The sequence below is a fragment of the Rhinolophus ferrumequinum genome (assembly GCF_004115265.2).
Source record: "Rhinolophus ferrumequinum isolate MPI-CBG mRhiFer1 chromosome 5 unlocalized genomic scaffold, mRhiFer1_v1.p scaffold_110_arrow_ctg1, whole genome shotgun sequence".
Taxonomy (NCBI): domain Eukaryota; kingdom Metazoa; phylum Chordata; class Mammalia; order Chiroptera; family Rhinolophidae; genus Rhinolophus; species Rhinolophus ferrumequinum.
Window position 1 is genome coordinate 11765701 of NW_022680355.1, and position 123180 is coordinate 11888880.

Below are 123180 nucleotides of genomic sequence, written 5' to 3' on the forward strand. Positions count from 1 at the left end.
AAAAATGCAAACAGGAAAAAATACAGATTGGGGAAAAAGTATTTTTTAATTAAATTTTATTTATTTATTTTTTATTAAAGTTTATTAGGCTGACAATTGTTTGTAAAGTTACATAGGTTTCAGGCGTAAAAAAGTATTTTTATTTTCAATCAACACTTTTGTCTTAGAAAATCTTAAAGAATACACACACACACACACACACAGAGACACACACAGTTATTAGAGCTACTAAGTGAGTTCAGCAAGTTTTGGGTAGAAGGTTAATATAGAAAAATCAATTTTATTTCTATATATTAGCAACAAACCATTTTAAAATAGAACTTTTAAATACCATCAAAAACATAAAGAAAGAAATATAACAAAATGTGTACTAGACCTGTACACTGAAAACAATAAATATTGTTCAGAGAAATTTTAAAAAGACCTTAATAAATAAATATATCATGTTAATGAATTTGAAAATGGAATATTAAGATGTCATTTCTCCTCAAATTGGTCTATATATTGAACAAAAATCATAACATCTTTTGTTTGTTTGTTTGTTTGGTAGAAAATAAGCTTATTCTAAAATTTATACAGAAATTCATAAAAGCATGACCAAAACATATTTGAAAAAGAACAAAGTTGGAGGCAATGCAAATTCAAACCATAACACACCCTCCAGAGTAGCTAAAATTGAGAAGTGTTGGCAATTGGGTGGCCAGTTGGTTCAGTTGGTTAGAGTGCAGTGCTCATAACACCAAGGTCACCGGTTCAACTTCCAGGTGGGTCAGTGAGCTGCGTGCACTAGATTGAAAACAACTTGACTTGGAGCTGATGGGTCCTGGAAAAACACACTCTTCCCCAGTAAAAATATTTAAAAAAGGAAAGTGTTGGCAATAAATGTAGCGTAACTAGAATTCTCATACATTGCTTGTGAAATGTAACTTGGTAAAACCAATTTGCAAAAAGTTTGGCATTACCTATTAAAGTTGAACATAGACCTCCTTTATTGCCACAATAATTCTGCATAATAAATCACCCCAAACTCAGTGACTTATGACAACAGCATTAATTCTCATTCTCACCAATCTTCCGTCTAAGGTTCTGCAAATCTAAACTGGATGTGGGCTGCAGGTTGGATTCACATCTGCTCAACATCTGTTTGGTCTGAGGGCCCAGGCTGAAGGGGCAATGGCTGCATGAGACACGGTCTTCTCATGTGCATCATCTGAGCTCAAGAGCCAAATCAAATTGTAGAAACACACTTAAGAGTCCTGTTCATATCATGTCTGCTAATTTTCTATCAGCCAATAACAATGGACTAGAGAAATAAACTTGCCAACAGTGGGAGGGGAAAGAGAATAAATATTTACTGAAACAAAAATCCAAATCATATGCAGAATGGTGTACACCCAACTGAAATGAGGCACATGTGCACAAAGAAACAATAATAATGTTCAAGCAGCATTGTTCATAATAGGCAAGAACTAGAAACAATCCAAATGACTATCAACAGTACAATGAATAAAGAAAATGTGCTACATCCGTATCTACTCTACAGATATCCCCTGCTATCCGAAAGTAGAACATTCCTTATGAAACCCAAATGGTGAAAAGTGAAGAATATCCCCCGCTTTCCAAAAACATCATGTGATGTTACTTTGCTACATTTGTATAGTAATGGCTTTTTTTTGTAGTGAAAACAGGTACTAAGGTAGAGCTTTTGTAAAAGTGAAGTGTCAAAACGCAAATTTTCTGAAAGCGATACCTGTATAGCAGTGAAAATGAAAGAGTAAGTGCACAGAAAAACACATTACTCACAAAGTTACTCCAAAGAAACCAGGCACAAAAATCATTCAATTTATATAAAGTTCAAACCACAAGCAAAACTAGATGATAAAGTTTAGGGATGTATATTTAGGGAGCAAACCTATAAAGAAAGGTAAGGAAGAGATGACCATAGAAATTAGATTAGTGGTTAGGTTTGATGATAAGGAAAGGGTGGTGGGTATTGATTAGGAGGTGGCACAAAAGGGAGCTTCTGGGGTTTGGGCCATGTTCTATTTCCTGACCAGGGCAGTGGTTTCATAAGTATTTGCTCTGTGATAAATGAGAGACTTGTACACTCTGGTTTTGTGTATATCCAAAATAGTTGTTGTTTCATTCTCTGCTTCTACAGTCAACCTTGTTTTACGTTTCCTGCTTGAAAAGCTCTTCTTCGGTCTTTTAAAGACTGGTTTGGTGTGCTTTTATCATTGAGGTTTGAGCTGAAATGTCCCTTTTTCAGTGAGACCTTGTATCTCTGCCTGTTCTGCCACGGGCCTCCAAGCTCCAACCCCATCGTCCAGCATTTCCAATTTGTTTTCATAGCAGCATTGTTAAATGAAATTCTATTTTTGTTGTGGTGGTGGTGGTGGTGGTTTACTTGTAACTGTCATCCAGCTGTAGAATAAATTTCATTATGTGCAGGGTCCTTTTCTAGTTTCTTCACGACTGTAATCTTAGTGCCTAATTCCGCATCTGGCCACCGTAAACAAAGTTGATACTGAAAGAGTAAATTTTTCTGTTCCTATCATGTGTTCCAGTGCCTGGCTCATGGTGTCTATAGCACGTTAATATATCTCATTGGTAGAATTAATGATATTTGTGGTCCCTTAGCTCTCTATGCATAGATAATAAAGTTCTAAAGATGTTTTCCTAGGGAACTACCACGTAAACAAATGTTACATGGATTTAACATTTATTAAATACAATGAAGACGAAATTTCATAATTGCTTCTTTTGGGCAAAACAAAACAAGCGTCATCACGGCAGCTTCGGCGAGGGACGCAAAGCCGCCCGATCGTATAGCAAGCGAACCCCCACAGCACACGTAGGCACGTCACAGAGGTATTCCGCGTTTTTTCCATTCGCTTTTTCCACGTTCGGCGACGGGCCAGCCCCGCGAGACGCCGGGCCCTGCTCCGACGCTGTGCACGCCAGATTCCGTCGTCCAATCCCAGGGCGCGTTGCGGCCTCGAGTCTGCGCAGAGATAAGAAGGCAGCGCCGCGTGGACGCCTGCCGCAGTCGGCGCCTGCGCGTCGACTTCTCCTGCGTGATTGGCTTCTGCCTTTTGGGGGTGCGCCACAGTTCAGTTTTCACTTTCTCTTCCCCCCCTTTCCCGAGGCCTTGGGGTTTTACTTCCGGTTGCCAGTGGCGTCACTGAGAAAGTCGACATGTTCCCTCGGGCCGCGGGGCTTCTCGGGGTGGGTTCCTTTCTATGACTCTGTGGGGGAGGGACGACGGGTGGCTGACTAGCGCGGTGGGCCCTGCGGGCTTCGAGCGTGGACACCGGGCCCGTGTCCCTCCCGCCTGCGCCTCAGGGCCGCCCCGCAAGGCCCGGGCCGCCCCCCTCACGCTCCTGGGCGGAGAGGAAGGACGGGCTGCGACGTGGAGGGTCCCGCGCGCCTCTGACGAACCTGTGCGGGGCCGGTGCCGAGAGCGTCATTTGGAAATCAGGGAGGAGAGTCCCGAAAAAAGGCGGCTCGAGGGCTCCCTAGCCGGGAAGGAGGCAGAGAAGGCAGCTTATTAACAAGGTCCAAAAACATCTCACATTTGGCCACGAGGGACGGACAAAAAGGAAACGCGTGTGTGGAGGCGTGGACAACGTGTAAAAGCATGAGGAAGAAATTGAATAATCCCAAATTCTCGGCGGCGGCGACAGCACAAAAGACAGGTAAAATTTCCTCGGTGTGGGCTCCTTGGTTTGTGGACCTTTGTAGACACCTGGAAGGGAGGAGGAGACCCAGTCCTTCGAGGCTAAATGCTTGGCGTAAGCTGCTTGGGCGTTTGTGGTTCCTGTTGGGGGCTTCGCTGGTGTAGTTTAAATTTTAAAAATTATAAAGGTCTTTGCGTGCTTTTCTTGAATGATGAATGACTAACGCGTTCTTGCCTGTTTTCCCTGCTCTGGGGTGCGTGGGGTGGGAGGGGCCGGTGGCTTTCAGAATCGTTTTTGCTTTGCTGCTTTTTAGATTTTACTATACCTTTTACCACCTGTGGCCATTCTCAATATAGATCTTAATTTGTTCCAGGAAGTCAGCGTTTTACAAGTTCGTATAGGGCTTCAAAATTCATCTTTCCCGTTTTTGAGGCAGCGTCTAGGACGGTTTAAGCATTTCCTTTGAGTTGCTTTTCAGAGGAGTCTTCGTCCTTGTGGACATTATAATAAATACGTAGTTGAAGCTTTGCTCATTTGGTATGGACTGGCTGTTAAATAATTTTCTAAGGGTTCTTTATGAACCTTGCACCTCAGGTTTCTTTCTGTAGAGACTTCATGGCAGTGCATGCCCCTTTCTTTTTAAACGTAGGTATAAAAGGAAGAGGTCTCTCCATAGGGAGAGTTATTTAGCAAAAAAACGCAAGTAGCACATAAGGAATGTCATAATAGATTGGTCCATGCAACCCAGCAGTTTGTCTGAAGGAGGCACCAAGCTGCATTTTGTGGGAGAACGTGGCAGATTAACCTCAAAATTTGAGGAAGATACTTTGAAAATCCTCAAGTTTCATTTAATTACCATTTGTCTATTCGCAATGCAAAAATTTAACCTTCTTTATTCTCCCTGTAAGGTAAAATTAGAATAAGGTTTATGAAAATAATACTCTAAATTTAAGTGTTGTGTATGGTGTTACTGTACTAACATTAGTGATCTAAAGACCCACAGTGTTCCCCCTGAAAAAACATTAGAAGGGAAAAGGGGTGTGTATCTGGTATTTAATATTATAGGATCCAGATTGGTAGTAAGCCTAGTCAGTAAGCTTAGTCCTTAATAGTATAAGAATACTCTTCTGTTGAAAAACTACCTTTTATAACTGGATAGCACTGTATAATATGTTCAGTACATTAGTAAATAACTAACCCAGACTAGAGAAGAATAAAAAGTGACATTGTGCACAATTATTTTAAGAAAGACAAAGAACAGTGTTTGAAATTTTGTGTTTTCAGGACATTTCTCAAACATTACCAGTTCTCTTTAAAAGTTCTATCATGAGCGTCTCCTGTGATACCAACATAGTTGCTTAAATGAATTAAAATTCTCAGTGCCTAAAAACTTGCCTGAGACATAGTCATTTGTTAATTAAATGCAATGTGGTATCTATTTAGTATAATTAAATAGATATGGCATCTATTTATCAAATGTGAGTTTTTCATCCCTCTATGAAGGGATGTTTAAGCTATTTTCAAGTTTTCCCCTATAACTGATGATGCTGCAGTGATGATGTTGTCTGGTATTATAAACAATGCTTCATGTGCTCATGACAGTATTTCTGTAGAATTGATTTCCTATTGATAGTATTTCTGTAGATTTGATTCTCTATTGGAATGCTGGTTAATAATGCTGTTAAATTGTCCTGAAATGATTGTACCCTTTTATCTTCACTCAAAAGGTGTTTTTTTTTCTCTCTTTGCTGGCCAACATTGGATGGTAACATTATTTCTTTAATATCTTACTAATCTTCTAATAGTTGAAAATAACATCTCATTTTAATTTTTATCTTCTTTGGGTAATAAGAAAGTTAAACATTTTTGGCCTGGTCATCCTTTGCTTGTTTATTTTTGGGGGTTCTGAACTATTCTTTGACCCACTTAGCTATTGCCAGACTGTTTTGATGATTGTAGCTTTATAATATATTTTTGTACTTTCTTTTGAAAAAAGCTTTGGGCTCTCTTTTTGCATTTTTCTTCCAGATGAAATTTAGAACCATCCTTTCAAGTTCTGTAGAAAATCTTGTTGGGATATTGTTTGTGATTGCATTGAATTTATAGATTAATTTGAGAAGAGAGACATTCTTTTGAGTTTTTCCTTCTAGGAGAATAGGTATGTCTTCTTGTTTCTTCTATTAAAATTTTTGTTGTGAAATGTATCATTTATATGTACTGTAAAACAACAAAAAAATAAATCTCTGTACCCAGCTTGATACAATATCGCAAGTACTGTAGAAGCCTTTACTGCTCCCCAGAAGCAAAGTGTTCCCCGCCCCATCACCATGTATATCCTGAATTTTGTGTTATTCTCTTGCCTTTCTTTATAATTTTATCAACTATATATGTACCCTTAACCAACACATAACTCCACCTGTTTTGGAACTTTATTTAAATAGGATCATACTATATATATTCTGTGAATTACTTTTGTTAAACATTATGTTCCTGAGATTCATCCATGTTGAAGCATGTGCCTATAGTTCAGCAATTCAGAAACTTTTTGATTTCAGGACTCCTTAACACTTTTAAAAACTACTGAGGACCTCCAAAGATCTTTTGTTTATTTGGATTATGTTAGACATTAAAACTAGCTAATTTTAAATATAATAGATGTGACTTCTATTGGTATACTTATTGCTACCTCTAGTAATAAGAAACCTATTACGCTTTAACGTAAATAACATTTTTAATGAAAAATTACTATTTTCCAAAACAAAACAAAAAGTTAGTGACAAGAGTAGCTTTGTTTTACACTTTTGCAAAGATCTTTAATGACAGTGGAGTCTCATGTCTGCTTCTGCATTCAATCTGTTGCAATATATTGTTTTGGTTGAAGTATATGAAGAAAATCTGGCCTCAGCTGTGTATTTAGAAATGGGTTCCAAATACCTTTTCTGTCTCTTTGTGGTGTTTTTGATGAGCGGAAATCCTTAATTTTAAAGGTTTCCATATCATGTCTGTATACTTGGAATTATTTGTGTGTAGTTTGGAGTACAGACATAATTTAACTTTATTCTCATGTGGATAACTAATTGTGGTAGAATTTACCATTGAATCCACTTGGGTCTGAAGTTTTGCTACTGGCAGCTTTTTGACTAGTGATGTAATTTCTTTAGTGGTTACAGTATTATCCAGATGTTTTTTGGTAATTTTGTCAGTTGTGGTGAGTTAGATTTTTCTAGGACTCTATCCATTTTGTCTAAATTTTTAACATTTTTTGGCGCAGAGTTTTTTTTTTTAAGGAGAGCCCAGCTCACAGTGGCCCATGTGGGTATCAAACCGGCAACCTTAGTGTTATTAGCACCATGCTCTAACCAACTGAGCTAACTGGCCACCCTCTAGAGTTAAGAGTGCCCTCTTACTATTGTTAATGTCCGAAGCATATGTAATTAATGTCTCCTTTTTTTCATTTCTGATATTGAATGTTTCTGTCCATTTCCTCTCTTTCTGTTAATTCATCTTGCCTCTAGTTTATCAGTTAGAATTGTCTTTTCAGTGATTTTTTTTAAATTTTGTGGTATTTCTATTGTATATTTTCTTTTTGTGTTAATTTAATAAATTAAAAAACTTGAGATAGCTGTAGATTCATATGCACTTGTGTGTTTGAGATGTCTCTTAAAGAGCACCTGGTGGAATTTTTTAATGCAATTTTAAAACATTTTTAGCTGGGATATTTACATTTTTATATTTACAATTGCTCTTATTTTGTGCTTTCTATTTGTCCTGGCTGTTCTATATTTCTTTTTCTCATCTTTTTTTATTTTTTAAATATTGACTTAATATCTTTTATCATTCCATTTTTCTCACATAATAGTTTGGAAATTCTGTGCTTTTTTCTCTTTATAGTTAGCCTAGAAATATCATGTGTCTTTGACTCTTCATAATCTAAAAATAACCAGTATCTTTACCTTTCTATTAGACAATACCAGAATCTTAGAAGTTGAACTTCATTCAGCCTCTTCATCCCATATATGTTAACTATCATATAAATTTTTAAAAATATTCTTACCAGACAGAAGCATATCTGTTTAGAATTATTATGTTTTACAGTCAGTGCTTATGTATATTTCCCATATTTTTACTACTTTGTTGTTCATTGCTTCTTTTATCTTTTAGACCATCCATCTGGGGCCATTTTCCTTCTACTTAAAGTATGTCCTTTGGAATGGCTTTTATTGAAGGTCTTTTGAGGATGAACTCTCAATTTTTGTTTACCTGAAAATGTCTTTGTTTTACTGTCACTTATGAAGGATGTTTTTGCTGAATAGAGCAGTTTAGTTTGGCAGTTGTTTTTAGTACATGGAAGATCTTATTCCTCTATCTTTTGGTTTCCGTGATTGCTATTGAGAAGTCAGCTGTCAGTTTCAATACTTTTTTCTCTGTCTGCTTTGATATTTTTCTTTGTTTTCAGCTTTCTGCTGTTGCACTGTAATGCATTTTATGTTGCTTGGGATTATTTGGCTTCTAAAATCTATAAATTGGAGATGTTTTGAAGTGTGTTTAGTGGCTATTTTCATAATTCCTGAACTGTGAATTTCCATTTTTATATTCTATTGATATGTCTATCTTAATGTATAAATAAATCTTTGATAAACTACATAGTATATATTTTTCTCCTGGTCTTTTGCTTTTCACTTTGTTTCCCTTGGTTTCCCCAACAGAATGCATTGCCAAACTTGTGGATTTTTGATAATCTGATAAGTGAGAGGTGAAACTTGATAGTAAAACGCTGGGACTTGTCTTTTGCGAGAGCGGATAGAACTATGACTACTCTTTTCAGCTTTTTCATCATAATTGGTTTATTCAGATGTTTCTTCCATTTAGACCAATGTTGATAAATTCTTACAGTTTTCAAGTTTACTGGTATAAATTGTGTATAGCAATTTATAATTGTAGAAATCTTTTCTCTATATTTGTGATTATGTCCTTTTTGTTCCCGATATTAAATTTTTTCTTTCTCTTGATTATATTTGCTAAAAGATTATCGATTTTATTCCAAAAGAATCAGCTTTTACTTTCATGGATTAACTCAATTGGCGTTTTGTTTTTGTTTTTAAATTTGGCTTCTGTTTTTAAAATTACTATTTTTGTTAGAAGAAATGTGTCTGGGGCATAATTCCTGTTTTCTCTTAATAATATTTTGATAACACTTAATTGGAGGACTAAATCCCTAGCTAATATTCTGTATAAAGACTCACTACCCTCCTTGACATGGTGAAATAGACCCTTTTAGAACGTTTGGGTACACCTGCTCCCTCATTAAGAGAAAGAATATTCAAGACACCAACTCTTGAGGCATGGTTTGACCAGTTCAAGCACCTGCTTCACACTGTGGTTATCCTGTACCTCTCTGTGCCCACCTTTAATGAACAGGCCTGTTCTTTGCCCAGAGCATTTGGGATATATCTAGGAGCGGTCTCAATTTAAAAAAAAAAAAGAAGAAAAGAAAAGAAAACTTCGATATGGCATGGATAGGTGTCACTTTCCCTTTTGTTTTCTGTAATAATCAAAAGGATCTGAAGCAGGTCTTAAAATGTAATTGTCCCTGAGAGAAATTTATTCTTAGGATTCTCTTGTAAGAGGGATAAAACTACTTAGCAATATCCTTGTAGTAAATACAGTAATGAGTTTACTGCAACCATTTCATTGCACACTGATCGTTTAATGCTAAAACAAATCAGTAAACCGAGTTTCATGAGCAATCAGAACAAAGGTCAATTACTTTATAAGGATGTCTAAACATGTTACCATATAAAATTTGAAGTGATTCTAATAGAAGGTGCATAGTTTTGAATATGGAAAGTATGGTCTCCAAAGAATCTGTTGACTTTTTATATAGCGTAGCAAGAAAGAAAACAGATTTGACAGATATAGATAATAAGCATCTGCTTGATATGCAAAAAGTTGGATTGGATTTTGAGAATGTTAATCTTCAAAAATTGAATATTAAATCCAAAATTAAGTAAGCCACAATTAAATGAAAAAGTCATATTACATACCATAGGTATAACTCATTTTACACAGTGGATGTAATCCCCCAAAAAATATTTTTTATTTTTTTGTTTTAAGTGTGTTTTCCAGGATCCATCAGCTCCAAGTCAAATAGTTGTTTCAGTCTAGTTGTGGAGGGCGCAGCTCATGCTGGTTCATGTGGGGATTGAACTGGCAACCCTGGTGTTATGAGCATCGCGCTCTAACCAACTGAGCTAAATGGCTGACCTCCAAACAATATTTTTTTAAAAGCAGTTTTTGTCTCATTGAATATACTAAATACCCAAAGTGAATTTGTTATGTTAAATAGTACATAATTCAATTACATGATTCTTTATGTATTTTTGTAATTTGCTTTGTGAGTTCAGATTTTCCTGTTTTCTACATGTACTGCACAATGATGGTAACGATTCTGTAGCATCTCCTTATTTTCCTCCAGCAAGTGCAGATGCGGTCCAGGAAATGCAGGTCCAGGAAATGTGGATGTCTTGGGTTTCTTGTTTAAAACATGAGTCAAAAGTAAAGATGTCCTTAAATCAGGCCAAATACTTCATTTTCCTCTCTCTCCCATTTAATTTGATGTTTGATGAGTTTTGTTAGGGCTGCGAGGCTTAGCAGGAGGGAGGAGCACCTCCCTCCCAAACCCCAGGGGCTGGTGGTCCCAGCGTTTCTTCGGGATTAAGGAGTATTCAAAACCGTGTTCAATAGGCCTTTCAATTTTGTAAATTACACAGGAAAGTCCCATGACTGTAGTTGGTGAGTTTACTGTAAAGGATAATGGAGAAAGCCTTATAGGGTCAATGAGTTAGAATAATTTGGGGACACTGTAGTGAAAAGACTTTGATTTTGGATTAGGTCTAGGATTTGCAATCTGTCCTTGTTACTGGGAGCCTGCGGACAAGACTGCAGGAGACTGAATCTTGGGGCAATCATTGTAAAATAACAATAAAACCATCTACCTATGGGTATTGGGGGGGGCATCACAGAGGACCGAAGCACTCTGCTTGCTTGTACAGCCCTTAGACCAGGCTTCAGCGCGCACAAGCCCCCTGTATACCTGCCGGGGGTGCTGGGAGACAACTGTGCCAGGGGCCACCTACCTGGCTGTGGAGCTGCCTGCCAGAGTGCTGGGTGCAGAGGAAACTGGGAGAAGGGACAGCCTAGTTCCCTACTTGCTGGGGGCTTTACAGAGTGACTCGAGGGAGCCCCCCTCACCTCCCCCCCACACAGGTGATGACATACCCCACACCTTGTTGTATGGTACTTGAGGTTTAGAGAGTCTTTGCTCCTGATTCCTCATTGGATTCTATAATATGGTTTGTAGACTTACAGTATTTTAGATCTTTTGAAATTTAAAGCAGCGTGTTTTATTCTTTCTGTGAACGATTGATTATCTTGACATGAGAAAATTTTTAAAGGTTTGCGTATGGCAAACATTTTTAAATTTTTATGAAAATCATGCATTTCTCATTCTATAGTATTTCCTGTTTTTTAATAGGGATGCTTTGTTTTACAGGTCTCTTTATTACTCTTTGGCTTATGGGAAATGCTACTTCCATTTGTTTTCTCTACTTTTGTCTTCATTTTAATAAACTAACTTGCTGCTACTTAGGGCTATGGGATATCTTTTTTTTCTAAAATGAAAATAGCTTTACTTCCCCCAGATTATATTTATGCTTATGTAATATTTCAGATAATACATAAAGCTGTAAAAAATAATACAGAAATACCTGTGCTTGCCCCCCCCCCCAAGACAGCTTGATAGAGTATTGAGTATTTACTGTGGTGGTGGGAGCTCTGCTGTGCACTGGGGGGCTTGGGTGAATGAGACAGAGTATCTGTGTCTATGGACCTTACATTCTAGTGTGGTAGATAGACCCCCCCCAAAAAAAAGTAAATTGATAAAGTAATTGCATGTTATAATGAGTGCTTTAAAAAATACCTACTTTAGGTGGAGTGATCAGAGGTTTATCTGAGGGGATAGCTTTTGGATTTCACTAAAGGAAGACAGGTTGCTATGTGATTGGCAGGAACTGGAGAAAGAGCATTGCAGTCAGAAATAACAACCAGTGAAAAGGCCTGAAGAGAGGAAAGAGCTTGAGGGAAAGATCAGTGTAGCTACAATTTAGTAAGTCATGGGATGGTGTGTCAAGACGAGATACAGGAAATAAGCCGGGGCCGAATTTGCATGGCCACGACAGGAGTGTGCATTGCATTTTGAGGGCAGCAAGAACCCACTGAAGGGGGGTAAGTAGAGAAATGAGGTGACCTGGAAAACAAATTGATTGATTCGTTATATAAATATTTATTGAAACTTGACTGTGTACTAAGCACACAGCATGGAAAAGGACAAATTTCCTGTATTTATGAAGTTAATAATCTAGTGGTGGGAGAATAATCAAACAAGAAAAATATCAGATAGTGATACATGTTATTTAGAAGATGACCATTGTTTAAATTGTGGTGGATGTTCTTCAAGACTACATATACACACACACACATGCTTGTCTTTTGTAGTCTGCTTTTGTTTCCCCTAGACAATTTATGGTAGGACTTTTTCTGTGTTACCAAATGAACAGCTTTCTTTTATTTGGGAGCATCTTCATTTGTTTTTCGGATTAGGTATGGCAAAAATAATAATGCAAAAAAAAAATTAATTTGTTTTTTCGATTAGGTATAGCAAAAACAATGCATAAATAAAGTACTGTGCAACAACAAAAATTTACATATTATAAGGCATCTGTTGTGAAAGAATTATAAAGTAACTTAATTTTGACAGTCTGACATGTGGCTCTCCTACCTCATCCCACACTCCAGCAGCCCCTCTGTTTTTTTTTTTAACTTTGACCTATTAATGTGGTTAGTTTATGGTTTTCCTATTTATTGAACCAATTTTTACATATCTAGAACAAACCCTGATTGATTTCTGTTATTTTAATATCTTGATGGATTCTCTTTGCCAGTGCATATATTTTAGGATTTTAGTATCAATATTCCTAAGAGATAGGTCTGTAGTTTCCTTTTTAATGTGCTTTCTTTGTCAGCTTTTAGTATTAACATTTGACTGTCTTTTTTTTTTTTTTAACTTTTATTTATTAAGTGTGTTTTTCCAGGACCCATCAGCTCCAAGTCAAGTAGTTGTTTCAATCTAGTTGTGGAGGGCGCAGCTCACAGGGGCCGATGTGAGTGAGGATTGAACCGGCAACCTTGTTGTTAAGAGCACCGCACTAACCAGTCATCCCCAACATTTGACTGCTTTGTAAAAAACGAATTGGGAAGCTTTATTCCTTTTTCTGAGTTTTAGAACAGATTAAATAGCATAAGTATTATTCTTTCATTCACTTACCAAATACATACTTATTAAACACCCACTGTTTGCCAGGCATTGGGCTGGATGCTGGGTAATTAGAGGTGAACAAAACAGATACGGTTCCTGCCCTCATAGGGTGTGGTCTATTAGGGAAATAGACACTAATGAAGTCATTATGAATATGTAATCATATGTACTCTGAAAGAAAAGAACAGGCTGAGTATTAATGAGAAAATATCATTGAAAATCTACTTTAGATAGTACTTTTTATGTATTTGAGTAAATGGTTATTGAGTACATGTGCGCTAAAATCTACTTCTTTTTAAATTAATCAAATTTTTGCTGAAGTTTGATGTGTAATTAGGTTTGTGGAAAATACACAAGTAAATAAAATGTCTTTAAAAGCTAAAAAATAATGGTAATAGTAGCTACCATAGTAGATGGTGTATTCTACATTTTTCCATTGAAGAAATTAAGACAGATTAAGTGGACGGTTCTAGTTTAATATGTCCAGGTGTACACACCCTCTGGAAATCCCACTAAGATTTTAATAAAGAATGAAGATATAAATCCCCAAAGATCAAGAGAATGAGAGAGGAGAAGATAGGTGAAATCAGTGTTTAGGAAACGCGAAAGAAGGTGGTCAAATTGTAAATGACTTAGTAGATGAGAGACTACTGAAGGCTGAGGAGAGGTAAGCCAGCAAGAAGCAAGCTGATTCCCACCACAGAATCTGGAAATGGCTCAGGATACTTTTCAAGGCAACAATAACAGGGTGAAGTGGAAATAAAAGGGTTGATTGATGATTTTTTATAATTTTGATGTCCTGATCCCCTTCTTCATTCCATACATCCAGATAACTACCTCTCTTCTCCCCTTACAGAAGAGTGAAAGGTTTACACTCAGGAGACGTTAACTAGGCAGGGTCTAGACAGCTGAGGTGGGGATGAAGCACCTGAAAGAAAGTGAGGATTAAGTGAAAATCAACATACTGAACAGTGGAATCAGAGCTGTCTTTCTGTGTGGCTCCCAGAACTAATAGTCAAGTTTATGCTCCCCCCAAAACAAGATATTAAAGAATTCTTTTCTGTGGAAACTGTTCAACCCATGGCAAAATATTTAACAGAGACGGACTTTTGGAGTTCACCGGATGAAACAGCTGCATCACCATCAGATCAGCCTGAGAGGAGGAAGGCTGCTGGTCAAGAAACACTGTTCATGCATGAAACTTGCAGTCAGCGTTAAGTGCCGACACTTAAACAGAAATGGACAACCAAGGATCACCAGCCATTCTGTGAAGTCTCTAACAGAGCAGAGACCAAACAGAAATAAGCAAGTAGGAAATAAAAGGAGATTGATAAAAATAGGTACACTGCAGGTCACAGAAAAATCTTCAACAAAATAAAACTATAGTATCTTTACAGAGAAAAGAGATGATATAACATCCATGAAAGAGGTTCCATTTTTAAAAGAGAAATTATTCAGAAAACAGGAAAGACCTCTGTGACAACAGAAATTTAAAAAACAAAATTTAATGCAAGGATTGGCTAGTAAGGCTGAAGAACTCTCTCAAAAATTAGAAACAACGCAAGAATTAGAAAACAGAGTGAGAAAGTAACAAAATTGGAGGACCAGTCAAGGAGGTCCTTCATCTAATACAGTGGGAGGAAACTATTATCTGTGTCCCAGAACTGATGGGTGTGATTTTCTAGGTTGAAAGGGTCTATCTGGTACCCTGACAAGAAAACTGGAGAACAAAACAAAACCACCAGACTGAATGTATAGCTCCAAAAGGAACAAGACCAGATGAGTTCTTAATCTTTCTACTTATGAAAATAAAAATCGGGGGAGGGCACCTCTCAAACTACCTTTTGAACAAATTTAGGAGAATAACATACTAATTACACTCGTATGTGCTATCGGAAAACTGGAATAGGAAGTACCAATAGTTCTATGAGAAAGGTAGAGTTGTGCAGAGGAGGCATGGCTCAGAAATCTCCAGCAACCTATTCAGTCCCAGAACCAGAGAAGAGAAATGGAAGAAAAAGATCAAACCAAACCATTTTAGAAACAGGATATTATGACGTACACCTGGGAGACAAGGCACCATGGTAAAGGACATAAAGGTAGAAATGAAGTCTTATGTGTATTTTACCACAGTTTTAAAAATGAAAAATGATAGACATGAGAAAAGTGAATAAAAAAAAAATTGGTGAAAGGGATCAAATACATGGTGATGGACGGGGAACTGACACTGGGTAGTAAACACACAATGGGATATATAGTTGATGTGTTATAGAATTGTACACCTGAAAGCTATGTAACTAACCATTGTCACCACAATAAACGTTAGTTTAAAAAAAAAAAAGTAAATAATGAGAGACTATGTAGAAGACAGCCTGAAGAGATCCAAAATATGCAAAGCTGGAGCCCCCCAAAAGAAAATCAAAACAGTGCAATAAGTAAATATTTTAAAGTATAATTCAAACTGTTTCCTTAAATTAAAAAAAAAAAAGATTTGAATCTACCCATTGAAAGGGTGCGTCATGTTCCAAGGAAAATTGGCCCAGCACTGAGACATTCTAGTAAAAATTTTTGGACTGGCAAAAGGTCATATTATAAGGGAAGGAAAATCAGGTTTGTGGCAGAACAGAAAACAGTAGATGAACCACATCACATGCAAGCTACTCAAGAAAGAAAGTGTGAAGCCAGTGATTATTATTATTTTTTTTGTCCTGCCAACCTGTCCTGTGGGTATAATGACTATTGACAAATAATTTTGAACATTCAGGGCCTCTGCTTTCTTTTATGTGAGCCTGTCTTGAAACAACTAGAAGACAAACTCCAGTTGATCAGTAAATGAGAAGGGAAACTTTAGCCAAGGAATTGACCACCGAAATTCTAGAATAATTATAAGGTATTACTAGGGGTCATTGTCTTCCTAATTTTTAAAGGGAATACTTTTTAGGCTCCACCATTATATATACAGGCTATTTTCTATATATCCTTTTATTATGCAAAGTAATTTGCTTATTAAACATTTTCTTTTTAATCACAAGTGGCTGTTGAATTTTATGAAGTGCTTTTTCTATATCCACTAGGTAGTAAGTTTGTCTTCAATCTGTTAGTGTGGTGAATTACCTGAATAGATTTTGTAATGTTAAGCCTTCCTTGAGTTCCTGGAATAAGGCTTACTTAATCTGTTGTTTTATGTTATCTACAGAGGGTGCCAAAATAATTATACATATTTTAAGAAAAGAAAAACTATTAAAAATTTATATACTGATAACAAAATATATACCGATGTGTATACATTTTTTGGGCATCCCTGGTATGTATTGCTAGTGTAGGTTTTCTGTTTCCATTAAGATTTTTGCATCTATTTTCGTTGGTGATGTTGCCTTAAAATTTTCTTTCATAACTCCTTTTCTTTATTTTCCTTATATTTATTTTTTTCCTTATAAAAAATTTTTCCTTTTATTTATTTTCCTTATAAAATAATTTGAGAAGATTTTCTCGTTTTCTGTTTTTTAGGAAAACTTTTATGTGGAAAACTTCTGTACCTGACATATTGCCTATAACAGTTAAACAGCTATCAGTTATTAATAGTTATAGGTACATTCTGGTCTCCTGTTTTTCTTAGGTTTTGGTGTTTAATTATTTCTAGAGGAATTCTCTCATTTTATCTATAATTTCAATTTTTGTCATAAAGTTGTTTCTATTTTTCATTTTTATAGTATGTATAAATTGTACCCTTTTATTACTAATGTTGTTCTATGTGCCTTTTTAAGAAATTAATTGGTGGTGTATCTTTTTTTCTTCCCAAGAACTAATCTGCATTTTTTCCTGCTTCTGTTCTTCTTTTTTCTTCTATTTCCTTTTCTTATTATCTTTGAATTTACTGTTTCTCTTACTTTCTTTTTTTAATAAAGATTTTATTGGGGAAGGGGAACAGGACTTTATTGGGAACAGTGTGTACTTCCGGGGAACAGTGTGTACTTCCAGGCCTGTTTTCCAAGTCAAGTTGTTGTCCTTTCAATCTTAGTGGTGGAGGGTGCCGTTCAGCTTCAAGTTGTTGTCCTTTCAGTCTTAGTTGTGTCGGGCGCAGCTCAGCTCCAGGTCCAGTTGCCATTGGTGGAGGGTGCCGTTCAGCTTCAAGTTGTTGTCCTTTCAGTCTTAGTTGTGTCCGGGCCGCAGCTCAGCTCCAGGGTCCAGTTGCCATTGCTAGTTGCAGGGGGCACAGCCCACCATCGCTTGTGGGAGTTGAACTGGCACCTTGTGGTTGAGAGGATGCACTCCAACCAACTGAGCCATCCGGGAGCTCAGCAGCAGCTCAGCTCAAGGTGCCGTGTTCAATCTTAGTTGCAGGGGATAAGTCGAGGAGTCGAACTGGCAACCTGTGGTTGAGAGCCTACTGGCCATGTGGGAATCGAACCGGCAGCCTTCGGAGTTAGGAGCATGGAGCTCTAACCGCCTGAGCCACTGGGCGGCCCCTCTCTTACTTTATAAGTTCTTGAATTGACTCTTCAGTTAATTGATTTTCAAATGTTTTCTTCTCTAATATGTACATTTAAAACTAACAGTTCCTTGTAGTATTTTAGATGCATCAAGATAGATAGGTGGTGTTTCATTGTCATTCAGTTCAAACCCTTTTAAATTGCATGATAACATTGTTTAACTTATGGATTATTTATAAATAGGTTTTTATTTAAATTTCCAAACATGGGCTCTTGAGATTAACTTTTTATAGTTGCATGTAATTTTACTGGATTTTGGTCGGAGCTGGTGTTTTTGTACGGGATCAATATTTAGTACTGAACACATTTAAATATATAGTTCAGTGAGTTTTGGTAAATGTATGCACTCTGTACTCAACCATACCAATAAAAAATAGAGGCTATTTCTGTCCCCCAGAAAGTTCGCTTGTGCCAACGTCACTTGTGATCAGTTTCCCTATTACCCTCTACCCCAGGCCACCATTGGTATGATTTTTCTCACTACAGATTATTTTTGTCAGTTCTATAACTTCATATAAATGGTATCCTGCCGTGTGTAACCCTTTTATGTCTGACGTTTTTTGCCACAGTTTAATGTTTTTAGGTTCATGCATGTATTAGTTTTTCTTTTTATTGATGTGTGCTATTATATTGTATGAATATGCCATAGTTTGTTTATCCATTCACCTGTTGATAAACACTTAGGTCATTTCCTATTTTTAGCCTACTATGAATAATGCTGCCCTGAACATTCATGTATAGATCTTTTTGTGGACATATGTTTCATTTCTCTTGTAAATATCTAGGAACAGAATTGCTGGGTTATAGTAAGTGTGTGTTTAACTTTATGAGAGACTGCAAAACTATTTTCCAATTGGCTATATAGTTTTATATTTCTACCAGGAATGTGTTAGAGTTTCAGTTGTTCCTAATCTTTGGCGATACTTAGCATTTTCTTTTAATTTTAGCCATTCTAGTGGGTGACTAGAACTTGATGGTTTTAATTAGCACTTCCCTGATAACTAATAGTAATGTTGACCATTTCCCCATGTATTTATCATTAGTACGTCTTCTGTGAAGTGTGTCTAAGACTTCTTTGTATATTCTGGACAGAAGTTCTTCTGAAATATATTCAGCTTCTTAATGATGTCTTTTGAAGATCAGAAGGTGTAATTTTTTGAAGTTTAATGTATCAGTTTTTCTTTTATGGTAACTGATTTTTATGTCCTCAGAAATCTTTACGTGACCCACAGTCAAGATTTTTTTCCTATGATCTTTTTCTAGTAACTTTATAGTTTTAGCTTCTTTGTGTTTAGGTCTGTGATTCATTTCAAGTTGAATCTTATGGTTTGAAATAGGATTGAGGTTTATGGATTTTTTCTATTTTGGTTGTTATAGCACAATTTGTTGCAAAAATGTGTTTTTCCCTATTGAATTATATTGGCAGTGTTGCTGAAAATCTAGTATCTGAACTCTGTGCTGTTCTATTGATCTATTCATGTTTACATCAACACCACAGTTTTGACTATTTTAATACGTAGCAATTTGGAAATCAGATTTTGAGTCCTTCAGCTTTGTTCTTCTTTTCCAGAATTGTTTTGGCTGTTCTAAATTCTTTGAATTCCCATACAAGTTTTAGAATCGTGTTACCAGTTTCTGCACACACGGATTGTGTTGAACATCTATAGATTAGTGTTGTATCGCATCACCTCCCTGCAAGGTCACAAGCTAGGCAAGTAATGTTAGAGCACAAGTCTAGACTGGAGCTGGACGACATGGCTTCGCGAAGGAGGTCTCCAAAAACGCTTGATGTATCTGTCTTTTCAGAGGATATTTTTAGTTCTCTAAGTACATTTTTAGGCCAAAATAATGATTGGTAACTAAAAATTAAGCAGAGGCAATTTGAAATTCTGAAAAATAAAACATGGTGTAAGAAAAGAAATTGTGGCTCAAGCACGATTAGTGCATTCAATTTAGTGAAACATCAAATACTAATAGAACAAAAATAGTGATACAACTGAGAGGACAGGAAGAAGTGTGTGTGTGTGTATGTATGTAGGTATTTTTTCATTAAAGGAATATCTCAAGTTTATACAGGTATTTTATTTAGAAGCATGGTGTTATACCAGAAGATACAGCTAAAGTTGAAAGTGGTTGCTTAAGAGGAATGAAAATAGGGCTCCCTGGGAAGGTGGAGGCTGCGACTGATAAGCCTAGTGGTATTTGGCTTTTTATTTAGTGTATATGCTTTGTTGACATTTATTTTTAAAAAGAAGGGGAAGAAAGTTTAAAAAGCTTTATCAAAGTCACAAAGCTAGAAAGACGTGGCTTCAAAATCTAGCCTTGCCAAGCTTTTGATTCCAGAGGTTCATGCCCTTAATCGCTTGTTCTGCTCCCTCCCTTCAGTATGAAGAGGAGATCTCCTGAACATAACTTTGTGACACATATTCTGAAATTATGACCTAAATGTTAAAGACCACCCTTTTCGATAGGCAGCGGCTCTTTCAGTTTTCTCCTATAATCTCCATCTTCATTTAGAGCTATACATATAACAAGGCTGTGGTAAATATCTGTGGAACGCTGTGAAGTATGATTAATGTGAGCTGGAAAAATCTTAAGACATCGGAGAAACTAGATCTTGGGCTAGGCTTTAACTATGGGGAAAATTTAGACGTGAGTCGGGAGGGGTGTGAAAATCAGACTATATATAACTAATGATGGACATTACATGAATAGTGATCTGAGTCAAGAGTGTTTTGCCTGTGTGCCTGGAGGGAGATAGGATTATTGAGTAACATGGGAATCAAGCAGTCAGAGCTTTAAATACCTTATATTTTTAAGTTTCAAGTTTTCACAGAAGTTATATGAACGTCTGATAACTACTAGGGTATACATGTTTCTGTATGGCAGCACATAAAAAAGGAATTTGATAAATTGTCTAGTTCAATCACAATGCCTCATACGTGACAGGCCTTCAGTAAGGGCAGTTTGTAGCGTCTCGGGTGTTAGATACTGAAAGGAGCCTAAGGAGATAATTACGACTAACTGAGGCCTTAGAATAAACAACTTAACAAAGTCCATAGTTAATGTGCTGTCAGCTGCCAAGGGACATTTATTCACATATGAAAAGACCCAGAAGCAGGACAGCTGCAGGTTAGTTCATTCACCAGTTTCAAGGACGTCATCAAGGATCTGGGTTCTTTTGTTTGGGTCCATCCTTAGTGCCGTGGCTGATGTGTCTCATCTTGGTTGCAGGGAGGTCCAGGCCACAAACGCAATCTTCAGACAAGGCCCTAAGGCTAGAAAAAAGATGGAGGCAGGAAGAGTACATCTTTTCCTCCTGTTCTTTTGTAAGAAACCTTTTCCATAATTCTCTTTGTAGAGTCCATTCACATCACATTGGCCAGAATTGAGTCACATGTTTATTCCTAAAACAGTCACTAACCAAAGAGTAAAACTACCATGTTGAGTTTAGAGTAATTAAGATACACCACCCCACCACCACCACCCTGCTCCCAAGGCCTCTCCTGAAGCCTGGGATCACCCAATCCCTAAACAAAATTGGGCGAAGGGAAGGAAAAAGGGCATGATAATTGGGAAGGCAGTCAGGTCAGTGTCATCACCACACTAGGGTCTCAGAACAAGTCAGTGAGAGGCCTCTGCGCTGGAACCCGGTCTCCTGATTCCCAGTCTCCCCTCTTCACATAAATAACCTGCTTGCTTACTGAATAAATATCATCAATATTGCTAATTTTTCTAAAGAATCTTGAATATATCTACATAATTCTGCCTCGAATCCTTTTTGAAAAAAAGCTGTACTATTATAAAACTACACGTGCCATTTTTTACAGTATGTTAAATCCCTTAAATATAAACGAATTGCAGTTCTTTTTGTGTATCTTGAAGCCTCTGCATTTGCTCCTGCTACTTTCATTGCCTAGAAAACACACAATAGTGCCCTTTTTTGGTTTATCAATTTGAATACTACTCACATTTTCAAGTATCAATGCCTCTATGAAACTTTTGTTGACATATCCCCGTCTCGGTGAAATTGGTTGTTTGTACCATTATGCACTCGTTATTTCCAGGTTCCCCTACACATTTACAGTACTGGTTTCTTGACAGCTTGCGTTCCTTTTCCAGTCTAAGAGCTTTCATTGTAGAGATTCGTATTTGTCTAATAAATCCAGGGTATAGCGTAGTCCTGGATAGATACTAATTTGCCACTAATAGTTTTGTTTAATGAATGGATGAATCATATACAACTAATTTGGGTGTGGGGAGAGATTTTATTTGTGTTCTATCTGATTTTGTTTATTTCTAACCAGTAGAAATGGATGTTTCTGTAATCTCTACTCTTCATTTTGAAAGATTTTTTTTTCTTGCAGTGAGGCAAAAGTGATTCCTATTAGCATAATTTTATTTTGTGAACAAATTTTCCTTAGAGCTTAAGAATATTGGAGGAAAAGCGTTTTATTCTGTGTGTTACTGCTTATAGAGCAAATTTAGCCCTTAGCCCTGCAGTTGTTAAAGGAGGGTAAACATTACAGAATTATACCTAATGCAGATTAGATGCTCAGTGAACATTTGTTTATATAGTAGATAGATATACCATAAAAGAGCTATTCACTTTATGGTTTAATTTTTTTCTTTTTCATTTTAGCATTTATGACATTAACAGAGAACAGGACTATGTCAAGAATTCTGGGGGTATACTTGGTAAAAGTGAATTAAGACCAACCCTCCTAAGCTACCTTCTCTCTTAGAGAAGGACTGAGACAGGGTTCATATCAGACAAGAGTGGGTATTAAACTAAATGCTGTAAGTTATTACCAATGAATCCAAAGTAGACCAGTATAATTTTTTTTTTTTAATTTTTTAACAGTACAGGTCTTTTATTTTTTATACCTATCGTGCCGTGAATTCATAGGGAATGGATTCCCAGCAGCTCGGCTCCTTTCTGTTGGTTCTCCAAAGGGGCTTCTCTGCGCCAGGCCAGTCTGGCGTTCAGTTGAAGGCAGGTGCCTTTGTCTTTGGCTTTCTTCTTTTTCTGATATTTTCTGTCACCCGTTTCAGGAAGCTGTTCTCGGCTCTTAAAGTGCTTAATATGCTCAGTATGTACATTAATTCTCTTGGCAAGAATCTTGACCTTAACTTGTTTGTGTAATAAAATAGTGCCGGCCACGTGCTGGGTAACATAGACCCTTCCAGTTTTGCCACAGGACATTTGTGGGCATTCTTTCCAACAGTTGCCCGTTCCCTTGATGTCTACAGTATCACTTTTCTTGTCGAGATGTCGTGTATGCAGCCAAAGGAACAACTCCATGTTTTCTAAAAGGCCTATAGAACATACAGCGGGGGCCTCTCCTCTTTCCCCTGTGTGTTGGTCATTTTGAACAATTAATGTAAGATGGTGGTTCCAGCCGAAAAGCTAATTTAAAAAATTTTAATCATATAAAATGAAAGGACTTTAAAAAAATTTTCCATTAGCTAAATTCTCTATAATCATTAGTTGGTAGGTGATTAAGTTTTCAAATTACATCAGAAAAGATACTGTTTAAGGAAAATTGTCACATTCCTCTATTTGTATTTCTTTGAAATTATGGTTCATTTTACTTGAATCTGAATTGAGATATTTTAGTTAGAAGTAATACATGGCTTATATAGGAAAAACCTAAATTGTAGTAATATATATAAAGTAAAAAGTGTAAGTTCCTCTCTTACCCACTTCCCAGTCTCAATAACCATTGGTTTAAACACTGTTTAATTTGGTTTCCCATCTTTCTAGATTATTATCTACATTTTCAAACACATAATTTTTAATGTATATTTTTAACCAAAATGACATTACATAATGTATGTTATTTACTCCATAGAATATAATAGATATCTTTATATGTTAGTATGTACAGATTTACTTCAGTAGTTCCAATGCATTTCCCTGTTGATGACAATTTAGGGTATCGCCAGTGTTTTTTGCTATTATAGATTCTGGTGCATGGAGCACCCTTGTACATATATCCTGTGCACTTACGCTAGTGTTTCTGAGGAACAGAGTCCAGAAATGGAATGGTTATTCAGTATGCACATTTCAGTTTTTGTTAGGTCCTGCCAAATTGTGCTCTAAAAATGTTGTATTTATCTTAACTGGCAATTCTTTAATATCTTAAAAGTAATGGTAATTAATACATTTTAGGATTAGATGATTAAGGGATGGGCTGTTCCTTCAATAGCTGTCACATGGCCTACTTAGACGAGTGAGGTGTGACGTCACAGATAGGACTATGACACAGATAGTATGATAGATGTAGCTTGCAGTCTGTCTCTAGGGAACCCTAATAAGGGCCTTTTAATGGCAGGTGTTGGGTTCTGAGTGTTTCTATCTTTGGTGAGTGCTACTGCTTAGTGCACAAACAGGAGATGGGTTATGAAGTTCTGGGAAGATGGAGAGTGGCCAATTTTTGTCAGAATTTTGTGACATCTACATCGTCGTCATTATTTGCTTACAGATCAGATGCTTATAGAATGAAAAGAGATACCTGTGGCATAGCATCAGAAGTTGATTTATTATTTTCTGATCCCTTTTATTAGAAATTTAAAACAGGGCCGGCCCAGTGACTCAGGTGGTTGGAGCACCGAGCTCCTAATGCCGACGTCTCCGGTTCGATTCCCACATGGGCCAGTGAGCTGTGCCCTCTATAGTTAAGATTGTGAACAGCTCTCCCTGGAGCTGGGCTGCCCCGAGGTTGGCGTGAGCTGCCATTGGCTACTGTGTGCCCCACGAGCAGCCAGTGGCCAGCGTGTGCCAGTGTGAGTGGCTGGCAGCCGGCGAGAGCTGCCGTGAGCCGACCGAAGACTGGTGACCGACTGCGGGTGGGCGGGGGTGGCGGGTGGGAAGGCTCATAATACAGCATGGGCCAGGGAGCTGTGTCCTACTGAGAAACAATGGCGGGGGGAGAAGGAGAGAAAAAAAAAATTAAAACAGAAGTGTCCAAAACCAGAAACTCACTGTCTCTGTGACAAATATTGAAGAAGGAGAGTTAGTGCAGGGTACTTTGAGCAGAATCCAACCTGTATCAAGCTTGATTTGACTTTTCAGATTTAATTCACAAATAGAGAAATGTGCTCAAAGCCAGGTGCTACAGGAAAGCATACTAACTCAATTTCTATAGAGCTTTTGTGATTGAACTTAAATTTTCTCTGTGTGCTCTCTATTGATCACGTGAGCCCGAAGGAACACTCCACTTTAGAGTCAGGTACTTTTCAAGTTACTTTCTTAGATGTTGTTTTAGGTTTCTTTGTGGAATAGTCCTCTCTTCATTCTCCTAATTTTCTCATAACCTTGAATATATAAATAAAACACATGCATTGCTCAGCAAAAATGAGGTCATTCGCTTATTTGGTACTCATATTGTTTTGTCTACTAGTTAGACTCGTAAATGAAAGTATATTGTGTAAGAAGAGACAATGTCAAATAATTTCTCAATAAAATTCTCATCTACTTATTTATAGAGCAGGAAACTTGTGCTTTCTTGAGAGTATAATTGATGTAATATTCATCTATTATGAAGTCATGAAAGAGTCAAGATTTACGGTGATTTTCTAACAACTTGGCTTTTGACATGCTTTTCCTTCTAACTGTAAAATGATTACTTTTATAAATATATTGTTATTTGGAGAATGCTGACTTAAAGGGGAAGCATTTTTAACCATAAATACATAATTTTAGAAATAAAAATATGTAAGTACAAAGTAATTTATTTCCTACTGTTTCTCCTTGTTTATTTTAAATCATTTATTAATAGCTTTATTGGGAACAGTATTCTACATACTGGTGTAAATTAAGTATTCTCTGACCACATATATTTGGGAAACACTGTGAGATAGGTTTTTCTTTTGTTGTTGCACTGTTTTTTACAGTTTTCAGTATATTGTTCATTGACATTCAAATATCGGGATATATGTAGTATTTAGTACTTCTGAAACTTAAAATCTGTGCCTACCTATTAACATCTTGCAGATTTTGGAGAAGTTGATAAACGGAAACAGTTCATTTCTGAAGCTGTGACACCATTTATATTTCACTGCAAGCAATATATTTCTTAAATATTGAGCCTCAGAGTACACTTAGATTTTTTTTATTATATTGCCTTTTTAAAAACATTAAATACAAGGTTTCCAGAATTATAATTTTTGAAAGAATCCTGATTTGTATTTGAGCTACCAGTATAGATTATTTGTAAGATGAATTTGCAAGTGCCTAGGCTTCCGAGTTTGTTTTGAGTAATGCAGCTAAAGAAAAGCCATAATTTTAGTTATTATCACGAGTGTTTTGCTATTTTAATCTCTTTAGAATATCCTTATTTTGTACAGCATTGGTATACTAATACTGAAGGAGAAAGTGAAATGGAGAAAAAGTAAAACAATTGATATGGATCAGATGTACGAACTTCAGAATATTCTTAAATATTTCATCCTCTTTCCTTCCTTCCTATTTATAATCTTTCATCATTGGTTCTAGGAAGTTTTGCATTTTTAAACTACCTTCATATAATTGAAGTGTTAGGATGGTTTAGTCCAAATTAATTTTACTGAAATGTTTGTTTTCATTTCTGTGATAGTGTAGCTTCTTTCTTCTTTTCTTACCTGTTGTTTGCTCATAAGTTAATTTTAATTAAAATGCTATTTTTCCTGTAACTTTTGAACCTTAATGTAATTTGCAGAGTTCTGGTAAGAGTAGGAAGCTGTATTAATGTACTTATTTGTACTCTATGAGTAAAATTTCCAGTGTAGAAATGATTCCATTCTCTTTATTATTTATAAACTATTAATAACAGTTTGTACCCCACACGCATACCTTGTTAAAGAAAGTAAAGAGGATACAAATTGAATGGTTAACAAATCAAACAAATCAAATGGTTAAATGTTACGAGAATTCATTAATTAGGCTCAGTTCTTGCCAAAGTGAAGACTTGTAAAATCAAAAGGTACCAAGACTCAATCAAGAGAATTATTGGATTGAGTAAGCAATACTCAATTACAAAATACGCCTCTCATGGACGTACATATCAGAATCTGTGGGATAGCAAGCACATGGGTATGGTTTGAAAAAAGCACTTTCAAAAAATAATAAAGTTTTGTTTTTGTAAAATGAAAAACATGATTTTATAATACAACCCATAAGAAGTAAAGTTCAGTAGACACATCTAAGCTGGTGAGGAAACCCCAAAAATCCAATGATTTCTAATGTGTTTGCTGAGTGTGTAATAGTCGGCTTCTTAAAAGGAATGTAATAGACTTACTTGGGGATTTGATGAGAAGATGGGAAGGGAAAGTTTATTAAAATATGGCATAGGTTTCAAAATCATAAAGATGAGAAACATTGGTCTAAGTGATTGCTAACCGTTAACTTGACAATACAGTTAGTTAGATCTTCCTTTACCAACTGCAGTTATAACAGCTTTAAACTATAAGGCATAAGGGATCTGGCAGGATATATTTTACTCTTGTATTAAAAGTAATTCATCTTCAGTTGTAATCCATTTAGATTATTTTCTTTACATGAGAGCTCTTTTAAGTTAAGATAGTACAGATATGACAGCCAAAACACTTTGTGAAAGTCTTACATAGGAAGGAAGTAGATGAGGTGTTCAGGGGTATTTAGTGTGCCAAAAACGTCCATCCTTCAGTTATCTTAAACAGTTGCATTATTTTTGTTTGTGTTTTACAGTTTTTGAAACAGTGTCTTTGAGTTCAGAGTCTCTCTTCCAGAGGGCAGTTTCAATTCTCCATACTTCTTACTTGGACTCTGCATCTGAGCATGGTTTTCAGTACAGTCAAGTGACTTTGGTGAAAAATGACATTTTCTTAAATGAGGTGAGGTGGTTGGTGCACACTGTGTCTCTGTGTGTTAGTTTTATTTTAGCTTTAAAGAAATAGACCCATCATTTTGGGTAAATAAGCCTACTTCTTTTAAGCTATCACTTTTCAGATAAAAGATCCTTGGAAATAGTTGGAGGGTAATAATAATATATTCTAGGGAATAGAAAAATGATAAATTTTGTTAGTCTTTTAGCAGGAGGAATTCAGATGATGCATTTTAAAAAATTAATTTGCAGGGCAGAAATAACATATTTATAGCTTTTGGTTATTCTCTCTTTACACAGTATAAAACTTTTTACCAAGAAAAGAAAGCAAGTAACTATACTCAGGAAGAACTTCAAGAAACTTACGGGTTTCTTCTGTTTGAAACTGAAAAGCAGGTAAGGGAATTAGGTTGTAGCAAATTAATTTTGTGATATTAATGTACAAAACTAAAGATATCATTAAACTTAAATATTGGTATTTCAGTTATGTAAGAATTGTAAGATTACTGTTCATCAGTGTTTTTTGTTACTTAGTTTGGTAGCAATGCAAATGACAGTGAAAGCTAGTTATGAAAGAGATTTGATTTCTACAACTTTTTATAGGTCCTTTTTAGTTTTACCTTAAGTGCATTTGTAAGCTCATGGTGAGATTTAGATTCTTAAATACCAGTAATGCCTTTTGATGGAGTGAATGGATATTTGTCCATTCTGTATCATTATTTACATAGATACTGTCTGTCCCTTGTGGAGGTTTTTCAAGTTTAAATTCCATGGTTTTGGGATAAGATGAACACTTCCAGCATTCTAGTTACTTGGAATTGTTTCATGCCTGTCTTTGAAGATTGAACATCTATATTGTTGCTTGTACCTAACTTGTGGGAGAAGGAAACTGTGCAGGCTATGTCTCCAAAGATGTGTATGGCATCTAGATGCAATTTTAACATGATTCAAAGGTAATGTCTTGGTTTGGTTAATGATTTTTAAAGAACAAGGGTGGGCTTATTTTTAAAATGATTAATATTACCGTATTTTCCTGAAAATAAGACCTAGCCAGTCAGTCAGCTCTAATGTGTCTTTTGGAGCAAAAATTAATACAAGACCCAGTCCTATATTGTATTATATAAGACCCGGTCTTACAGTAAAATAAGAGTAAAATATATAGTAAAATATATTATATAAGACCGGGTCTTATATTAATTTTTGCTCCAAAAGACACATTAGAGCTGATTGTCCGACTATGTCTTATTTTTGGGGAAACAGAATAAAAGATATATAATAATACTGGAAGTTTATATATTTCCTTAATCATCTACTTCCAAGTAAGATACGTTATGGATTCATACTACAGAAGACATTTGGGGTAAGATATCTTCAAATTTAGTGATTCCAAAGCTATAATTGGAAAATTAATCTTTAAGAGAGGACTTATCTGTGATCTTGTTTAATTTGGTTTTGCTGTTGACGTTTTTGTTAACAGAAATGGTAACATTTCATGAAAAACTTTCAATTATTAACCAGAACACAATTGTCTCACATAAGCTTGCTTTGTGCCATGAATACATATAGTATATGGATTCTTAATTTATTTGAAAGTTTATAGAGTATAGTGATATTTCATTAACTCTCCCAAGACTGATGTAATAAGCAAGGTACTGTCTTTTGTTTAAAGGCAAAGTTGGCATGTCAGCGTGGACTCTGTATTGGCAGCAGTGCTATTACCACTCTGGGTGACCCAGCAAAAGGTAAGTGTGTAAGAAAAAAGAATCTCTTCTTTTACAAGATGAAGTAGGGTTTTGTTTATTTCATAACGTACCCATATTAAAAACCAGTTTCATTAATGATAAATAAGAATCTTTAGAATCAGAACTTTATAAATGAGCTTTGAGTGTAATAGGAGTGATATGATCAGAACTGTTTTTTACAGGTTTTTTGGACTAGAACAGATACTGAAGTATCTTTCAGTGCCAGTAGATCATGACAGTCATACAGGGCTGGTGAAGTCCTCTTCTGTGTTATCATAATGGCAATAGGAATAGAGAATAGATAGAACTAAGCAAACTTGGCAACTATGGAATGTGAGGAGGAAGAGAAAGGAAATAATCAAAGATAAGGGTTTAAACTTACACTACAGTGATATTACTAATAGAAGAGACACAGAAGGAGCGGAGATTGGTAGGGAAGCTGGTAAGTTAAAAGAGAAAGCTAATCTTGTGGTAAGAAAATCGGTTAACCCTAAGTTTCTTTAAGCTTTAGTTTTCTCAGCTGTAAAACAGATAAAACTGTCTTCTAGATTTGTTGTAAAGATGCATGCATGAGACTGTGTAAAGTGCTGAGCACAGGGCAACCTAGTAAACGCTCAGTAAGTGAACACTACTACTTTCATGAGTTAAATTTGAGAAATAATGGGATTTTTGTGTTTCTGGAAGATATCCTGCTGGTGGTGGAAATAGTTGGGAAAGGGATTGGGAATGGAAGTTGAGGGTCAAGGTGGTGGGGGTTGGTCTTAGTTGAAGCCCTTCTCTACATGGGACAGTAGAGAAGGAAAGGATGGCAAAGAACAGAACTTTCGGATCCTTGTGGGACCGAGAGGTGGGGGAATGGGGAGGGTATAGAAGGAGGAGGAGTCAGAAGCAGTCAGATGGATGAAGAATCAGGAAGTGGATTTTTACAGGAATCAGGGATCTAAGGAGGGGATTAGCTGTACCAGCTGCTGCAGAATTTGGAAAGCAAGACAGAACTTCATGGCTAGATTCCTGCTGACTTTTTTAAAAATAGCTTTATTGAGATAAAATTCACCTACCAGTTTTACCCATTTAAAGTACAAAATTCGGTGATTTTTAGTATATTCACAGAGTTGTGAACCATCATCACAATCAATTTTAGACCATTTTCATCACCGTAAAAAGAAATCCTGTACCTATTAGCAGTAACTCCCATTCCACACTACCTCCAGCCTAGGTAACCACTAATCTACTTTTTGCCTCTGGATTTGTCTTTTCCAGACAGTACATATAAATGGAGTCATGTATGATTTTTGTGACTATTATCTTTTATTTAGTGTTTTTAAGGTTCATCTATGTTGTAGCATGTACCAGTACTTCATTCCCGTTTTGGTTGAATTATATTCCATTTTATGGTTATACCATGTTTTCTTCATTCATTCAGCAGTTGATGAACATTTGGTTGTTTCCACTTTTTGGCTATTACCGTGTTTCGCCAAAAATAAGACTTAGCTGGACAATCAGCTCTAATGCGTCTTTTGGAGCAAAAATTACTATAAGACCCGGTCTTATATTATGTCATATAAGACCCGGTCTTATGTTACTATAATTTTTGCTCCAGAAGACGCATTAGAGCTGATTGTCCGACTAGGTCTTATTTTCGGGGAAATATAGTATTAAAAATAGCTGCTATTAGCTGCTATGTACATTCGTGTACAAGTTTTGTACAGATATGTGTTTTCATTTCTCTTGGGTATATACCTAGGAATGGAATTGCTGGATAACTGTAAAACAAAAATTTTAAAACTTACGTTCAGCTCTTCTAAAAGACATAAAAAAGGATAAATTCATAACCCAGTAACATTTTACATAAAATCTTTTTTTCTTTTTGCCTATTCTTCTTCACCCCCCCTTTTCTATTCATTATGAAAAATGCTAACAGAGAAAATAGTGAGCATGATATAATATACCCATCATCACCTAGGTTTAGCATAATGTTTTACATCATTCCCTTCATTTGTTTAATTTTTTCTTTTCTTCTTTTTGTTTTTTTTGACTGAAGAATTTGACAGTAAATTACAACTAAACACCTCAGCTTACATCTCTTAAAATAGAAGGCCAGTTTTTTTCTGCAGTCCCGTGATTTTATTGTTGATGTTTGAGAGGCTTACTTCAGTAGCATGGTGGAGTGGAAGCTGCATTGTTCCTAACAAAACACACACTGGGGATGAGGAGAAAATGGCACTACTGCCTGTGTATATTTTACAGTTTTTGGCTCAAATAGAAATGGGTAGTTCTGTGTATAATGGTAATGTTTTATATTAATGTAGTGTTTTAGTTTTAAAAGTGTATTGCTCTTTTTAAATCTTCCTGAGTACCCTGTGGTTTATGTATCTGTGACCCAAGCGCACCCTCCCTCGTAAGTGACATACTCCTCAGTCACATGGTTGTTATTAGTAAGTGGAAAACTGGGAACTGGAACCCAAGCTTCTGACCCTCAGTTATTGCTCGTTCCACTATACCAAAGTGTTCTCACCATTGTCTTATATTTCAAAAGAGACACCTTCATTCAGGAATACCCCTGAAATCTGTCTTTGCCTCCTCATTCTCACTGATGCTGCCGTGTGGGGGTCCTCCTCTCCTGTCTCAACTCCTACAGTAGCTTTCTAGTTGTTCTTGCCTCTGGTCTCTCCCCTGTATAGACTCAGATTTGAGGAGTCTCTGCTCCCTACAGAATAAAGTCTAAGCTGATTAGCAAGCCCTACAACGGTCTTTACTGTTGAGTTCCAAGCTTTCTTTTCAGCCTCAACTTTTACTACTTTCTCCCTTGTTCCAGCACTGGCCTACTGTTCTAAATAATGTGTGTTCTTTTATGCTTCCGTACTTTTGTTCACTCTATTCTCTACTTAGAATTTTGTTCCTCTCTCTGTCTAAAGGACTCCTTTCCCAAATTTAATTTTTTCCATATCTGTGTGTCCTCAGGTATAACATATGTCTGCTAAATATTTAAGTACCTACTATATGTTGGGCTATGATGTGGCTACAGTAGTGAACAAAACTAATATATCCCCTGTCTTACTGGAATTTACAGTTTAGCAGAATAAGCTGCTTGAAGATTGGGACCTTGTTTTATTTCCTTTTGTGTCAAAGCTACCTAGCACAAACCTGCCATTTAGTAAACCTCAGCACATAGTATTAAATAAGAGTACTCCCCCCCTTATCTCGTCGTTTCACTGTCTGCAGTTTCAGTTACCTGTGGTCAACTGAAGTCCAAAAATACTGAATGGAAAATTCTAGAAATAAGCAATTCATAAGTTTTAAATTGCATGCCATTCTGAGAAGCATGATGAAATCTCTAGCTGTCCCACCCAGGACGTGAGTTATCACTTTGTTCAGTGTTATCTGCACTATAGAGGCTGCCCTCCCGTTAGTCATTTTGACACCTTCTAAGTTATCAGATCGACTGTCCTGGTATTGCAGTGCTGGTGGTCAAGTAGCCCTGATTTGACTTAATAATGGCCCCGAAGTGCAAGAGCAGTGATGCTGGCAATTCAGATATGCCGAAGAGAAGCTGTCAAGTACTTCCTTCAAGTGAAAAGTTGGACGTTCTCACTTAATAAGGAAAGAAAAAAAATTGTGTGCTGAAGTTGCTAAGATCTGTGATAAGAAATCTCTCCGTGAAATTGTGAAGAAGGAAAAAGAAATGTGTACTAGTTTTGCTATCATACCTCAAACTGCAAAAATTACAGCCACAGTGCGTAGTTAAGTGTTTAGTTAAGATGGAAAAGGCATTAATTACATTTGTGGGTGGAAGACGTGAACAGAAAACATAATTCCAATTGATGGCAATGTGTTCAGCCAGAAGGCACTGAGCCTATATAAAGACTTCATGCAGGGACCCCCTGAAATGAGTGACACCAAGCCATTTACTGCAAATAAGGGATGGTTACACAGATTCAGGAATAGGTTTGGACTGAAAAATGTAAAAATTACTAGAGAGGCTACATCTGCCTATGAAGAAGCTGCTGCCACATTTCCGTTAGAGTTGAAGAAGTTAAGGAGAAAGGATACCATCCAAAGCAAGTCTTCAGTTGTGTTGAAACTGGGCTCTTCTGGAAGAAGATGCCCAATAAAACCTACATTTATAAAAACGCAGAGGAAGCACCAGGACATAAAACATGGAAGGACAGATTAACTCTGGTATATGTATGTGGTAACACTGCAGGGCATATGCTAAAGCCTGGTGTAGCTAGCATACAGAGCAAAGAACCCACGCGCTATCTAAAGCAAAAATTACCTGCCCGTGTTCTAGCAACAATCAGTGTGGGCAACAGTCATCTTGTTTATGGTATGGTTCCACCAACACGTCACAAGAAGAAGGGTGAGTACAGTACAGACATATCTTGGAGATACTGCGAGTTCAGTTCCAGACCACCATAATGAAGCAAATATCTCAATAAAGTGAGTCACAAATTTTTTGGTTTCCAGTGCATATGAAAGTTATGTTTATACTATATTGTATGTAGTCTGTTAAATGTGCAATAGCATTATGTCTAAAAAACAATATACACACTTTAATTAGAAAATACTTCATTGGTAAAAAATGCTGACCATCATCTGAGCCTTAAGCGAGTCATAATCTTTTTGCTGTTGGAGGGTTTTCTGAAACTAAGACAACAATGAAGTTTGCCACATTGACTGACTTCCTTTCATAAACGATTTCTCTGTAACATGCAATGCTGTTGGATAGCCTTTTATCCACAGTAAAACTTTCAAAATTGAAGTCAGGACTCTTAAACCCTGCCGCTGCTTTCTCAACTGAATTTATGTAATAGTCTAAATCCCTTGTTGTCATTTCAGTAGTCTTCACAGCATTTTCACCAGGAGTGGATTCCATCTCAAGAAAAACAATTTAACAACTGCTCATCTGTTAAAGATTTATCATGAGATTGCAGTAGTTCAATCATATCTTTAGTCTCCACTTCTAGTTCTCTTGCTGTTTCGACCACATCTACAGTGACTTCCTGCACTGAAGTCTTCCATGAGGATTGCAATCAACTTCTTCCAAAATCCTGTTAATGTTGATGTTTTGACCTCTTCCCATGAATCACGAATGTTCTTAATGCCATCTAGAATGGTGAATCCTTTCCAGAAGGTTTTCAATTCACTTTGCCCAGATCCATCAGAGAAATCACTGCCTATAGCAGCTATAGCTTTATGAAATGTATTTCTTAAATAAGAAGACTTGAAAGTCGAAATTACTCCTTGATCCATGGGCTGCAGAATGGATGTTATGTTTGTCGGCATGAAAACGACATTCATCTCATCCATCTCCATCAGAGCTCTCGAGTGACCAGGTGCATTGTCAACGAGCAGTAATATTTTGAAAGGAATCTTTTTTTCTGAGCAGTAGGTCTCAATAGTGGGCTTAAAGTATTTAGTACACAGTTATGTTGTAAACAGATGTGCTGTCATCCAGGCGTTGTTGTTCCACTTACAGAGCACAGGCAGAGTAGATTGAGCAGAATTCTTTTAATAGCCTGTGATTTTCAGTATAAATGAGCATTGGCTTCAACTTAAAGTGAGCAGCTGCTTTAACCCCTAACAAGAAAGTCAGCCTTTCCTTTGAAGCTTTGAAGCCAGGCATTGAGTTTTCCTCTCTAACTATGAAAGTCTGGATGGCACCTTCTTCCAGTATAAGTCTGTTTTGTCTACATTGAAAACCTGTTGTTTAGTGTGTAGCCACCTTCATAAATTATCTTAGCTAGTTCTGGGCTGGTGGTTGCTTCTCCCTCTGCACTTGCTGCTCACCTCGCACTTTTATGTTGTGTTTTTTCCTTAAATCTCATGAACCAGTCTCTGCCAGCTTCAGACTTTTCACCTCTCTCAGCCTTCCAAGAATTGAAGAGAGTGAGGGCCTGGCTCTGGATTTGGCTTTTGCTTAAGGAAATGCTGTGGCTGGTTTGATCTTCTATCCAGGCCACTAAAACTTTCTCCATATCAGCAATGAGGTTGTTTCACTTTATCTTTCATGTGTTCACTGGAGTAGTGTTTTCAATTTCTTTCAAGAACTTTTCCTTTGCACTCACAACTTGGCTAATTGTTTGGTGCAAGAGGCCTAGCTTTCGGCCTATCTCAGCCTTCATATTTCTTTCACACTAAGCCTAGTCATTTCTTGCTTTTGATTTAATGTGAGAGACGTGCAACTCTTTCTTTCACTTGAGAACCTGAGGTCACTGTAGCGTTATTAATTGGCCTGATTTCAATATTGTGTCTCAAGGAATAGGGACGCCCAAGGAGAGGGAGAGAGACAGGAATGGCTGGTCAGAACACAGACAACATTTATCGATTAAATTCACTATCTTATGTAGCAGTGGTTTGTGGCACCCCAAACCAATTATAATGGTAACATCCAAGATCACTGATCACAGATAAACATAACATAATGAAAATGAAAAAGTTTGAAATATTTTGAGAATTACCAAAATATTGTGACACAAACACAAAGTCAGCAAATGCAGTTGGGAAAATGGTGCTGATAGACTTCGTTCAGTGCAGGGTTGCCACAAATTTTCAATTCGTAAAAAAATGCAGTTATCTGTGAAGCACAATAAAGCTAGGAGCAGTAAAACAAGGTGCCTGTACAATAACATATTTTGAGAGAGGAGAGAGAACACATTCATATAACTTCTATTACAGTATATTGTTATAGTTCTATTTTTGTATTAGTTATTGTTAATGTCTTATTATGCCTAATTTGTAAATTAAACTTTGTCATAGGAAAGAACATAGTACATATATATAGAGTTCAGCACTATCCATAGCTTTAGGTATCTACTGGGGGGTCTTGCAACATATCCCCTGTGGATAAGGGGGGGCTACTCTACTTAGTGAGGTTTTTTGTAAAAAATAACTTGAGAATCAGATTCCCATAGACCTTTTCATTGAATGATTGAATGGAGGAAAAAACAAACTTAAGAGTTTTCCAAGAATGTGATACGCTTTTCCAATTATTGTACCCAATTAGAAAATTGATTAACAGATATATTCTGTCTTCTTAGCTCTAATGTTTTGATACCTTTAGAATAAGTCAAATAGTTTTTAAAAAGTAAAGATTTCAAAACAGTTTTTAACATTGACTTATATTTATCATTTGTGTGGCGCTACATGCGAATTCCATATATGTAAACAATCTTTTAAAAGTGTCAATTAATGTATATTTTATACTTTTATAGGTGTGTACATTTCCAGATATTCAGACTGTCTTCATACAAGACCGTGGTATCATGGGAAGTCTGGCTATATTGTAATTTTTAATCTAATTAAGGTAACGCCCCAAATGTGCTTCTATGTCATTTTTCTTAAAAAAAACAAAAGTTATCAGTCTGTGATAATGTTCTTTGCAGATCATTTGCTAAACATAGTCCTCACCAAAGACAGCCATCCAGATTCAGAAAAAGTAACTGCTGTTTTTGTTTTCCTTCAAAGCAAAACTTTTTGTCTTTTTTAATAGATAATCTGTGAATATGTTAAACAAAAATCTTCAAAATAATACAAAAGGTATTCAATTAAAAGTCTTCCTTTCACAAACTCTGTCCCCCAATGCCACTTTTTAGACATTAAATAACAAAACAAGAAGCTGCCTGTAAAACAGTGATTATAGTTAATAAGAGAAGAATTTAGAAAACAGCATTCATTGTCTGGTTTGAATTGTCAAAATAAAAAATCTTTATTTTCTTTATCCCTAAAACATCCGTACCTTGTTCACAGCTTCCTGTAGCAGCTGTGGTTCATGACCTCAGAAATTCTTAAATGCCCTTAAATAGTCCAATATAAGTAAATCATTCAGTTAGAACTTTCACTCAAATAGTAGGGAAGCTCTGATTTTAGAGATTGGTGGGCTTTTTGAGGACAAATTCTGTGTTTTGTTTTGTTTTTGCTTTGTTTTGGCTTTCTTACTACTATCTTAAGTTCTTTGATTATAAATCTATAACAATACTGATAAGAATGCGAACTCTTCATATTCCACATTTGTTTCCAAAAACTGGAGGGGAAGTAACATTGCTCTGGCACTGTCACTGCCTTTCCCCCCTTATCTTCCCTCTTCCCTCTCCGGGATAAGTACTGTAGTTATACTTCAGGAAGTGTACCTGTCAGCTCAAATAACAAGCGTTTGGCTTTTATTTGTGTCGGGTTCCTCACCCTTGGTTTCTTGCCCCTGTATCCCACCCTGTCTGGTGGATATTGCCGTTTTATATGTTGCCTGTATGCTCTCAGTTTTCCTGACTTTACTGCTCAAAGGTTAGCCAGCCCAGCATAAGATGTTTGATGGGGAGAAAATACGGGTTGTGGTTGCTCACTGCGAGGTACTATTTATATTCTTTGGCTTCTTGGACCAAAGAATTGCCCTTGTTGGTCCTATAAATGAAGAGTCAGGACCTTAACAGCAAAAAAACAAAACAAAACAAAAAACCTTTTTCAATAAAAGTAATGAAAATTCTTCTTGTGAAGATAAAAATATAAAAATATAAGTTGCCTGTAATCTCACTCTTCATTTTGGTATATATTTTGTATATTTCTGTTTTTCCCGCATATGTCATTATATTATTCAAAACAACTTTTAAAATCATTCTGTGATGATACTTCATAACGCAATAAACTTGACTGCTTTTTCCCCCCTTCTTTTTATGGAAGACTTGATGTAATCCTTGATGAAGAGAACTCTATAATGAGAAATGCTGTTGACTGTTCAGTAATCGGGGCCAGTGGTCTGTTAATCACTTTAGTGCATGTTTGCTCCTTGCTGATTTACTGGGTCCTGGCATAATAGAGACATCTTGGTCTGTAATTTACAACTGATAACTTAATAATTCAGTTTGGAAACTCATCTTTTGAAATTTTAAATTTCATTTGTCATCTGTTATAATCATTGAATAGGCAATCTGTTTGGTGAGTTATATAATTTTTATTTTAAAGAAATGCTTCTCTTACATTTGGAGTGATTTCATGTACTTCATTGATATTGTGGTAAAAGAAATGGACATTTGCCTCAGAAAAATGCCCAAACATAGCAGATTTTTAAATAAGAGATTGATGGATAATTAAAACTATTATTGGCCTTAAAGATAATTTTTTAAGAACCATAGTTCTAATTCTTAACACTATTAACTGTTAGTTAACTATTAGTTGAAACATATCCCCATCCTTATAAGGCAACTTGTAAATTAATCCTAGAGTAAGATTATTGCTAGTTAAAGACATCTGATTAGTTTTAATGTTTTCATTCTAGGGAAAAATCAAGTTTGTGTCTGAGAATTACACAACTAACTATACTAGCCCATCTTCTGGCTATGATTGCCACGTGGCTGCAAATACTAACAAGGTTTCTCACAAGACAAGTCATTTTCGCGCCTTTGAACTGAGTCAGGTATAGTCACTGGGATTAATCATTTCCAAGGTACATTTCTGCATCAAATGTGTTAAGTTTCAGGACTGGGTTGGTTGAGCTCAACTTGGTACATATGGAATTCTGTAGTGCTGTCCTAATTACACTTTTTTTTCTTCTTTCAGTATTACCTCTATGAACTTTCAGGCAGCACTGTTACTGAGCGACCTAGACAGGTCCATCCTTACGTAATTGTAGCTTTTCAGTACAGGGAACCTAAAAAGATGGCAGCCCCAGCTCAAAAAAGCATGTAAGTAATTATGTGCATACTTTGTTTTACTGGATTTGTTTCCTTTACTCTTATAAAAATGCTTTTTTTTTTTCCTCCTAGACTTGAACTCAGTGAAAATGGTAAGAAATTATTTAATTGGTTCTTTTAGGTTTTTTTGTTTTAAGTAAATGTTTTGTTCATAAATAAAATAATCAGTTTCTTTCTTACCCTCATTTCTTAAAGTTCTCATCTCCCCATGGAAAGGGAAATTAATTATTCAAGGCTGTCTGCTGTGTGATATAACTCTTTGGTCCTCTTACAGTACAGTGGTTCCAACACAACTGTAAGTATTGAATTTGTGTCCTTTATAATGTTTGTGTAATTTTCTAAATTCTAATTTTGAGTTCTTACTTGGTGGCACTGGTGTAAAATGTAGCAATTATAGTTTGCTTTCGATTAGAGTACGTTTGGACAGATGTATAGAGCATAGTACCATGATATAAGAGACCTAAATTCATATGCAAATTCTGACCTTGACTTTGAAATAAGTTAGTTTTATAATCTTTGACAACTCACTTTTTAAATTTAAGTATCTTAAGCTATTCATGGGAAAATGACCTCAAGCTAAATTAAATTGATTTGATACTAGAAGTTTGACTTTTCCCAAGAAATAAATTGGATTTGGCTAGATAGCAGATACAGCAGATTATGGCCACCGTATTATATTATTGAGTCTTTATTAAGATTTGCGTTATTGGGTTTTCTAATTTTCATATGAAAATTGAGTAGTATTAAATAGAGTAGCTACTACTTTTACATTATAATGAATTACAATATTTTCTGCTGGGGAAGAGTGAAGGGCATCTTATGAAATCTTTTTGTTTAGTCTATTCTTAGTTTGCACCCCAACCTATTGAAAAATCGACATAGTTTAACTGAAATATAAGGTGAAAACTGATGTGCTATCAGAATTCATTTTCTTTATACTGGCATTTTTTAAGAGGGAGGGATATTATAACCCATAGAATAAGAATTCTGTGAATAAATAAATGAAAGAGAGGGAAAGTTCTTCCTCACTATAGAGGGCAACTAGTAAGTGTAGACAGAATGATGAATTTAGAAAATAACCAGTGGCAACACCACAATAGTCAGTGGATGCTTAAAATAGTAGGTGAAACTTTGGGTGATATTTATGTATTTCACAGTAGTTCCCCAGAACTTAACTTTTAATCACAACGGGAAAAAATACAGGCTTTACTATGGGAAAAATAACTGCAGATACCATCTTAACTAAGCAGGTAATGTCATCAGAAATGGAATAAACATCTCTGTGCATCATATCAGGAAGCATGTGAATAACATATCATTTCTGTGGTGTTCCTGCCACTCTAATCAGGAGGAAACAGACATACCCAGATTGAGGGACATTCTGTAAAATAAATGGTCTATATTAAAAAATATCAAGGTCATTAAAGATAAAGACTAAGAGACTGTTCTGGATTGAAGGAGACTTAACTGACGTAACTAAATGTAGTGTGTCATCCTGGATAGGACCCTGGACTGCAAAAAAATGTTCTTTTGTTATAAAGGATCCTAGTGAGACTGTTGGCAAAATTTGAGTAACGTCTGTAGATTAAATAATTGTGCTACACACCATTGTTAATTTCTTGATTTTGCTAATTGTTTTGTGGTTGTTAAGAAAGTGTCCTTTTTTGAGGACACATACACAGGGAAGTATTTAGGGGAAAAGAAGATATCTGTCAGTCTACAAGTATTTCAAAATGAGTTTTAAAGAACAGAAAAGTACTCAGGTGAAATGGCGCAAAAGTCTGGGTGTGGTTCATTCTGTGGCATTGCATGGTAGGCAGTGCAATATTGTCAAAAGTTTGCAACTCTTTCATAGCATAATTTTTAGAAAATTCTCATTACAGTATGCATAGTTATTTCACACATCTGGACATTTTAGTCATACCAAAAATACATGTGTTCACATTTGAGACCACGGCTAATAGCGCCATATTTGAAAATCTATACTATACATATATACGTAAATATACATATTATTTGACCTAGAGTTTATCAATTTAAGGACTATTTTGTGGTTACAATATTTCTGTTTGAATTTATATTAGAAAACCAAATATTGTGAAGCTGCAGATTGTTTCAATGTTTATTACATTACATGACGTTGTTGTTTTGTAGACCACGTGAACTAGATTTTAAGTATGTAATGAAAGTGTCATCTTTGAAAAAAAGCCTACCAGAAGCTGCCTTTAGAAAACAGAATTACTTGGAGCAAAAAGGTCTGTTCAATTGTAGTGATACACAGTATGTCCTAAGCTTTGTTCCAGTTATTTCCCCTCTTACACACTCCCTTTCCTTTCTCCCCTCTTCCCTCTCCCCTCTCCTCTTTCTCCTCTCCCTCCTTTTGCCTTAAGTGATTCTTAATAGGGTCTTTAGTGAAAGCTGTAGAGTTGCTATGTGTTTCAGTTCCTTGGAGGCCAGCTAGAAACTGTGAAAGGTAATTTCATCTAAGATGGCAAAGACCAGCTTTATATAGAATACTGAGGGATTTAAGCAAGCAGATATGCTTACAAATAGTTGAAGACTCATAAGCATTCCTTTCAAGGAGAACAGAATTTTTGTGGTTGTTTTTATTTATGTACTACTTTTTAAATTATTATTAAATTTACTTCAGGGGCATTGGTTAAGAAGATTATATTGGTTTCAAGTGTACAGTTCTATAACACATCATCTTCTATTGCAGTGTGTGTGCTCATCACCCAAAGTTTAGTTATGTACTTGTAAATGAAGGGGGGAAAAGCAGAAAGCATGAAAAGGAAATTTCTTAGTCATTTAGATTAATTCATGGAACATAAATGTTTATATTATTTATGTAGTATTTATTTGTCCTGTTAATCCTATAGTAGTGTCAGTATAAATGAAAGCATTATTTTCAAATACTTCATAAGCAACTTTTTATTAAGCATTTTATAACCAAGAACATTGAAGAATAATTTTTTGAATCGTATCCTAGTTCTTCTTTCATGTTTTTAGCATACAAAATGAATAAATTGGTTATAAAAAAGCATAATAGCCTTTTAAAATAAAAAATGTTCTGCTTTTCTGATTTTCATTGCAGTCTATTGTCAAGATATGTGCTTCAGTATGTATGAAGTGGAACTGTCAAACAAACAAGGGGAAAAAATAGATAAACTAATAGAATTCATTAAGAACAAGCAATTGGTAAGAATTATCCATTTAAAATATAATTATTCTTTTTTCTTAAGTTGAGAAGTTGATATCTTATTATTAGTTGCTGTGCCTAGATTGAATTGTTTTCGCTTGCTGAAAGGATTTTCATCATTTAATATTTATTGACATATTATTGATATAATATTTATTGACTAACATAACAGTTTCATCCCCTGTGTATCTTAGGTTACATTTGTGTTTCATTAGTCAGTTTATACCCCTGATTTTAAAAATAAGGGAACAGTTTTTCTCAAGTCCTTTTTCCTGTTTTGTTTTATGACAGAAGAATTGAATGGATCTCTAGTGTTTTTGCAGTAATCAAAAGACCACTTGTGAGATATTTCTTTAAAAGTGACTTGCGTCAGTCTGTAGGTTTATAAGGAAAAAGAAATTGCTGGTTCTGCTGCTTCCATATAGAAAGTTAAGACTCTCCTGAGAAATTCGGTAACAATTCAAAGACTTCTCTCCGCTATGTGAACCAGGGTTCCGCAGTGTGAGGGTAGGAGTAGATGCTGACTGCAGTGAGTGATTCCTAAACACCTGAAAGGAGATGGTGTGAGTATGGGACAGTGACCACACAAGCGTGTGAGCTCTTTACTGTTAAATGATGGACTGTCCCCCTGGTGGATAGTGAGAAATCAGTAAATTAAGATAGAACATGTATGTAAGCTGTGAGTAAGCTCTCAGGGATGGTGTCAGTTAACACACCTTAAGTTGCATGTAACAAATCCAAACTGGCTTAAACAGTAAAAGGATTTAATAGGCTTACTTTTCAGTCTAGGTGATAAGGCAAGTTCAGGGACTGTTTGCTCTCTTTTCAGCTTCACCCTCTGTGTGATAGTTTTGTCCTGAGACTGCTAGTCAGGGTTACTTGCTTCCTGAGAGACAGAGAGAGAGAGAGAGAGAGAGAGAGAGAGAGACAGGGAGGAGAGGGAGGGGAGGGAGAGGGAGGGGAGAGAGAGAGAGCCCCTCCTCCAAATCATCACTTCAGTTTCATCAGACCAGTTTATGTCATCTGCACATCCCTCAGCCAGTGACTGCAAAGGGAATGGAGTGCACTAATTAGCTCAGGCCATTCAGAGCCCACCTTCCAGAAGTGGGTATGAGGTCAATCCCTCCCAATCTGCAGTGGTTCTCCAAGTAAGGAGGTGGCATAATGGCATTGGATGCTGAGTGGATAACTATTGAATGTCTACTATAGGAGTGTACGCTGTTTTTCTGAAGTAGCATAGTCCATTTTGTATTTGGAAATTAAAAGGAAGAAAGTCCAAAGATATTTTCAGAAAATGCGTTAGTGAGTGCTTTTAGTCTTGAAAATAGTGGAGACTTGGTGCAGAACTTGGCTTTGAAACCTGTTCATTAATAATTACTTACAGAAATTACGTATCACAGAAGGTCCTTTCTCCTCAGTGCTCCATGCTTTTCTTCATTATATTATGGATAATTTGTACATATCAGTCTCTCTGACTAGACACTGAGTTTCTTGAGGGCAGGTATCATGTCTTAAGCATCTTTGACACTTTAGTGCTAGTGTCTAGTGGTTGAGCAGTAAATAAATGTCCCTTGAATAAAGTGTATGTCGACTTGTACCTAGAACACTGAACTTCAAAAACAGTACAGATCAAGGTCTCTTTTTAAAAGGGTGTTAAGGACATGAAAGGCTAGATATTAGGTTGGTACAAAAGTAATTGCGGTTTTTGCAATTAATTTTAACCTTTTAAACTGCAATTAGTTTGCAGCAGCCTAATACTTTCTGTGTATAGAGATAGATGTTTTAAAGACTCTATTATTTCTCCCCCAAAGGTTAAAACAGGAACTTTATGTAGCCCTTACAGTATATAATTTGAAAGACTAATAATTTATGCTACATATTTGTTTAATTTGCACATTTTTTAGAAGATTGAAATGTGTGGTTTTATGTAGATAGATTTTACTTTTCATCTATTTTACAAAATTAAAATACAGAACAATGTAAAGGCCAGTGGTGTCACTTTCATTTTTTACATCAGTAGAAAACGAAACAAGAATTATACCTGTTTGCAATTTAATAGATACCAAAGCTGGGGGTATATATAACTGTTGGTGTGTTATTCAGTAATTCATTCGTCAGTGCTTACCATGTGCCAGAAACAAAAATAGGAAATAGTCCCTGCCATCAAGGAACTTACAAGACTGGACACAGATGTAAACTCGTGCACCGGGGTTATGATAGAAGCATGTGGACACTCACGGTAGTGCGATACCTATGAATGAAGTGTCAGTGTCCTAACTTCTCATATAATAATGAGAAAAGAACTCTTTTTTTATATTTGAATTATTAATTTTATCAATTTACCATATTTTCAGGCTTATGACTTATCAGTGTTTGAAATAGAATGTTTTATCACTTTATAAAATGGTATATTTAGTTTTTTTACCTGAAAAATTACTGTATGAACCTTGAGTTTTATCTTTGTTATTGGTATATAAACTTTAGAAATAGTGAATAATGGAAAAGAAGAACTGTTGTTATCTTCATGATACAGAATAGTAGCTTTTAGATAACTTCACCTCACCTGGGGACAAAATTCCCAATTTACTGTAAATATTAGAATTTCAAGATTTTTATTTCTTGAGTTCAAGATTCCACTGAAGACTGTGGTGGAGGAAAAAGAAAGGAAGAATTTATTTTCATAGGCAGTTCTTATTGTCACAGGACCTAATTATGTTCTTTTCTATTATTTTCCATCTCTTAGGATACACTATAGAAAGGATTCTTTTATTGGGTACAATATTCCTGTCTTTCCAGTTCCAGTGTTCTGTGATGTGTTGTGTGTAAACATGAGCTAATCATAGGTCTCATTCACCTGAATTTGTAGTGGCTAAATGGTAGCAGATTGACTACTTAGGGAGCAATGTGAAATGTAAAGCATCTCAATGAAAAAATGAAAAAAGTCTTTTTCTGATGGATTGATTAGGTAGTTGAACATTATCCTGAAACTAACCCTTAATGTTCTAGTTATATGTAGGCCTAACAGGGCCAAGATTATTTGAGGGCTAACTAAGGAGCTTGCAATTTCTGATACTGGAAGCAAAATTCTCCTGATTACTATAAACACTTAACATTTCAAGATTTTTATTTTATTTTTTTACTTTTCATGAGCTCAACATTCAGTGAATAGTAGTGTGGTAGAGGGAGGAGAGAATAATTCAATCTTTTTTTTTTTTTTTTAATGTTTAAGGCATTCATCAAATGCTTAGAAGATCGGGGTGTTTTCCTTTTACTTACATCATCAGCCTTAATATCAGAAACAAGTAAGAACAACCTTTTTGAAAACTGTTTTTAGTATGTTTACTTTTGTTTTATCAGACCAACAACCTAACCTTTTTTCTAATTTTCATTCTGTGTAGATTTTGGAGATGAGCAAATCGGTCTACATGGGTTACATTTAGTCCGTTCATCCCTGTCAAGAGGTAAGGGCTCCAGTTCACTAAATCTGTCACATATTTTTCCATCCTCAACTTACTTATTAACCTCTCAACCCTAGTAACTATATTCTTCTTTTAAATAACTCTTCCTTTAACATCCCTGATTAATCCTTTGTCCCTTTGCAGGCTGATGCTTTCCACTGAGCCTCACAGCCAGATAACCACCTACCTACTGACTTTTTGACTTCAAATGTCTCAGATGTTCCTCAAATTCCGCATGTCCAACACTGAATTTACTTGTTAACTGAACAACAATAGTTAGGAGAATACTGTAATAACTATATACAGTGACAGATGGTTACTGAACTTATTAAGGTGATCACTTTTTAAGGTATATAAATGTTAAATCATGTGTTGTACACCTGAAACTAATATAATACTGTATGTCAACTATAATTAAACGTAAATTTTAAAAATAAGTAAAAATTCACCTCAAAAAAATTCCCCACCATAGCTAAGAGATACTTATATCGTGTCTACTAAGTTAGTAGGACTCAAGGCCTTCACAGATGCAGTTCTCTGTCTGGACTACTTGTCTCATTCCCCCTTACACTTGGTGTTTACCCCCATAGGACCAAGAATTGGCTCTTGGGACAAAAAAAAAAATTACTTGTACAGTAGATATCTGTGGTATTAAAATTTTAGAGGGCAGTTAGAAAACAAAGTCTTGGGTTGAGGGGGATAATGACTAAAATCAGAGAAGCACTGACCTAATCTCTAGTTATTCATATCTGTCAGGTGTAGTTTTATTATCACTTTATTGATTCCCATAACCACACTGACCTCGGTGAGGACCCTTAAGCTTATCATCAATAGAATTTAAATATTTATTTGTGTATTATTCAATGCCTGCCTTTTCTCTTTATTCTACTGTATCCCCACTGCCTCACAATGCTAGGAACATAAAAAATAATAAATGTTTGCTGAATAAATTAAGAATCATTTCTTTTTGTCATATGAGGAAAATTTTCCTCATTGTTTTATAATCATACTCTGTGTTTAATGTATATAGCATTTATGATGCTACAACCAATACAAAAATGTTTTTAAAGTTGATTTCTTAAAATTGTATTTAGTTACTCAAAGCAGAGAACTGCACTTTCTTGGGCATCACTTCTTCAGACTAAGAAAAGCATTACCAATTATAACAACATAATGTTTTATTTTTTTAAACTGTCTTTTTCAAGCATTCACTATGTGTGGTATTGTACTAGGTATACAGTAATTGATACAGCAGTCCTTAAAATAAGTACTCTTATTATGACCATTTCAAAAATGAGAAAACAGAGACAAATTTATCCAAGGTCAAACTGACTCTCGAGCTACTTTCCAACTCCTATCCCATACTGCCTCCCTCTTCTGTAGGAGCTTTGGCTTCGTGCTTATTTTTAAAGGCAAACTACCACTCACTTAAAAAACATTGGTGCCCGTACCATTCATATTGAACAGCACAGAATTTTTAAACATTGAAGTGTTGTGTTACAGTGTTCATATCCTCCTCTGGTTCATAAGACATGTTTTATTTGTGGTCGTTCAGAGGTTCACAGCCATGGTTATTTGTTTTAAATTGAGTGATACTTTGCTTAGCAGACTTAAAAAGTTCTTTTACATAGATTTTATAATAGTCTATTACAAATCATTCTTGTTTCTGCCTTTCCAAATTCTTGAAATAATGAAGTTGTGTGGAAAAATACTACTTTAGTGTGAACTGTTAGTAGTACATAAGAACCTTTTTATATTTTATTTTTCTTCACTTGTTACTTTTTAAGTGATAAACTACAAAGAAAGGAATTTTTAATGTCTAGCCACATGTTTCTATTTATTCATATTTGTCATTCTATTTCCTAATACCTACTTGAGTGCAAATGTATTTAGCTAGGACTAACTTAGTGTTTTTTTTAATTCTGCAGTTACTTTTACTTTTTAAAAAATGGTGTAATTTATATTTCAGATTAATAGGCATCAGAGGTCTTTGTTATCTGTGGCTTTTTATTTCTGATAACACTTAAATTTTCTAGAATTTTATTACCCACTTGTCAGTGATGTTTACTCCCCTCTTTCTGTTTTCCTTTAGGTTACTGATTTACTGAAACATTAATATTTTAGTCAAAGAGTGAGCTAGGGAAAGGAAGTGAAACAGACTAGTCAGTTTAGTTACTTAATTAGTTTTTTATTTTTCAATTACAATTGACATACAATATTGTATTAGTTTCAAGTGTACAACAACTTACGAGGTGATCACCCTGATAAAGCTAGTACCCATCTGACACCATACATAGTTATTACAATATATTCTTTGTGCTATACAGTACATCCTCATGTCTATTTTGTAACTGCCATTGTACTTCTTAATCCTTTTCCCTTTCTCACTCATCTTCCCTACCCTCTTCCCATCTGGCAACCCTTAAAATGTTCTCTGTATCTATGAGTTTGTTTCTGTTTTGTATGTTCATTTATTTTGTTCTTTAGATTCCACATATAAGTGAAATCATATGGCACTTGTCTTTGTCTGTCTGGTGTACTCCACTCAGCATAATACCCGCTAGGCCCATCCATGTTTTTGCAGATGGCAAGATTTCATGCTTTTTTATGGCTGAGTAATATTCCATTATATATATATTCTTTATCCATTCATCCATTGATGGACATTCAGGTTGCCTCTGTATCTTGGCTATTCTAAATAATGCTTCAGTGAACATATGGATGCACATGTCCTTTTGAAGTAATGTTTTGGGTTTCTTTGGATAAATACCCAGAAGTAGGATTATTAGGTCCTTCTTTGTTAATTGTTACAGCCTTTGTTTTAAAGTCTATTTTGTCTGGTATAAGTATTGCTACCCCAGCGTTTTTCTTTTTTTTCAGTTTCCATTTTCATGAAATAACGTTTTCCATCTCTACTTTAAATCTGTGTGTGTCTTTCGATCTGAAGTGAATCTCTTCTAGGCAGCATAAGTAAGGGTCTTTTTTACTTATCCATTCAGCCCTCCTATGTCTTTTGATTAGAACACTTAATCCATTTACATTTAAAGTAATTGTTGATAGATACGTAGTTATTGCCATCTTATTCATATTTTTTATTTTTTCTTCTTAAGTCCCTTTAACATTTCTTGTAATATGGTTTGGTGGTGATGAACTTAACTCCTTTAGCTTTTTCTTGTCTGGGGAGCTCTTTGTCTGTCTTTTGATTCTAAGTGATAGCTCTGTTTTGTAGAGTAATCTTGGAGGTCCTTGCTTTCCATTACTTTGAATATTTTGTGCCAATCCCTTCTGGCCTGCAAGGTTTCTGTTCAGAAATCAGCTGACAGTTTTATGGGAGCTCCCTTGTAGGTAACTGCTTTTCTCTTGCTGCTTTTAAGATTCTCTCTTTGTCTTTAACCTTTGGCATTTTAATTATGATGTGTCTTGGTGTTGGCCTCTCTGGCTTTATCTTGTTTGGGACTCTCTGCACTTCCTGGACTTGTATGCCTATTTCCTTTGCCAGGTTAGGGAAGTTTTCAGTCATTATTTCTTCAAATAGGTTTTCAATTCGTTGCTCTCTTCTCCTTCTGGTATCCATATGACATAGTTATTGGTACACTTGATGTTGTCCCAGAGACCCCTTAAACTATCCTCATTTTGTGGATTTTTGTTTTGTTGTGTTTTTGTTTGCTGTCCTGATTGGGTGTTTTCTACTACCTCGTCTTCCAAATTACTGGTTCTGTGCTCTGCTTCATCTAATCTGTTGATTCCCTCTAATGTATTATTTATTTCTGTTATTGTATTCTTTATTTCTGACTGGTTCTTTTTTATGTTTTTCTATCTCCATGTTTATATTTCCTATCTCTGTTGAAATTCTGACTGAAATCATTTAGCATCCTTATAACCATTGTTTTGGACTCTTCATCTGGTATATTGCTTGTCTCCATTTTGTTTAGTTCTTTTTCTGGAACTTTGTTCTGTTCTTTCATTTGGAACATGTTTCTTTGTCTCCCCGTTTTGGCTGCGTCCCTGTGTTTGTTTGTATGTATTAAGTAGAGCTGCTATGTCTCCCAGTCTTAGTAGAGTGTCCTTATGTAATAGGTATCCTGTAGGGCCCAGTGGTACAATCCCCTGGTCACCTGAGCTGGGTGCTCCAGACATGTCCTTTGTGTGGGTTGTGTGTGCCCTTCTGTTGTAGTTGAGCCTTGATTGCTGTTTGCATGTCAGTGGGAGGGATTGACCCTCAGGCTGATTGATTGTGAGGAGTGGCCATGACTACAGTGGAGGAGCTGGGCTCTGGTGCCTGCCCAGTCTTCCCTTTGGGTGTGTCATCCTAGGGGGTGTGTCACCACAGGCCAAGTTCATCTGCAGCCTGTGCCCTGCCTGGGAGAGGCCAAGCCTTGAACCAAGGCCATATGCTGCCAGTGCCAGGCTTGGGGCTGCTTAGCAAAAGATACGGGGCATACTGAGGCCCAGGGCTGCTTATTTGGAGTTTGTGAACCTTTGAGAGATTTTTGGGAAAATCTGCAGCATAAGCCAAGACAGGCCATTTGTATGGAAAAGCCACTGGAAGGGGCTTGGGTGGACCTGCAAGTTGGGTGGAGTCTTGAGGAATCACCAGGGTGGGGCTAACAGTGTTAGCCATGTTGATGGAAACTCACATGTGGCAGCCGCCTGTGTCTGCACACTGGCAGAGGGAGGGCTCGGCAAAGGAACAGTGGCTTCTGCCAGCACTTCTCTCTGGTAGAAGCGGCCCCCCCAGCCCATGCCTGGAAGCCAGACAATTCCGTTCCTCCCTGTATGTCTCTGGTGCCTTTCAAACCTCTGCCCCAGCTGTAGAGCTCAGAACGAGTGTCCATCAGTGAGTAAGGTTGTGCACTGTCCCTTTAATAGGAATACCTGGGATTCTAGCTGCCTTCGTCTCACTCAGCCACAATCTCTGCTGGTTTTCACAGCTAGAAGTTGTGGGGACTTCTTTTCCCAGCACTGAAACCCTGGACTGGGGAGCCTGTTGCTCCTCTGGGGGCGCCCTCTGCAGCTGAGATATTCCTCCCACTTTTTAACTGCCAGCCTTTTCCATATCTCCACTGCTCCTCCCAGTCTTGAGGTGGCTTCTTCTGTATGTCCTTAGCTGTTGGACTTCTGTTCAGCTAGACTACAGGTGATTCTCTATGATGGTTCTGTAGTTTAGGTGTACTTTTAATATATGGTCGTGGGAGGATGAAAGCACCAGCGTTTACCTACTCTGCCATCTTGACCAGAAATCTAGTTACTTAATATTTTTTAAAATTTCATTTGATAGAGAATGTGATGAAATTAACACCAATAATTACCATGAGGTTTGTTGGTTACTTAGGGGTTTTAGTTTTTCAGTTCAGTTGGTTTGCACTGTAACTTCTTAAAAGAATTTGAAGTAACTTAAATAAGGTAGAAATAAAATAAGACATTTTAAAAGCAAAAAGTACAAAAGCAAATCTGCCAACTGTAAAAGCCAGTGCTATTGCTCTGATGGTGCATTGAGCTCATGCTGAGCTCCTGGTCAGATGAGGTGGAACTGGAGGCAGGTCTACCTTGTTCGTTCTACCTAGTGATTGCATTTGAATGATTCTTTTTCAGTTTTCTCTCTCTCCTCCCCCCCAATGTGTGATTGGATTTATATCTATATATAGATATATATATATATTTTCATAAAATGTCCCTATAAGTCTTCTGTTAATTTCCATTTAGATTTTCATTTTGAATACTGTATCATGATTAACCATCCAATAATTTTGTAATCTAAAGCATTTTTTTCTACATGTTTTTGTAAAATAAAACAAGACCCAAAAATTTCAGGTTTTTAACATATGTATGTATATTTTAGGGCTGAAAGACTTGACTGTTGAAGATGACATCTCATTGAAGGTGATACCTATTTTACCTGCCCTTAATTGTGCCCTGCTAGAAGCAAAGAAATCATTTACTGAAGAAGGGATCTGTCCAAACACGTTAGTAAAGCGTAGTTTCCAAGAATTGTGCAAGGTAGATAGAAGTCCTTCATTGACGGCTGCTTCTCGGGGTGGAATGAAAGAGACTACATTCTTCGGCAAACTGTCCAGTGATTTTGACTTGGTTCCTCCAGCTGAAAAGTGCCCTGTACAATCTTTAACTCAGTTGAAGTCTTATTTTTCAGACCCTAGTGGGTACATTTTGGAAGTATCTACTGCATTAGATTTATTGGCAGAGCATCCACAGTCTCCTTGTATTTCAGATGGAATTTGTGATGCTGGATTTTCCTTAGTTATGACTCCAGATCCTGAATTTCTTGACTCAGAGGCAGAAGTAAGAAAAGAAACTGAAACAGAAAAGAATTCTGAAGAAATGTTTAAAGCAAGGAAGAGAACTGGGATTCCATTAAGTCCAGTATCAAATGTGAGAATTCAACCAAAGAGAAAGGCGAGCATGCCGCCTGTGGTGCCGAGTAAAAGGGTGAACTTGTGCCGTCCCTTCCCCAAAAGAACTCCTGGAGCAGACAAGGGGTCAGCCTCTCAGGCCACCCTCAAATTAGTTAAAGGACAATTTCCACAAAAAAGAAAAAGAGGTAAGCACGATTCATGTAAATTATTAAATGAGGAGTTAGTGATAAGTATTCTAACACTGTTCCTATCTGATTATTGTGTATGGCAGCTTGGCAGTATCAGATGTTTGTTAACATTTCTCTCCAGGTGATTTGTCTGTGTGCGTAAGTTTGAGAAGTACTGACGTTGATAACAGATTAAAATCAAGAAACGGGAAAAACGGTAAGATATCGCAAAAGCCCACCCACCAAAAGCTTGTATTTCACTTTATAGTTGCTCAAACTGTCAGTTATTTATGTACCATACTAGAAAGATGATTATCCAGTTTCTGAGCTATACTCAGACAAATAAGACTGGAGGAAGAGGATCTTCTAAAATCAGGCATACCAACAGCAGCAAAAACTGATAACCTGCTAGTCTGAACATGTATACAGAGGGGGGAAATGCCTGGCACCTCCTAAACTAAAACAATCTGCGACAGAATTTCTAATCATTTATGTGTGTCAGAGTTTTAAAAATGGTCACCTGAATTCTGCTGTAGACCTATTGAAACAGAACGTCCAGTGGCCTGGGGACATACATATTGAAACACTTCCACGTGGTTTTGTTGCCCCCTGAAAATTGAATGATAATCAGAGTCTAGAGTCATTTAGTGTGCAGTCAAATAAATGCACAGAACAACGCGATTTTGGCTTTGAGTCATCTCAGATTATTAGTGTGTTTTGTTGAAAAGTAGGGAACTATATGCTATATGACCCCTTAGAACAGGAGTCAGCAAACTGTGCCCACGGGGCCCTGAAGCACTTACCTGTTGTCTCTGGGTACTTCACATTCTGCAGGCAGAGGAGAGTGCTTGTGATTGGGAACATACAACCTTCAACACTGAGTATATGTATTGTCTGACCATTCACAAAAAAGGTTTGCCAATCCTATCGTACTTTGATTCTAGATGATTAAGGTTTTATCCTGTGGTTCAACAAATAGTTATTCCTGGCCTGTTAAACGGTTTGAGAAATGGGTGTGTGTGTGTCTGTCTGTGTGTGTGTGTCTGTGTGTGTGTGTGTGTGTAGGAGCGTGGTAGGAAGAATGGCAATAGAAGGCAGTGAATCAAACTATACAGCTACTTACAAATAAATTTCAGGCCAACCAGATTGAGTTTCTGCTCTGTCTGAACCAATTTACTTTAAGATACTGAATAAATTATATGTGATTCAACATATATGTTGTCACTATTTCTCAAATATTTTAATTTCATCCACTATAAGAAATATGTTTATATTATAGTCTAGTACACACAAATTCATACATGACTAAAACAAAAATTTCTAGAAACATTTACCCTGTGTGTAATACAATCTGATATCTTCTATTCTATTCTGTTTCATTCTTTTAAGAAAGAATTCTGGTTGCGACCAAGTAAGTTTATTTTACAGTCACCAGTGGATTATGGCATGCAGCTTGAGAAACATGGCACTGCGTGATAGAGATAGCAGGAGAGCCCTTGCTGGACTACCTATTGTCTCCTGGTTCTGCATTTCCTCCCGCGACCTAGGTTGTGAGAGATCTTATCTTTCCTTCCTGCATGTGCAGATGCTAAAGACTTCCCTAGGTCTTGGTCATCTCACCTTATTTTCTTTTCTCAATTGAGTCTCTTAACTGTTTTCCTGCTTGATTTATAGTCTTACTTTGCTTATTTCCTTTCTTCATGCTAAAAATTTTAGAAAATGTTAACAACTGGAATGAGAAGTCTTATTCCTTGAAGAAATCAATATGCTGCTTTATTACCTGTAATAGTTTAGGAAGGAGGAAAATAATTAGACCCAGGGAAATGTACATTAAGAGATTCTAAAGCTCTTCTTAAACCACTTCTTTCTCTAACCCCCAAAAGAATGAAATGAAATTGGTCTCTTTTCTACATTTCACTAACAGTCATCAAAATTTCTTAAACTGTTCAGTATCATGTTTCCTGTTCTCAATTAGAAGTAGTTTTCTGTATAATATAATTTAAAAATATTTGCCAACATTCATATGTGTGATTATTCTATGATACTTTTGGGGCTAAAGTTTTTGGTGGGAACAGCTGAAATTCTATAAAGTCAATGGGGAAAAGAGTTTTTTAAGTTTTTTTAATACGTATTAGTATTTTATTAATATTTTTCTAAACTCTCAAAACATTGAAACACTTTCTGTTGTGTTACATAAGCAGGTAGTCAGTCACTAGTTTTGTTTTCCTCATGTACCTCCATCTTTTGCTATTTCCTTCCTTTCACGTGAGAAGCAAAGCTGAGCATTTTGTAGATCAGCAATTATAATAGATTGGTAGGAAATTAGATCAGGTAAAGACTTTGTCCAGTGTACCTTTTTCTTTCTTATCTTAAAAGATGATTCTTTGGATGATACTAAGACTTTGATGTTTAGGGGTAGTAAAGTGAAATATCATAAGATGGCTCTTTGTGGATAGATAATCTCTTCTCCGCAGTGTGATTACAGCTTAACCACACCAGCCGACAGGGACTGTGCTGCCTTTGTGTACATTGAATTATCCGTCTCCCAGTGCTGGGAACTGGCATATTCAGCCTGGTCTGCCACATCAGTCAGGGAAGATTATGGAGACTTTTTAAAAAAATTAAGTCATGCCTTGTTTCTATGAAGTTTTTACTCTGATATTTTTCTCCTTCAACTGGTAGGATATAGACCAACACTTAGCAAGTTTGTATTTTTATATTTATATGAGAACTTTTAACTCTTGCTTTGTAAAAAAAAAAAAAAATCTTTTAATGAAATACCCCAAATTTTACATTTTAGTCTTCATTACTAAAGTTACCCCTACAAAAAAAATTGATGAAAAGCTATGCTAATAAATATCTGAGCCCCATAGCCTTTAAAAAACGGTGTCTTTTCTACATAAGGTGCTGAAGTGCTGACCGCACAGTTTGTACAGACAACCAAATTGGATAGGAAAAACCAAGAAGCTCCTATTTCTAAAGATGTTCCAGTTGCCACGAGTGCTAAAAGGGCAAGGAAACAAAAGAGATCTCCCGTCAAAACTGTTCCAAGGGCTAAGCCACCTGTGAAGAAGTCACCACAAAAACCGAGGGTACATGTAGTGAAAGGCAATAAGAATCCCAGAATCAGAAAGCAGCCACAATCTGGTAAGAAATACTCTTCCTGTAAATTTTAACACCACAATCCAGAAAATAAAGATTGCAAGATAGTGTGTGGAAATAACAAGAATAGTTAAAATCTATCAACAATTCTTGCTATATTCTTTAGTTTAGACACTAACAGGACAAAGTAACTTCGTTTCCTACTGTAAATAAATTAGGAAAGTACAGATACAGATTCAAATATCACAAAATAGACCTACTTTTTAGTTTGTATAAAACCTGAGCATGAACTGTCTGCAAAGGTTATAAATGGCCTCTTTTATGTCTAAATGCACAAGCAGGTAGCATTATCTGGGAGTATTTTTCAGGACCATGGTCAGTTATAAAAAGTAAGATTAAGTTTATCCAGAGGCAACTGTAAAGGGATTGTTCAAAATAGTAATTCAGAATCCTATATTTGGTTTTAAAAGGCATTCAATTAACTTTAAAAGCGGTTTTACTTTCCTAATTTTGCTTAAGTAATGAAGTCTATTTATGAGAACAAACTACTGACTAGTTCTACATTTCCAACTGCTAGACACGTCCTCTTTGCTTGCAGTCCATTGTCACTGCAGACTTTACTTCTGAAACTTTTCAGAACACACACTTAACTTTTCTCCCAGGTCCATCTCCCTTCTTAAATTTCCTCTTTCTGTGTATAGTGTAAATCTTTCAGTCTGCAAAATCTATGCGTTTTACTTTATCTCTGGTATTGAGTCCTAATGTGTTGTATGTATGTTTTTTTTAATTTGTTTTAACAAAAGCTTCATTTCCTCATACCTTTATATTTCTCTCTGTTTTCTGTCTAAGCTCCCTCATCTATTTTTAGATTTTTTTAAAAAAATCTTACATTTAGTGGAAATTCAGAGAAAGAAACTATGGTTTTGTTGGAGTGAACTTGTTTTTTTCTGATTTTCTTTAATATTGTTTTATGACTGAAAAAATTTCAAAAGCTCATCATGCCATTCTAAAACCCAGTGTTGCAGTTTTGGCATCCACACCAAATGTAAACTCTTTTGCTTGTCTCTCAAGGCAATTCATAATGTGGTCTCACCTCTCCCACGTGTCCATATTTCTCTCCTGCTCTTGCCTAACGGGGCCCTTCCCTGCCAGGCGCGGTGCCGCCCCGCTGGCATCACACCTTGTTTCAGTCCTGTGCCTTCCCCTCTTCGTCCAGGTCCTGCTCAGCTAAGGCACCTCCACAGTGAGGCATTCATTGTCTTCTGCTCTGATCTTCACTGATCTCTTTTTTCTCTCATTTCCTTTTGGGTTTTTGAGAACATTCTAGAATTAAAGTCATACTATTTTCCAATCATTTGATGTGTCTTGGTCCTGTCTTTTCCAATTAGTTTATAAGCGTTATGAGCATAGAATGCCTGTATTCTTAGCCGTGTCATTTGAATTCTTTGTATTAAGTTGGCTCTCAGATGTAGACTAATTGATAAGGGGAAGGAGTTGTGCAGTTGGGTATTGGCAGAAAAATGAGCCCAGAAAATGAAGCCTTTTCAAAATGTGTATTCAAAAGTAGGCTGATTTGTATTGCAAATGTCTGTCTATATAGTGCAGCTGTATTCCAAGTTAAAATTTTAGATTACCACCTTTTAAAGCTTTTAAAGAGATTGTTTAATCTCTTAATTTTTCTTTTATTTCTTAATCATCTATATTAACCTGTTTCATTTCTTATACTTGAAATATTAGAGTTTAAGAAGGCTCATTTTGTTAAAACTGAAATTAATGGTTTTCTGTCCTTTTTACAGTTCTCAGTAAGTTTTTATTTATGGAACTCCTTATATATTTTTTTTTATAATTTGGCATTATCTTACCTGTATTTCTTAAAAGACACAGATTATTGGTATTGTATTTTTAATTGATTGAGAACCCCTAACAAGGTAGTAATTAAATGATTTATCTGAGACTACACATTAAAACTGAACCCGTTTTCTTTACTTCAATACAGTATTATTTGTATTAACTTTATTCATAGGTGATATTCTGTAAGAGCCATAATCTTAACAGAGGTAGAATGAAAGTAGTGTCAATAAATATATCAGATCATAAAATGAATTTCATGTTTCCAATACACCCATGGGATTGAGATCACTCTGCTTTGGGTCAGTTTGGGTCACTGCCTGCCACCTAGCCCCCTTGGCTTTTACTGTTTTAAATAAAAACTGGACAGTGGCTGATTAATTTTACTTGCCCCACCATATGCACACACCTTTCTCATTCTGTTTGATGAACTCATAGGCCAAAATTTTCTTCTTCTCTTTAAATGGATCAGTCATTGGCTTTTACAGGCAGGTTGATAATTTACTCCAGACCTGCTATTATTAATTACAAAGGGGAGCACAGTTGGCTTTTCTGTCCACCAGCCACTTGCTATAGGGAATGGTTGCCTAGTATGGTGAACTTTGTCCTTCATCATAACTGCTTTTAAGAATTTATGTCCTGAGAATGCAAGTAAACCACTTGAGAATGCCATTTTTCTGATTGAAGGCAAATGGATAGACTGGATTATCTGCAGAGAGAAAAATTATCAGTAGGCAAGGAGATTTGCTATCTTGCAGATAGAGTAGAGGAAATATTTTCAGTGCAGAAATGAAAGTTTTAAACAGTGATGAACTCAATTAGTGATTCTGAATACTTGTATAACTATCTTATTTTTTATTCGTATCATTATATGTTATAATTAAACATCAGTATTGTCAAAATCATCTCTATTTTGAACTTAGGTGATTAATCACTTAAGGGATATGATTTCTAAGAAAGTATGTTAACATACTGTAATATACAGTTCGAACAGAAATTCTGGTATTTGCCCTAGATTGTAAGCTTTATGAGGGCAGGCTTTTATTTTCTTTTTTTTTGTTTTTATTTTCTGCTCTTTGTATATTCCTTTAGCTGAACGGGATGTCTTGTGTGTATTTCAGTACATGCATTTTTGAAGGGTGATTTCTTATTAAATTAATATACATATTCCTTAGAACTTTTCCTCCGGTAAATACATTATAATAGATCTGAGAGTTGGACGAGACTTCAGTCTGATAGGAAAATTTTGATGTACAGTCTATGCAATATATCAAGAGGTTTTTCTTGAATATATTGACTTAACCATTGATTTTCACTAAACCATTGTAATATGGAAAAGAGTTAATTACATGAAAATCAAATGCTGTGTCTTTTTTCTTTTATATGGAAGCCCAAGAAGAAACCACTTCACAGCTTCAATCAGAAATTGCATCAGACGGGCAAGAAGATGTTCTTAACATAAATACAGTTCAACCGGAAAATATCACAGTGGCTCAGAAAGACCCAGCTGAGAACTCCATTGCCAACTGTGACTCCCAGGCCTTAAATCTGTTAGCTGACCTAGCATTAAGTGCTGCTTCCTCTACCGCACCGTCACCTGAGCCCAGAAACCTTCCCCACTCCTCTGAACTGCCACAAAATGACATTTTACTTTCTCAAGAACATTCTCTGAGCAGTGCATCTGACCATGAATATCATAGAGGAGTTAAAAGACAAAAAAGTGAACTGTTACCCGAGCCCTCGTCTGAGAAGAGTAATCCAACATCAGACTCCGTTGTCAGCCAAGAGGAGGAGAGCTTGGTTCCTGGTAGCGAGGCCCCTATACAAGCCCAGGCGGCGCTTCCTGAGGAAACACTAGAGACCGGCAGTGCAAGCCAGAGCTCTTTTGTTGCTGTGGAGCATTCGTATGCCCTGCTCCTTGCAGAACATTCAAAGAAGCTTCTACAACAGAGAGGGGTACCAGGCCCTGCCTTTGCCAAGAATGGCACAAAAGGCCCAGAAGCAGGAACCCCAGTGGGAAAAGTAATGCCATTTCGGCATCAGCAGAACACCTCCCCTTTGCAGAAGCTTTCTGAGGTCCCGCTACTCAGGCGGAAGAGCAGGTTGCTGTCCTCCAGCCTGAGAGATGCTTACTGTTCTCATACCGTGTTCAGCTGTGACGGCTCTTTTAAGGTCACTTTCAAGTGTGAGACAAGCTATGTATTCAGCTTAGACAGCAAATACACCAACAACCCCCTGGAGAAAACTGTCCTAAGAGCATTACATGGGTGAGTAGGAGTGGCACTTGATGCAAACAGAGGTACATTTCCTATTGAGATACGTGTAGTGAGCAGGGAGGCTTGTGCCAAACTTTGGAGGAGGAGAGAGCAGTACTGTTCGTAAATCCAGTGACTGGCTTATAATGCCGTCATGTTTGCTGACAGTGAAGACTGTGAGGCTGCTTTTCCCGCTGTCCAGCGGTGATCATGTGGAGAACTTTTGCAAGACAATTTTAGCGTCCTGAATGGCTTTCCATTTTGAGATGTTCCTTTCTAATAAGCTTTCGCAGCCCTGAATTATAATATTTAAATGAGATCATTATGCAAAATAGTGAGATATAGAAATAATGCTTTCCAGACTGAATTCCAGAAGAAACATCTAAAGAATTACTTCTAGCTTGTGGAAGTGTCCTCCTTACCCAGCAGAGTGGCAGAAAGCGCGTGCTTTTGATCTGGGTTCTCCCACTTAAATGGCTTCTGTGATCCCAGGCCCTGTGCTTCAGGACAGTGCTCCTCCATCTTTATTGTGTACACTACTCATCCAGAGACCTCACTGACTGCAGATTCTGACTCAGTCTTTTTGGGATTGGGCCTGAGAGTCTGCATTTCCAGGTGATGCCAGTGGAGCACTGCACACTTTAAAATGTGGGTTCCATACTAGCTACATGTTAAGGTTGTTACGTACATAAGGGTTTTGCACAGGGGTGCATACCAATAAATGTTAACCATTACTGTTAGCCGGAAGCATTAGGTATATGAAATGACACTGAGCTACCTGTTAGTGGAATATTTCACATGTGAGGGAGTGAATTGTGTCAGGCTTCTTTCCAGTTAGGAGCTCACACTCGTAAGAGCATATACTTGCGTTCCCATCTACTCATGAGGGTCATTTCCTGAGCCTTAATCCTGTTTAACTGAAGGCTAGCTCTGTAGCCCCTCTTAACTCCTCCCACTCCAGCTCTCTGCTATCCTTTTGCTTGGCAGATGGCCAGAAATGTTTTGTACCTCCCCTTTTGGTTTCAGGAGATTTTCAAGAACTGTAATCTGAAAATAATATAGTTCTGCTGAATTGCCCACAGAGATATGTTAACCTTCAGACTTTTCCACCTATTAGAAGAGAGACACAAAAATAGAGATGAATCAGCCAGACTTAGCAGAAACAAGGAGATGAAGATTTGTGCAGTTGGCTGAAGATTTGTACTAGGTATATTGTGTCCAGTAGAGTTTGCATGTTACCAAAGAAAAATCCCAGACTAGGAGTTAGGCGACCTGCATTCCAGTCATGGTTCTACCAGTTTCAGTTTCTCTGTCTCTGTAAAATGCGTAGATTAGATTCAGTATAATTATTTGTTAAATCAACTTCATTTTTATCTTATTCATTCATTGTTTCATGCTTGTGTGATTTTTTTAAAAATAAAAAGGAAAACAAAAACTAAGTTTAATAATGAAGGCACTTGCTTATGATAAGATAATGAACTAAAATAACCGTTTTCATTGATTTTGTGTGTTCTTTAAAACCTCAGGCCCTGGAACACTGATTTACCTGATAACTTGGAAGAAGTGAAGCTTTTACTTCATATGTGGGTGGCCCTGTTTTACAGTAATCAAAGCAAAGTCATCCGATCATCCCGGAAAGTAGTAGAACACAGCAACCCTGCCAAATACGTGTCTATAAATAGCAGGATAGGATCTTTTGAAGTCAGTGAAATTGAGGAGTCTCCCAGCGTGGAAAGGTGTACTGTAGGCCCTTTGCTGGAGACGAAGGAAGCTCCCAGAGGTCCTAGTGCTGAAGTGTCCTTCCCTGACACTCACTCCTTGCTTCCCTTCATTAAACCACAACCTGCAAGAGGCTTGGAACTCTGGGTACAGAATGAACAGAAAGAAATTTTTGCAAGAGAGGGTCATCCAGCTACCCCAGAAAGCCAGAATTTCATATACTCTTATAATAATGAGGTAAGTAAAGCTGAATACTGTAAATTGTGACAGTATTTTTGAAGACATTGTCTTTTCCTTTTTTCTTTGTATGTAAAATCACATTCAAAACAAGGCATTGGTTTCTTTTAGGAAAGTGGATTATCTAGCTTTGTAAAGGATTATATATGCCAAAAACTTAGTCTTCACAAGTGTTGCTCTAGATTGTGTGATTGAAGAAACTAGAAAAAAATCGTAGAGGTCATGGGAGCAAACCATGATTGTGTCGTTTATTTGTTGTATAATATCTGTACTCTCTGAGCTTATTTTTCTTTTCAAAGAAGCGAATAATACCTATCATGTATTACCTAGAATACAGTTTACGGATCAAATGTTGTAATAAATATTAGAAATCTTTGATAAACCTCAAAGTAAATTAAAACTGAATATATTAAAATTATTTTTGAAAACATACTGGAACAGTAAATGAAATGGCAGACCGGTTACAGGTCTGTAGATAACTATTTGTAAATACTGTAAATACATTTTGTTTCATTTCATTGTTCTCAAATGATGTTCAGGTAGGCCAGATAATCAGATTTTAATTGGAGCAAATAAAAAAGTTGTAGCAAGATTCTAAGTAAATGGATTGACAAAATACCTGCCTTTTCAAACTTTCAGCCCAGATTTATTCCAGAATAATTTTGCATGGGTTTGGGTATTTACAATGCCTGTCTTCACATTGAGTAGACACTGTTTCTAAACCTGGGGTTACTTGGGGATTTGCAGTCCAGGGGTGAGCCTCAGGGGGGTCTTTGAATGTCTCCAGATGCTCTGCTTCATCATCATAATGGAGACTGATGGAAGTACTGTGGGCCAGGTAGTGGTCTGAACCTTCCCTCACGTTAACTCAGTTAATGCTCTCTCCACCCGATGCGGTGAAGACCATTACTCCCCGTTTTATAGAGGGGAGAGCAAAGGAATAGAGAAGTACGAAAATTGCCTGGGGTCACATAGTGACTTGTCAAGCCAGGATTCAAATCTATCTAGATGCTTCTCAGTGCCATATTCTGTGTGCATGTATGTGTATATGTGTATACATACGTACATACACATACATACAGTTATACATAATACTGTATGTATGTATATATGTATGTATGTATGTATGTGGCTTTTCTCCCATTGGGGTTCATAAATTTCATTTGATTCTCAGAGATAACATAAAATCTGGTTAAGAATTACTATCTTAGAATAAGAAAATATTTATAATTTAGTCAGGCCACTTTTGATTACTACTTACATATATACTGGTTTCTTATAAAGTATTTTTTGTTGTGGTAATATATAATTACCATCAGTACTAATTTTAGGAATGATCTTTTGCAAACACGAAATAGAGTAGCAAGAAGTAGGAATGTAGAGTATTAAAATGAATGATTCCTAAAAATTTCTGTAGCACATATTTAAAAAATTTTCCATCTTCTTGGATACTGGGCCTATACCTTACAGCACACACTCACGTGCCAAACCACTCCCTTATTCTACAAGTGGACAGACTAGGAGGTGAAGAGAATTCCAGCACAGTGGGCATTAGAAGTCAATAGCATGTTCTTTTAGTCGTGTCTTTAATTTAGCATTCTTTTAGAAACATTACACTTAACCTGTAGTAAAAAAAAACAAACATACCAAGATAACCACAGTTTGCATTTCACTAAGACCACAGGCCTGGTAAGATTCGGGACTGTGGTCAAACATTCATAGCCACGATGTGGCTGGGCGGGTCACGGGAAAGTTCTTAGAAGACTCTTAGCATCAAGACTTTTCTGTGCTTTGTGCCTAGCCAGTCATGTCCTCTTAAAACTCTGGGTCTCAGCCCCACCCTGCCAATTACTTGGCTCCCTGTCTTTCTTTGGTTAAGACAGAAATGTTTTTAACAAGAGATTTGATACACACGTCCTGACTTCCCACATGATTGTCTCAAGACATGGCAGGAAATCTGTGACCGCAGTGTTCCAAAAATTACAGGTGTATAGTCAATTGTATGATCAGTCCATTTTAATATATTCCAAACAAGACCATGCTTCAGCCTTTTAAAAAATACCAAAATAACCTGTTTATATGAGGATATCAAAATTATCAGAGGTATTTCTGCTAATGTTTGACCTAAATCCACATTCACCGTCATTTCTTTTGGTTTAGTTTATTCATGCAAACTGCACTATGTTTTCTTGTGCTCCGTTGACTAGGCGGCATTACAATGAGAGAGAAATTATCTCCAGTTATAAGCAAAGATGATAGCTAAGGCATACGGGATGTTCATTTATCAGAATGGAAATTGTTACCATGGAAAAACTGCTAATCATTGTAGTCTGAGTACAAGAGAGAGTAATTAATCTTTTTCCTTATGGGAAAGTTCCAGATGACAATGTATTTATAGTCTAATTGAAAGCTGGTGTTTAAAATAAGTTGTTCTTTGTTTTGAAAATCATCTTTCAGTCTTACTAAAAACAAAATTAATTGAGTACTTTTTTCTAGAACTGCATTTCTGAATTAAGTGATACTACTTAGCAAACAGGCTGCATTTTCAAGTCTTTAAATTGTCAGTGGTCTAGCCACTTTTCTTCCCAAAAGTCCATTCAAAAAATAGGCTATGCAATTAGAAAGTTTGGGAGCTCTCATCTGTGTGTTGTATGTTTAAAGAAAACACTCTCCTATTGGGTATTTTAAGCCTAACAAGAGAGAGATTTACTGTGTCTCTACCCTATTATATAGTCTTATGGATTAGAAGATTCAAAAGAAGAGACAAACTTAAATTAATCCTTGGCTAGTTTGTTCTTCACATACATAAATGTTTAAAAAAAAAATCTTTATTTTTTAACTTTTGTCGTTTCAGATAATGGAGGGAAAAGAACAACAATCATCAGATAAACTAGAGACTTCTAATCTTATGCTTTCTAGTATTGGAAGTACCCAAACTAATGGACCTTCTGTTCCTGGTGAAGGGAAAACCTTTGAGCCGTTTGATAGCACAAGAATGACTTCTTACGATGATACTGTCACGCAAACCCCATTCACCACAACGTGTGATGGGGTCAGCAGTCAGTCGGGGATTTGTCAGAAGTCTGTGTATAGCACCCTTGAAAGCAAAGTTGATATTTTTCATGCAACAGTGCAAGGAAAAACAAGTAGTTTACAGGGCCTTAGCCAGCATAACAGCCCCATAAACAAAGGAGGTCAGCCTTCATTGGAAAGGAAGGATGATATGGGGTATGTAATGATTAATCTGGAACCAGTTCCTCTCACTTTTGAAAAAAATGCCTGTGAACCAAAACAGACAGAAGTTGTAAACAGAGCTGATAAACCTACAGCCTTTAATGTGGAGTTGATTAAACAGGTATCAGCTGGTACAAGTCTTAGACATCCTGTATCCACATTTGAAAAGGCACAAACACAAAGTCTTAAGGACATTTCATCCCTAGCAATGTCAGGACAAAAAGGCACTAAGTACCTCAGTGCCTCCTCAGTAAGTGGGGAGACACTTGCTAAAGAAATGTGTTTGTTACAGAAAGAGATTCCTAATCCAGGCTTGTCATCACCATCTGAGAATTCAGTGGCAAAAGAGGCATTACCATTAGTTAGAAGTTCTAATTACTCATTACCCAGAGAAGAAATGAAACTCCCTCAAGAATTTTTTCTGCAGCCTAAGAGTCTCTTTAGCATTCCTTCGGAAGAGATTATGGAGCCTTCGCAGGCTGAAGAAGTGCCATCGTCAGCCTCTGCCACCTTGGAACAAAATGACTCACTTAACTGTATTCTATCAAGAAGTAATACATCAGATCACTCTTTAGAATTAAAGAGTGACAAGAGCAGTCTAAAGAGTATCAGTAGGAATTTTGAATCATTTAATTCAGCATTTACCAAACCAACCAGCCGATCTATAAATGGAGAAGAGATCAGCCTTGAGTTAGAGGACGATGCTGACATTGACCTAACTCTCACAATATCACCACCTACAAGCCCCAGAGAAGAAATGCCCGCTGGTGAAATAGGGCAACATCAGGAGGCCCCATTACCAAATTTGGCACTCCAGGATATGGATGAAGACATAATTGAGCCAGAAGAGGTGACTTTGATAGAAAACAGAGAAGTGAATTCTGCTAAATACACATCAGTGCTTCCCACGGTGTCCAAAAAACCATTAGATAATAAGGAGAGACAAGGTGATAACTTACAAATGGTTACTTTAATACTTCCTAAAGAAACTTGTGCCCTTGAGATTGCAGAAGTTAATGTTACCTCAGACTTTCCCTTTGGTTCTTTAATTGAAGAAGTGTCACCAGCTTCTAGTCCTGACCCTCAAGTACCAGTTGAAGAAACACAATCGTGTCAGTCTGTATCTCCATGTAGTTTAAAACTTCCTGATTCACAATGTGAGGAAAGTAAGAAATTCTCCCAGATAGAGTCAGTAGATTTGGCTATAACAGAAAAAGAAAATTGTTTTGTTGGCCCTACCCACCCAGTGGGACACGATACCTTAACTCGGGTTCAGCAAATGCAGCTTTCTGCTGAAATGCCACTAGTATTAAATAATTATCCAGGAAGAAAAGATAGACATTTAACCCTTCCAGGTAAAGTAAGTGAGGAAACTGTCCCAAGTGAGAATGATGAGAGTGTATCTTTCTCAGAAAAGGTGCCATGCTGTGATACAGAGTTAAACCATCCTGCTCTAACTGCCAGTTATGGAGCTGACTTCAAGACTTCTGTAGAAAAACTGGTAATACCAGGAAATCTGTTGCAGCCCATTAGTATAGAGAATAGAAATTTGGACTTAAAACATCTTGCCTTGGAGACCAGTGAGCCTCCATTTAGTCCTAGAAAGATTATGGAAAATAAGTCTTCGGCTGACCCGTTGGTTTCCACAACTGCTCCAAGTGGTATAGTGAACATGCCATTAAAGCAGACTAGCCCTAAAAGCATTAAGAAAAGTCTCTCTAGCAGTGAGTTGAAAACAAATGAAAGCAGTTACCTGCAAGCTCAGTCCTTGAGTTCTGACTCGGTTGGTGGAGCTGGTGTTACAGAGGCGCGCACGTCCTCAGAGGTCCCCAAACTTGTGTTTTCCTCGGGTAATGGTACCGTGACCCATTGTACAAAACCCGTAAACACAGAGAGACAGTTTCAAACACAGGAAATACCAGTAGTCAGAATGGCCAGTTTGCTTAATAGTGAAACTGAAGCTGGATTACATGAAAAAACCATAGATCGAGGAGGTTTTGGCTCTCAGTCAAACAGTACATCATCTCCACGAGGCAAACAAAAATCCATTCCCAGGCTGCAAGATATGTTGACATGTGACACAAAAGATCTGTTGAACGGTGGGCTTTCCCCCATGTATTTCCATGCTGATTCTTACCAGAACACTGAAGTCACTAACGAAAATACCAATAAAGACCCTTCTGCTTTTTTTGTTGCCAAATCTCGTGTCCCTCTTGTGTATGGAGTCTCTGAAGAGCAAATGGGAAAGAAGAGCACAGGCCAGGGGCTCGGGGCCAAGAAGGACTCTGAATCCCTGGGTGGGGACATGGCTATCAGTGTGAATTCTGACATCCGGTACGAACCGCTTTCCGGAGACTCCGATCAAGACTATCTTGGTGATTGTAGAAATCTCAAATTAGACATGGAGGATTCCTGCACTTTGCGATGTAGTCACACCAAGAAAAAAGAAGGTGCTACACAAGATGATTATGACTCTTTCTTGAGGCTAAGCAATAGTGATAATGAAGATTGGAGCTACTCTAACCAAGTTCCAGGGTTGGAGACCAACACACCTTCCAGAAACCGGTCTGGTGGGTTAAAGAAAGAAGGTAAGTGTTTGCCACGTTACATCCAGATCAGAGACTACCATGGTCTCCCCTGGACTTACGCTAACTTTACTGTAACTAAAGAGCTCAAACAGACCAATCAAGCTTCGCACAGCCTCAGGAAGCACCCCGGTTACACTGCAAAATGTGGCTTGGTCAGCTCCTGGACAGACACTTGGCAGGTGGCAGACAACCTTACCCAGAACACTTTAGATCTGGAATATTTACGTTTTGATCATAAACTGAAACAAATTATAAAGAAGGGGGCTTCTCAGCATTCTGCCTCTTCCACCGTCTTTCTGAAGGAGTCGCCTCTCCCTTTGACAAAAGCAGCCAAGTCCCCGGTTCTACGCCCTACATCCCGGAGCAGAAGTCCCCTTGTGGTCACAGTCATGTTCTCAGATGCCAAACAGCAGAGTCAGCATCTGACAAGCCACACACCCAGCAATCTGGAAAGCTCTTCCTTTTGGAAGGAAAGATGTGATCACAGTAGAAATCATCTTACAAATTCTGAAAGAAATCAGACTGCATTCCATCTCAACAAACTGAAATATAATAGCACTTTGAAAGAATCCCGGAGTGATATTTCACTTATTCTCAATGAATATGCCGAATTCAACAAGGTGATGATGAATAGCAACCAAGTCCTTTTCCAAGATAAGGGGTCAGATGTTGCTTCTGGAGAAGCCGTATCTCAAGAAATGTATTCATCTTCCCCACGAAGGTCAGCCTCCTATGAAGACATGATTACAGACTTGTGTGCCAGCTTGCACGTCAAACTGAAAAGTGTTATGAAAGAGGCTTGCAAAAGTACCTTCCTGTTCTACCTCGTTGAGACAGAAGACAAGTCTTTCTTTGTGAGAACAAAGGTGAGCTGCCAAGTCGTACAGTTTATATTATTTTGATTGCCATCTAATTTTAAGCTTATTTTAAAAGTAATTTAGCATTCTTGGCTTCAGAAAAAAATGCATGAAGCAGTATTTGGGTTGCACAGCTCAGTCTTTATCTGCATACTAAATGTTACACTACACGAATCTGTCATTTGGCTCTATGTTTGTATGATGGTCCAGAGTTAATGCAGTGACTAATTTTCACAAAAAGTTACCAGTATAGAGATATTCAAATGTAAATACAAACATGCTCCAAAAGTAAAAGTCAGATTATTAAAAATTATTACCTGTGTTCCTTCATTAGTGTGGATAGTTGATAGGGACCTAATTTTAAATGTGTGATCACGGTAACATTCTAAGTGGGTCTGGATTCACCATTAGTTTCATTTTACTTTCTCAGGATTCCTCTTCTGTTTTTGGAAAAGGTGGCATTCTCTCCTTTAATTCTTAAAATATAATTTTAAATTCACATAAATGTTACAGAAATGGAACCCTTCACCCAGATACCCCACTTTTCTGAACCATTTGAAAATATGTTGCAGACAAGGTGTGCCATCATCCCATAATACATACGTGCATACCGTGTTTCTAAAATAAGACCCAGCCGGACCATCAGCTCTACGGCGTCTTTTGGAGCAAAAATTAATATAAGATCAGGTCTTGTATTATATAAGACCGGGTCTTATATTAATTTTTTAGAGCTTCCATTTGTTCATTTATTTGCTTATTTATATCAGTGTGGACCCGTGTTCCATAGTGTTTTACTCAGTTACCATCTGGTCCTTCGTCATTCATGTTAATGCTCAAATTGTCTCAGACGCAGCTACTGGGAGTCCCTTCAAGCTGTCTTCTATGTCCTTTTGACAAGTCCCCATAATTCTTTAAACACTTTCTTCCTTTGTGGTACGATGTGACATCACAGGCTTACCTGTGTATTTCCTGCTGCAGCCCTGACGTCAGCCATTTCTCCAAGGAACTGTGATTCTTTTTAGTAAAGAATAGCATTTGGGATCAAGATTGGGCAGTGGGTGAACTCATTGCCACTGGGGGTCATTGCATCTGTGTCTTGCTAGCAAACAGAGCCAGGAAATATATATGTGTTAAATGCACAAACATCTGTATCTGTATTTACATTTAAAAAGCAAAGTAGGTGCATGTTACTCCCCAATTCCAATTCTAGTCCAGCCCTGCCAGGTTTGTCCTGGCCTTTGCCAGGGTTGCAGTTTCCTTCTCCAGCCGTCACGGCCAGCTCACCCCTACCTGTGTGTGATTGCACTCCTGGCCTGCAGCCCCCACCCCCCACCTGCTCCGAGCACTGGCCCAAAGTGGGGCCCTCCAACCTCACTGCAGGAGCCAGTTCCAATGATGGCAGTCCTTCTGTCTGCTTTAGAGCCCCAAAGTGTGCAGGGGAGGGGAAATGAAATCCACTGATAACTTTACAAGAAAATGTAAAGTTAAACGATGGTGAGTGTGATGATGCAGGGCTTGTACCGTGTTTGGAGGGCAGCTGGTGTCAGGGATGTGTTCCGTAACACATCGCGCTGACCGCGCGCGGGTGTGGACAGCCATACCGTTAGTGTCCTGGTTCTAAACGCTCAACTAGATTTGTTTCCGAGTTCACTTGTCAGCACTTTTGGGTAAGTCCCCTGTGAAAGCCTGGTAGGTCACGTGGTAAATGCGTCACATGATAAATCTGTAAATGTTGGATTACTAAGTAACAGAATCCAAAGATGTTGGTGACGTCTTTGATGCTGCTGGTGACAACGTGAGGGTCTCGGTGTGGGGGGTGCAGTGGACGCAGCAGACGCTGCCTGCACGGGCCAGTTCCAGTCAGTGGCTGTGCTGTAGCCAGAAAAGCAGAAAGGGAGCCCGAGAGGGTTTCCGAAAGGCCAGGTGGGTGCACGGGCCCATTGAGGAGGGCTGGGCAGTATGCACGCAGCACAGTGCTCGATCAAGATGCAGGTCAGGAGATGTAAGAAAGGGCTGTGTTGGGGGGAAGGGCCTCATAGACGTCATGCTGTGGCACTTAAGACTCCTGAGTCACCTGAGAGGCGCTGAAAAGTAATTCTTCACAGATGAATAGCATCACATTTGCATTTTAGGGATCTCTTCAGATAGTGCGGAGAATGATCAGGAAAATGACAGCTAACAGGCTTCAACTTGAAGCTATCCATTGTTACTAGTTACTCATTTTTCTCTAAGACGGCTGGTGGCTCCTATGTTGAATCACTTAAAGATAATTTTAAAATATTTAAAGCTTTTTCCAAATTGATGGAGTGTGGTTTTTAAGATTTTTTTTTCCTATCAGGATCATCTTGTTCTCCAAGGTTCTTCATAAATGGTTGCTAGATCAGTGTCCCCATAGCTCTCCCATTGTTTTTGTTCCAGTTTCCATGCCATTTTGGTAAGCAGTGTAGTTGGAAAAGCATTACATGGCCTTCAGTTTTGAAGATGCTTGGCCTCCAAAAGTAACCTGGAAATTAATTTCCTTTTTACCTTGGTTAATTTTGTTTGGCTAATTACATATACTGTACCCTGATGTGTGCCAGAATAGTCAGGGACCAGCTGAGTCAGCATCATGGCCGTGGCCGTTTTGCCATCGAGCAGCATCCTGGATTTCTTTTTGCTTCCATCTTCTCAAAAGCCACAGTAAGCACAGATGATACTGGTTTTCATACAGGAGAGAGCTCATAGCTGTGTTACGTTCATTTACAGTAGGAGTACTTCTACGATACCCGGCTTGTTCCAGTAGTGCGTGGACTGTTCCACGATAATATCACACGGCCACTATTTATAACAGAAAATAACCAATTTTGTGCAAAGGTGAAACTAATCTTCAAGTGAGAAAGTGGACACATAAAATAAATGGGAATAAAGTACTGTCAAGGCAAAGTGTTTTTAAAAGCTCCAAAACTATCCCTGTAGTTCTTCAGTCTCTTACAGAGTCCTGAAGCATTTGTTAGTGGGATGGCAGCTCCCCCCCCCATTTGTAAGATGAAGATCTGCGAGCCCCTTTATTGTTGTCAAAATTCAGAGTGCATGACAAAAAGCTCAGACCACCACAGGATTTGATGAAAATATTGCACATAACAAAATGTATTCATTCAAATAGCTTATTAGTAAAATAGGGCTAAAGATTTACATTTTAGATATTTCTCAGTGGGCTCTGTTAAAAGCAATCTTGCCTGTAAGAATGTCTGAAAATACATTGCCGTACATTTTGAGTGAGTGGAAATAGTCAAACTTTGAGTTATTTTTAGATCCAGGGGAGACTGACCTAAGTTAAGTAACACTTTTATTTTCATAATGGAAATAAGTGATGGTAATAGTGTTTTTGGTGTAACTATCAAAGTGTGCAATGGAAACCTCCAGAACCCTTCAGACAGAAACAATGTCAGCATCAAAGGAGGACAGGTCTGGGGAATGTCTGATTACATGAACTTAACCTCCCTCTCAGGCAGCCTAGTAAACATGCAGTTAACAGACATCTCCCATCGTGCTCAAAACCCCATGTCCAATGGACTGTTGGCTCTCCCCAAACCCAGGCCCCATTACTGATACAGTAATGCACAGCTGTTACGGGGAGAGTTCTAGAAACGTCGTGACTGGAGGTGGCATTTTTAAGAGTTCATCTCTGCATCCCCAGGGTAATTCCCTTGAGAGGGTGGGACCTATATATTAGTCTGATGTTTAAATAGAATCAGCCTTTGATACTTTGTGGACATGAAACATTTATTATAAAATGCTTTTTTGCCTTTAAAATACACTTCTAAGCAATTGGTAGTGATACGGAGGAGTCACTTGTTTACAGGAGAAAGCTCACTTAGTAATAAGATCAACGGCCATTTGTGTTGTCTTATTAGGATATAATTTAGTACATCGGATGTGCTTTTTGATAGTTCACTGTTTTGGTAATGGCTGTCTGCAAATCTTTCAGACTCTTCTGAGGAAAGGCGGCCATACAGAAATCGAACCTGAGCATTTCTGCCAGGCTTTTCACAGAGAGAACGACACGTTAATGGTCATCATCAAAAATGAAGATATCTCCTCATATTTACATCAAGTAGGTTTGGAAAATCTTACAAAGAAATGTATTGCAGGCATTTTATGTTATTCTGATTATCAGCCTCGTCACTGCCTTTTTCATTTAGGGAAGAAATGAAAACACGTTACCATTAAATCTAACTGGAAAGATACTGCGGTTGAGATGATATGCAATAGGAATACTGTAATATTACCAAGGTATTTATAGGACAAAATGTTTCAGAGAGTTTAATCTTACTTTAGAAGACTTGTGAATATCTACCTATTAGTTGAAGTACCGTGTTTCCCCGAAAATAAGAACCAGAAAATAAGCCCTAATGCGTCTTTTGGACCAAAAATTAATATAAGACCCAGTCTTATTTTCAGGGAAACACAGTAATTGTTTCTGCCAAGAGATGGAACTTAAGGGCATAGACTGGGTATACAGTCCTGTTGGCAGGAGGTAGTAACCGGTCCCTACTTACAGCGCCCACCTGGGATGATGGTGTGAGCTTGTTACCTGCCTGACAGCAGGTAGGTACTCCCAGACCTCAGGGACACTGTTCCCTCACCATTATCTCCAACCTTTGGAACTGTAGAGACCTTTGTAATTAATAGTTTTAGTGAATTAGTAGCATTGGTGATGGACTAATATTCCTCATGTGTGGCAGAATCACCCACAGTCAATCAGGTTAAAGGGATTTTCAGCTGTTCCTGAATCTTGAAACTCCCAGATAAATGTGACAAAAGCGACCCAGTGAACCTATCTTCACTGGGGATCCTTTTGTGTTTCAGATTCCTTCTTTGCTGAAGCTGAAGCATTTTCCCAGTGTCCTCTTCGCCGGAGTGGACAGCCCTGAGGATGTCCTCAATTACACCTACCAAGAGCTGTTTCGGACCGGAGGCTTTGTGGTGTCAGATGACAGAATATTAGAAACGCTGACGTTAGGTTGGTCATTTAATTTCCCTTCTTTGAAATCTAGTCCAATCAATTTCTCCTCACCCCAAACATGTCCATTGCTACCTCCTGAGGGCTTATTTTTTGCCCCGCGCCACCCTCTTTGTACAGTTTTCATTCCCGGTGCGCTGCTCTTAACCTCTCATTCTGTCTTCACCACCAACCCTGCTCCCAAGTCCCTTCTCTCAGGAGTGGCTACACACACAAATTTGAGATTTTTATCGTATTCCAAATTGAAATCAGCCACGTGTTAATTTTTTTGTTTAGAATCAGCCCTCTCTGCTCCATGTCTTTTGCCACCACCTCTGCCATCTTGATGCCATGGAAATCTATAACAATGGCTGCTAAACGTCTTCTTAGTTACCTACTTGAACCCTTGTATACAGTTGACCCCTGACTTCTTAGTTACCTACTTGAACCCTTGTATACAGTTGACCCCTGAAGAACACAGGTCTGAACTCTGTGCATCCACTTCTGCTTCATCTGAGCAGTTCAAACCCATGCTGTTCAAGGGTCAACTGCAGGTCGGACATCTGTGTATGCGGGGCCCTAGTTAAGTCACGTGATATCTGGCTGACGGGCAGTCGGCGCCCCTAACCCCATGTTGTTCAAAAGTCAACTGTAATTCGCTCCTCTCCAAAAGTCAGCACAGGGCAGACACTGTATGGATGACCAAAACCTGCCCTCGCTCAGGTACCACTTCCGGGTCGGGAGGAGGAGGATATACCATAACAAGCACAGTTCTTGGAACTTGGAGTTGAAAAATATTTGCTGTGTTTACTGTTTCCCTGAAAATGAGACCTAGCTGGACAATCAGCTCTAATGCATCTTTTGGAGCAAAAATTAATATAAGACCGGGTCTTTGATATGATATAATGAATATAATATAGGGTCTTACATTAAGTTTTGCTCCAAAAGACTCATTAGAGCTGATTGTCCGGCTCGGTCTTATTTTCGGGGAAATAGGGTAGAAACCTAGATTTCAGTTACAACGCGACCTCCTGTGTGGTTTCTGTGCTATGTGCACAGGTCTAATTGCTAGGAGCCGCAGGGCCATCCTCTACAGCTCTCTGCTGCTGGCATGTCACTGGCAGCCCTGAGTAGGGGTCACACATTTGGAGTGCAGTGTTCTGATCCTGCCCAGCCACACATGTGGCAATGATGGTACACACTCAAACACGGGGTCTTAGTTTTTACAAGTAGTAATTTCTGGGCTTTGAGAAGCAAAAAACCTTAAAACGGATCATACTCTATTCTGTAGTTCAACTGAAGGAAATTGTCAAAATCCTGGAGAAACTAAATGGAAATGGACGGTGGAAGTGGTTGCTTCACTATAAGGAGAATAAAAAGCTAAAAGAAGATGCAAGGTAAGCCCTTTGTGTGGGGGTTCTTCCCTTCCCCTTTGATGGGCTGGGGGTACCATGTGATGCACCCTGAATCCGTGTGTGCTCTGGACGGTCCTCCAGCCTGTGCTACAGTGGGAACCACCTACGTCACTGAACACGGCTCTTACTTAGGCCTGCTGACTGCTGTTTGGATTTTGTTTCTACAGCAGGGCTTTTAATGGAGCAAGCTGTGTGCTGTAATCACAATCAAGAGTTTGAGGCACATACTGTTACCTAGACGAACAGAAGTAAAGAAATCGGATGTAGGGATCCTAGGAGTTTTTTGATTCCTTGGCTGAAGGGCCTGGGGTGGCTCTTCCATATTAAAGATGTGCCTCCAGGTTCTGGGAAGAGTGGAAACAGTCTGGAGCTCAGAGATGGATTCAAAAAGGATAGATTTGACAAGCCAGTTGTTAAATGACTGTTTCAGGCACTAGTGGGTGCTTTACACCACTTGTGGCAGTCTGAATGAATGTGGGGGAGAGAAGGGAAACAGCCTCTAGTAATGTGGAAACAGAAGCACAAGAGGATGACAGGCCTGACCCAGGGCAAACAAAGTCAGTGAGCCGTGAAGCTAGCCTTCCACCCCACAATGCTCATCTCTAAAATGACAGGTACTGTGATTCACCATACTGCTTTCTCCAGAGGAAATAAACCTAGGTGTAAAAACGGAAGTATGTGAGCTCCTGAAAGGAAAGATGGCTTAGAAGTTAGGAATGTCTTGTACTCAGGAGAGGCACGAGGCCAGGAGGACAGCCAGCAGCTGACAGGGTCCGAGGCTGTGAGCCTGAGTTCACAAGTAGTACTTAGCCAGCACTTGAGAGGAATGTTCCACTTCAGGAATGAGAAGAGAAGCAAATGAAAGTCCCGAGATGCCTCAGCACACCCGTGAAATTAGTGAGGATGAATTAGTTCAGCACTCAGAGGACTGTGGGTAGACAGATACATCATTGTCACACTGTAATATGCTCTTCAAGTCACATCAGTCTGGCATAATGACAGTCAATGAGGAAATTCATACCCTTTGACCTTTCTGAGAAATTCCCAAAAAACCCTAGCTTTTAAAAACCACTATTTCTACAAATTTGTGAATGGTTGGTTTTCAGTAACTCCAAAACCAGCCTCAACTCCATCTCTAGGTAAATATAAGAAATAGACATAAGGACTACGTAGATACATAGTTTTTTTAAATATATGCAAATAACGTGACACAGGAAGTAGAAGCACATAAGAGTTTCTATTTAGAGTAAGTAATAAGGAACATAGGAAAGTTGGTATCCAAAACAAAAATCTATGCATGGTGTGACGCCAGCCATGAACTGGTATGACACAAAAGATAAAGCCTGGAAGGAGACTCACATCATGGCGTGTGGGTCGTGCCTGTCTGGTGGTGGCTGTGGAGGACAGGGGTTTTCTCCAGGCATCAGGCAGAGGCCTGTGAGTGATGGACAGGACTGGTGGGGTGGAATTAAGAGCAAAGGTAGAGAAGGTTACAAGGTAAGCATTTTCCTCTAAAACAGGATGGAAAACAGATAGGTAGTAACAAGATTTAAACGAAGGTGAGCAATTAAGGAAAAGCTAGCTGTTCCATAATTTTAGTAAAGAAAAGAGGTTTTTGCAGAGACTTGAAAGATTTGGAACCATTGCTGTGTAATAAGCAAAGGGGTCACTGGAAATTCATGAAGGGCTTGCCCAGCGACATTGTTGGATGTGGTAGTAGAATGTCCCTTTTGGTTAGAATGAGGACCGTATTTTTATAAAAATAGGGTTTTTAAATCCCTATTTTTATAAAGTACACCTGTGATGTTTTGAGGGATGTGACAGGACAGTGGCGTCTAGGAAGACAAGTGTGTTATGAAAAAGAGCAAAGGGAACAAGGATCTCAGTTTAACAGAAGTGGTAAAACTAGGAGTGTAAGTATAGCGAAGGGAAGAAAAGTAAAACTGAAAATGAAGATACAGTAAAAAAACTAAACTTACAAACTTTCACTGAATCTAAATTTAACGTTTCTACATATTTTCCAGAGTGGATTCAATTGCACATAAGAAGAACTTAATATTGAAGTCATGTCAGAGTGCAAATATCATTGAATTGCTTTATTATCACCAGTGTGACTCTCGCTCATCAACAAAAGCAGAACATTTCAAATGTCTGCTAAACCTGCAAATGCAGCATATCCACGCCAGGTTTGCTGTCTTCCTAACAGGTAGGTCACAGCCTTGGTTTTGCCTCATTTTCATCAGTTAATGCCAGATACAGGTCAGCTCTAAAAATGTTCTTGCAATAGGGTCACTGGTACCTGAGATGTGTGTAGCAGTAGGCACACTAGCCGTTAGCCTGGTGTTTCCTAAGTGCACATAAGGCCGGCTGAGGGGTACATGGGTTTTGTCCAGTTAACGCCCTTCATCGTCACCTACAAGTACTTAATTTTATATTTAGCTCTAATGTTCAATGTTTTATGTGAATCTTAACCAAACCTTTAAAATTATGACTTATAGTTGTCATACCTCAGTGGTTTTCAGCATCCTTCCCACTCCCCAGAGAGGGTGCTGCTCCCAAAGCTTTGAACCTTTTTCTGCCCACATGTATTAGGGAGTTTCACAGGTTCTACTTTAAAAAAATGTACATTAATATGTTGAATTAACTACGCTGTACACCTGAAGCTAATATAATGTTGTATGTCAACTATATACTTTTAAATGACGTTAATGAATTTTTCACCAAAAAGCTCTCTTTTTCTTTTTACAGAAAAGCCTACTCTCTCCAGAGAAGTCTTTGAAAATAGTGGCATCCTTGTTACAGATGTAAATAACTTTATTGGAAATATTCAAAAAGTAGCAGCTCCATTTAGGAGTAGCTATTGGTAAGAACACTTTCTGTACCTCCCATGTCAGCTGGAATTAAAGAAGATACTGACATTCTTGTCTATGAGGGACCCAGTTCAAAAATTGTTCTTTACCTTCGATATCACGCTGTAAGTTGAAGATAATCTATTTAGGGGTAGATGTTGTGAAGTTTCACTAGTGAAACAGCCTTTCAATTACCCATTTTATCTAAATATGTGCATTTTCACCTACATTTCATTCTGCTCTCCAAGACAGAATGTAACCTTACCATGCATACAAGTTTTCCCCGTTCACCCTATTTATAAAATAGTTCTTGGTTATTTTAAAAATGGAATTACCAATTTTGTGTTTGACGTGACTCTAACTGCAACTTGCCTAGACATGGATGATGCCAACAAATTAGTATTTTCCCTTTTCTTTGAAAAACTTTGATACACATACAAGTCTTCTCATTTGAAAAGTCAGTGTGGGACTTTTCAAACACTTGAGGAAAAGTGTTCCTTCTTTCATTTTTTTTATGTTCAGTGACATTAGTTGTCCAGTAGCTTTGGGTTGCAATGTTAAATATTACTTTGTTTTAAATTATTTTCATTTTAAACAGAATACCTTCAAAGCTATTAATTGAACTTAAGGCATAGGAGATGCGTGTTAGAGTGTTTTTAAAGGTTTTACCACCTTTACAAAAAATGTTATCTTATTTGCTGTTTATTCATGCAACACTACATAAAGTGAAACTTATTCCCTAACTGGTACAAATTGATAAACTGTTTGTAAGTAGTGCACTACAAAGTCAACTGAGGCAGAAATGCATATTTATGAAATTGTATTAGAAACAATTTCTACAGTAATCTTTAAAACTCAAAACCACAAAAGACTTTTGTAAGTTGTAAGATACATAGTATCTATTTGGAACAAAAGTTTTTATAATGTTTCGTTTTTAAATAAAAACAACTAAAAATCAACTGTTTATGAAATGACTTTATAGCAGAAATTAGGAGTTGTACACAATGTCTTTAGCAGTTTTTAGGCCACTTAGCAGGATAGGAATCCTGCTGCTTTACATCACTTTGGCCTTGACCTGTCAGTCTAGTCCCCACAGATTGTCCAGTTTTTCCCTTCCAAAGTTGTATACGGACCAGCAAGCTACAAAAAGAGGACATCACAGTACTTTTTACCTGGCCCTCTGGAAACTTCATTTGAAAGCCATTATCTGCTTTGTATGTTATTTTCTCAGGAGGAGGACCAAGAGTGTTAAACTATATGACACTAGCTTTTGCTCAGAAACCTATTTTATATTTACCCCAGGAATAAGAATCTAATAAGAGGACCATAACTATATTTGGTACTGAATTGATCTGAAATTACTAAGGAAAAGGAAAGTGACATTCATCGAGCACCTACTGCCACCTGCCAGGCGCTGTGCCCAACATACTCATCTTTCAAGTGTTCATCTCCCCTCCGCCTTCCAACACCAACCACAAGGCCATCTTTGTTTCCGTACCACCTTTTCTACCGTTTCCCCGAAAAAAAGACCTAGCCAGACAATCAGCTCTAATGCATCTTTTGGAGCAAAAATTAACATAAGACCTGGTCTTATTTTACTATAAGACCGGGTATAAATATTAATATGTAATACTGGTCTTACTAATTTTTGCTCCAAAAGACGCACTAGAGCTGATTGTCCGGCTAGGTCTTATTTTCGAGGAAACGGTATTAACTATTTTAATACTTAAGCCACGGAATAATGGGTCTAATCTAGACTGAGCTCTTTCACAAATTGTGGCCTGGCATGTAAGTAGTTGAATGAGAACTATACAAAAGGCCTCGTATTTTCTGTATTATTACTAATTAGCTTGTGCATCTGCCTGCATTAATAGTTCACAATTTAAAGTATAGTGAAGGAGATGCTTGCTGGAATTTGTGATAATCTTATCATGTAGATAAAGCAGTGCTTCTCACCTGGGGTGATTTTGTGCTCTGCGAGATGTTATAATACCTGGAGACGTTTTCAGTTCTCGGGCTAGGAAAGAAAGTGCTACTGGCATCTAGTGGCTAGAGGACTGAGATGCTATTAAACGTCCTACAATGCACAGGATAGTCCCCACAACAAAGAATTATCTGGCCCAAAACCAGTAGTGTGAGATTGAGAGACGGAGTTAAAGTGATTACTCAGACAATCTGAGTAACAATCTAAGTGATTACTACCCCAATGCCATCTACCTCAGTCACATGTCCTTCAGACGGTTCACCCTACGAGAATACACTCACGATGCCCTCATTCCTGAGGTAAAAGACAGCATGTGCAGTAAGGCTTCTGTCAAGGGGGAAGGAGGTACCACTTAAAACATGATTTCCAACTACAACTTAAACGACATGAAAGCACCTATTCCATCCAACAGTACATTTACGCTCTTTTAACTGCTGCTAGAAGCAAAATTAGCAAAGGCAGTAACTTGCATTTGTTTGGAAAATACTTGTTCTAAACCACTACTAAGAATATCTACGAGTCTCATGGTTATGTGTGTCAAGAATCATTCGGGGTCTACTCACAGTGAAGCCCGATGGCAGGGACTCTCCATCCACATGGGAGCCCACGTGCGGCAGCCACTGCACTCCTCTCCTCTCCTCTCCTCTGGCGTCTCCTAGCATCAATCTCAGCTCTACTGAAGGAAATAAACAGCTGTCATGGCCAGCACAACAGTCACAGCTCCTGCACATCGGGACACAAACAGACCAAGCGAGAGGGAACTGGTTTCCAGAGTTTGGCTTTATTTTGCAGTACAGACATCATTGGAGCCATTTGGACACAGAAATTGAACTAGAGGCTCTGTCACATCAATACCGCATTGCAGCTTGGTCCGTGGAAGAAGCCACACCCGGGACAAAAGAAGCTTCTACATTTACCTGCTTTAGGATAGCTTTCATTCCCTTTGCTCTCACCAGTTTTATTAGGTTAAAACACTGCACACAGGCTTCCTCCAAAATGACTCTCAAAGTCTGGAGTTGGGTTAGAATTTTAGGCCCACATAAACCAAACTTGTGGCTGTACTGCATGGGCTCTGTCATGATACCTGACAGGACACAAAATGGAAAGCTGTAGGGAAAACAAACTTAGGGATGCTGTCCCAAATTATGGAATATGCAATTCCCAACCTTAACGTTCAGGAAAGATGGCACGCAAACTGTACTGATCCAGTTCTGGGGCAGCAAAGCACGTGACTGCAAAGGCTACACGGATTAAAAGATACAAATGCTGTATCAAGTTCTCTGTGCCGGTATCACGTTTTTTCAAACTTCTTCACTAGAAAAAAAAGCCAGCATTGGTTAAACTGTACAGAGTGTGGTCACCTGCCAATTCTGAACAGCCACTCCACGAAAACAAGTTAATACACGATATTAGAAAGGGGAGGAATATTTACGGTGCAGTCTCTGCAATCAGCTTTGATCAAAAAGCAGGCCTTACAATACTGATTTCATACAACATGAATCATCTGCCAAATTTTATGTTTGTCCTAATTAGGTGATAACTTGTACTGCTGTTAGTCTTCCCCATAGATGTCATTTTTCTTGCGCTTCATTTCCTCAAAATCAAACTCTGATCCTGTCATCCTCTTATAGATGTCTTTAATGTCATCACAGGTTGTCTCAAAGTGAGTTGTAGCATCATATGTACGGGAAATAAAGATCTGGAAATAAAAATTAGAAAGACTTGAGACTATTTGGAGAAGTCTCACAGTAAAGGCTGACAATACCCTTTTCAGACTGCCACACTCACCTGGCTCTCTGTTCCCAAATCTTTTGGTACAAGCAGGTCACTGATGCTAACGAATCTGGAGGAGAAAAAGAATTCAGTGTGAACAGGTGAGCTGACCCCACACCCAATTCACTGCTCTGCCTGAAACTCAAAGCCCAAAGGATGAGGCTAGTGGAGAGGACGGCTGCTTTCATTGTCCTCATGGGGTTAGCCTGTCCAAGGAGCCAAAATCATTCTTGGATTTCAGCTGCTGTACGCGGCGTATCACTTACTTCTGTTCGATTGGTTCCAAGAGCTCCAAAGCCGGTCCGATCTCCTTCTCCGGCTCCTTGGTCTCCACAGTTGTGCTGACTATGGCGATGTACTTGCCTTGTGCTGCCACGTTATGTGCAAAGGAGATCATGCAGACGTAGATATCTGGGGACAATAATGCCACGTGACTGCTGACGTCTGTACACTTGGGCGTGTGTGCACTCAGGACTCACCCACATTTCATTGAGGTAGAGTTAAAATTACTTGGAATAGACAATACTTTCTTAGTTCTATGGCTACGGAAGCAAACAGGGCCATACACAAAATATACAACTACTCAGCACCTTTCAGCCGACTGGAGATCAAGAATTGATTGGCAGTGACCTGCCAGACTTGCTCAGAACACGGACATTAGCCTCCATCCCGTTAGGCAAAATCATATAACACAAAGCCTATTTTATAATAAAGTGTTGAGTATCTCATGTCATTTATTCAGTGCTGTACTGAAAGTGACATGGCTGTATGCTTATCACTTTTGCACCATCTTAAAGTTTAAAAATCATAAACCATCATAAGCTGGGGACCTTCTGTATTGATTTCTCATTTATTTAAGTAACATAATTACAAATCAGTATAAGCTGTTCTTGAGTTGCCATAATAAACTCACAATTCCATAGGTTCTATTAGTCTGTATACACTAACTCCGTAATTTCCAATATATAAAATAATTATTGAGTTCCCTTTTCCTCTTTTCATGCTTTCACAGACCCAGGGTTCTGCTTGGGAACCCTGGAAAATTACTTTAGTCCAAGTCCCTTTGTTCTAGTAATAATCTTCTGTGATTTGGTTCCCTATATGGAAAGAAAAATTCATACCGATAGCTCTTAACTGTCCATTTAAAAGCCGATAATCCCTGTTAAATTGAATTTCTGATAAAAGACAGGGCTTCTAACTGAAAGGAAGATAGAAAATGCCAGTGGAGGAAAACAACTGGTTAAAGCAAAGATGAGCAATTATGATTTTAGAGCTAAATCCTGATCTTAATCAGAGGAATTTAAATTTTATTCCACAGCACACTGCTAAAACCACATGTAAGTATTAAGATGACAAATAATGACATAAAAGCAGCACTGTCACCAAATTGAAATAGTGGAGTCAGGTCCCTAGTGAGCGTAACCCTCCACAGGCATGTAATGTTCGAACGGGAGAGACTGGACTGCACATCTTAGTTCAGCCTCTGAATTCTACAGATGAGGAACCTGAGTCCCGGGCAGTGGCGACAGCCTGGGGCACAACACCCAGGCTAGTTAATCTACTTCCTGCGGGGATTTAAGATCTCTGAGCTGAAAGGGATCCATTACGTTTTGTTTCCCGTGTATCAACTTAAGCTTCTTCACTATAGTAGCGCAGATAAAAGTAGGAATGTGGAATGAAACACGAAGCAAATTATTTATAACAAAATTCTACAAACATCCGCTGATCCTCAAAGCCCACCTGACTTCCGGTTGACCTGGTTCTGTGGGATGATGATCTGGCAGGAGTTGGCGTCACTGGTGTTCTTGATGGGGTGGCTGAGGATACAGATAACTCGGATCACCTGACCCACTTTTTCTACCCGATCCTTCACATAGCTGGGGTCACAGATGAGCTGCTTACAGCGAGCGATCTGTAACGAAACATTTAAAGACTAATATTCATTGTCCGCGATGACTTTAGACAATATAATGATGCCGTTTTCTCTTGAATAGAATGTTATCTTCATCAAGTTACCTGTAGATAATTACTGAACTACAGATAACTATTAAAACTACCTTCACCAACAATCCCTATAAATTTTCCTGGAACAGTGGAACACATCAGTTCTAAATCCTATTCAAATATTAGGAAAACCACTGCATAGTGATCAGAAGTGTAAATTTTAGAATTGGGCAGATCCTGGCTCTGCCCAACCTCAAAGGATTAAACGAAACTACATTTAAGGGCTGTTATTATGTGTGAACAAACCCAGTAAATGGTAAAATGTTCTATAAAATGGAAATAGTATTAGAAACTGACCAAAATCGTTCGCATCTTAACACTATGCTTTCTAAGTAAAACTTAAGTAGCAACATAAATTACATATTGTAGTCTTCTTCCCCTTTATATCAAAGCCTGGAAATTTCCTAAGATGAAGCAGCTATGTAAAGCAAAGAAGAAACTCATCAGAAGGACTCTAAGGTGGATACTTACTTCCTAAACACGCCTTATGCTGAAAGCACAAGGTAATTCAAAGGTCTACAACTTTATTGGTTCGGACGGCCAACCTGTGAGTGTTGCTCATATGGTTTTAACCCATGGAATACCATCAGGAAAACCAAAATATTTCTTTAAACTTAGCGTTTCAGTTCTTTTTTTGAGCAGGTTGAACTAATAGTAAGAGCTGATACTTCATGAAAGAGGAATGATCTGGTTTGGAGACCAACAGCCTGGTATCTATCACCTGAGAGCCCACGATCCACCTACTGATCAGAACAGATACTTTAATAAGATGAACACTGATTTATGTTCAATTCAGATTTGAGAAACACTGCTCAACACTTTACCTAGCCAGCTCCACAGCTAAACCCCGTATTAGGTAACAAATGTTAATAATCACTAATGTCATTAATATTTAACAATTTATTACATAAAAATAAGTTAAACAACAAAATGGTCTTGGCCAAGCCCAATTTCAACCAATAAATTAGAAGTGGCACAAATAAAGCTAAATTAAAAAAAAAAACTGACACACACCAACCCACACTCTATACAGGATACTTACCGTAGAACTCACCCATAACACAATAAAACAACAAAGTATTGATCTGTTTTCTTAAAGCACAGCCTCTGTAACTAGTCTTTAGTTATTACGAATACCAACTAATCAAAGAAATCATACCCATCTGAAACCTAGCATCAGTGTCCATAGCAAATTAAGTACTTAATAAAATTTTCTTCAGAAGAACACAGTTTTTAAATTGTAAAAGCTACTTACCTCTCCTTCAGATTTAACACCAATCACTTTTCCATTTTGCACAATGATTTCTTCAATTGGTTTATTCAGCATGTAGGTACCTCCATAAATAGCACTTAGCCTAGAAAGTGTTTAAAATTACAACTGATAATTATAATTGTTTCAAATACTCAAGTCTTCTTTCTTAGATCTTAATGAGTTATAGGCAATATATATTTGCTCAATTTCCTTCTAGAAGGCCTTAGTATAAGTCATCAAAGCATCAATTATAAAACAAGCCATGATGTGATGTCTCATACTGAGTTAGGAATATCAAGTCCAAAGAAAACACTAACCAGTAATGGTATTAGTCAATACCAGTATTGAATAAGTTACACGAACTTATATGGGTCTAATCCTCCTGCTTATAAACAAAACCAGAAAACTACCAGGAGGCACTGAGAGTGATGAAAAAACAGGCAGAAAGTGGAGAAGAGACTTGTGAGGAAGCAACTAGATGAGAGCTCTACATGGTTTACACAGATGGCTCCTCCCCTGACGGAACGTGGGGCCGCTAGGACACAAGCAAAAAGCCTGCGGTCTTACTGACTTAAGGTGCCACAGGACAGAATTTGGGGCTGTCAAAGGAGACAAAAATTGTGTATGTGTGGGGGGAATCCTACAAATGGAGGGGGGGCCTCCAACTCTATAAAATCTCTCCAAATCCTTACTTCCAGAAGTGCTTGTACATGAAGGAAACTCCAAGGAAGCCATCAAAAAACAACAGCTGAAAGGCAAAAAGACTCGAACAGAGATTACAGCTGCAGGTTTGAACTTTGAAACTGTCCTAATAGAGAAGCTTGGTACATACCTTGGGGTTTCCACTGAAACCCTAGGAGGACCAGACCTTACTGTACCAGGACGAAGAATTCAGCCCAAGACAAAAGACCCCCTATAAAAGTGTAAAATCAAGCCTCCAAAACTTCAAAGTGAATGGCCAATAATTTACCTGCTTACTCAAACAAAAATCAATACTCTTCAGAGAAAGAAATCTAGCATCTCTACAATGAACCAATCAATATGTTCAGTATACAATCAAAAATTACTAGACATGTAAAAAAATAAGAAAATGAGATCCAAGGTAAAAAAGATAAGCAATCAATATAAAGAGATTCCCGTCTTACTGATGTTAAAAATGCAGGGGGTTAAAGGCAGCTATTATAAATGTGGTCAAAGACAAACATTCTCGTTCAAGATTGTATGTTCAAGAATGTTGTTATAAATAATACAATTCAGGAGAGCCTAACTGGATTATACTGAATCTCACGAGAAAAATTTACAACTATTTAAAAATAGAAATTCTAGATATCCAAAGTACAATATTAAAAAAAAATTAAAACGCACTTAATGAGGTTACAAGCCTACTGGAAATAACAGAAACAAGAGTCAGTGAACTTGAAGACAAATCACGAGGCATTATCCAATATGAAGGAGAGAGGGAAAAAGGGGTGAAGAGAAGAATAAGCAGAGCCTCAGTGACCTGTGGAATAATACCAAGCATCTAACATACAAGTAATTGGTGTCCTAGGAGCGAAGAGAATATGGGACAGAACACGAGAAGAGGATAGTGATTTTAAAATTCCAAACTTGATATAAAAAATGAAATTGCATATCCAAGCAGCTCAGCAAATCCCAAGCAAAACCACAGCTAGGCAAATCCTAATGAGACTGCCAAAACCCAAAATCTTTAAGCAACCAGAGGCAGAATGGGGAACCACACACAATTAGTGACAGCTAACCAACACAGATGCAAATTAAATTTTTTAAAATTAAAAGGAAAACACATCATGAGTAAGTGATGTCTGCCGCAGGAATGCAAAGTTAGTTTAATATCCAAAAAGCAATCTATGTAATTGATCATAATAATAGTGTAATGAAAATCTGCATCGAATGTCGACACCCCTTCAGAACAAAAAAGTCTCAGCAAGCTATGAATAAAAAGGAATTTCTGACAAAACCATCTATTAAAAAAAACACATTGAAAACATTCCCCTTAAACTGAAAACAAAGCAAGGATGTCCATTCTCCCCACTGCCACTCATTCTTCTGGAAGCCCTGGCCAATGCACAACAGCAAGGGGTGGGGGCCGGAAACACAAAGGTTTTGAGAAGAAACTAATGTCTCTTCATAGATGAGATAATCACGTACAAGGAAAATTCTAAGAAATCTATAAAACTAGTATAGCTAGTACTGAGCACAAGGTCACAGGACACAGGTCACATACGTAAGTACGTGTATTAGTCGCACACAACTTTAAAACACACTTTCACTAGCAGCACCATCAAAATAGCACAATACTTATGAATAAACTTGCACAAAAAGTGCTAGATCCCTTCAATGAAAGCCTACAACACATCGCTGAGACAAAGAAAACTGAAACACATGGAGGAACAGAGCACATTCATGGACTGGAAAACAATATTAAGATAACTCTCCCCTAAACTGATCTATAGATTTAACTCAAACCCAATGAAAATTCCAGCAAGCACATTTTCTAGAACTGATAACTTGTTCTGAAATATATGTGGAAATGCAACCTAGAATAGCCAAAACAATTTTGAAAAAGAACGGAGTGGAGGACTGACATTACCTGATTTCAAGACTTACTATAAAACTAATATTCAGGACAATGTGGTGATGGCATAGGAAAAATAAATAAATCACTGGAACAAAACAGACCCATTTTCTGCAAATGCACCCAGACAACTGGAAAAGTATTTTCAACAAACGGTGCTAGAACAACTAAATACCGGTATGGAAAAAATTAACTTGGAGCCCTACCTCACCCCACACAATTATTTCAAGATGAATCACAAGTTTAAACACAAAGCTGAGACTATAAAGCTTCTAGAAAAAGACATAGGAGAGTATCTTTGTGCTCTTGAGGTATGCAAAGCTTTCTTAGATGGGACCCCAAAAACACTCAACATACCAAAAAAAATCTTGATGTATTATGAACAGTTAACACTTCTGCCATAGGCTGGAAGTAAACATTTATAATGCACATATCTGACCAAAGACTTGCTGCCAGGGCATATCAAGTTCTCCTACTAACAAAAAGACAACCCAATCTTTAAAAATGTGCAGAAGACACAAACAGTCACACACCACAAAATTATACAGACGGCCAACAGCTCATGAAAAGGCGATCAATATTAGTCCTCAAGAAATGCAAATCAAAACCATAACGAGACAGCATGTCACACCTACTTGGTTGGTTAAATCGCAAAGACCGACAACGCAAAATGCTGACAGGACAGGAACAGTGACAGCTCTCACACTGCTGCGCGCTGTACAACGGGCAGCCACCGGAAGCTGTCTGGCAGTGTCCTGTGAAGTTCCACACCCGCCTGCAGGCAGCCGGCAATCCCACTCCTGCGCATTTACCCCGAGTGACAGCCATGTCCACAGACGTGTACCCGAGCTCACAGGTGCTTCGTTCCCAACACCACAGAACTGAAAACCACCCAGATGTCCATCCAGAGAACAATGTGGTACATTCATGAAGTTCACAAAATGGAATACTACTCAGTAATTTAAAAACCAACTACCAGCACCTGCGTCAATATGGACGAATCTCAAAAATACAGTTAAGCAAAGGCAAGACATAGATGAGCACATACTGTACCATTCCCTCTATAAATACTTCAGAAACAGGTGAAAGTAACCTACCAGGGTAGAAACCACCGCTGTAATTCCTACAGTGTGTGGCGGTGGGGAGGAGAGATTTAGAGGAGATACAAGGGAATTTTCTGGAGTGAGAAAAATGTTCCATTGTCTTGATCGTGGAGTTTTGGTTACAGATTTATACATTTATCCAAACTCAACTTTTTGAGTGTAGATCCATGGTTTCACTGTAAGTAAATTTTACTTCAATAAAAACAGAAAGCATCTCATTACAGACATATCTCGTGTCATTATTCACAACCGTATCTCCTATACTTCCTTAGAAGACGAGGTGCAGGGTCAGTGGGGTTTTAGCACCCAGGTTAAATGTGGGCTCTTCTCTTACCTTGCAAATCCTTGTGGCAGTTCCCCAAGGCCATACAGTGGATACAGGTATGGGCTTTTGCCGTATCTTGCCAAAGACTCACTGTAGAGTTTAATCCTATTAATGGTTTCACAACATGGTTGATCTAAATAGCTGAAGAAGAGGAAATGAGTTATCAGAAAAGGGCTTTGGTTTTCATGCTTGTGTTAAATTTAAAATCTTTTTCTAAAGTGTTACTTTCAGATATTTGTGCAATTCAGTACCTTTGTATTTTACTTAAAAGGCTCTAACATTAATTTGCAACTAGAACCTCTTTTTTCATTGTGTAACATGACTATGTACTTGTTTTGTTAGAATTTCCACATTGGAGAACTGGGAAATTCAGTTGGTGTTCCAAAAAATGTGTAAACCTAAAAACCGGCCAACTTACTCATCAGTTCTGTAAAGCGCCAGGGCATGCCCAGTGAAATCTATAACGTCTTGGCCCAAGTCAAATTTCTTATACACCTCGCGCATTGTCGTCTTCTTAGGATCAACGCCTTCAAAAGTTCTAGTATCTTTTTCATCGAAGTTGGCAACATATACTAGGAATTTTCGGAAGCGACGTTTTTCAAACAGCCCCATTAAGCCTAAAAAAGAATTCAAAAAGCACATATAACAGACACTGAGGAAAAGAAAGTGTGAGAGGGAAGTTTAAAGATGCTGTGTGATCAGCTGAGGTTCTAACTCAAAGTCCAATTTAAGATAATGGGGGTTTGGACAACACTTTAAAATAAACTGACACAACTGCAACAGATCAGTCAGGTCTTCAATTTTATAGTACAATTACAAGTAATTATAACCAGTACTTAATTAAGTGCAGTATGTCTAATTGTGTCACCTTTTGGCACAAAGTAGATGAGTTGGATGGCACTCATCTGAATGTTTTTTTAACAACTCTGATCTATCCTGGCCAGCTGCCTAAATTCTGAATGCTCTTCCTTTTCTTTTCCTGTATGCTAAGGTACCCTCTGGCATTTGATGGGAAAGAGGCTTAGCTACCAAGCACACAGACTGACTCACAGAAATGTACGTGTTGATTATGCTGCTAGTCACTCACTTTAATGAAGTCCTATGTAGTCGGTTCACTACTTTTTACACTAAAAAAAAACAGGTGAGGAGACAAGCAGCTATAAACTACCACATGATAAACCCTCTGTTCTTCCTACTGGTCAGTATTTCTACTACTAGTATAGAGCTAGTAGAAAAGACAAGGCCAAAGGAAAAGAAAATTTCCTGGTTTTGCTAACTCTTTCCCATTTCTTAACCTATATAGCCACTTCAAAAGCAACTATAGCTTTAAAAATAGCACACTCAAGTGTTTCTTTTATATCTGTTGACAGTTCAATGTGTTGATATTTTCAACATTATTTCTCCCAAGACTGTAACTGAAACCAACAAAACTGAAAATTCAAATCACAAGGCGGTTACTGACAGCTGACTGCATTTAATTTTTTTAAATTCAAGCTTACAACCTAGCTTTAAAACAAAAAAATGGACAGAATGCACACACAGTTAATTAGGCACAAAGCTAAAAAGACAGATTCTATTACCACATCAGCATGGTAGTTAAGACACACGTTTAGCTGTCAGTGGAGGAGGAAGACAGTCAGAAAGGAACATGAGTCGCCACTGCGATGCACTGATAAGCCGGGATCACACCGGTGGACGGCACCTGCTAGAACCTAAAGCTCCCACAACAGTTTATTGTGGAGTTATTGCATAACTTTTTAAAAATCACAATAAAAATCTACAGTGTTTTCCTAAACCCCCCTCCTCCCTCTTCCTTAATTTCCCTCCCTGCCCTCCTCCTCCTGCCGAGCAACACTCAGCCCTGCTGCTGACTCTGGTTTCCCAGCAGAGGAGATGCTCCAGCTGCTTCCCCGCCCCTTTTATGTCGCCGGGCATGGCGCCGACTAGTGGTCTCCTTCAGGAGCTGTTCCGGCTTCAGAGCCAGACACCACCGCAATTGCAGGTTAAGGATGCAGCGCTCATTCCGAAAGTCGTACTTGAAAGTTCAAATGCTATTTCCTGCTGTAGAATTTTCATAACAACTACTTCTATATGACGGTGCCTTCCCTGATCACCCTATTTAAAACTGTTATCCGCCAACACTCCCTCCTCCTCTCGTCTTTCTCCACAGCATTATTATGGCTCTGTGAAGTGTTGAGCACAGAGCCTGGCACACAGGAAACAAACAAAACAATGGCTCCTATGAATTATTGTTATAAAAAGAGCATTACTGGAACCAGATCGTCTCGGACTTATCAGCAACCTACATGATATAAGGAGGGTCATTTATACTCTCTTTCAGCTTCAAAAGGTTCGATTTTTGAACATTCTGTTCGCTGGTGTACTCTCAACTGCCCAGAATGGTGTCTGGCACGTGACCGACATTCAGTAACTATTTGTTGACTGGATGAGTGGATGGATGGACGATGTAGAGGGCATTAAAATTAATCTCTAAGATTCATTTCCATGATAAAATCGTAACATTCGGAGCAAAATAAAATTACTTACTAGATGCCAGGGCTTCTGCTTCAGTGGAAGGAACCTTGTAGATTTTTCCTCCCTTATAGACAAAGCTCCCTTCAGTCACTTTGAAATCCAGGTAACGAGTGACCTCTGTGTAAAGCAGCATCTTAACCAGCTGACCTATGAAAGCCACACAATTCAAACTGTAACTTATATCTTACTACCCTCAAAAACTAACAGAAATAAAAGTACACCTACTAATACTAATGGCTTCCCAATTTGTTCTTAGCATTGTCCAATAACCCCTTAAAAAAAAAAAGGTCTCCAAAGCCATATTTTAGATGGGACAACAAGAATGCATACCTATTGCTTAGCATACCTAGAAGTATTTTTTTAATGTTACAACTTCAAGGTTAATAACTTCACCAACTTGCTTTTGTAAAAGCTACAAAATTATTACAGGCATGAAGTTTAGAATTACAGTACTTTTGCAAATGGGTATGGGTTTTTTTAAAGTTTTTATTATATTTTAAAGAGAGGCAACTCATAGGCAAAATTTTTCAGGTATTTGTGCTTTTCAGTTTCTAAGTCACTTTATATTAATTAAAATAAACACTAATTTCAGATAAAGAAAAAGCCAGGCATACAATTAAAAATACTACCTACCTATAAACCAAAGACATTTTGGTATACGAAAAACAGCCAACTTCTTTGAGAAATCAAATTATTTCAAAGCTCACTTGAAAGGACAAATTACACGTTTGGTTTTTTTTTTTTTTGGAGAAAAGCTTTATGCAGCCAGATGTTAAAGTACATTGTACAATTATATTAATTAGTCCACAAATTAGTGGGAAACAATAGAGACCACTGCGTAAGATTTAAACATAGTATAAAAGTTCAAATCAAAGTGGAAAAGAAATGGTATTGAGAGACAACTGATTAGCCATTTTGGAAAAATAAACTGCAATCTCTATTTCTCAAACAGGATAATAAAATAATTTATATGATAAAATAAGTGAATTTATTTATACGGTGAAAAAAGGAAACTATAAAACCATTTGAAGCAAATATTAGTATTTTTATAACCGTGAGGTAGAGAGAAAAAATTTAAGCATACCCTTCCAAATCAAAAACAGTAAAAAAAAAGGGGAAGATCAATCTCTATGATGACTACAAGAAAATTAAAAGCTTTTGTACATACACACAAAAATAAAACAGTAATTATGTAAGGCCAATCACAAACTGCAAAGATATTTTCAACATATTTTAAAAGGGTATACTTAACAGCATTTACAAAGAGCTCTTTCACGTCAATACAGAAAAACACAAAACCTCAACAGAAAAATGTGCAAAGCACAAGCCTGGACAATTCACTGAAAAACATGAAAGCCAGTAAACACCAAAAAACCATTTCATCTGCTAATAGCTATATTTAAAAAAATCCATTATTTTGCCTTCTGGTATGAAAAAACGACGAAACTAAAATGAACAATATGCAGTCTTGGTAAAGCTACTGGGGGAGGGGTGGTCTCAGTCTACTGCTGATTAGCAATATAAAGGGAAAGCTATAAGAAAGCATTGTCTTTATCCTCCATAATATGCTCTAAGGAATATACAATGAGGTTTATCCCACAAACACACACATTCTCTCACTCTCAAACATTCACAGTACATAGGTTGAAAAATATGTTAATTGGAGAGAAAATTTTTTTTAAATATATAGATAGCTAGCTGGACAAGTTATACATTAAAACATTAACCATAATTCTAGATGGTAAATTCTGATTATGTAAATTGTATTTCCTTTCTGCTTATCTATGTTTTCTAACTTTAATAATTTTATTATTTACATAATAAAAAATTTTGTTTATAACTTACCTAAAGAGAAATGATAGTTAACTTTAAATTTCAGAGGAAATTCAAATTAGATATTTCCATTAAAACAAACTATAAACTCAAAAAAGGAGAAGGGTGACATATACTTTATTTCAGGAGACATTAATAGATTTATACCAACAATTTAGTTTTGCAATGTCATATCAGAAAAAGATACGAATATCACAGCAATTTAAAGATACTTAGCTCCTCCAATTAAAAATATGAGCAAAAATGTGAAAAAATAATTTTGAAAGCCTACAAACTAAAAAAAACATATTTGAAGGCCTAATTTTCTAAGATTGTCACCCAAAGCATCAAGAGGAAAGTCTGTAATAAACGCTTACAATTTTGGTATGCACTATGCCACATCATATCATAATTTTCATTCTCTAGAACCAACCACTAATAAGTCACCACCCTCCGTTTCCCTCCATTCTTCTTGCCTCTAGACCCCTCTAATGCACCATATTACTCATCATACTGCAGCCATTCAACAAAATCTATTTCCACATACCTGAAGTAATACCTTCTGCCAAGAGTTAGTTTCTACTTTTAAATCAGATTCAATGTACTGTGACAAATTTAAGTTAGAATTCTTTACCATTAGCCATAAGGAACTTGGGAATTAAGTCAACATTCCAGTCTCTTCCTCTCCCCATTGATGCTGGTGGTGCTCCTGGTATTTTAAATCTTTTGTATAACTAAAACCAAAACAAAAAATACTCATAATGTAACAAAATTTAATTTTCATTATGCTTCGCAACTGTTTTTCGATGACATGGTTTTTGTATAATAACACACTACATGAGGTAAAATATAACAAAGACATTTCATTTTTTAATCAGATATAATTTGGGGGAAAGTTCCAATACATATGTACATTAAATATATTACTAAACTACTGAATGCTAAATAAGTACTGCAGAGGTGGTGTTTGTTTTTTCCTAGCAGAAAAGAATACAAAACAATTTGCCAATGACACACTAGGTCCGCAGACCCATTCCTTATTACTTGTAGAAACCATTTAAACTCATTATCTCCTAGATCAAAAGCTATCAAAAGGCTTAATTTTTGCTTCTGTGTTTATGTAAGAAGTTCAAAATACATTTTGGGTTCTTCAAACCAGAAAAGACTAAAATTAAAATTAGTTCCAGTTAAATTCTAATTTATATGAGATGAGTAGGAGCTCTAGATGAAAAGCTTGCAGTTTAAAATGTGAGAATATTCAAACTGACACAGTGCTAAGGTGAAACAGAATTAAACAAAAAATCCCCCAAGTCCTTGAGTATGTACACATAAGTACACACACACACACACACACACACACACACACACACACACAGAGCTTGCTCATTTTATTAAAGATTAGCTAATAAAGGTACTAGGTGTGGAAAGAATGGTACCAACACTCCTTCCAGATGACGTACAATGCAGTGCTGCGGTCCTCAGCTTACCCGGGGTCACACTCAGCTCAGCACTGTGGACAGTGGGGTGGCCAGGCGTTACGTGCCTGCCATGGGATGCAATATGAAGCACCTAACAATACTTTCTTGTAAACTAGCATGGACTTTTCAAAAGGAAAAAATAAAAAGTGGGGATACTTCAGTAGATGAAGAGAATAAGGAGAAACAACTCAAAAGTAATGCTTAAACTGGTTAAAAAAAAGAAAAAAAAAACTACTACACAGCAATCTAACATTCTTGGTTGGATCACTGGGAAATTCAAGTATGGTCTGGATATTGTTAATTTCTTAAATGTAATTAATAGTATTATGAATATGTAGGAGAATGTTATTTTTAGCAGATGAATTCTGAAATGTTTAGGTCATGTATCATGATGTCTGTTCCTTTCAGTGGTTCAAAACTAGTAACACGAAAACATAGACATGAAGCAAATACAGCAAAGTGTTAACTGCTAAATCCAGATGGAAGGTTTTCGATCCACTAGTATTATTCTTTCAACTTTTCGGTATGCCTGATATAGAGAAACACTTTTTGATAAAAATATTAAGTTTATTTGATCAGTCATTATTTAAAAAGGAATTGATAACTCATATCCATACATGTGGGAGATGAACAAAGCTCATACAGTGAAATAAATATATTTAGCAAAACACACTTTGGAACTGCTTCGTGTGCCCATGTTCTAAAAAGCAGGAAACGGCAGGACAGCGAAAGGAGCTCAGCTCTGGAGTCACGGAACCTAGGAGCACAGCCCACTTCTGTGATTTTAACCACACAGAGACTATTCTGACATCTGAACAATGGGGATAAAAGTATCTCTGAGTGACTGGGAGAATAAGTAAGACCATGTGGAAAGCACTGGCATTGTGCCTATTGTGCCTAGCACACAGTAGGTCTTCATCAAAAGTCTGTCCCTCTATTGACTTTGAGAGATAACTGCTCTAGATGGCAACAAAGGGCACAAAAATATCAATTTCTACAAGCCTCAAACTAGGAGCTCCTGAAAAATTATGGTGCTACAGGTAATCTATTTAGTAACAAATTAAAACCACCTATAGAGTAGAGATTCACAAGAAAAAGACTTCAAGTATAAAAGATATTAATTTATTCCAATACTTACATCTTCCAGAGGTGTTATAGATGCACTTTCTCCTCCATAATAGGGGTTTCTATCCATGTGAAGAACTTTCTTTCCATTCACTGACATTATACCTGACAGGATACATTCCTACAGGGAAAGCATAAGAAGGAAAGTGCTACAGCATGTTTCAAACAGATACTTTTATTTTTTTAAAAAAGCCTGTCATGAAACATTCTTTTAGCAACTGACACCCACGTATGTGCGATATACGATGTACTTTAAGGACAATGCCCTGAAGCGGGGTTCGGAGTGCCGTCTGTGGACTCCTGGGGGTCCTGGTCCCAAGAGTAAAACTATTTTCATAATAACACAAAGACGTGACTCACTATTTTTTACTATGTTGGCATTAGCACTGAAGGTGCAAGATCATTGTGGATAAAATGAACCATGGCAGTAGCTCTAAAGTGCACTAGTCATTATATTCTGCGCCACCAGGTACTCGCAGTTTAAAAAACAAGGCCAGTTTTACTTAAGAATGTCCCTGATGAAGCATTAAAAATTACAACTGTTGAATGTACACTTAAAGCCATTCTGGCTTAAGGAAACCTTTTGTGTGACTGATTTAGAAGCTGAAACAGCTACTCTTTTCATGGACCAACATTTTTACTTGAAAGAACAACTAACGAACGAACAATGATTACTGATATTAGGCATTTGGCAGACATTTTCTCAAAAATGAACATCAAGGATATAAATTATTTTTTGCCAAAAAAAAAAAGGTCAAAATTTGGAGTGAAAATTTGAATTTTGAAACACTTATATCCACCACCAGTCCATATCAGATCTCCGATACTTAAAGCGCTTTTCAGACAATAGCATGATGACATTAACAAATAGGAGTTTCTGATATTGTACAATGAAATGTGTCAACAATTCGGAAGATCTGCATTACTCAGTAAACCAGTATTTCCCAAATGACCAATGAATGATGTTACAAAACCATGCTGGGGGATAAAAGAGGAATTCAAACTGCAAGCTAGATTAAGGGATTTTCAAGGAATAAAATAGGAAGTGTTCACTGAAGTGGTTTCAGACTTCTTGTTGCAATTTACCTTAAAAAAAAGCTGCCACTTGTGTTTTGGTATAAATCACAGAATATCCACAACGATCTGAGAGGTTACTTAAACACTCCTCCCTTTTCCACCTACACATCTGTATGAGGCTCGATTTTCTTCATATACTTCAGCTAAGACAAAGTATCACAGACTGAACACCAACACAGGTATGAGAGTCCGCTATATGTTAAGCCAGACATTAAAGAGATGTACAGAAAATGTAAAACAATGATACACTTCTCACAAATGTATTTTGTTTGGGGAAGTATACTTCATAAAATGTTATATACGGTAACATTTAATGGGTTTATCATCATTATCTTTAAGTCAATTAATTTAAAAAATTCTCAGTGTTGATTTCTAATACGATAAATATTGATAGATGTAACCCTTATAAACAAAAGCTCTTCAAAGTCCTCAATTTTTACGAATGCAACAGATGCTGAGACCAGCATTTGAGAACTAGAGCCCTGAAGGAAGAAGTATCCAGAATAACCACTAATACATTGACAATCAAGAGGATTATAAACGACCTCTCAAGAAAAAGGTAAACAAAACATGGATAACTAAGACATACCAAATCAAGATGGGGGGAAAAATTCAAGAAAGAATAGATTAATGAGAAGAACCAGAGGTGGGATACATATTCACTCAAAACCATTATACCAGGGGGTTTGAGATCAGAGCTTTATTTTTTAAAAGGAAAAAGAAAATTCCACGTCTTTATAAATCCTTAGTATTTCTCAAATTTATCCAAAAGACCCCTGGTAGCAGAGAACAACAATCTTATCTCCCCCACAGAGATCTGACTGAAAACTTTACTTCAGGGTTGGCCGGATGGCTCAGGTGGTTAGAGCGTGAGCTCTCAGCAACAAGGTTGCTTGTTCCCACATGGGATGGTGGGCTGCGCCCCCTGCAACTAAAGATTGAAACCGGACTAAAGATTGAAACCGGACTAAAGATTGAAACCGGCGACTGGACTTGGAGCTGAGCTGCGTCCTCCACAACTAGACTGAAGGACGACGACTTGGAGCTGATGGGTCCTGGAGAAACACACTGTTCCCAATATTCCCCAGTAAAAAAAAAAAAAATTAAAAAATTAAAAAAAAAAACTTTTAATTTTCCTCCACAATGCATCTATTCATTTGCGTATTCTTAAATGTTTTAAATTACTATCAGGTTCAAATTTTCCTCCAAGAGGGAGCATCACTTCTTATTTACACCAAGAAACACAACATTACGAGCGCTCCACAGGCCTTGTGCCCTATTCCTGTCATAACTACCCCCCTACCCCAGCCACTCTCATAAGAGCAAAGGTTTGTTCTGCCTGTGTTTGAACTCAGAATCCATGGAATTACGCGATGTACAGTTTTTCTGTACACCTTTTATTCACAAGATTGATCCATGGCTTGCATGTAGTCGAAATTTCCTTATCATTAATCACTGCTAAGGAACAGATGTAGGTCCCACAGTCCAGGAGCCAAGTCCGGCCTACAGGCTCTTTCTGTAAATTAGGTTTCACTGGCAAACACCCATGCTCGTCCGTTTATAGTTTGTGGCTGTTTTCACTGTACCACAGCCAGACCGTAGTTATGACTGTAGTTGAGACCATACGGTCCACAAAATCTAGAGTATTTCCTCTCTGAACCTTTACAGAAGGACCTTTGCCTAACTCTGCAAGCGGTGGACTTCAAAGTATGCTTTCCAAGTAGATATCACCTGTGAACTTGCTAGAACTCTAAATGCTAAGCAGATTCTCAAAACTTCAGTTTGCATCTAATCACCCAGAGGGCTGTTAAAACAGATGAGGGCTGTTAAAACAGATGGTCTGTTCCCAGAGCTTCTGAGTCGGCAGTTCTGGGCATGGGGCCTGCGAATTTGCATTTCTCGCCAGTTCCTAGGTGATGCTAACGCTGCTGGTCCAGGACCAATTTCAAGAACCACTGCAGTGCGAAAGCAGCGCTCCCCAACCCTTATTAAACGTAAGAATCACCTAGGATCACGCAAAAATGTCGATGTTGGTTCAGTATATCTTGGGTGAAGCCTAACCATCTGCATTTCTAGTAAGTTCTCAGGTGTTGCAGAAGCAGTTGATCCACAGACAACACTGCGTAACAAAGCTGTAGAGATCCTGTTGCATGAATATACCACACAGATAAACCACAACTTACCCATTTCACTATTGATGGACATCTGCACTGTTTCATGTTTTTGACTATTACAAATAATGCTCTATAAACATTCTCAGCATGTCTTTTTTGTACTCATTTGTCAGATATTTATCAAGGTGAGTACAAATATGTTCAACTGCAATACATACTTTCCAAAATGGCTGTACCAACTTACACTTTTCTTTTTTTAAGATTTTTTTATTGGGGAAAGGGAACACTGTGTATTTCCAGGACTTTATTGGGGAACAGTGTGTTTTTCCCAGGACCCATCAGCTCCAAGTCAAGTTGTTGTCTTTCAATCTTAGTTGTGGGGCGCAGCTCAGCTCCCAGTCCAGTCGCCGTTTTCAATCTTTACTTGCAGGGGGCGCAGCCCACCATCCCATGCGGGAATTGTACTGGCAACCTTGTTAAGAGCACACACTCTAAACAACTGAGCCATCCAGCGGCCCCTCAGCAGCTCAGCGGCAGTTCAGCTCAAGTTGTCGTCTTCAATCTAGTTGTGGAGGGCACAGCTCACTGGCCCATGTGGGAATCGAACCGGCAACCCTGTTGCTCAAAGCTCGCACTCTAACCGACTGAGCCATTGTGGGGACAGAGCCCCAGAGAGCAGTTTCCAGGCTCTGGTCCTCACGTGGTAAGGTGTTGGTTCGGTAAGTAGATGGCCGTCAGCTGTAACTAGTTGGCCATTAGCCAGTGATATAACTGCCGTGGCTGAGCTAGCAAGCATGGATTGCAGTTAGCAAGGGGTTGGTTGGTTGGCAGAGGGAAGCGGACGGCAGATTTCGGATCGCGTGGCTCCTGCTTCCTGTGTCTCCAACCCAGCCGCCAGCGAGAATATAATGGTATGACTCCCCCATCTACGGCTCCGTGGGTGTTCCTTTTTGGCCTCACCATATCCTGAGTTCTTATGTGGGGAGCGGGACCAGAGACCCCACATGACACCCTGCATGACAGCCATCCAGCCGCCCCCCAACTTACATTTTTGTCAGCAGTGTATGAAAGTTCCTTTTGGTTCAAATCCTTTTAATTTTAGCCATTCTAATTAGGATGTGGTTTAATTTGCATTTCCTGACTACTGAGGTGGAGCACTTGTTTGGAGTTTACTGATAATTACAGTATCTTCTTTTCACAAGTGCCTATTCAAGTTATTTTCCCATTTTTAAGATGGGCTTTCCGTCCTTTTCTGACTGCTATATAAAAATTCTCTATACATTCCGGATACATAAACGTCTTTTATTGGTTACATGTGTGTGTATTCTTCCATTCTGTGGCTTGCTTTCTCTCACTTTCTTAACGTCTTAATAAACATCTGAAGATATTTTGTAACTACAAAAACCAATCCTAATACCATCAAAAGCAATTCACTTGAACAAAAAAAAAAATTCTAAAGGAGCACTAACATACGGTTCATTATATGAAAGTAGAATAACATTTACTATCTCAAAAATAGGTTATGACATAGACAGAGGAAGACCAAACAGACACATTTCCAGCTAACAGAAGTAGACTTCAGGGTTCACCTTTTGGAAGCAAAATCACAGCAAACAACTTTGCGTGTTGCATAGCTTCTACAAACAACTTTTCACACTCCACTGCAAATAAGTGCGACCCACTCGCTGGATCTCTAAAGCACTGAAGGCTATAAAGCCTAACAAAGAGCCCAATCATTTCAAGATTCAGCTGAGTCCAAGGAGCTGACACTAACTACCTTTAAAAGCATCACTTGGAGCAAAAATGACGAAAGCTCATTAAAAATCCACAGGCCCACTAATTCTTCTAAACCCCTCTTTAAAAGACTGCTTTTTCATTGCCAAAAGAATAAAATACATAGTAGCCTAAACATAATACTTTTGATTTGGCTTTAAAACATGAAATGAAGTGTCACTGACAAAAGTACTCACCGATAAAATGTGTTAATCATACCTGTGCATGGGTGTGTATTAATGATCCTAAAATTTTAATATCTTCCAAAATTAACAACTCAAAATTAAAATCTACTACTACTACCTATCTGAATACAGAATTACAAGCAAAGCATATTAAAGTCAAAGAAAATACTTTAAATTAATTTCCCTTTTTTTTGCACTAGACAATCTGGTCCATTCATCGTATGTGAAGAATATGGATAATTTTAGCAGGAAATTTGCATATGAATATTAAGAAACATATCAGTTTCAAATCTAACAGATGAGAGTACTCCATATTAATTTCAGAGTCCCACACAACTGACCTGAGAATAAGAACAGAGAGTCACATCTAAAATAACTAAAACTATAAAACCATCTTGAGACTCCACCTTCTTTATGATAATGGCATCTGCCCCCCCAATCTGGCACTTCATGTTTTCCTACATTAAAAAAAAAGTAACCAGATAAAACAGTTTAAAGTTCAGCTGCAGCAAAGCTCCAGTATGTGTAGACACGTGGGATGGGGGAAGGACCGTATCAGTGATACTGAGGTTCACTTCCTTCCAGCACCATACACTTCACACTAGAATTGCAATAATCAGAAAGTAAGTTATTTGGACAATACATTAGGCAAATTTCTCTTATGTACAGAAATAGCCTGAATAGTGTTATTAGGCTGGTGCAAAAGTAATGGCGGTTTAAAAGGCTGCAAAAACCGCAATTACTTTTGTACCAACCTAATAATAAATAGTATCCTCGAAACCTGGAAGTTAACGGCCACCTCCCTTCCTACTTAGAGAGCAACTTAAGCGTGGAAGAGCACAGAGCTAGTGTACATGAATATTATGATATATCTTTCAAGTGACCAAACTAAACACCCATTAATCAGAAGTAGCAAATTACGTGGTCAGAGGATGTCTACACAAGTGAAATCAAAGAAAAGTAAAAGTCGCCAGCCTTGCAGCAAAGTAAGCAAAGGGCAACATGAAAAGTAGAGGGAAGAATTCACAAAGCCAGGAGGCCTGAAACACCTCCTGACACACATCAGTCAGGAGGGCCACATTCCTCACTCAGTCTCAGTGGCTTCGCTATGTTCTAGCATCACAGTAATTAATCCTCATGATGTGAAATCTTAGTTATCAAGTAAATTATGTTCCTTACTTTGTTAAAGAAGCTGTGTTATCTTCTGCAAAGGCTTTTATCTAAAACTTGTGGTTCTTTAAAGGGATAACCTTCAATTCCTTAGAAAATTAAATTACTACACAAAATATTCCATTTCTCCTAGACAGAATAAAAATGTTGCTCAAATTCATAGCAAATCATTGTATGCTTTATTCGAGTTAACTATTGATATTTGTGAATTAATATGGCCTTATTTTAAACGTAACAACCAATACAAAACAATGACAGTATTTTATATTAAAAGTAACAAGTTAACTGCATTAAAAGTACTTGACACACTGGCAGCATGTAACATTTGGCACCCTTAACTGAGAGCATGGAAAGGGTACCAAAAAAATGTATACACATTTTAAGAAAGGAAAACATTGTATTAAAATTGTAATACTCAATATATACAGATAACAAAAGATGAATACAAGTCAAGTTTGACTTCTGCAATTACAAGAGGTGCTCAAAGTGGTTACCATCAGCGTCCAGACACTTCTGATTACAGCGAACTACTGCTCGAGCAACGCTGACCAAAATAAAGTGTCCACTTGTATACATTTTTTTGGCACCACCTGGTATGTCTGTTCTTAGGTTCTTAAATCTCAAGCACTAAATACTTATAAACCAAAAATTAAGAAAGTTAAATTGTATGTTCACTGTAAACACTCAAAGTTATTTCTAATTTGAGAGTTTTTAACTTGAGTGGTCTATTCATTTAACTTGAAGTTACCAAAATCCTACTATCAGCAAAAAAGAAGGTAGAAGACTTATTATCAAAATCATCCTGTCACCACTACTCCTAGCAATGACGGGAATAATGTGATTGCTCTGAATTGACATAATTCTCAACATCTCATAAAACAATATAGGAAGGTTCGCAGGGATGAAAGTTACAGCTATAAAATGACAGGAGAAATTGGTCTGATTTCTAGTTAAGTATGCATCTACCATTCATCAAACAGGTCCCAATTAATCCAATGAAATAAAGTGCATTATCTTAACTTGGTTGTTATACAATAAGACTGAATCTTTAATACAAAGTGATGCTTCTGAACTCACATGACGATGAATCTGATGAATCTGCACTCATGTTCACGTTCAACTGACCTTAATCAAGAGCAAATCTGAAAAACCAGCAATAACCATGGAAAAACAGAACTGGCTCTTTCAATATGCTGCCATTGGGCAAAATCTGTCACAAACTACTAAGCTCAGTTCAAAATCCCAATTAGGCCCTTTAAAAATTGAAGAAACAACCGTGCAGTGGGTAGGCCTATTCATTTAGACATCCAACAGTCTTCCAATTCACCACCAAAAATGAAATTCAATCGAATACCTCACATTCAAAATGACTAAACAACTTTCTAGATAAGTAATCTCATCTATTTGGTACTATTTTCTAGCCGGGCACGCGTCTATTTCTGGACTGATCAAACCTAATGAAGCATTCAGAAATAAGTATTCTCCAACCATCACCAAAAATCACTATAAATAGAAAAAAAGACAGGCAAGAAAAGTGCCATTCTAGTTCCTAACAACCTCTTCTTAAAAAATTAGCCAAATGAAAGTTCGAAGGTTTTCTCTTGTCTGGAGCAATCTAAAATTGTTAATTTGGGGTGTTAATTGGAAAAAATATTAATTCGAGCCCGAGAGAGAACGCATTTTAATAAATTTGAAGTGATGGTTTGAATGTGAGGTCAGATTATACAGGATACACAAGACACAGATCAGTGTTCATCTGATTAAGATGAAGTAGCCCAAAGTCAAAAAAAATTTTTCCCAAAAAAAAAAAGAAAAATTGATAATGCAAATGGCCCTCTCTTCAAATGGAATTCTTCTGCAAGACGAATAGTCTTCATTTTCTTAACACAGAGAAGTACAAGATACAACACACTTGCCTTCATTATTTGCACAATACTATTATCTAAAGGTCTCTAAGCAGACAGGAAATAAATTTACCATGGTGTTAGTAACACCTGGCATCCACGTTACAATTGTATTCTTTATGCTGTTACTGATTTATCTTTTAACATCCTGAAAAGAGCAAAGCGGTAGAGAACTTGGCCTCTCTAGCAATCCATCACCCATCATTTCTTAGGGGAAAGCATTGAGAAGAGACAATGGAGGCGGGGAACAGACCAAACAAAAGGAAAAGATGGCAAAGGTCAGGTGAGAAAACATTTGACAGACAAGTTTTGAGCAAAGTCATTTCCAACCTTACCGATGCTCAGTAAGTGGGGCGGAAGGGTGGTTAAAAAAATGGATAATGCTTATTTGCAGTGGGAGAGGGGTAGATAAGAAAACTAATGTTCTCCAAAAATCTAAGTTAACTGAACTTTAACAATTACAAAACAGTGATTATCCAATGACTTGTCACAATCTTTCTCCCTAGCTTTGGCAGCCAAAGACTAGTAGCTGTGGCTGCAGGCTAAGTAGGAAATGAAATGCAACTGAGAGCGGCTTCCGCCCTCCCCCACTCTGCCTGGTGCTTTTCCGTTTCCACTTGGGAGAGGCCTCCAACCCATAAGGGAGGTGGAGTAGCAGCAATCCCCCAGTCCGGGCTTTTTTTAGTCTTTTCTGTAGCACAGCGAAACTCATTTTCCACCTACTTTTATTTCGTCGTTACTGTCCAGTAAGTCACCTACTTGACTGGGTTTTGCATTTCCTGGTCTTTCCTTTCACAGTTAGAGACGACCCACCCAAATCACGACCCACCTGGCCCTGTGCGGCCGCAGGCCCAGACGCCTCGGAACGAGCCCCTCGCACCCAGCCCAATGCTCTTTCCCGACTCCCCTCCAAAAGCAGCCGAAAAGACGACAAAATACTATCCACGAGGAGACCCTCTGAGGCGCAGGCCGGGGTCTGGCGCGGACCGAGGAAGGGGCGTGCGGGCCGGCCCCCAGCCCCCGCCCTCCCGCGCGCCGGGCCTGCATGCGCCCCCTAGGTCCTCCGCAGCCGCGCGGAACTCAGCACTCACCGTCAGGCCGGTGCCCAGCACGATCACGTCGTACTCCTCATTCATGGCGGGGCCGGTGAGGACGGAAGCCCAGAGAAAGGAAAAAGCGCAGGATTCTAGGGGCCAGGGAGGGTTATATGGTCACCCTGACAACGCGAGGGGGGCGCTCAGGCCAGTTTCGGGGCCCCAGGGGAAGGGGAAGACAAGAGGAGAGGTAAAACGGAGCTGGACAGGAGTGAGGCCGGCCGCCACCTCAGACGGGAAGAGAAGAGCGGAGCAGGGAGGGGAGGGAGGGCGGGCGGCGACCCGGGGCTCCACAGCTGGGGCAGGGCGAAGAGGAGGTGCTCGGGGGGCCGTCCATCACGCCCTTCCGCACTTTCATTGGCTATACAGCTCCGTTGTCGCCCAACCTTCTTCCTCTCCCAGTTCCCGCGAGAAGAGGGCGGGACGAGCCTCTCGGGGGTTCCGGTTCCCCGCCCGGCCGGCGGCAGCCGTGGTTGGGGGCGCAGGGGGCCACGCGCCAGCCCTTGAGGGCTGGGAAGGGAGTGTTCCCTGGGCGGGAGACGGGGGGCCCAGTTCGTTACTCCCGCCGCCGTGTGGCAGCTGAAGCCCCGAGGTGCTGTTGGACTTTGAGCCTGCGCTGGCCACGTGGGCCGGAACCGGCCGCGCAGGGTCTGGGCGGGTGCAGGCGTCAGGAACGCGGCGGCCGCCTCGGTCCGGCCCGCCCACCCGGGAGGTTACGTAATATGGCCTGAACCCCGCTGCGGCCTGCGGCGGGCTTCTCCGCCCCGAGCACTCCCGCGGCGGCGGCGCCACGTCTTGTCATTTGTAACGACCTGTTTTTCTTTCTCGCCTCCCTTTCTTTTGTAAAGGAAAAAGGATCCAACACAGTTTTAAGGAGTTCAGAAATCACCTGTTTTGTTTCCCACCTTTGTCATTCGTGCTCGGTGCATTGTCCCATGTGCAGCCTTAGGAAATTTGGAAGGGAAAAAAACCAACCTTTTAAAACACAACCCTTAGCGTAAATAGGGGTAGGCCAGATTTGATTAGGAATTGGGTTTGTGCCTACTGACAGCTACAACTTAAACCAGTTATGAAAATAGAAGCTAACCAGCACATGAATAGGTTTAGGCCGCGAGCGAAGGATTCCGTTTGCCTTCTGTCTCCTCTACCTTTATCCCTCCCACCCCCAACACACACCTTTCAATTGGGATTCTCATTGGACTCTCCAGCTTTGGGTAGGGAGACGGGTGTAAGCAGAGGCTTGTGTTCTCAACCAAAGAGAAGAGACCTATGGAGGCCTAGACAGGTGATTTTCCTAAAGGCGTTGACAACCAGTGCTTCCTTCCGTCTGAGATAGGCCAGCACACTCGGCAGCAAAAGAGCTGGTATTTCCTTCAAGATTTACTCTCAAATAGAGCTGGTTAAGAGTTATTGACAGCGAACCTTGGTAGACAGAACTTCCTTCATATCTAAATCATCCAGATTCAGGAAAGAATAACTTTTTTACAATGTTTCTTCACCCCATTAAGAGAGTTTAAGAAGGTATGTTATATTGGACAAGGGACCTTTGGGGGGAAGCAGTTTATATTTACATATGACCTTAATTGGATTTGGATAGTTAGTGACCAAATGAATTTTCGTTAAGTAGACAAAAATCAAGTGCAAAGTTTACTAGACTACTGAACAGATTATATAACAGCGGGTATAACTGACTTTTCTGTTGGTGAAACATGATGGCTTAAGGGCCTGCCGTTCCTCTCCAAGTAATCAGGAATATACCAGGGGTGCCAAAAAAATGTATACACATGACTTGTATTCATCTTATGTTCATCTTATGTATATATTGAGTATTAAACTTTTAATACAGCTTTTTACTTTCTTAAAATATGTATACATTTTTTTTTTTTTTGGCATCCCCGGTATATACTTATAAACAACAGAAATGTCTTTTTTACAGTTCTAGGGGCTAGGAAGTACAAGCTCGACGTGTGTCTGGTGAAGGTCCTCTTCCCGGTTTACACTGCCTTCTCACCGTGTTCTCACACCGGGCAGGAGGGACACGGGATCTCTCTGGGGCTGCTTTTGCAGACTTACCTATATTTTTGAACTGACGTGAAATATCGACCCGTTTTTTTAAAAAACTAGCAATAGCAAAAGCCTTTCTCACATAATGCCATCAGCCTCTGAATGTTGAAGAGACTTTTAAGCATATCAGCTGACTTATGTTACCATGTTTTAAGTGAAGAATATTTCATCAACATTCAGATGGAGTTACTGAGAAAGTTAAAGGCATTGGATATGGGAACTGAATTTAAGGCCAATAACACTCCTCAATCTGATCCCTTATACACTGAAGTTTACTTTTGTTGGCAGTCCTAAGGCCCTGTAGAAGGACCAAAAACAAAACAAAACAAACAACTGGGCAGAACTCTTCAACAGATGGAGTCCACCCCAAATTCTACGCCTGTTCTTACATCGTTCATTCCTCCTGTTCCAGTTGCCAAGGAGCTCGGTGACAACAAATACCGTTTAGGGTGAAGTGGCTTGAAAGCCACTAACTGGTTCAGTGTATCAAAAGCCACAGATGACAGTGTCTGACAGAGTGAAACCTCAGGTGTGGGGGAAGGAGGCAGCTGGTGGAGGAGTGGAACACATCATCAATCTTGAACATATTTTAAATCGTTATACAAAGCAAGAGTCCAGTGGGAGTCTTATTTCTACTTGGGCACTTGGGGATAATTGTTTGTTGATTCATTTCTACTAAGCTTCCACCTACACTTTATGCTGAGTCCAGGACAAAGAATCTTAGTTCAGACCATCTCTCTCTGTCCTGAACCACTGGAACAATTGCTCACTTGTCCCTGTCTGTTCTAACCATTATCTTCTGAAAATGTGAATCTGATCGTTTTCATACTTCCATCTTTTACATTTAGAATAAAATGCAAATCCTTTAATATAGCCTAAAAGGTACTGTTTAATCTAGCCTCTGCATCTCTCTCCAACTTTATCTTGCTATTCTTGCTCACTACACTCCAAACACAGTAGTCTTTCAGTTCCTACAATCTGGTTAAGATTTTAACCACTCAAGGGCCTTTGCACTCACGTTGGTCCCATGGCTACTGACCCTCACTTCCCGTCCTGCACCTCTTCTCACGGCTAGTTCTTACCACTTCCTTAAGTTTCAGCTTAAAAAAATCCCTGACCACATTGTCAAAAGTAGGTTCCCCTCAACTTTTATTCTCTATTAGGGTCTGCTTATTTCTTTCATTACTTTTTATCTTATTGGTAATTATTTTCTTTACTTGGTTTTGGTCCGCTGCCAATCAGAATGGAAACTCCACAGAGGCAGGGATATTATGTATCTTGTGCACAATTATGCCCCTAACACCCAGAACAATGCTGAGTACCAGGCAAATGATGAGTAAATATCTGATGAATGAATGAGAGACCTGGAAATTGATGGCTTGATCAACAAGGACTAAATGTGATGAAATAGGTACCAGTTCCTCCTGATACTTTCGAGAAGGGCAGCTCTTCTGATAGCAGAAGATACTAAGATTAATATTATAGAGGGTCTGAACAATAGGGATTTATAAAATATAAATCTGTTTAAAACTTGGATAGCTAATGCTAAAAATAAAACAAATTTTAATGAAGTCCCAAAAATACATATTTCCTAGTTCATGACAGATCATTTATCTACCCAGTCCACCCCCACGACCAGTTCTTCTGCCCCTCTTACCCAACTCAGCAGTTACTGGCTCCACCCTGGACCCAAACCAGCATTCCACAGATCATCCTGCATTCTGCCTTCTTTTTCTCCTTCCATGTCTTTGCTTTCTTTTGCTGTGCAAGAAACCACCCTAAAACTTTGTGGCTTAAAAAAAATAATTAGTGGCTTAAAACAAAGATGCATTATTATCTCTTATGGTTCTCTGAATGGGCTGGAATGGGTGGGACTTGCTTGGGTTAATGACACAGTTGGAGTCAGTGGCTGGGGTGGGGTCACCTGAAGGCTCTACTACAGGGGACATCTAAGATGGCGTACTCACATGGCTGACAGTTGATGCTGGCTTTCAGCTAGGAGCTTAGCTGGGGCTGTCAACCAGAGCAGGTATGTATGTGTGACTTCTCCATTTGGCTTGCACTTCTCAAAGTATGGTAGTCGTATTCCAAGAGTACAAGTTCCAAGAAAAATGGAAGCTGTTGGTCTCTTAGGGCCCAGAAAGTGGCACAATGTCCCTCCTGTCATATTCTGTTTGTCAAAGCAGATACAGAGCACACCAAAATTTAAAAGGAGGAGCTACAGATCCCACATATCAATCAGAAGAAAATCAATGCAGCTTTAGCCTCTTTAAGCTGCCATAATATCCCATTACATTTTGGCCATTTACCTCATAAAAATCCTTCCAATCTCTTCTCTTCAACCTCACTGCCACGACCCTAGTATAGACCATCATAAAATTCTCTCCTAGATAATTGCAAAAGCTTCCTAATTGGACACCTGGCCTTCAGTTTTTGTCTCCAACCTATTCTCTATATTATAACCCAAGTGATCTTCATAAAAATCAAAATGACCAAGTTGACCATTCCTTTGAAATATTTCCTGGGTCTCCACTGCTCTTAGAATAAAGTCGAAACACCTGACCACGTCCTACGATGAGCTTGAAAACCTGACCTTTAATTACCTGGTTAACCAAGTCTCTCACCACAACCCTACTGCACCCCTCACATTTTCTGATTCACTGCTGAATTAGTCAGTGTCCGGTCACAAACACAGAAACCACTCTAGGTATAAACAGAGGCAATACAGGGAATTGGTTTCAAAACTTGAAAGGGCTGGAGGGGCAAAAAAGATAGGTTACACAGAGGTTAGGGACTGCCTAAAACTCTAGGCTGGAGCAGGAGGGGAAATGGTGCCACCTAACACTCGTGACTGCTGTGCTGCTCAGGCCGACCCACTGCCATTACTGCCACTGCCAGAGCCAGTGACATGCTGAGGTGACCACTGCCACCACTGTGCCAGAGCCCAGGCTGCTCTTGCTGCCAATACTGGAGATGCTACCAACGGCAGGGGCACATGCTTCTCCTTCCCTCCTGCCTCCGGTCGTCCACCGATGCTTTCCACTGGCAGAATGTCTCCAGAAGCCAGTTGGCAGAGGGCACTAGGACGTGTGATTCACTGACTCAGACTCTGAAGCACAGCAGGAATGGAGTGGAGAGCCACCGGACACAGACGATTAGCGGAGCTGCTCTGAACACTTGTGTGTTCTGTGAACTCACCAAGCTCTTTCCCTTCTGGGCGTACTTTCCCTCCGTGTCAAATGTTCTTCCCCATCCTTCTACGCGACCTTGCTTTCTCTTGCTTGTGAGAATTCTCAGTGCAGATGTCATTTCTTCCAAGAATCTTTGTAATTCCCAATATGGATTAAGATCTTCAATTCTGCATTACCACAGTACTCTATTACCTTTCTCTTAACACTCATCAATTACAACCTGTGCTGTAACTGGATGTCTAGTGCTCTGTAGTCTTACTAAGTTGTTTCCTCCTCTCAAGGGTAGAATTCTACATTTTCACCGTTTTTTTCCTTACCACCTAAATCAGAGTACACACTAAATAATTTAATGTAGGGTTCATAACCTGGGAGATAATTATGATGGCTCTAAATGGTCTGGGGACCCTCAGAACTTTATGCAAAATACAAATGTGCATTTTTCCAGAGAGAGAATCCACCATCAGATTGCCAAAGGGGTCAAATTAAGAAACCATATATCTGGATAAAGGAATGACTTCACAATATTCCTAAGACTTAAAGAAAAATGTAACTTCCAGGATGAAACAGAGTCTCAAATTGCATTTCAGTGGCTTGTCATAGATCTCAACTTTTATTGAATTCCTGGACACAGAGAAATGAAATCAGCACTAAGACTGATGATGTACAGGAAATACAAAATAATATGCAGAATAGAAATCATTAGCAAGGATAATTCGTAGCAGCTCCATGGAGCTCTGAACATAATGACTAGGTGTTGGTGAGTACAGGGGGGCTCACTGCAGTGGCAGAGCAGGTGAGCCAGATGTCCTTACTCCCAGAAGACTCATAAGCGCAGTACAGGCATATCCTAGACCCCTTTGCCCTTCAAAACACGTCCACTCACTCAAGCATCTAATTGTAGAGAAGCTGTGGGAAAACAACATGGCTGTCATGGAAAAGTAATGACAATAGACGATCTCATTTTATTTTTTCCATCCTGGAAGACAAGAATGATTTTTATGTTTTCGTCTTTTTTAAGGAGGGCACAGCTCACAGTGCCCCATGTGGAAATCGAACCGGCAACCTTGGTGTTATTAGCTCCACACTCTAACCAACTGAGCTAAACGGTCACCCTGAGAATGATCTTTAAGCTGCATGAGCCATAATGTTTCCTAGGTCACTTTAAAATCATTCACTTGAATGTTTCTTGTATTAATTTAAAGCAGGGGTGTCCAAACTGCAGCCCGTGGGCCAACTGCGGCCCACAATCCATTTTTAATTGGCCCGCAGCAAATTCCAAAAATATATTTAGTTTACTTAAATAAACCAGGTGAGGCAATACGTACTTCACCTCGAGTGAGTGGCCCAGTTGTTTTGTATTTTACCGCATGTGGCCCTTGGTAAAAAAACGTTGAAAAAGTTTGGACATCCCTGATTTAAAGGTACATAGATACCATAAATATATGTGAGAAAATGTTTTCCCTAAACCACCTGTGAATATACTGGAGTCAGGCTAGCACACCTTAATTCTGCGGTTAAAGAAACGTAACAAACACCTTCTAAAGTATCTGTCTACTCCTCTTTTCTGGGAACTGGCCACCCTTCCCATAGGTGTGGACTCTTGGCAGCCATATTTTTGTCACGTGACCCTATGCCCAAGCTACTTCAGTTTAAAGCAAAAAAACCATGTCAGGCTATCTTAAGTATAAAAGGAGAATGTATCAGAAAGATAGAGAGGCAAAAATATAGTCAGGTCTCTGGGAGGAACTGGAATCAGGAACTGACTCTAAACTCAGCTCTTCTCTGTAGGACTTCCTCATTTCTCTCCCTACGGGCTGACTCTGCCTGCTTCCCTTGAATGTGGTGGGTCAACGATGGCTGGCAGCCCCAGTCAACTGAGTTACACAATATATGTTTAGGGGCTCACACTACTGGCATTTGGGGCAGATACTTCTTTATGGTGGGGGTGGGCCTGTGCATCTATCGTGCGGGGCAGCCTGCGGGGTCTCAGCTCCTGCTCCCCACATAAGAACGCAGGACATGGTGAGGCCAAAAAGGAACACCCACGGAGCCATAGGTAGGGGAGTCATACCACTGTAGTCCCGCTGGTGGCTGGGTTGGAGATAAAGGGAGTAAACATCCGCCAGTACCCCAACAAGGGGTCTTCCTGCACCCCAGTCTCGCTGGTGGCTGCGGGAGACACACACAGGAAGTAGGCTCCACACAATGCACAATCCGCCATTGGCTTCTCTGCCTGCCAACCAACCAACCAACCAACCAACGCAGCCACAGCAGTTATATCAGTGGCTAATTGGCTACCTGGTTACAGCTGATGGCCATCTAATAACCGAGCCAGCACCTTTCCACATGAGGCCGAGAGCCTGGAAACTGCTCTCTGGGACTCTCTCCCCACAGCCAGTAACACCCAACCTCTCTTCTGCCCCATTTGTGACAGTCAAAATGTCTCCAGACGTTGCCAATGTCCCTGGAGGGTGGGGGGCAAAAATCACCTCAGGTGAGAGCCACTGAACTAAATTATCTAGATTTTCATAACTCAACATCAAATTTCCAGAAGAGAGAATCTGAATAGCCCAGCATGGGCTCTGTGTCCAACTTGACCCAGCGCATAAGGTTATGTGACAGAAATATGGCTGCCAGGAGTGCATACCTGTGGGGGGGTGGCCAGGTCCCAGAAAAGAGGGGTGCACAGATACTGTAGGTGTTCATTACGTTTCTTTAACCACAGCATTAATGTGTGTTAGCCTGACTCTACTATATTCATAGGAGGTTTAGGGGAAACATTTTCTCACATATATTTATGATATCTCCATACCTTTAAATTTTTAACCCCAAATCTCCTATTATCAGGCCTTTGAAATAAAAACCTCACTTTTTCATTTATTTCTTCAAAAATTATTTATTGGGTCTTCTCTGTGCCAAGCACTGGGCTCGGCCATGGTGAGCTAAGCAGACTGGGTTTTGTGCACACAGAAGTTACACTTTAATTCCAGATTAACTTAATGATTACAGTAGAAGAGTCCTACTTTGGATCAGCCCTTTTTTCATTTTCAAAGCCATTTTACCTTTGGTATCTAATTTACTGTCTTTAATTTTAAAGTTTTAAAATCACTCCTCCTCTGCATGCCTCTGTGGGATTATCTGCCTGTTAGAATTGGTGTTGGGCTTGGCATTCGTCCTTGCAGTTTGTGAACAGATCCTGTGTTTTACTGGAAGAGCCATAATTTTGACCACTGAATCTCAGTTGCCCCCAGCCCTGGAAAGAAAGTCCAAAGTTAGTCTTGTCTGACTCCTACCAGGAAAAAGAATAATAATAATAACAAAATATTAGGATGAATATCTCAACTTTTCTCAGAAAGTTACTGGGTTAACCAGCAAACAAGGATTCACCATGCAGTGCAGGTTATACAGAATGACTGTGAGACTAAAAACAAGCTGGGTTTGCAACTACTCATCTTGTCCCATCTCCCAAACAGCATGCTGGTCCTCCAGTCAGCCTCTTTGTCAGCATCTCCAGGGTACTGGGAGACGCTGAAGGCTCGAGGGGCTTTTCAGGAAAGAGTTCCATGGTCACATTAAGTTTGAGAAATGCTGCCTGTTATAGCCTCCTTTGGGAGAGTCACAATTCAGATGTCAAGGGCTCTGCAGAGTTTTCACTGCCTGGCTGTTTTGAAGAGAAATCTGGTAATATTTAAAAAATTTAACGTGTGCAAATCCGATGTCCCAGCTCCCTATTCCTGAGTACATACTGAAAAGAAAATATCTGGTATAAGATGATGTGCTAACATGTTCATCAAATTCTAATACATGGTAGCAAGGAGTTGGACGTAATCTCTGTGCAGCCATCAGAAGGATTAAACTACAATGTGGCAAGGTGGAAGAAGCTGAAAACAGTTGCTGAGAGAGAGAGAAACAATGAGATTTCTAGTACAATGCCATTATTGTAAAAATTGATAAGCATGCATATTATACCATGTTCAAAATATATGTATGTTTAAAAAGCTGAGCAGACTTGAACTGTGCTGGCATTCATTAGAGTGGGTGCACGTCGGGGGAAGAGGGTGGGAAACCAACAATAAAATAAGACACGGAACTTGAGATGACATTTTGCAGACTGAACACATGCCTTTACCTTGATTCCCTCCCCAAAGTCTGCTACAACAGCATTAAAGGAATAAAAAAGGGATAGAAACCCAAGAGTTCAAAGAAAATAGAAAAGATCAGCTGTTGAAAAAAGGTGATGGAATTTTGACAGATAGAAAGCAGATGGTCAAATCTAACTGACCTAACAGAGCAGAGAAAAACAAAACCTTCGGGCCTGCAAGGAGGTGTGGGACATTAGGCAGCAAACTCAGTCAGGCTAGAGGACTCACACAGACCAGGAGGGACAGGGAACAGGTACTTGGAAGGCCAGGCTGTGAGCTGGGGTGAAAACGGAACTGGCTGAAGGTACCTGCAAGAGCCGTGGGTACCTGGACCCGCCTCCTGCTGCTGCCCCTCTCCACCAAGCAAGGGCAGGCAGTTGGCTGTGGACAGGCTGAAGCAGAAAGGCCCTCAGTCTGGCACACGGGGCACAGACAGAAAGACATGCTACGTCTGCACAGATGGGATTCTGGTGTGGATGTTGCTAGCAGGGGATGCAGGGGGTATAGGGAACTCTGTACCTCTGCTCTATTTTGCTGTGCACCTGAAAGTGCTCTAAAAAATAAAGTCTGTTAAAGAAAATCAACCAGAAGTTTTAAAGAAATGCTTTGGGACGGAATCCCATTTTAAGAAAATAAAAGACAGTATTTTCACTTTAAAAACAGAACAGGTTTGGAAGCTGTGTCAGCAGGCCACCTGGTAGGCCCTGGATTGTGACAGAACTATCTCTTCCCACACATTCTCCCCTCTCCCTCTTCCCTCGTTTTCTTGCCTTCTTTCTCCCCCTTTCTTAGGCTTTTCCTCCCGTGGCATCTTTGACACTTTTCCAAACTACTAACATAAGAAGGTAGATGGTGCCTTGGTGTGTTGTTTGGAAATGCGACATAATTATGTAGGTGTTTCCACCCTCTGGAGAGTGCCATGAACTTCCTTGTGTTTCTCTGTCCCCTTAGCGCTGTCAAATGGTGGGTTGGTCGGGGCTCTTTAATCTCTCCAGGGGTTCTGCCTGAGCCAGTGCCACACAAATCCTCAAGGTGTGGAGTCAAAATGACCTGGGATGTGGATGTGAGGGTTATGCCCAGACCTGTAGTAATCCTTCATTCCGCTCATCCAGGTGCCTCCTGGGAAAACTGCTCAGAAGATTAGCATCTTGGTCAAACAGCTTTATCTGCATATCGGGGCTGCTTGGCAGGTGTCCTTCTGTGGGAGGTACCTGAGTATCCTGTTGGTGCACAAAAACCTTCCCCTCCCTTCACGTGCCACACGAAGCCAACCCTGACTGACTCTGGCTTAGCCTGGTTGGCAGGAGAGAAAGCCTCTGATGTAGACGTGTGACCTTAGAGCCTAACATGTCTACGATGTTAGAAAAGTTACATTGCAGATTTCTCCCATCAAAAGCCAATGTTATGTATTTTTATTAATTTTTATTTAACAGTATACAGTGGAAAGTAGCATGTGTTCCTTGCCCCTGGACGTCCACTCCCCACTGTCTGCTCCCTCCTGTTAAGTTTCTTATGTGTCCTTCCAGAAACATGGTCTACTACACAAGCATGAATCCTTCTGTTTATAGATACATGGTAACACCAAGGGCTGTGTACATAACACCTAACGTTGTTATTCTGTTCCTGCCTTTCCTCACTTAATTACGTATTTAACAGATTGTTTTGTTTCCGCACATATAGACCTAACTCATTCTTTTTAACAGTTGTATAGCATTCTACGGTTCAGCTATACTATTTGTTTCTTTTTATGTATTAAAAAACTAAAGCTAGAAAACAGTTTGGAGACACTCAGTGTTAACACCTAAATAAAAGAGTGACCTGTACCTTTCTGGCAAACCACTGTGTTCATGGCAGGATTCCCCACGGAGTGTGCAGCCCCCAAAGCCCCATGTCCTCACCCCTGGAAAATGTGAATGTAGCCTTATTTGCAAAAAGGGTCTTTGCAGGTATCATTAAGAATCTGGACATGAGATCATCCTGGATTTCGGATGGGTCCTAAATCCAGTGATTGGTGTCCTTATAAGAGAAAGGCAGAGGGAGACTTGAGATTCAGAAACACAGGGTAGAAAGCCATGTGAAGAGAGGGGCAAGTGGCACTGCCCCACGCCATGGGAGGCTGGAAAGGGCCAGAAGTCCCTTCTCCTGGAGCCCTCAAAGGGAGCACAGCCCTGCCAGCACCTTGACTGCACACTTCTGGCCTCCAGAACTGTGAGAGAACACACTTCTGTTGTTGTAAGCCCCCCAGTTTGTGGCAGTTTGTTCAGGCAGACCTAGGAAACGACTACATCGCGCTAACCTACATTGTCAGGAGTCCTGCCCTCATCCTTTTAAATGGCATTAAATGTCCACTTGAAGCCGAGCCACCTACTCATTCTGGGTCTTGGTTTTTTCTTCACCTCTGAAAAATAAGGAGGTTGGGCCAAATAATCTACACATTTCTTTGCAGTCCAAACAGCTTCTGACCTACAAGGGTACACGCAATGGGTGATTAATCAGTGAACGAGCCAAGCACGCTGAGATCAGAGGAGAGTGGTCTCCCCGTGGGCAACGTGTCTGGGGAAGGGTCGTAGCTGGCTGGAGAGGAGCAGAAAAAGCCCTGCTGGGTGACTCAGGTCAGGAGGGAAGGTGTGCATGAAGCATGGTGGGCAGAGGATTTCATTCAGGAGGGCTCTCACACTGAAATGGGATTTGTAACAATAAAATGATTCCTTCCCATTGGGCCAAAGATTAGTGGCATTAGCGAGCAGAAATTTGTCCTGAGGAAGTTTGCTTTGACTTTAGAGAGAGCACAAAGAGAATTTAGGGAATAGTAACCTTGGGGAAGGGTGGGAAAGCACTTGGGGAATGAGATTTTGGTTTTCCGACCAGATGTAACTGAGTAAGATGGATAGGGGCTTGGGGACAGCCAGATCTGATGTGAATTTCACCTCAATAAAAAACAACACAGAAAGCCTATGAAGTCGCCCGTAAGTTACATAAGGCGCAGGAAGAGGCAGGCCAGAGAAGAGGGGTGGTTCTGTACGTGGCGGGTTCAGGGAGGGCTCTCAGGTAACAGGTGTTCTCTGAAGATGTTCTGTCTGAGTGACTGAGGTAAGCGCAGCCGCAAGAGGGACCCAAAATTCCCAAGGAGGCCGGTGCTTCTCCCCATGGAGGTGGGTCTCATTTCAAGGTCAGACCTGGAGTCTTGGCTGTGTTTGCTGGAGCCGTTCCGTGTGTGTGTGTTGTGTGTGTGTGTGTGTGTGTGTGTGTGTGTGTTCCTGTGATTTAGACGCCGGGATAAGGGCTGTTATCAAAAGACTGCGTGTTCCCTGCCCGACCACAGCGGGCCTGCACAGACAGCATCCCGGAGGCCACACGTTTACTAGGCAGGAACAAAGCTGCTGTTGTGTGGATGAAGCGGTTAGAAAGTACATTTTTCCCTGAGGTGGACTCCCGGCTCTGCAAGGCAGGGAGATTTCTTTCCAATTCACAGAGTACCTCGTCTCATGTCTAAGGGTCGCAGGCCATTGTGACCACTCAGGTCTAGGCTGCACGCTTCAGAGTGGGGAAACGGGAAGGCGAGGGGCCACTGCTCGCCCTGGGCCTCGAGTTTAGGCTGACCAGTGTTCAGGCCCAGTCAAAAGCTTTCCTGGCAATCCTGTGACGATTGGAGAGTCACAGAACCTAACAGGTCACAGCTGCTGCACTCGGTGGGGCTCATCCCGCCACTGTCCTCAGAACTCCTTCTCCCCCCTTATTTCTGGCCCTTCCTCCCTCAATGTAAGGTCCTCATTCAGATGCCCTGCCAGACCTTCCTTTTCATAACCACCTGACAACTCCTGGCTTCTCTTCTTCAGGCATGCTGCCCGCCTATTTTGTGTTCCATTCTTCCGCTCTTGCAAGTTTTTCACACACAAAATCAAATTACTATTTTGAGGTTCTATTTTGGCCAGGTACTAGTAGGTATTTATCATACGATGGTCCACTTACTCCTTGTAATTACCACATAAAGTACGTATTACTAAGTCCAGTGTACAGATAAGGAAAGACTCAGAAATTGGGATCTGGCCAAAGTAAACAGCTGGTGAGTGGTGGAATAGGATTCACATTTCAAATTTAATGTTCAATAAACTGAGCCCTACTCATAAACCAGTTATTGGAGAAATTATCCCCCAAATGACATCATGTCTCAATGCAGTAAAAATAACCGAGTTTTGCGGTCGTGGTATATACAGTGAGTCCTCACTCAATGTCATTATAGGTCCTTAGAAACTGTGACTTTAAGCAAAACCATGTACAAGGAAACCAAGTTTACCCCAGGCTAAACGTGATATAAACGAGATACAGAAACAAGAGCTCCGGTACTACTGCATATTTCTGGCCACAGAAACATCACCAAACTTCTAGATAAAGACTCAAAACACTTCTAATAGTTAACACTGAAATAAATGGGAGCTATACATACACTTAAGAAAGATGAATAAAAACAAGTAAGGTCATCATTTTCCAACTCACTGATTCCAGTTCAGGGTTCAGGGTGGTCAGTCTGTGCAGGCACCTCCGGGACCAAGGCAGGACCCAACCTGGATGGGATGGCCTTCCGTCGCAGGGCCACCCACACCCACACCCACATGGCAGGGACAACGCAAACACCCGTTTACCTCATGTGCACAGCTTTGGGACGTAGGAAGAAAGCTCAGTCCCCGGACAAAACCCACGCAGACATGGGAGAACGTTATTCGAGGATCTGCTATATTTGTAAAGAGATGGGAGGAATTTGGATAAATATTTGTATGTGGGGGTTCTTTCTATAACCCCTAAATTGCCATACATGACTGCTGAGTCTGCATTTCCCAGAAGCTGCAATTTAACAGCTGTATTTAACAAATGGCTTAATAGTTGTGTTTACTCTCTGAATTGACAGATGACGCTGAGTGAGCACAGATGCACTGAAGTTACTTCCCTCACCATCCCCTTACCACATATACAAGATCCCCGACTTATTTTGACTTTGTGATGGTACAAAAGCAATAAGCATTCAGCAGAAAGCAGGCAAGCTGAGCTATGTTCAGTAGGTTCGGTGTATTAAATGCATTTTCAACTTAACAATATTTTCAACTTATGACGTGTTTATCAGGATGGAGCACATCGTGAGTGGAGGATCTTCTGTACACTGGAGAACTGAATCAAAAGTAAGACTCACCTGAGATCACAGGTGAGCTGGAATGCTCTGCCCAACACATTTCAAGCGCTATCTCCTGTGAGGCAGCCCAGACCCCCACCCCCACCCCTAACAAGAACTGTTATTTCCTCTACGAGACTGTGACATCCTGCACTCAAGGACTGTGCTTGCACAATCATTGTGTCCACTATTCTAGTGGGCAGGAGAAGGAAGGGAAGAAGGAAGGGAGGAAGGAAAGTTTTTAGAAGGTTTACAATTCAACATACAATCCAATTTAAAAATATGCAAAGGACTTAGATAGACATTTCTATAAGCAGAATGTAAAAGTGGACAGCAAGCACGTGAGAAGATGGTCAGCATTGTTAGGCATCAGGGAAAGGCAAATCAAAACCACTTCACATCTGCCAGGGGGGCCAGAATCGAAAAGACAGACTCTAACAAGTGTCGGTGAGGGTGTGATCAAATCAGAAGCCTCACACACTGCTGGTGGGAATGTAAAATGGGACAGCCACCTTGGAAAACAGCTCCTCAAATGATTCAACTTACACACTGGAGTTACTTAGACACAGAATCATCCTATGACCCAGCAATTCCACTTGAAGGAAGAAAAATGAAAACACATGGGCACACAGAAACTTGTAAAATAATGTTCATAGCAGCTTTAATCCTAACAGCCACAAGGTGAAAGCAACCCAAATGTCCATCAACTAACGAGCCGATAAACAAAATGTGGTCCATCCATGCAATGGAATACTATCTGGCCGCCAAAAGGAATACAATTCTGAAACATGCTACCACACGAAAAACATTGTGCCAAATGAAAGAAGCCAGTCACAAAAGACCAAGTTATATCACTCCATTTACATGAAATGTCCAGGATAGGCACATCCAGAGATGGAAGGTAAACGAGGGGTTGCCACGGGCTGGACGTGGGAGTGGGGTGTGGGAGTGATAGCTAAAAGGTATGTTTTTTTCCTTTGTGTTTTTGGTTTTTTTTTAACTTTCATTTATTTTAAGTGTTTTTCCAGGACCCATCAACTGCAAGTCAAGTAATTGTTTCAATTTAGTTGTGAAGGGTGCACCTCACACTGGCGGCCTATGCAGGGATCGAATCGGCAACCCTGGTGTTATGAGCATCGCTTTCTAACCAACTGAGCTAACCGGCTGCCCCTGTATGGGGCTTCTTTCTGACTGATGAAGATATTCTAAAATTTGACTGGTGATACCTACACTTATCTGTGAATATACTAAAAAAAACCCAAAAACCACTGAATTGTACACTGTGGGGTGAGTTTTATGGCATGTGAATTACACACAACTGTTTTTGGGTTTGTTTTTAGTTTCTAGAAGGCACCATGCCACTTTCCACAATTCCTCTTTATTACTTGAGTTTCAATTTTTAGCCATCTAAAATCTGACATATACTATTTTTAAATGCCTCATAAGTATTTTGATACTACGAGAGTGTTTAATATCCATTCCTGAGTTTTCTAAATACTTAAGCCATTTAAGTGCTTAACATATGACACACATTTTCTCACAGAAGAAATACTCATTACTTACAAGGAATTAAACATCACAATTTTTGTTCTCATGATAATCCAGGTCCCTGATTCTACCCTTATTTTTAGTGTTACAAGAAGAGAGACGTGTCTGTAGCATCTACAGGTGATATATCTTGTAGCGTCACTGTGGCATGGAGGTTCTGCAGGAAAACACAGTTCGCTTCCTGCCTGGCCCCAAAGGAACTGAGCGCCCTGTGAGGTAAAATCACGTTAGCTCAATGCTGTCATAACCCAATGAACGCCCTCCCCACCCATTGCGGGTGTTCCCATGTGCTGCTGACTGAGCAGACCAGGGAGGGCGAAGGAATTCTGCCCTTCGGAAAAGCACCTGACAAAAATGAAGGCCTTTTGATTTCTTCAGGAATAGATTTAAAATGTATACAAACACATCTATTTAACTTTAAATGACAAAGTGACTGGAAAGTCTTAGCAATGACATTTTGGCATGACCTTGCTGTGTGCTTTATCATTTCCTCAAAAAACTAGCCATGCTCACTTCCTGGGAGCTGGCAGGACACAGCTGTAAGTGGGCGGGTGCAGGGAGGAGTTCTTGGTGAAATGATTGACTGATGGCAACGTGTGTGCTGATGGACAGAGGCAGGAAGAAAACGTGGAAGTACTGTATTTATTTAATGAGAGTAAGATTAAACTGAATCCCCTAAAAATTGCCTTTGGTATGATTAGAATATTGTTAAATAAAACTTGGATTAAAATATTCATCTCCATCCACTCGGTGGAGCCCGACGCAGCAGTTAAACAGTATAAAGTATGTCTGTCTATAAAGTAGTAGCATGGAAAGAGGTCCAAGATATAGTTATGAGAAAAAAGAAAATAAATTCCAAAAACAAAGTACTGAAGTATGATCACATTTTTGTAGTGCCCTCCCTCAGTGTATTGGCTTGCACACAGAGAAACATCTGGAAGCTGCCCACTAAGCCATTAACTCTGGTTGTTCCTGGGAAAGAAAACAGGAAACTTTCACTTTCTGTGCTCATATTTCTATATTGCTTGTGTTGTTTATATGTATATATTCCTATTTCAGTAAACTCTTAAAATCTATTTTTTAGGCTTTTCTTCCTTTTTGTTTTTTATGTTTTCCTGAATTTAGTCATGTATTAATTTTGTGGTTAGCAATAAAAAATGTAAGTCACCCTGTCCTGCGAGGCGGCCTGCGGGGTCTCTAGTCCCGCTCCCCACATAAGAACGCAGGATGTGGCGAGGCCAAAAAGGAACACCCACGGAGCCATAGGTTGGGGAGTCATTCCACTATAGTCTCACTGGAGGCTGGATTCACACGACCTGCAGCCTGCTGTCCGCTTCTCTGTCTGCCAACCAACCGACTCACTGGACTCGACTCTCTCGACTCGACTCACCAGCCAGCGCAGCCACGGCAGTTATCTCAGTGGCTAATTGGCTAAATGGTTACAGCTGACGGTCAATTAGCCACAGCTGACGGCCATCTACTACCCGAGTCAGCACCTTTCACGTGAGGCCGAGAGCCTGGAAACTGCTCTCTGGGACTCTGTCTCCACACTCCACCCCTACAGGGTCTCGCCTCACAATTTACATGACAAGCATCTTCTGCGAGGGTCCCTATGTCATATTAGCCTACAGGCACCTATGGATGGAAAGAAACAGTAGTCTTGGGAACCAACAATGGCAAATCCCTTCCATCTGGGAGAATACATGCTAGCTTTTTGTCCTGGGAAAGGAGGGTCACTGCCACTGGCTCCTTTCCCGGTTTGTGGTACCAGACCTTTATGGCATTGCGTGGGGTCCCTTGCGTAGTTTCAACATGTAGCAGAACAGGGGACCCCATAATAAGCAATAGTGAGAGCATATAGGTTCCCCGCAAAATCATCCTGGTATCGGGACCTCCGTATACTACAGTCACTTGCGGTGGCCACTCAGCCATCACCCCGGCGTCACTTGCAAATCATAAGTCAAACCGGCCCCCCATGGGGCTATCAGGCCCAACCACTGACAGTGGGGGCTTTTGACCTGCCAGGGCCTTGGGCCTTTTCCTCATTCACTGCCCAGCCGCGTGACTTCAGGTGGCAGAGAAGAGAGGGAGCTGCTTGCTCTAAATCTGAAAGAGAGTCAGATGTTAATAAAATATCATCGACATAATGAAACAAGGCCACAGAGGATGGGCGATCCCACTGTGCCAAATCCTGGGCCACGAGCCCGTGGCAGATAGTGGCGCTGTGCAAGTATCCTTGCGGAAGGACTTGAAAAGTCCACTGCCGCCCGTCCCAAGTAAAAGCAAACTGCTCTTGACACTCGGGTGCAATGTCAATGGAGAAAAAAGCTTTGGCCAAGTCCACTTCATAGTGATATGTCCCCAGGCGGGCAGTCAGACAATCCGTTAAATCGTGAATTGAAGGTACTGCCGCGTGCAAAGGTGGCGTCACCTTATTTAACTCCCTATAGTCCACAGTCATTCGCCAGGTCCTATCTGGCTTCTTGACAGGCCATACTGGGGAGTCAAAGGGACTGTGCAATGACCTCACAATATGTGCCTTCTCCAATTCCAATACTGTACGACCAATCTCCTCCTGTCCACCTGGCAGGTGGTACTGTCGTACTGTAACCACGCGCCAGGGCTGTAGCAACACTTGAGGAGGGTGGTGAGCATGCCCGCGTGTCACTGCTTTCAC

At 38.9% G+C, this 123180-nt stretch overlaps 2 protein-coding genes across 7 annotated transcripts; one reads left to right on the forward strand and one right to left on the reverse strand.

Moving 5' to 3' along the window:
- The first annotated feature begins 3098 nt into the window (after window positions 1-3098).
- TASOR2 (transcription activation suppressor family member 2) lies at window positions 3099-77606 on the forward strand. Of its 6 annotated transcripts, none has more exons than XM_033100695.1 (25): window positions 3099-3698; window positions 5709-5838; window positions 27253-27398; window positions 27689-27784; window positions 29058-29130; window positions 38399-38536; window positions 38680-38804; window positions 38886-38905; window positions 39009-39108; window positions 40968-41068; window positions 41908-42011; window positions 45242-45314; window positions 45411-45473; window positions 51310-52026; window positions 52151-52225; window positions 54913-55155; window positions 58349-59225; window positions 60740-61169; window positions 63084-63155; window positions 64024-67857; window positions 71816-71941; window positions 72697-72850; window positions 74121-74226; window positions 76269-76450; window positions 76993-77606. In XM_033100695.1, the coding sequence occupies exons 3-25, from the start codon at window positions 27394-27396 to the stop codon at window positions 77109-77111; spliced, it is 7833 nt and encodes a 2610-aa protein (XP_032956586.1). In that variant the 5' UTR covers window positions 3099-3698; window positions 5709-5838; window positions 27253-27393; the 3' UTR covers window positions 77112-77606. The 6 variants fall into 6 exon arrangements, with proteins under 6 accessions (XP_032956586.1, XP_032956582.1, XP_032956584.1 ...); XM_033100691.1 differs by lacking the exon at window positions 5709-5838 and adding an exon at window positions 36345-36436; XM_033100693.1 differs by lacking the exons at window positions 5709-5838; window positions 38399-38536 and adding an exon at window positions 36345-36436.
- Window positions 77607-79839: 2233 nt separating this feature from the next.
- GDI2 (GDP dissociation inhibitor 2) lies at window positions 79840-104670 on the reverse strand. Its single transcript, XM_033100698.1, has 11 exons — window positions 104395-104670; window positions 95094-95201; window positions 93112-93211; window positions 90678-90812; window positions 88549-88747; window positions 88140-88271; window positions 84110-84209; window positions 82591-82762; window positions 81117-81261; window positions 80866-80920; window positions 79840-80776 (listed from the first exon to the last, which is right to left on the reverse strand). The coding sequence occupies exons 1-11, from the start codon at window positions 104437-104439 to the stop codon at window positions 80630-80632; spliced, it is 1338 nt and encodes a 445-aa protein (XP_032956589.1). The 5' UTR covers window positions 104440-104670; the 3' UTR covers window positions 79840-80629.
- Between the last annotated feature and the right edge of the window lie 18510 nt (window positions 104671-123180).

What these genes read in the sequence shown, in the direction of transcription:
- TASOR2 (XM_033100691.1), top strand. Translation starts at nt 3,641, where the DNA reads ATGAGGAAGAAATTGAATAATCCCAAATTCTCGGCGGCGGCGACAGCA. An exon ending in TCATTAAGAACAAGCAATTG is followed by an intron (nt 42,012 to 45,241) that starts GTAAGAATTATC and finishes TTAATGTTTAAG; the next exon opens with GCATTCATCAAATGCTTAGA. An exon ending in CCGTTCATCCCTGTCAAGAG is followed by an intron (nt 45,474 to 51,309) that starts GTAAGGGCTCCA and finishes TGTATATTTTAG; the next exon opens with GGCTGAAAGACTTGACTGTT.
- GDI2 (XM_033100698.1), bottom strand. Translation starts at nt 104,439, where the DNA reads ATGAATGAGGAGTACGACGTGATCGTGCTGGGCACCGGCCTGACG. An exon ending in CAAGTTCCTTATGGCTAATG is followed by an intron (nt 90,813 to 93,111) that starts GTAAAGAATTCT and finishes TGGCTTTCATAG; the next exon opens with GTCAGCTGGTTAAGATGCTG. An exon ending in GTGTTAAATCTGAAGGAGAG is followed by an intron (nt 82,763 to 84,109) that starts GTAAGTAGCTTT and finishes GTTTCGTTACAG; the next exon opens with ATCGCTCGCTGTAAGCAGCT.